This window comes from Ochotona curzoniae, unplaced genomic scaffold (genome assembly GCF_017591425.1).
Source record: "Ochotona curzoniae isolate NIBS_2020 unplaced genomic scaffold, NIBS_Ocur_1.0 contig_1135, whole genome shotgun sequence".
NCBI classification, from domain to species: Eukaryota; Metazoa; Chordata; class Mammalia; order Lagomorpha; family Ochotonidae; genus Ochotona; species Ochotona curzoniae.
In genome coordinates this window covers 1-101527 of record NW_024464962.1, presented here as the reverse complement: position 1 = coordinate 101527, position 101527 = coordinate 1, and the positions used below count along the sequence as shown (strand labels likewise).

The 101527-nt window shown below is 40.1% G+C and overlaps 1 protein-coding gene across 1 annotated transcript; it reads right to left on the bottom strand.

Annotated features, from left to right (window-relative positions):
- Positions 1 to 18198: 18198 nt before the first annotated feature.
- On the bottom strand, positions 18199 to 99032 carry LOC121166909 (potassium channel subfamily U member 1-like; the record flags this gene model as incomplete). The annotated part of the gene is given in 27 exon segments (XM_040996248.1): positions 18199 to 18619; positions 21109 to 21233; positions 23019 to 23213; positions 31365 to 31504; positions 34498 to 34535; positions 35778 to 35820; positions 41011 to 41206; positions 41582 to 41806; positions 44895 to 44991; positions 53417 to 53531; positions 65300 to 65397; positions 65536 to 65625; positions 69054 to 69125; positions 69444 to 69556; positions 69799 to 69951; positions 70332 to 70401; positions 71544 to 71626; positions 73134 to 73239; positions 83307 to 83417; positions 85811 to 85902; positions 86946 to 87116; positions 90487 to 90562; positions 93017 to 93092; positions 93966 to 94077; positions 95834 to 95924; positions 97233 to 97294; positions 98916 to 99032. Coding segments are annotated over 27 exon segments (3288 nt in total), but the record flags the coding sequence as incomplete, so codon positions are not given.
- Between the last annotated feature and the right edge of the window lie 2495 nt (positions 99033 to 101527).

The window sequence follows — 101527 nt, the reverse complement described above, 5'->3', positions numbered from 1 at the left end:
TCTGGGGGCTACACTTCTATCGTGGCAGCTGTACATCCACTGCATTCTTACTGAGCTCCTACTGAATACTTGATATTGTACTAAACATTAGTACTTGAAGAACAAAGTCAACCTACTCTAGAGAATTAGAACTTGTATTAATGGTTTCTAGCATGAGATTCACATATGAATTAAAAAGATAAAATGTTATTGATTTATACAATTATGAGGCCAATAAGGTACATATGAAATAAGCATTGCAATATATAACCACAGCATATGACCTATACATGTACACATGTTATAGTTACTGTGTAACCTGTATACTGTTTCTTTCATATGTAACTATCCAATGTTTTAAAGATTTATTTTGTATTGGAAAGCCAGGTTTTCAGAAGGAGAGACAGAGAAAGATCTTCAGTCCACTGGTTCACTTCCCAAGTGGCACCAATGGCTAGCGCTGAGCTGATCCAAAGCTACAAGCATTTTACAGGCCTCCACAGTGGGTTTAGAATCCCAAGTCTTTGAGCCATCCTGAACAGCTTTGGAAGGCCTCAAGCAATGAGCTGGATGTGAAGTGGAGCATCCGGAATATGAACCAGTGCCCATATGGGATCCTGGCAAATGCAACGTTAGGATTTAGCCATGAGGTTCTCACATCAGACCCTATCTGATTATTTAATAACCTCATCTATTTGATCAAAAGCACTGACAGAAGACCTAAAGCTTGCCAGGCTGATTGTTCTTCCAATTGGTCTTTCTTATAGAAGCTGAGTTCTATCAGGTTTCTCCACTAATTCCATCAGCAGATGTTTCATTTTGTTGTGTACTGGTTTTAACGTGCTTGGAGGGGTAGCTACTGATCCCTTCCCTAGAATCGAAGGGAAACCTGAATCACACCATCATCTGTCTCCACAGCTTCATTTATGCTGCATGATTAATTTTATTATTACAATGGGCTTTGCAATCGTTTCTTTAAAGTTTTTTTCCCCCCCAGTTGCTGTGAGTGATCTGTTGTCTATTTTAGAACACTTTTATTTAGCCCCACCCTTTTCCTGCCCTCTACCAAACTGCCTCCTTGGTGTGTTCTTGTTTTATGCAGACAATGTGAATCCATGATTTTTTTTTCTCATTCCAAAATCTTACACAATTTGTCCATGTTTGAGGTTGCAAGTAAATAAACTGAATTTTCTGACTGCAGAAAGAGTAGTCAGTTGGTTACCAAAATATCAAAGGATTATTTATGTATTTCTGGTCTAATATCAGAAGACCTACACTGTGCAAGGAAAATGTTGACATGGCTAAGACCATTGCACAACTGCAAAAATCATACCCTGTTTTACTGTGCTTCACAACTGGAGTGTAATTTAATTCTACAATTTTGAGTTTTTCCCTAGACGTTTTTTCATTTCCCTTCTTTATTCTATCACTCCTTTTAATTTTTTAGTTATGTTATCCCAAGCAGAATTCTCAAAGGATGGTCTTCAAAAATCCTGCAGTTCTCCAGAACACCTCAGAATTATGACAGGAGGTCAGTAGTATTTTCATAGTGGTGCTAAGACAGTATTTGTTTTTTGTATGGTGAGCCAGAAGAGGTGAGGGGCCTTTTTCTTACTTCTGGGAATGGATATGCAAATACTACAAGAGCATTTGTTGAAGAGACCCTCCGTCCTTCCTGGGGCATGTTCAGTTCTCTTGTCCAGGATGAGTTGGCTGTCCATGTGTGGGCTGCCTTCTATTCTGTTCCCTTGACCATTTCTGTTTCTGTACCAGTACCAGATTGTTTGGATGACCAATGCCCTGTAGTGTGTCTTGAAATCTGTTATTGTGATTCTTCCAACTTTATTTTTATTCTTCAAGATAGCTTTGGCTAATCATGGTCGTTTGTATTTCCAAATGAACTTTTATATGATTTTACCTATGTCTGAGAAGAATGTGGAGATTTTCATTGGTATTGCCTTGAATCTGTATAGTATGTTCAGCCTTATGGACATTTTGATGATGTTGTTCTGCTGATCCAAGAACATGGTAGACGTATCTGTCTTTCAATGTCATCTTCTATGTCTTTCTGGTTAGGTTTATTTCAGTGTATATCAGGTTCTTCTCTGCTATTTTGAAAGGGATTGGCCTTACAAGATCTTTCTCAGTCTTGGAACTATTTGCGAATACTAGTGCCATCAATGTATGTTCATTAAGTTTGTGTTCCCTGCTTGCTTTCCAAGCTCATTTATTAGTTCCAATAGTGTCTTAAATGAGTCTTCTATATATAACTATCCTCTGTATAGAATCATGTCATCTGCAAACAGAAATTGTTGCTTCTTTGTGTCCAGTTTGAACTTCTTTAATTTCTTCTTGCATAGTAGCTCTAGGGAGGACTTCCAATACTATGTGGACTAGCAGTGGTGAAAGTGGACATCTTAGGAGAAAAGCTTCCCTATTTTCCCCATTCAGTTTGAAGATGGCATTGGATTTTTTATGGATTCCAATGCTTGTGTTGTATAATATTCCTCCTATGTCTATTTTGCTTAGGATTTTTTTAGCATGAAATGGTGTTGGATTTTATGAGATGCCTTCTTCGCATCTAGTGAGATGATCATATGGTTTTTATACTTCATTTTGTAGATTTTGTGTATCATGTGTATTTATTTGGTAAGGTTAAAGCATTCCTGCATACCAGGGATAGATCCCACCTGGTCCAGGTCAGTCATCTGTCTGGTGTATTTTTGGATTCCACTGGATCATATTTTGTTAATGACTTTTGCATCAGTGGTCATCAGGAATATTAATCTGTAGTTCTCTTTCTCTGTTGTGTCTCAATCTGCTTTGGTGTTAAAGTGATGCTGGCTTCATAGAAAGAGTATGGAAGGCTTGCTTGTGGAGGATGGGGGTATGTTATTGCACTATTTTTTAGAATTCAGCAGTGAAGTCATGTGGTACAGGGCTTTTCTTTGTTACAAGAGATTGAACTCCTAATTCAATGTATGTCCTGATTATAGGTCTGTTTCAGTTTTGAATGAATTCATGATTCAGGTTTGGTGATTTTTTTGAGCCAGCAGTCTGTCCATTTCTTCTAAGTCTTTTGATTTCTTGGCCTATAATTGCTTATATTATTTCCAGATTATTCTTTGTACGTCGGAGCTACTCTTTATTATATTTTGTCTCTGATGGAATTGATTTGTATCTTCTCCCTCTTTTGCTGATTATTTGGGTTAGTTTTGTGTCTATATGGTTGATTCTTTCTTTAAAAGAACCAGCTTCTTGATTCAGTGATTTTATCCATTGTTATTTTGGTCTCTATTTATTTCATACCTGATTTTGATTATTGCTTGTTTGATATCTTGTATTACCCACTGTCCATTCAGCAGCATGTTGTAGTGTGTGACATGGGTGTGACACATTGCCAAAGGATGTGAATCCAGGAAGGTGGTTAGCCAGTGGAGAACATTAATACTTTCTCTTTCAACAAAGAATAATCCTAGTCATCTCAAATGTAAATTAAATTTTATAAACTTAAAAAGCCACAAAGTTACATGATTTCAATGCACATTTAGGACAAGCTAAAGTATAGGTGCAACTTGCTGCACTAAACAATTTAAAGAAAACAGCTTATTTTCCAAACATGAAGACTGAATGTGTCAGCTGAAACACATTTGTATTCAGTTATCTTTCAGAAAATAAATCAATGTAAAATCACCACAGGGTCAGCAGGCTGGATGATTTGTTCTTGTTGCTGATGATTTAGCTTGGATGTTTTATTCTTTTTTTTTTTACATGATGACCATTTATTAACAGAAAATAATGTGGCGAGTCCTGTTCGCAGGCGGCGACCTTGGCGACCCCCCTTCCTGCGGGTGCTGTCGGAGGGGATGGGGATGACATCCTCAATTCACCCAATTTTCATCCCCGAGCGGGCAAGAGGTCTGAGAGCTGACTGGGCTCCAGGTCCAGTGGTTTTGGTCCTATTTCCTCCTGTGGCCCACAGTTTGATGTGTAGGGCAGTGATACCTAGCTCTTTGGACCTCTGGGCTACATCCTGGGCAGTCAACACGGCAGGATATGGTGACGATTCATCTCGATCGGCCTTCACCTTCATTCCACCAGTCACGCGGCACATGGTTTCCTTGCCAGAAAGATCAGTGACAAGGACAAAGGTGTCATTGAAGGATGCAAAGATGTTGCAGACCCCAAAGACATTCTCCCCTTCTGACGTTTGATTCACTCCCCAAGTGTCTGCAATGGCTGCAGCTGAGCCTATGCACAGCCAGGAGACAGGAGCCTCTTCTGGGTCTTCCACATGAGTGCAGGTTCCCAAGGACTTGGCTGGTCCTGGACAGCTCTCCCAGGTAGCAGGATGGGAAGCAGGGCCTCAGGGCTTGAGGTGAGTTCCTGTTAGATCTCATTTGCAGAGGATTTTTATTACACAGTGGTGTAGCTATGCCACACAACCATTCCTGATCCTTTTTGCTTCATTGGTGTCAGATGTAGTGTTTCCTTTTTATTCACTTGTTTTATATATTTGAGTTTTTCTTTTTTCTTTTCTTTGTGATTCTGGCTAGGGTTTTATCACATGCTTTTTCTGCATCCATTGAGAGGACCAAATAGATTTCTTCTTCATACTGTTAATGTGATTTGTACCATTTCTTGGATATGGAAAAGTTGCTGAATTCTAAATAAATATCACCTGATCAAGATGTGGTTTGGGGGTTCTATTTGTCTGTCTTGTAGAGCATCTTGGCATGGACATTTATCAAGAATAGGAGTGTGGTTTCTTTTTTGTCATGACTTTGATTTTTATTATCAGAATGAACTTGACCTCATAAAGAATTTGACTGAATTCCATTTTGCTCAACATTTTGGAATAGTTGGAAAAGTATAGGAGCTACCTGTCTTTTGTTATTTTGTGGGTTTTTGTAGTGAGGTCATCAGGCCCCGGAATTCTTCTGAATGGAAGCCTTCTGATTACTACTACCATCTCGTGGCTTGTAGTAGGTTTGTTTAGGTTTCCTTGTAACAGAACTGTCTATGTCTTCTGTATTTACTCTCAGTAGGTTACATGCATGCAGGAATTTATGCATTACCTCAGGAGTCTCCAGTTCATTCCCATGTAGCTCTCAGTATTTCCATACGATCCTTTCCTTTTAATTCTTTTCATGTGAAACAGGATTTATTTAGTTATTTATTTGTTTAAATGCCAGTTACAGAGAGAAGAAGCAAGCAGACTAGCAAGATAGAGACTGTTTGTCTGTCTGTCAGTCACTCCGCAAATGGCTAAAGTAGCTGTCTGTGGGCTGGTCTGAAGGCAGGGACCCCAGCAGTCAGGCCATCTTGTGCTGCTGTCCCATGCATATTATCAGAGATTTAAGTCAGAGGTGGCACTACTAGAACTCAAACTGATACCTTTGTGGAATGGCGGCACCATAGGCTGAGGATTAGCTTTCTGTGCCACAGAGTCATTCCTGATCCTTTTTATTTCTTGGCGTCAGTTGTCGTGTTTCCTTTTTCATAAGTTTTTCTCACTTGTTTTTTTGTTAGTCTGTCTAGAGGTTTATCTCTCTTCCTTAAAATGACTTATTGCTTTCTTGCATTTTTGTTTGTGTTATACTCGTGTGTGTCTATGTGTATAACATCACTTCAACTTCACTTATTTCTTCTCTGATTCTTATAGTTTGCCATACTGCTGATTTTGAGTTTGGTTTGACTTTTTTTTTTGATTTATTTTTATTAGAAAGTCACATTCACAGAGAGGTGGAAAGACAGAGAGGAAGATCTACCATCCAATGATTCACTCCCCAAATGAGTACGATGTGCCTATCCATAGCCGGGAGCCAGGAATTTCATCCAGGTCTCCCACATGGGTGCAGGATCACAAGGCTTTGCGCTGTCCTTGACTGCTATCCCAGGGTACAAGCAATGCAGTGCCCTGGGTTTGAATCCCACTTCAACTCCTGATTCTGATTTCCTGCTGTGAGCTAGCAGGTGATGGCTCACATAGATGGGTTACTGCTACTCACATGCCCATCCAGGTGATGTTCTGCATTTCTGGCTTCACTCTGTCCCAGACCTGGCTTTGAAGTCACTCAGAAACTGAGTCGGAGGATAGAAAATTCTCTGTCTTTCTGTCTCTTTCTCTCTCCACCTCTCTGACCTTTTAGTAAAATGGAATAATAATAATAAAAACATCACTGAGTCTTTTTTTGCTTGAAAGAAGTAAACATGAGATACAGAAAAAAAAATATATGAATCTTGGTTGGTTCATTCACAAAATGCCTGCAAAAGATTCCATGCAGGTGACAGTGACCTCAGCACCTGAGATACCTCCTGCTGCTATCCCAGGGCAGTGAACAGGAAACTGGCCTGGGAGTGGAGCAGCTATAACTCCAGACTCAAGTGTAAGATCTGCACTATGGGAGGGCTACTCCAGTCCCCAAAGACGTTTGAAAAAATTGGAACACTCAGTGAAGTTTTAGTGAACAATTTTTAATTATATAAACTTTAAGTGTCAGCTAAAAATAAAATTATTTGAATTAATTCATTATTGGAATGCAGAATTCTGGCATGTTCAAAGCATTATATATTTTTTTAAAGATTTATTTATTTTTATTACAAAGTCAGATACATAGAGAGGAGGAGAGATAGAGAGGAAGATTTTCTGCCCGATGATTCACTCTCCAAGTGACCGCAACGACCGGTGATGTGCCCATTTGTAGCCGGGAACCAGGAACCTCTTCCGGGTCTCCCACACGGATGCAGAGTCCCAACGCTTTGGGCTGTCCAGGCCACAAGCAGGGAGCTGGATGGGAAGTGGAGATTCCAGGATTAGAACCAGCACCCATATGGTATCCGGCACGTTCAAGGCGAGGACTTTAGCTGCCAGGCCTCCGCACCAGGCCCCAGAAGCGTTATATTTTGAAGTTAATGATAACATTGGCAAGTGGTTGAAACTGAACTAAACTCATCTGAGTATCCTTTCTAAAGCATTTATCAAGTTTTCATGGAAATAATGGGCCTATGATCATTTTCCATATTTATGAACACAATGGAATGATTTTAATAATCTTCTCATGAACAATGATGCAATAAAATGCAAACTCTTTGTAGTCCAAAAAATAGTCTTTTAAATAAATATTTATTCTAAAAACAATTGAACATTAGCTTTAGTAATCTAAAGCTTAAGAAGTGTTCTAGGACCCGGCGCAGTGGCGCAAGTGGTTAAAGGTCCTCGCCTTGCACGCCTGGGATCCCATATGGGCGCCGGTTCTAATCCTGGCAGCCCCGCTTCCCTTCCAGCTCCCTGCTTGTGGCCTGGGAAAGCAGTCAAGGACAGACCAAAGCTTTGGGACCCTGCACCCGCGTGGGAGACCCGGAAGAGGCTCCTGGCTTTGGATCAGCATAGTATCGGCCCGTTGCGCTCACTTGGGGAGTGAATCATCGGAGGGAAGATCTTCCTCTCTGTCTCTCCTCTCTGTATATCCGCCTTTCCAATGAAAAAATAAAAAAATAAATTTTTAAAAAAAGAAGTGTTCTAGAGTTATTTTTCTTATTTTTGATTAACTAGTATTTTTAAATTTTTAAAGATAATTTACAATTATAACAGTCAATATAATTTACAGTTCTAGGAATATAATACTTCCTTCTTCTCTCCTTTGGTTTGGTTCAACTTTCTTGAATTTGACACAATATTTACACTCCCTGCAGACAGTTACAATTTTATATATAACAACAAATTTTATATGTAGCAGTTATTATTCTGCTACACTGGAAATAGTAAAATACATCCCTGTCAAGGGAAAGCTTAGCCGTAAAATCCTCAGATACTGATAATGACTAAAAAGTCTCCCCTAAGACTAGAATCTTAGTATTATTCTGTGTGGGTATCACAAGACCAACTTGAATTCACTAAAAACATTAAGCTTCAAATGATTATGAAACTGCATGAAAAATATTCCCTGTTAAGCCCCTCTCTAAAGTGATAATGAGTGCATACACATTTGAGAACTATGAGCAACAACATGGCTTACAGAATTTTTTTGTCATCCCATTCCTAAGATTATCTAATATCTTTTCTAATCCCACTGATTGTTTTAAATGTGCTCTTTACTATAGTACTAGATCTTTCTTAAATGTTCAGAATGTGATTCTTAAAAGCAGCATCTTATATCCTGGGCAAAGTTTATACGGTAACTTGGAGTGAGAAAGATAGCTTGTTTGATTCAAAGTCCAGAGTCTATTTTTTCCTCTTTAATGATGCATTTTTTTCTTTGAAAGATTTACAGAGAGAAGGAGAGACATGGAAGGATCAGATCGTCTATGCACTGCCTCACTCTGCAAGTTCCGGATCGCCCACGTGGGTGCAGGGTCTCAAAGCTTTGGGCCATCCTCTACTGCTTTCCCAAGCCACAAGCAGAGAGACCTGGCTGGGAAGTGGAGAAGCCAGAACAAGAACTGGCACTCATCTGGGATCCTGGCACATGCAAAGGTGAGGATTTAGCCACTAGGCCATTGGGCCGGGCTTCGTATTCTAGTCTTGACACTTTACAACACTGTTGTCACAGATCCATTGGCAGAAGAATCCAGGGAGTTAAGGGCTCAGCTTTGGCTACTAGCAAGAACAAAGGGAAAAGCAGAGGACTGTGAGTTAGATGATTGGCTGTTGAATTTTCCTCAAAGAGCTGCAGGATATCAGATGAGTCATTTGGCAACATGGCACCCAGTTTGTCAAGCAAACACAAGCAAACACAAGGTTTATATAATTTATTTGTAATATTTTATTTTTCATGCATCACTTCCAAAGACTGCTTCCCATTCCCTTCCCCACATGTTCATTTCTCCTATATTATTTAAATACTGTAGTCTTCAACAGCAGTAACAAGTCCATCATTGTGCTATTTAAGTATATCCTGACACTGTAGGTACAGACACTGGTAGAAACTGAAGCATGCTGTTGTCAATACATATGTCACAATTTCATTGGGAGTTCATCTTTTATTCAGTAGAGAGGAATACTGTGATGTATCTTCACCTGTCAGTATGACAATCTCCATTAAGGAGTTCCTATAAGTGAATATATGTATATACATGTTTATCTAAAATGTGTTTATCTTGCATTTTGTATGAAGGTTGATTTAGAATTGAACTGGCTTATTTTACTGAGCTTAATGATCTCTAGTTGAGCCCATTTTGTTGCAAATGGAAGGATATCCTTTTTCCCCACAGAGTAGATATGCCATATTTTCTATATACATTCCTCTTTCCGTGGCCATCCGGATTGTTTCCATTTCATCAGTATTGCAAATTGTGCTGCTGTAAAAATAGGATTACAGGTCATTTTCTCATGCAGATTTAATTTCCTTTGGATATATTCCCACAAGTAGGAATAACTAAGTCATATGGTAGATCAATATTCGATTCTCTTAGCACTCTCCATACTGACTTCCACAGTCGTTGTACTAGCCTGCACTCCCATCAACAATGGAATAGGGTGACATTCTTCCCACATCCATGCCAGCAAGTGTTGTTAGTCGAGTTCAGAGTGATGGTCAATCTCACTGGAACTGCTTGAATCTGAGTGTAGTCTTTATTTGTATTTCCCTGATATCCTGAGCATTTTTTCATATGTCTAATTGTTACTTGAGTTTGTTGTTTTGAAAAATGTCTGTTCATTTCCTTCACTAAGTTCTTCACAGGGTTGTTTGTTTTGTTGTCACTGAATTTCTGAAGCTCTTAAAATCCTGGGTATTAGTCCCCTCACAGTTGTGTAGTGTGCAAAGATTTTCTCACATTCTGGTGGTTTTTCTTCACTTTATTTTTCACTTGCTTTGCTGTACATAAGCTTCCTACTGATGTAATCCCATTTGTTTATTTTAACGTTGACTGCCTATGCTTTTGGAGACTTTTCTAAGAAGTGTGTCTTATGTATTCCTCTGATATCTTGCTGGTTTCTGAGTGAAAATGTATGTTCTTGACTCATTTAGAGCTCATTTTTGTGTAAGGTGACAGGTGGTATTTTTATTTCTTGATACATTTTTTGGTTTTGATCAGATTTTTTCCCCAGATACTCTATTAGTTGTGTGTTCTTGTTTTGGTTATCTTCTACATGTGATATTCTTTCCTCTATATTGTTCATGCTGTTGTTAGGCTTGCTATTGTGTTTTTCAGTTGTGAAATTTTATGTTAGACCTGCTTAATTTTTGTGATAATGTTATTTTTCAATTCTCTGAGCTCTTCTTAACACTTCTCATTTTCTCTGAAGAGTTTGAAGAGTTTCTTTCTTTCTTTCTCTTTTCTTTTTTCTTTCTTTCTCTTTTTCTCTTTTCCTTCTCTTTTTCTCTTTCTTTTCTTTCTTTCTTTCTTTTTTTTTTATAGTTCTTATCTGTTAGCACATTGATGTCTTTGTCTTACAACTCTTTGATTGAAATTGTTTTTTGGCCATTTTTTGGGAAGAGTCCTGGCTCTTTCATCTGAATACTTAGTTTTTCTGGTACTCCTCCCCATTCCTTTGTGCTTTCATGTTGTTTTGAGATTTTAGCCTCTGAAGGGCTTTTGGGGGTTTCTGGAAACACTGTATTTGTCTGTTGCTCTGTGGGATTCAAGGTCATCAGGTGGCCAGCCAACTAGAGTGTTTGTCACCTGCTGTCACCTTGTACTTTCACTCTCCTCAGCATTTGACTTCCCCAGCCTCAGGCAGGTATTGAGCTTTTCAATTTAAAGCCTACAAATTTTGGTTCCATGTGCAATCCACCTGTCATCTGGCACTTTCACAGCCTCTGCCCGCTGTGCAGTTGCCCAGCCGCTGGCACACAGTGTACAATCAGTGCTCTGTGTACTCTGGGTGGCACCGCTCCTACCTTAGCTTCCTACACTGTATTTGGAAATCAAACTCAGGCATTCTACCTTGACACATAAACCGGGTAAGTGATGTCCTCATTGCTAATACAAATTCACACTTTTTCATCAGTATTTCATTTGTCTTGACCTGTAACTCACATGCAAGAACTTTGATGAGAGTTTTAGAATAACAATTTTTTAAAACTATTGCAATTGGACATAGTTATGGTATGCAAAGTGAAGAGTCAGCACTTGAGCTCAGTGAGTGATGATCACATCATATTAGTAAGCATTTCATTTTTAAATATTAAATAATATTTGATTAAAATAATTACAGATATGGATGAGATGCAGTATGACATGCTAAAGCTGAAATCAATATGTGCTGAGAAAGTCAGGGTGTTTAACATTTTCCCTCTTTGTACTGACTTAAAGTCTGCAGCCTATGAGCTCCTGTCTTCTGTTTGTACAGAAATATCTAATAGGCACTGACTGTGATCACCCCCAATATGCTGTGTAACACCAGGAGCTTGGTCCTGCTTTCTAGCCAATGTGGGTGGTTTCCTTTATTGCTTCATTCTCCCTCTGCCCTCTCCTTCCCTGCCCCTAGTTATCCCTGTTGTGTGTTCAGCTGCACAGACGTGACACACTGTGGTCTTTGTCTTTCTGTGTCTAGATGACTTCATAATGCCCTTCAAATCCACCCATTTTGCTACATTATTTATTTTTATTTATTACTCATTGTATCTTCAAAATCATTTTGCATTACAATATAATAATAAAAATTGGTTAGTTTTTTAAGAGAAGAAAACACGTGGTTTACCCAGAGGCTGAATGTGGCAGAAACACAGGACCCAGAGCAGAAGCACATTCTGGCGTAGAAAAGCCACCATGGTGCAGTTAATATATTTTAAAGTATGGCTGTGTGCCAGAGTGGAATGGCGCATAACTCATTTTTGTTTTCCACAGGTGAGGCTCCAGGAGCAAGCCAGAACAGGCTTCAATACACAGCCTTTTGTCCAGTAGGCTAGAGAAACTGAGGTAGGACAGTTTTTTTTTTCATTTTTCTACATTTATGCATATTCCTACAATTATTTTCGATTCAAGTACACATACCCATGTGTACCACCAATTTGGGTGGAGAGGGTTGAGGAATGGGGGAAAGTGGATAAGACAACTGTTTCCAGGTTGCTTTTCCCTTCTTGTATCTGGGGAAATTGGGGATAGAATGGGACAGGGCTGCTCACAGCAGCCCAGTTGCATCAGTATCCAGAAATGGGGAATGGCCAACCAATGTCATCCTAGGGTACCCAATGTGGAGTATTTTCTAACCTATAGTTTAAGTGGTGTTGATAATTCTGAGATGCTGTTTATTTCATTTCTCTGAAGCTGAGGAAATCTTCCCAAGGTCCATTAGCTGACATAATCCACCTTAGAGTCTCCACTAGCCCAGATAATCATTGTCTAAGCTTGAATGGGAGAGCTTTCAAATTTCTTCTACTCTCCAAAGTACTAGATATCCTTTGCAGGCCTCAGTGTACTGGTTCTCATGGTGTCTGTGTGCATCTAGGCATGCTGTCTGCTGCACAGGCTTCAACAACTGAGCAGATCCAGTTCTGACACATGAACTGCATGGGCAGACCACAGGTCCTGTGATTTTCTTCCTGGTTGGAGTTCCAATACCAGTGATCTATTTTGGAGGTCCCCAACGAAACCTCACCAGAGTTGAATCAAAACCCGACTCCTGTGTGTTCCAGCCAGTGCAGGATGCAGCTCAGTTCATCACCCACATCAGCCTACACATACACTGGTGGTTGCAGTCACCCAGTGAGTTCCAGTCCAAAGCCTAAATCATATGAAACCAATGTATGCTTGCAGTCTAGCCCTTCCCAGCCCACCACACTTGGTCCTCATGCGTCTTAGCAGCACTCTAGCTTAGATGGGGCAAGCCTCAGTAACCCCCACCAGACCCATCCTCATCTCTGGTTCTTGCACATGCCATTGTAAATAGCAGACTAGTCCAGCCTGTCTTATATCCCATTCAGCTCTTGTACACCTCAAAGCGTGTTGGAACCTAACTCAGCCTGACCAACCCCACTACCCAGTACACATCCACCTATGCATGCACTGGTGGGTGCAATTGCTGGGTCAGTTTTTGTCTCCAGGCCTACCTTCCACACAAACCATTGGATGCTGTGGCCCAGCCCAACCCAAACCATTATACACTCAGTCCTCATGTATACCAGTGGGAGCTGCACTTAGTATGAGTGACCACCAGTGCATGCATAGTGGATGTGGGTGAGCAATACTCCATATTGGCAAGCACACATATGTCAGGTCTGGGATCACTTCAGACAAGGTTTCTTTGGGATTCCCCCAATTGAACCACTGAACTCAGAACTCCAACCATGGGCAGAATTGTATGACCTTTGGAATGACTGTGGAGTGCTTGTGTCAGATTTGGGCCTCCTTGGTGGCTTAGATGGAGCAGTAGATGGCATACTAAGATGAATCTGGGCTGGCTATTCTTGATGGGAAACTTTGGCTCCACCTGTGGGTTTTCCGCTTGTCCCTGGGCCCTCTGGGCTAATATTCCCTCCTCTTTGGTATAATAGGGCACCACTGGTCTTATCTGGCTGCTTCCTGCTGAACAGAGGTGACAACTCAGGAGAGGTAGGAACTCAGAAGATGTGGTTGGGAAAAAAGTGTGTGTATGGGCATCTTAGCAGGCAGATTGAAGGGGGCATGGGAAACTTCCACGAGGAGAATTCATTGTGACTCATGGCACCTCCTGTATTAGATATGTTGTTCCTGTTCTATTGGCTGCATGATCCATTGGATGTGGTTATGTTGGCCCATATCCTGGACTCTACCACTATCTCTGTGGCTGTGAAGTGGGACCAAATTCCAGCAGATGGTGAACCCTGGGCATGTACTCAATAACCCCCTTCTGAATCTCCTGTCTAGTAACTGATTCCCTGATGTAGTCACCTGTTAGAAAATTAGTTTAAACGTTTAAATGGACAGAGAAACATTAAATCAGGATGAAGCAGAGAGGACACATTCCAAGAAGTAGGAAACAGCAGAGGGGTACCTGGAGACTGACTCACACAGGAAAGCAGTGGACACAATTGTGTGGCGTTGCAGTGACTGATACTCCAGTGGCATTCAGCTAACAGTGATCCAAACTCCACCAGCAGCCGGAACTCCACCAGCAACCAGGTGGGAAGAGACTTTCAATGGGAGCCAGACAAAGAACTGTCTGTCCTGCTGGTCAGTTTGATTTGACCAGGAGGAGAGATAGAGCAGCAGATCCCAGACGGTCAGTGCAAGAACAGGGTAAATTTCACAACCCAGTCAGCCCCCTAGAGCCGACTGGGCGCCATTTTGAGTAAGGAGGCAAAGGCAAGGGAAAGGACTGAGCATATGCTTAGCTTGGAGTGAACTCATTTCTGACTCAGTGAACTGCATCAGCATGGCATTCTACAGGTTCCACCCAAGACAGGTCTGGGTAGCCCTCAGATCTGATGGCCAGCAGATCAAGAACTCTAGCAGTGGTGTATCAGGTGCCATTTTGTGCACTGTGGCAAATGCTTTAGGACTGCATGGGACAACAGAGAACTGTGCATGTGCCGAGCTCACGAGAACTCACTGAGTTCCGTGGATTGCACTGGTCCAACATATAATAATACTGACTGTGGCATCGTAAGTCAAAATAGGTCTGTGTGGCAGACAGATCTAACACTCAACAGGTTCTGGCAAGATTAGCACCACCAACAACCTAGATATATAGGATATCTGGTGTCTCTCTAATCCTGGGACCTACTCCAACCAAAAGTGGGAGAAAGGTTGGAGAGACAATGGTGCAACCTCAGCACGATATCACAGGTGGTGGGGATTTATGAGCCAGGAGTTGGGGCTATGGATTTCTTGCTGGAACTCTAACATAAGAACCCAGACCTGGAGCTCACTGGAGGTTGTGGCACAAGTGGCTGCAAGCAAAAAGTTGTGTACCAATTGCAGTAAGTAAAATTGCTTTGTAGACCTGTGGGTGACAGAGCTTAAAACCTACCCCAAGAAGAAGACTCTGCTAATCAGAGGTACAATGACCAAGAGCAAAAGAAGCAAGAGCAATGAATATTACTGAAAACTCCCCTGCAAAGGAGCAAAATCCTTTGCCAACCTCAGAGTTAATAGAGGAAGACATCGAGAAAGCTAGGCACACAGAATTCATAAAACGCATTGTAAAGCTTCTGATCAACAATGAGAAGCACATACAAGAGTTCAAAGAAGTTAAGGAAGCAGTAAAGCAAATCAAGGCTGATATATCAGAAATTAAGAACACAGTAGAGCAAATTAAAAGTACTATGGAGAGTCTCCAAAGTAGAATGAAGCAAGCAGAAAAAAGAATCTCAGAGTTGGAAGATATTTCCTGTCATCAGGGAAAAGCAAACAAAAAGCTGGAAGCAGAGATGGATCAGGCCAAAAAAGTATTCAAGAATTGAAAGACACTATGAAGAGGCCTAACATAAGAGTTATGGGAGTCCCAGAAGATGCAGAAAGAGAAACTGGTTTTCCAAATATATTTAATGCAATAATAAAGGAAAATTTCCCTAATCTAGAGAAAGAATTGAGAACAACATCCAGCAAGGGTACAGAACTCCCAACAGGCTTGATCAAAAGCGATCTTCGCCACGACACATGATCATCAAGCTCTGTTCAATTGAACATAAGGAAAAGATCCTTAAATGTGCACGTTAAAAAAAATTAGTTGGCATATAAAGGAATGAATGCCACTTAAACTCACGGGAGATCTCTCACAGGAAATTCTACAGGTGAGAAGAGAATGGAGTGACATACTCCAGATTCTAAAAGAAAAAAAAAATGTCAGCCTAGGATAGCATATCCAGCAAAGCTTTCTTTTCACTTCAAAAATGAAATAAAATTCTTCCATAGTAAAGAAACGTTAAAAGAATTTGCCTCTTCCAAACCTGCCCTACAAATGATACTTCAAGTTGTTCTCTTGACAGAGAAGAGGAATAGCACTAAACAAAAACAAAAGCAAATAGGAAGAACATCACAGTAAAATCACAACAGAAGACTAAATCAATGAACAACCCATTCCTAAAATGACAGGGCCAAAGTACCACCCATACATATTAATTCTGAATGTAAATGGCTTAAGTTCAATCAAACGTCATAGATTAGTAGACTGGATTAAAAAACTCATCTATTTGTTGTGTAGAAGAGACACATTTCACAAACAAAAATCAGCGGAAACTATATCGTATGAGATTTGATGTTTTCAGTTAGTTTAATCTCTTCAAAACACTTTCTTCTGATTAAATCATTCAATGACTCATAGATCATAGAGTAGCATCATTTTCTGCAAGAAGGTTCTTGATTTTCATTTCTTCAGCTACACGTTAGTCATTTAGTAGCATGTTATTTAAGTTCTTGGTGTTGTTAATTTCTTTTTTCTCTCTGATGTTTTGTTTGTGGCTCTTCATTTAAGGGGATGTATAGTAGCTGTGTAAAGGAGACTGTCATATCTAGTAACATGTTATTTAACTTCATGGCTATGTAAATTTCTATTTTCTTTCTATTGTTGATTTATTATGACTTTTCATTTGAGGGGATGTACAGTAGCTATGAAATGGAGGCTGACATCCAGATTTGAGGATATGATGCAGTATGCATTTCTACTTCTAGATAAAGATGGACTCCCAATGAAACTGTTTACTATATCTTGACAATAGGATTCTGGAGTCTCTGCCATTGTCCATGCCCACAATGATGGACATATGACTGTGTATGAAGAACTACATTTTAGTAATGATACAGAGGCACTATTCAGTGGGGAGGGAGGAAATGGGGGCTGGGATAAGGGAAATACCAGGAGTCTATGGAACTATATCATAAATTAACAATAATAATAATAATAAAATGTAAAAAAATAAATAAAACTATTATATTTTCTGAAGTGATTGTTAATAATTAAATCTAGCTGTTATTTCATTTGGGGGCTTTTTTCTTTATTTTATTTGTATGTTTGGACATAAAATGTATAAAATTGCTATAGTAAAACAAAGCAGTTCAAATCTGTGTGCTACTAGTTTGGTGCAATGATTTGTACATTTTTAAACTAGAAATGTATGCATTGTCTCAAAATAAATTTAACTGAGGGTACTTTATTTGGCAACACTGTTGGTGACACAGTTTCTTCCTCTGTAAAACAGACATAATATCAAGTCAACAAAGATGTTGTCAAAATGTAGAAGCTATAAAGATGTTAAATAAAATGATTTATGAAAAATAGTTTATTATTTTCTTTCATCCCCCTTTTTACCTAGCACATATTTCAGGGAGCTTCAAAGCAAAAGAAGATAGAACAAACAAACAAGCAAAAACCTCACTGGAAACAAAATTGAAAGATATGTTTATTTCTCTGCAAAAATTTTTGGAATGCATGCATAGTCTTATGACAATAAATGTACAACAAACTTTTGAAGTGGTGTCCTCTAATGGAATATGGATTCACCTATGAGAGGCTTATCATTACAAAAAAAAAAACAGCTTGGAGTAAGAACTTCCTTAATGCATTGAACTTTTAGTGTGTTAATCCAGTAATGCTGAGGTTAAGTGCCTGACCTGAAGATAGGGTGTACAGAGCGATGGAGTGGATTAATTTTGGATTGTGGAGATGGGGACATGTTTCCCACCTTTTTTCCCACTGACATCTCAACTCCTGAAGCAGACAAGTTGGAAGGTAGCCTCTTGTACTTGACTTGATTTCACTTTGGCAACCGTGTCCCACAAGACTCAGCTATTCCTTGTTAAACACCTATTGGATGCTGGGCCTAAAGGTGGCTCGTGTTGATAGCTACATTACCAGTTCCCACCAACATTTCCCCATATGGCTTTTCTTGCATCCTACAGAAAGAGGTAGATTAAGAAAAAACATGGCATGGGAGTTGGGGGTTGGGTAGGAGTCGTTGCTGTGGTGAATACGTACTTGTCTATTATTTGCCTATTCTGGGATAGATAGTGTAAGATTCTCGAGTGTTTTTCGGACAGAGTTTGACCCTGTGTGCAAGGCCTTCTCATGTTTAACCTGATAACTTACCTTCCTTGGATCTGAGGAGCTGAGCTGGTGCTGCACACACTACTGTAAAAGCTGCTCCAGGTACCACACTTTCTGTTCAAGGAGGCACTGAGTGAGGCACTTTCCTTTGGGGGCATTGCATAATAAATTTCTTTATTTATCACATCAGACCCAATTGGGGAAGATCAGAACCACAAACTGAAAGGCATGAGCTCGGCAGCATTCTTATGGTCTCCTTTCAAAGACACGTGTGGTGGCGATGCCTGGGATCTACGCAGCAGGTTAGAGCACTAAGAGAGCATCAGTGGATCTAGTTGTACTTCGTAAACATTGTCTTCCAGGGTTTCCTGCCTCTGGCCCTTGTCAGCAGTTTGTGTGAGGCCTCCTAATTTTGACTGTGTTGGTGATAGCCTACTGGTTTGAGTTGGGCTTGCTTGCTGAGAGGTCGAATAGAAGCAAGTTCTGGGATCCAAACTGTTCCCTGGTGCGTAGGATGGTGGTGCTGTGCTCCTCTTCTCAGAGCTTATTGTGGGGGCAAAACTCAACTCTGTGTTCAACTCTGGTAGCACTGGCATTGTATCTATAATTTCATATTGACAGGACAAAGACACCTCCTCCCTTTCATAAAAGGCCATGCCAAAAGGGATAGCACAAAATACAAGATCCGAGGGGAGCAGCTTAAATTCGTTGGCTGGCCGGGTAATCACAAACCTGTAAGAAAAGCCAGAGAATTGTTAGCTTCTGAAGCTGCAGGGTTGGGTGGCTCCTGGTTCTGTGGCCAACCCAAGAGGCCAAGAGGCCATTTTGCTGGGCTGAAAGATGTGTGTGTGTGTGTGTGTGTGTGTGTGTGTGTGTGTGTGTGTTGCCTTGCTTCACTGATTCTTGATAAATAGTAAATCTCTATGGCACTCTGGGAAAGGAGAGTCCCTGGAATTGGGATTAGGAGGCTGGCTTTCAACTCTGTCTCTGAATCCAGACACTTTTGGCCTTAGTCATGACTTTCCCCATAATTGGTGGGAGAAGTTAATCTATGGTACTTGCTTTTAAAACACACTCATGAATTTAACTGGCACACTGCTGGGCACTTAGTGATACTTTGTCTAACTGGAATATCACATGTATCCTCTATATTCTGTTCTTGGTTTAAGTGCATGATAACATAATGCATAAGCTGCCAGATTTCACATAGAATAACAGCCTGACTAATAAGAGTTGTGAAAAATGAATGTCAAGAACACTCAGAGACTAGACCTGCATTGGAAGACTGTAGGGAAGCAAGTTGCCTTAACTACTAACCAGGTATAAAGCACATTCTTCATTCATGTGAGATACATTAATCAAAAGCTCAATATTCGTGTCAGAACAGCCTTTCAGGCTCATCTTGCAGGACCTGCAGCCTGTGTTTCTCCCCTCCCATCTACAAGATCACATTAGGGATCCTTCTTTCTTCATGGAATAATCCAGCCACTAGGTCTCTTCCACTCCATCCTCTAGAACCCTATTCTGTCCTAAGCAAAACTCTCAGAAAGCATATACTCCCTAAAACATGGAAATGGCACTTGGGTTCCTGAAGTCTTCTCAGGTGTCAGGGATCTTCCTAAACTCATGGGAGATGGGTATTCAGAGAAAAAGCTGCCTATGGATTTCTGATTTTTTGAACCCAAAGGGATCTATTTATTTAAATTACATTTTCCATGAACCTGTTGAAGTACCCTTGTTTAAGCTGAATATTTTCCTAGGATTGTGTTCTATAGACCTCCTAGAGCTGTTGTGGATGGAGGAGAAACTTTAGAGCGGGAGGGAAGGTGGCAGGTAGAAAGAGAATGAAAGAATGAGTGGTGGATGTGGATGTCATTCCTGCTTCCCAGTGCTGCTTTCAAAACATCACTTCTCTTCCAGCCTCCCACTGACTGTCTTCATGAGTTCTGTAGAGCCTCAACACTCTCTCCAGATTCATCAGTGTCATCCATACTCATACAGGTTTATTGAGGTCTTTGAACTCAGAATGAATATTCTTTCAAACTCTAATGCCACTGTCATCTTATGCACCTGTAGTGTCTCTGTGGTTTCTAAGCCCACCATCTGGACCCATCTCTATATCATCTAGCATGCAATGATCTTTTTCTCTAAACCAGTTTCCTGCCCACATTCTGGGTGTCACAATTTACTGGCACTGTATCGTCTCAACAATCTTAAGCTTCAATCAATCACTCTGACCACAGTTTCCCATCATCCTTCCTGAGTTATTGCAACACTCAGAGTTCAACTACCCTTTAATTTCATCAGGATTTCCAATCCTCTCCCTTCACTTTATGGTATAATGTTACTTCTCAAATCCCCAATAAGCCTCCTCTTCTGCCCCTCTCAGCACTCAGTCTAAGCCTCCATTTTTTTCTCAATTCTCTGTAATGTTTCTTCCCTCTTCTCTCTGAGCATTGGCTGAGAAATCCTGCTGCTAAATAAAAACTCTCACTAGCATGTTCCTTACACAGAGCCATAGCTGCTTTAACATCTTTGCTTTGCTTCCTTTTCTCTCTTATGAACAGAAACATGTTTTTTCCTTTCCTATTCAAGACCATTTCACTGAGTAATTTGGCTTCCCTCTCCTTTCTCCTGCAACAGGTTCCATTGCTCCACTTCTATTCCATTAACTTTAACTTACTCTTCTTAGCCTACTAGATGCTGTCTATCTCCACCATGAGAATCTTAATGAGAACATGCTTGATAATGCTCATTTGAAATGCTTCTTTCCTTCTCCTCCCACCCCTTTCACCATTTACTCTTCATTCCACATTGTTATCACATTGGTCTTAAAGAAAAGAAAAACTGAACATACCACTACCATGAATCATATGTGCCAGCGCAGTTGCTAGATAAAAAGCATCCCATGATCCAGCCAAGTCCAACAAGCCCAGAAGAATACAAGAGAGTCTTTACTATGCTGACAATGGCTTTTCAGGTTTAGAAACTTGCATGGACACTGATTAAAGTAACTGCAAAAGAATTCTGATTTAAGATTTTCTTCTCTTTTTCTGTTTTCACTGGGAACAGACTCTACTGTGTTTTGCATTGCAGTTCTTGATGTTTGTAGCCTGTGCCATTATTATTAAATTTGCCTTTCTTGCAACTGTGGACCTCAGGCATTGAAGGAAATTAACCCTGGCTGCTACATTTGGCAAGTTGACACACATTTTCCAAACTAGCATACTCCCCTTTTGTTCTCCGGATTACGCTCCTCATCTTCTATCATGCGGTATAAACCAACACACAGGATTCCAAGATTATCCAATGTGCCACAGAACAGTTGTCCAAAGGTTTCTCTTGGCTAAAGAAAGAAGATAAAAACAAATATCTGCTGGATACTTAAGGCTCGGTAATAACAAGCATCTACTAGCATGCCATTGGCATTTGCGAGAAGTTTGGGAGACAGCAAAACCGTATCTTGTAAAACTTTATGATGATCATATTAATTGGGAATGTAGTTAAGTTTATTATTAGGTTTGAAACTTTAACCTCAGTGGTTAGGCTCATTATTCTGGTTCTTGCAAGAATTCCAAGCACATGTGGTGTGACGTGTGGTTGTTTGGTAACTACTAAAAATTAACACATAAAAAAAGGCTTGACAACTAATTTTTTGGGTACATGATAACTTGAGTTGGTAAGCATCCTCAAAGAGTCATGTTATTCCACTCTTACATGTCCTGACTTGCTCTCAGGTTTTGTCCAACCAAACCACTGAGAACAGATAACAGGTTCAAAAGCAGAAGTTAATGAATCCAGTCAAATGAAAAGACAGTATTTGCTCAGTTCCGGTCTTCCTGAGATAAATAGAAAAGTGAGGATGGGAATCATGTGGGTATAAAGAGGAGGAGTCTGGTCTAATCTCCTATAACCTCTAATACAGTAGGAAGTTGTCAGCAGTAGTTTCCAGGGCATAGGGTCACTCACAAGTCAGCTGTCACTAAGGAACACAGGACCAGAGATAGAAAAAGACTGGATGATTCCAAGGGACTTGTTGGAGACTCTTTGTCCATGCACATATGCATATAACAAAGGATTTGCCATTTGTATTGGTAGCGTATGTTGAGATGTACACTGGGAACAAAGGCTTGCAAGAGTGGGCTCCTTGTTAAGCTGTCCAGGTGATATACTACAGAGTAACAGAGTTTATTTTCTTGCAAAGACTTATTCCCAACAAGGAACAGCTTGGATCAGACCTCGGGTCAGTAAATGGACCCCTGCTCAGGCACTGGTTGACAATTTAGCTTTAAGCGAGTTCCTGCTTCTCTGGGTTTCAGATTCTTACTTTTTTAAAGCAATCAGTAATACTGCCTGCCCTTTAAATCCTCAGACGATGTGAGAAAAACTATATTGGCACAAGGAAAAGATTTAGTAAATATTAGCATTGAAATTGTAATAAACTTCCTGGTGGGGGCACAAAGTCATTGGATGTCTTATGCTGTTGAATATATGAGATTCAGCCCTATATACATAACAGAGATTTATGTGTCAGAGTTCTGAATGATGGCATGTCCTCCAGGTTCAGGAATCTTGTATCATCCAATAAAGGATGGCAGAAGGGCAAGAAAGCATGGCAGGGTGTATGGTAGGGGTGGGAGGATAGAAATAAAGAACAGTGGAGAGAAAGAGAAAGGGGCCAAAGTCATTCATTAATTTTGGAATTCACTCCAGTGATAACTAATCCACTTTGAAGATAACAGCGTTGATCAGGTCCACAGAACAGAGTCCTCCATGACCCCTTGAACATCCTACCTTTCAATATTATGAGTTTGGGAATTAAGTTTCCAAAAATGAACTTCGGAAACCTCATTCAAGCCATGTCATGTAGAATTCCTGAGGCTTCCTGACTTACTTAGCTAGAAGGTGGGGATAATAGTGGCTGCTTTATTTGCCCCTTAGGATTGTTACAAATGTGCAGGGTGTTGATTGCAGGACTCTATGAAATACAGTGAATTGTAAAACAGCCTATGTATTATTGATTTCTTTCTGTGTTAGAAGCTATCTAACACTTCAGAGAGGTTGGATCACCTTCAGAAACTCAAGAGAAGTGAGGAGATGGGAAACTTCATTGTGATAAGAGTATACTCACTTTAACAGATGACAGAATGTTTTGGTCTAAGGACAGAAGCCCCAGCCTACACCGCAATCTTCCAGAGGAGAAAGTACTGCAGCTGTCAGTCATGTCACAGAATTTCTCCTTATCCAGATGTTGTTCCAGCTGGGAGCTTATCCCTCCTGTCACCAGCATCTGGAGTAATTCCAAGACGTGATAGTTGTAGAAGGCCTAGAAAGTAAGGAGAAGCTGTGATCACATCCCAAGGAGCTGATGTGTGAATGGTGGAGGAGGAAATGCTTGGAGAGTGAGTGGACATCACTGCTTGCAATGAATCTGATGGTGCAGAGCAGTGTTTATCATTCCCATCATCAAAGTCTAATCAAAAATGTCAGTTCGGGTGGTATTCTGGATTAGGCAAAGTGAGGAAAACACTGACCTAGTTCCTGGTCTCCTCAAATCCACACTGTACAAGAGGAGTGTGGGTCATTAGGCTGCCACCAAGGATTCTTCCCTTCAAAACATGACCAGAGGAGCCCGGCGCCGTGGTCTATTGGCTAAAGTCCTCGCCTTGAACGCACCAGGATCCCATGTGGGCGCCGGTTCTAGTCCCGGCAGCTCCACTTCCCATCCAGCTCCCTGCTTGTGGCCTGGGAAAGCAGTCAAGGATGGCCCAATGCTTTGGGACCCTGCACCCACGTGGGAGACCTGGAATGAAGTTCCTGGTACCTGGGTTCGGATCGGTGCAGCAATGGCCGTTGCAGTCACTTGGGGAATGAATTATCGGACGGAAGATTTTCCTCTCTGTCTCTCCTCCTCCCTGTATATCTGATTTTGTAATAAAAATAAATAAATCTTTAAAACAAAACATGACCAGAGAAGAATTTGGGGCCCAGATGCCCTAATAATCATATATATGCAAACATATATACATATATAACATATTTATGCATCTCTATATATGTACACATATTTAATGAGATCACCTTTACTACTATTTTCATTCATATTTGAGTGTTCTTGGTGTGAGTCTACATATATATGCAACATGGGTATGGTCCATTTGGGTTTAGGTACTGGCTCAGATATTATTAATGACTGGATTTAGCCCAATTCTTTTTGTATCTTTCAGAAGCGGCTAGGGAAGAAAAAGTACATGAATGGAGTTTTAGAATCAAATAATTTGCATCATAATGAAACCAGAAGGGGGCATGTAGGTCAATTTCTTATTGTGAAACACATTTCACATTGAATAATCCTCCCCATTTTCACAAATTCCCTTTTCCCAGAATTCAAACCATAATGAATAGACGAGGCATTCATACACATTGCAAATGCCATGGTAGTATACCTATTTCTTCTTCTTTGACTAGTAAATATGTGGTGTTTTAAAAATGTTCACCCTCTGCCATATCTGAATTAGCTGTTTAGTCCAGTCAAAGTGAGAATTTCTCTGTTGTTACTGGTACAGTGTTGTTCATCTTCCCCAAACTCATGTAGCTGTCTGAACAAATCCTCAAAACACAGGTAAACAAACAAACAAAGTCATGCTCCTCAGAGGATGGACTTTGTCTCTTTAACATTCAAACCCTCACAGATGCATTGGATGTACAAATGTACTGATTGCAATGGTCATTGCTGTGTATGGTGAGCTAAACCTCAAGTTGTGGCACCGGCATCCCATGTGAGTGCAGGTTGGTGGCCTGGCTGCTCTACTTCTATCCATTTCTGTTTACAGTCTGAGAGAGAAGCAAATCATGGCCCAAATTCTTGGACCCCTGCACCCACGTGGGGCACCCAGGAAACTTTCCTGACCTCTGGCTTCAGATTTGTTTAACTCCATCCACTGCAGCCATTTGGGGAGTGAACTATTGGATGAAAGATCTCTGCCTCTTCTTCTCTCTATGTAATTCTGCCTTACAAAGGAAAACAGAATAAATCTTTAAAACAAACAAACAAACAAACAAAAAGAATACTGATTACAGCAGGCAGGTGATTTCCATCAAATGTGCAAATCCTGCTTATAGAGGCAATGGGTACAAGTTCACCTAAGAAATAATATGAGAATATTTTCAACAGTTGAAAAAACATGGAGATAAAGAGAAGTTGATTTTGGTGGATTTTTTTAATCCCTGTGTGTTCATCATTAACTCTTTAATGAAAAACAAAAATAAAAAGAAAAAGGCTGGGATTTTAAAACTTGGCTGCCAAAATCAACTCATCTTTCACTCTCAGCATCCACCAACTCTTAAAAATGCTCTTAACCAAATTTATGTGAATTCAGAGACAATGAAAAGAACTTCTACACTAGTTTTCAGATGAAGATGCCCAATCCAATGATTAGTCCCACACCTCTGTCCCATCCTGCTATGCTGTTGCTTTGTTCTGCTTCAGAACCACACTGAAAAGCACCTGCCAAGTCAACCAAGACATCCAGGAAAGCTCTGAGGTTGCAAATCCAGGGTTGGGCAACAATCCGTTTAAGAAGCATGTGGCCATCACATAGAGTGATCAAGCCTGATACTGTTAGGGTAATTCTCCAATGATTAAAGAAAACCCGTAAATTCCAGGGCTATCCTGATGTCAGTGGCTCTAACTCAACATGTGCGTTACATATTTAACTTGGAGGCTTAGCTGTGGAACATGTCATTTCTTCAGCTTTGACATCAAAAGCATTGAGAGAATATATTAAGGAGAATAATGGGATTTGTGTGTCACCTTTGTTCTGGGAGCTCCTCTCCTTTTCTGATTATCCTGGCTTCCCTGGCACTGGCCTGTATGAACCTCTCTTTTTTTCTCCTTTTCCCTCCTCTCTCTCTCTCTTTCTCTCTCTCTTTTTTCTTTCTCAAGGATACCTGCAAGTGGAAATGCTCTTGCAATATGTTCAGATTCCTAAACTTGGATAGTTATTCTATAATGTAATCATGCCTGCTAGAGCTTGGACTTCCAGTATTAAAAAATGCTGCAGCCTTAAGATAAAAAATTTGGGGGGACGGCACTACCCACTCATAGTGAACTGTTCAGCTCAGTGACCTAAGAAACAGCTGTGATGTGGGAGACCTTATCTCATCAGAAAAGGAAAAATACTCCACATGCTCATGATTGTTTTTGAAACTCTTAGTGTACAGCCATCCAGGAGTCCTGTAAGGAGATCTGCCTGCTTCATATTTAAATCTTTACAGAATTGAAATACCAGAGGATTAAGAGTGGGTCTGAATAATATAGTGTGTGTACATATTTGCTTTGCGCTGGAGTGAATGATAGACTAGCAGGGCAGTATTTGTTGTCAGCCACTGCTCTTTGTATCTGGACATTCAGAGAGAAAGCACATCCAGTTATATTCAGCCAAATATCATGGATCTATTGTGCTGATAAAGTTTTAAAAAATTGTGTAAAAATGTGGGCCCGGGGCAATAGCATAGTGGTTAAAGTCCTTGCCTTGGACGCACTGGGATCCCATATGGGTGCTGGTTCTAATCCCAGCAGCACTGCTTCCCATCTAGCTCCCTGCTTGTGGCCTGCGACAGCAGTTGAGGATGACCCAAATCTTTGGGACCCTGCACCTGTGTGGGAGACCAAGAAGAGCTCCTGGCTCCTGGGTTCAGATTGGCTCAGCTACAGCCATTGTGCTCACTTGGGGAGTGAATCATCGGACGGAAGATCTTCCTCTCTGTCTCTCCTCTTCTCTGTATATTTGCCTTTCCAATAAAAATAAATAAGTCTTTAAAAATGTATAAAAATGTAACATAAAAACTCAACATTTCCAAGCAGAACCAAGCTTAAACCCAACCCTGCTATGCCATGCTACCTCTGGGAGGCACACATTTGTCTCCCATGAAGGGGAGGCAAAGCTGAACAAGCACTGTTTTCTGAGTCACTGGGGAAGAAAGAGAACCTGGAAATGCCATGTCATGGAAATGCCAACATGGAAATGAAGGTGGTGCTCATACCTTGATAGGATTGGTCCCTTTCCAGAGGGAGCCTGCTTTGAGCACTGCTGATGCTAGCTTTGCTCCTTCGTGAAAGGAGAACATAAAGGGAACAGGCCTGTTGAGACTGATATGGCCTCTGCCTCTTCAGCAACCAGCTACATTTCTCCTGTGGTGTCACACTGGGCAGCAGTCACAAGAATGAACCCTAGAGGGCGCTCCTTGGGTATGGGATCTTTTTGGGTGAAAGAGACAGGCAAAATGGACTGGAATGACCAGCTCCTGCCTCAACCTACTTTCACAGGACTTCTGCCTGGAGACCGGATGCCTGTCTTAGAACAGAGTTCCAGGATGTTGTCTAGGTTACATCTCTCTCTTGGTGATGTATTTCAACTTAGAGAGAAACTGTCTTGAAAATATTTGCAAAAGAAAATTTTCTTCCAGTACAACCTTATCCTGGCATATCAGAGAAAAGCAGAGTTGCTCTAACTGCAATGAATGTTATGGGAGCCACATATTTGTGTCTCTTCATCAGCCCTGAGCACTCTTGGTCATGGATTCCTTTAAGCAAGACTTGGAAAGCCCAGCATTGGAAGAAAGTTGGTGACTGGAGATAAATGTCCCCACGAGAGACATGTGGGTGACAATCATATGACTAAGCAATTCCTTACAGGTGAGTATGAAAACCAACTATTGCCTTACAAGCAATGTATGACTAATGGCCTAACTGTCAACATCTATATAAGAGGCCGATGATGAGTGTTCTCCTAGCTGAATGGATAGGAGAATTCAGTGAGGCCATGTGTGCTGTGACTTTGGCACAATGTCAGTGCTTGAGCAATGTAATTACTCCTTCTATGGCGGATAGTACTGCTATTGTTGCTGATATAAGCTCAACTTATTATCTAAACTTTTTTGGAGAAAGTTTCATGAAGGTCTGTATCGGGGAAAGAATCAAGTATAAATTAGTGCTGAAGAAGAGGACCACTGCGCTCCCCAGTGATGACTGGCCTGTGCCAGCAATGGGACAAAACTTCTTGGGGAGATGGAGGTCTTTGCCTACCTCCCAGCTTCCAGTAATATTGAGCATGCATGGCGAAGCAACCCGAGCATTTATGAACATATCCCAGAGCCACTCAGCCACTCTAGTTGTTTTATTAGGAAACAATCAGTATTCTCTTCTTGCTTGGGGTTGTTTCTAAATGATAAGACTGAGTGGGTGGAGGGGAAATTAGTCAAGATCAAATGATAGTCAGAAGAGTAATAATTGGAGACTTGGGCCTGCTCTTGTGTTCTTTCTTTCCATGTGGATGATATGGTAGGAAGGTCCATTCTTAAAAGGTCAAATAGAGGTGTTGGCACCATGTATACCAGGCTAAGCTCCTGCAAATGGAAGCCAGTTAATGCCCTGGGTTGCTTCGCTTCCAATCCAGCTCCCTGATTTTGGGCTAGGAAATCAGTGCAGGACAGCTCAAGTCCTCAGTCCTCTGCACCCACATGGGGAACCTGGAGGATTATCCTGGCTTCCAATTAGCTCAGCTCCAACCATTATGGCCATCTGGGGAGTGAACCAGCGGATGGAAGACCTCTGGCTTTCCTTCTCTCTTTCTCTAGAAAAAGTTAAATAAATCTTTCTAAAAACAATAGAAAGCACAAATAAAGCCAGTAGGATATGCCTATAGCAAAAAGGAACAGAATTAGGCAGAGCATTTACAGACTGTCAACAATGGTTGCTTCCATTCTTTGTTGCAGCAGCGTTAATGTGAATTCATTTTGCAGCATGATCCTTCACTTATGCTTGAGTAGCTAGAACAGAAGTCCAATGGCCTAGTGAGAGATTTAAAGGTCCTATTAGTGTCCTTAACAGGGATGCTGCCTTGTCCCTTGGGGGTTGCCATCCCCAAACTCTGCTTCAATTGACCAAGTGCCAGTGCTAACTCAGGCCCCTTACCAGGGTTTACTCAGGGCAAGCTGTTGATTCAATGTGGGGTATACCCACATATAACAACCTCTATGTCAGTCCACACTATGTGGTTGCTTTTCTGTCTTGCACATGTCGCCACAAGGCCTCAAATTGCAAAGACTTTATATGATTCATTTTGTTTTCCAGCTTAAACAAAACAAAACCTTTCACTGGGCAGACTGGGGAAGATGCAGCCCTGCTCGAACTGCCCGAGCCAGCAGAACCCTGAGTTGATGGGCAGGCTGAGGACAACACAGCCATTCTCAGACCACCCTAACCAGTAGAGGGATGGGGAGCCTTGGGCCCAGTGCTGTAACCTCCTGCCGTAAGAGCAATGCTCTTTAGTCTAGGTGTTGTTTTATGGGCTGTTGTGTGGAGTGTGCTCATTTGTTTTCATTTCCATTCTTTCAGCAGGTATCTGTCCTTCCTGCCTGATTTGCTTCAGTATGTTCCCCTTTTAAGTTAGTGTCAAAAACCTTTCCCCCAATGCCATGGTGTTGGGAGATGGGAAGCAGAGCCATCTTCAGCAGACGAATGTCCTTATGCTGGGAGAGTACAAGTTTTCTTGGAGTGGGTGTCTGAGTAAAAGGTTGAGTTTGATATCGAGGCCCTCCCCTCTCTGTCTCTCTTACTCCCCCCCCCCACCTTTTTGCCTTCTTCCATGTTATGACCCAACACCAAGCCCTTAAATATCATGCCAAGTAGACATGGTGCCATGCGTTTGGACATCCCAGCTTCCAGGATGAGGAGGAAGGGATGCACGCAATCTCCTATTGTTTTATCAATTTCCCAGTCTCAGCTACAGCAACACTGCACAGACTGAAATGCTGCCCTTCTGCCCAACTCCAAATGAAATCTGTGACTTTGCTCTTGCCAGTGTGGGCAGGTCTGATTTAATTAAGTCTTCAGCTTAATTTAAGGCATGAATCTGTCTGCCACTGAACAATCTAAAGAGAGCTGGGACCTTAAAACCATCTCATGCCAACAAGTTAAGATCACCTCAAGTCACCTTCTGCCTGACACAGCAGTCGTTAATTCCAGGCAAGCTAACTGACATATCAGGAACAGAAAATAGGATGGTGCAACAGGCTTTCTGTCAGAGCCACCTCCCCACCAAAGTCACCAAACCCTCTTCTCTCCAGCAGATCCCTTTCTCCTGCAGTCTAGGTTGAGTCTTGTTTAACCCTTTAATAACTCTGAAGTAACTCTGGTAACCGGCTTGGTTAGTGCTAACTATACCTGAAGTACAGGATTCTGCATCTGAGAGCTCAGTGAGATCCATGATACCTCCAGCACAGCTGGGATGCATAGCACTCCTAACGAGTACCAGATGGCATTGATGTCCAAGGGATATTTGTATGCACCAGCTGTGTTCCTCTCACTTGTGTATGCTGTGCTCAAGGCGTGCCTTCAGCTTAAGAACAATGTTGTTTCTATATGGGGTTTCCAAACAACAATGAACTCATCGTCTTATGCTCGGTCCTTCGCAAACCTGAACACCTGTATATTGATGCTCAGCCATTTTGCAACCCTTTCCACAAATCTGAGTAGGAGGAGAAAAGAGGATGTTCGTTTATAGGAGTTAAATGCAGTCATCCACAAATGGTTATATGTGTGTTATCTTGGGGTAGTCAAATCCAAAATCTTTGAATATCCTTGGCTTGCTGCCACCTCATTGCTTCTGCCTGGGGTATGTCTTGTGTGAGAGGTCTGCATGACCTGTATCAGGTCTTCTGATTTAGAGCTTCATTCACAGGTAGCCTCTCCTGGCCATGTATTATAACCTACACCCTTTTGCCCCATCCCTACGACTCCCAACTAACATTTCCTTAGACCTGTGACTGCTTGTTACTTAGGATGTTCTTGCCAAACTCCTCCACTTGGTGCAAACTCTACATGGTGGAGATGTCTTCTTGTTTTATCACTACTCTAGACATCACACATTGTGCAGTGTAAAATTTCACTAGGCATTTGTAGGATGATGAGTTATGTCTGCTTATGGAAATCTTATCATGGATGAAGGTGTGTGTTTATTGCCTGAAGAAATGCTGAGAACAACTACGATGTTAAAGAAAAAATACATATGCCCGTTATATATTTGAATTAGCTCTGAACCCCAGGATTTCATGATGGCCAGTTTCAGTAGGTGCTGCCAGGGTGACGCTAGGCAGAGCAGAGAGAATATCATCCAGGCTGCAATACCAAAGGCCTGGTTGTTGATCCACAGTTGAAGTGGAAGGATCAGAACTCCTTCCTCCTGGTTTTGGCTACTCTGGCTTCATGGGCATCAAGTTTTTCGTGTCAAAAATGTGAACTTTTTTTTTTATCTTTCCTTGCAGTCATGCATGGAGATGAGATGATGTACATGAATAAGATTCAGCTTTGAAGATCAGGGAGGACTTGGAATGGTGAAATACTGTTGTCTGCCCAGCTCTAACTTACCCAGTCACCCCTCAGCCTGGGACCCCTTTTGGACCCAACTACACTTACCGTGGCCAGGAGGGAGTCCAGGAAGTTGCCAGAAAAGACGGTTCCCGCGGAAAAGGAAGTGCTAAGGAGCAGGTTGTTTTCTTTCAGGTTCCCCTCCAGCCCACCAAGTTGTTCGATAAAGTGGATGTTGGAAGGATTTTCTGCAAGGCAGATGGCAAAGAAGACACACAAATTGAGAGGTTTAAAAATACAAGGACATCCACAAAAGACAGGCTGATGTGGCCCCCTGGTCAAGGGACACAGCCTCTTTGGGGTCTCTGTGGGATTGGCCCCCACTTGATGTCTCTGTGGGATTGACCCGCCACTTGGAGGCATTTTTTTCTTTTTATGCATCTTCCTCCCTTGAAATCATGCCCGCCCCACCTCCCGGCATCCTTCTGTCCTCTTAGGGACAGTTTTCCACAGCAGGTCCAAGTTGCTGCAGATCAATATTCTGGGTGCCCCATTGCTGTGAGGACGCTTTCAACATTTTGTGTGAAAATTGAATAAAATGGTAGTGATTTTGGTGCAGAACATTTGAAAATCAGGCACATTGCTTTTTTCAGAGTATACATTTTCCTTGACCATTTGATAGATCCCTTGTGTTGCTTGTCTTTCCAAACAAAGCAATTTGGGGACCAAAGGGAACACTGAGTAACTGTACTGGGGCAAAAGGCACAATAGAGGAACCTATGGTCATCCCAGCTGTAATCTTCTCACAATACAATGTCACAGATTTCCACATGTCTGCTGGGATTCCTAGAATTACTTGAGTCCAGATTGAACTGGAGCAGTACTTTGAACCACCTGGTGATCTTGTGACAATGCAAACTCTTAACTCATTCCATTTAGGGTGGGGTCTGGAAGTCCACATATCTAGCCAGCCCCCAGAAGCTATTGATGCTCCTGATTCATGCTCTATATAGAGTAGCAAGGGTTTACAGAATCATTCTAATTGAGGCTAGTGCAATGACAGCTAAATTGTTCATTTCTTTTTTTCTATCTGTCTCCAGCCTGCAACTATTACTCCATACATGGTCTCTGCCATGAATAATACTGATCATTGTTAAAAGTGAGATTGGATGCATTGGCTGCTGCCTTCCTGAACTATTGCTTCAAAAATATTTGTCCAGGGAGAGAACAGCATCAGGTGTCAGACATTTGGTCTGCCACCTGGAGCAGATGGAAAAGCATGCTTACTCTCCATCATATAAGATTGTGATTCCCTAAACTCAGGTTCTTTTTCTATAGACTCTTGATACGGTTGTGTCTTTGCTCTCATTCATGTCTCCCTTTGGGAAGTAAGACTTGAGCAATAAGCACCAAAATGGTGATCCTCTAGCTACTCTTACTCCTGTAAAGAATATAAGATGCAAGTTTTGCTTTGTTTTGCGTTCTGGCTAGCATCCACGAGACCTGTGGTTAACTTCTTGGTTTGTTAGGAGAATGAAGATGTCAGCAGTTCACAGATCTGGCCATTGAAGATCTTGATAATACAGATCAAAACAAACCCACTGGACATAAAGGTCAGAATACATTCTTCAATTAGAGTTGTTTATTCCTTAATCCCTTAAATTGTTTCTTAATAAATTTGGGGGAAGTGACACAATCTTTTTTTGCCCCAAGTACAATAGTATTTTTGATAAAAGATGAACAAGAGGGGACTAATCCCACCCCACCCTCTGCATGCTCAGACTTTCTTATCCTTGTGTCACCGATCTTCAACATGCATGGAACTTTGTCCAAATATTGCTATGTCATCTTACACCCATGGCCTCAACTTTTTTAGCCATATTCCTGTAGACCTTGGTATGTTCTCTACCAAAATGCTGGCAGTCAGGCCTACAGTTGTCAATCTGTATGGCCCTTTTCAGCCATTCAAAGAACAAGTACTTGAGCCAAGTGACAGGTGAATTGTAAGGTGCATCTATTCTTTGATTGAACTGAGATTAGAAGTCCCAAGAGAGTGATTGGGTGTTCCTCAGGGCCAGCAAGGCAGTTAACTGATTTTCTTACAACCACTCTAATAGACAGTCTGTTTTTACTTAATGTACTTAGTATGTATATATACCTCAGAAGATGGAGATGGACCCAAATGGAAGAAAAATAGAAGTAATTATCAATAGGCTGACAGGTTCGGGTCATAATCCAGGAGTTTCAGATGCTCGAAGATTAATCTTAGGAATGTCTGCTCCAGAATGAGAGCGATGAGGCTAGGGTCCCACCTACTACAATGTCACCTCAAGCTCACGTGGCACTGGGACCTTCTGATTCCTCTCCAATTGCCCCCGATTTGTTTCTAAGACCAAGAGATCTGTTCGTCTATTGTTACATGGCTCCAACTCAGCTTAATCTCTGTCAGGCATTTCACTATATTACAATTCCCTGGACCAGCTTTAGAGATTGACTTTGGGTTGGCTTAATCTGTGTGGGTTGGGGGGGGGGGAAGGTAATGTTCTGTAATTCTACAGTATCTTTCCCCTTCTCTTCAATGACTTACTGTGAGTAGTGAATTCTAATGGGTCTCCTAAAGACCCCTCAATGCATATTGGGTAACTTTCCTTGTATTCCCCTGCATAGCTTCCTGGCCCCAGAACTGCTGTCATCAAAGGAAGCCGGATGTTAGTAAGACAACAGCTTATTCTGTCATTGCTCACAAGAGTGTTTCCATTTTAGAGGAGCACCACTCAAAGCTGGGATTGAAATGATGCAATGAGATACCCGGGACACAAAATTTAAAAGCTTCCCAGGTGAGTGCCTCCTCAAAGTCAGCTTTGCAAGATTCACATTCTTCCTAGACTTGACTGAAAGTCCCAGGATGGGTAGAAAAGTCAGTCCAGGGAAATTCTGTCAGTCTTCAGATTCATATCCTCTCCTGTTGCCTAAGACTGAGCCAGTTGTTGGTCTTCCTTCAACTCCTGGTAACTAGAAAGTAGCAAATGAAGATCTCATCTCTAACCCCAGACCTCAGAGGTGGCAGGCTTGGCCCACTTGTCAGGAATGGGTCTAGTGTAACATCCAGCAGACATTTCCAGCTCTCTGGGCTCCATTCTTGTTCCTCTGTCCTTTGACTACATGCTACAAAGAACCTTGGGACATCAGTATGCTTCAGAAGGATTTCTCCCTGCAATTTTGCTCTTGAAACATCACTTACTCAGTTCAGTGATAATGGGGATTCTTCGGTATTTTGGTCTCATCAAATCTTCATTATAGATAGTTGATCTTCTATCTATAGGCAATACAGAAAAGTCAAGGAGAAAAAACAAGATGATAAATGCCAGGAAATTAGCTTGCAGAACCTGACAAGGACATTAAAAAAAAAAAACATGTTAACTTGTTGCTTTATTTTAGCACAGTCCTCTCATTTCCAAATCAAAATATATACATTATGATCACTCCTCAGTCCTTTTTGGAGAATGTTGACAAGATGTTCAAGCTCCCAAAATTCAATGATGTACAAGTCCCTAATATATATTCTTCTTATATGGCTTAATTTTCTAGATTTCTTATAAAGCCTAATACAATGGAAATAGTGTATTGTTAAGGAAACAATGAGAAGAAAAAAACATTCTGTGTGTGTTCAGTGCCGCACACCTGAGTATTTTTCCAAGTATTGTTGGTATAGTTGGTTGTGTGATTGTAGAACCTGTTGATACGGAAGGCTGGTGGTTATCTGAATTTCCTGAGCATCTCCTTTAGAGAAGTGGTGAGAGAAGGATCAGAGTGTGGTGTGTGCAAACACATGTTGGCCAAACTGCTCTTTCAATGAATGACAGCAGTGGCTGAGCCCTCTCTCAAGAGCTGCTTGCTGACATCATACCTAAGATGTGATTCTTCCCTTAGCAGCAGTAGCACTGAGTGACCACTCAGTCCAGCAGGACCCCCCCTCCCCACCCCTACTATGTCAATCTGTTTCCAGAATGCTTAGGAAATGGATTTAATCAGCAGCAGCATTCTGGAAGTACTCATGAGCCACTGCTTCCACTTCCTGCTATCACCTGTCTGAGTCTTGTGGATCCTCTCTGGCCTGCAGGGTTACTTATGGCTTTGTTTACCTCTGGAGAAGAGGCTGCTTGCTGCTCTCATAAAATGACACTGACTGTGAGCACTTGAGGAGGCTGGTGCGACTCAGTTATACATGCCTTTTTCCCTGCTTCGGATGTGATATAGTCACCCAGGCAAGGGATGAAGCATCACACATGGTTTTGTCATGCAGCTACCTGCTTGAAGAATAAGCCTGATACCAGAAATTTGCTGTTACACGAAAACTGTAGCGAGCAGAGAGATATTGCAAGCTAGGCTGCACTTAAGCACACGTTCTCTCGGTGGGAGTTATGCTTTCAACTATTAATAACTGTCCTGGAACTTCTGTGAGAGTGCTGTGTAACAGGCTGAAAATACCAGGAAAGTTCAAAATGTGTTATCAATTAAGACTCTGTTGCTTTGGAAGAAAAGGAAATACTTGGAGAGTCCTTCGCTAATTTAGGTCATTGGAAGAGGAAGGCAGAATAGGAGAAGTAGTAAATGGAGGTGAGTGACATAGGAAAGCCATACAGGTACAGACAAAAGTGAAAATGATGAGGCATTCAGGCAAGAAAGTAGAGATGGGCAAGAGGAAATCCAAAGGGAGATGTAATTTTTTACAGAAGGAGTGCTGTGTGTTGCAATATTTAACACCCCTTCGTCTCTCCAAGAAATGCAAAAGTACTTCAAAAAGTTCATGGACAATGTGCATTTTTGAAAAAAAAACAAAACATTGTATGGATTTCAAGCTGTTTTTGCACCACAACAAATTTATCTCAATTCCACTTTCACATGAGATTTTTAAAGTACTCTGTGTTAATTGAAAGAACCACGTTAGTGCAGAACAGAGCTGAATATATTTCTAATGTCCACGAAAAATTTTGAGTCATTTAACTACGCTAAGCCCTGAAGCTCCATGTGAAGAATCCAAGCATTTGGTTCATGATAGAGCCAGCAGTTGCCCCTTATGTTTGATTAAAAACCTTCAAGATTGAGTAGACTAACACAGCTATTTAATAAGGAATAATACCTTGGTGCCAAGATATGCAGTTCATCAGGAAATCTTACTCGTGATGGGACATGAATAACATGAGCTATTTTTCCTTTTAAAATGTGAATTTTGTGAGAACTTGATACCCAGAACTATGCCAGATGCTCTCTCCACTTATGTTCTCAAACTTCACCCTTTCCTGTCTCCCATTCTCTTCTTCCCCTACTTTCCTACCTCTTTCCCTTCCTTTGTCCTGAGCACAAACATCTAAAAGGCACCTGTTCCACACTAGGGTTGTGGACAGTTCCTGCTGAATCTATTTGTCATATGTTGCTATAAGCATCAAAAAAGTCTGAATTTTAAGGCAGGAATAGGGAATATTTGATACATGGTGAATATATGTTGACAGAGAGGTAAATATTTTTGAAAGATCCCTCTGATATTATCAGTAGTAGACACTGCAGGGGATAAGACTTGTGTATCTGTGACATAACCTCCATGACTGCAGTGTAGCAACACCATCTTTGAAGGTGAGGAAGTCAGAACTCCAATTCAAGTTTGGCATAACTTTTCCAGAATCATGTGGCTTGTCACGGATGAATGGGGTTTCATATCTTGACTAGTGCCAAACTCAAAGTGCATGCCTTTTCCATGGTATCTCTTTTAAAGTCCCTTTAAAATATAAGGAGATACTTCAACAGGTTTATGGATATTGGAATTAATGGTATATTTATATTAGTGTAAAATTAAACATATACATACACATGTGGGTCTTCAAAACGTTCATGAGGATGAGTATATTGAAAAAAAAAACCTGCATACATTTAAAAGTCTTTCTGTGGGAAAAAGAATTTTATTAAAATCAATTTTATTTGAAAAGTAGTTCACTTTCCAAAAATCCATCCCAGTCCTGATTGGGCCTGATGAAGCAGGGGAGTGAAAAATCAGTCTAGGTTTCTTATGTAGAAGATGGTGATCCAAGGCCCGGCAGCGTGGCCTAGCGGCTAAACTCCTTGCCTTGAATGCGCCCGGGATCCCATATGGGCTCCGGTCCTAATCCCGGCAGCTCCACTTGCCATCCACCTCCCTGCTTGTGCCCTGGGAAAACAGTTGAGGACGACCCAATGCTTTGAGACCCTGCACCATGTGGGATACCTGGAAGAAGTTCCTGACTCCTGGCTTCGGATCAGCATAGCATCAGCCATTGCGCTCACTTGGGGAGTGAATCATCGGACAGAAGATCTTTCTCTCTGTCTCTCCTCCTCTCTGTATATCTGACTTTCCAATAAATAAATCCTTAAAAAAAAAAAAAAGAAGAAGATGGTGATCCAGTTACATGAGGCATTTCCTGCTTCCTCTCAAACATGCACTGGCAGGAGGCAGAACTGGGAGTGCAGCTGGAACTCACACTTTGGCACCGAATCATGGGATGTGGGCATCTCAAGGAGCAGCTTGACACCTGCTACAAGGTTTGAATGGCATTTTCAGAAAAGCCTGAGATCATCTCTCCTCAGTGAGCAAACCCCTGTCTGGAGAAACTCTCCTTTGAACCTCACTTTCCGGTTTCACTCCCCTGCCAGTGAACAGCTTTGAAAATCCAGCTTTCAGGGCCCGGCACCATATATTAGTGGTTAAAGTCCTTGCCTTGAACAAATTGGGATCCCATACAGATGCTGGTTCTAACCCAGCGGCTCTGCTTCCCATCCAGCTCCCTGCTTGTGGCCTGGGAAAGCAGTCAAGGACGGCCCAAAGCCTTGGGATCCTGCACCCGCGTGGGAGATAGGGAGGAAGCTCCTGGCTGCTGGCTTCGGATTGGCTAGCTCCAGCTGTTGCGGCCACTTGGGGAATGAATTTCCAGGAAGAAGATTTTCCTCTCTGTATATCTGCCTTTCCAAAATAAATGAATATTAAATCTTTAAAAATAAAAGAAAATCCAGGTTTCAGAATCCAGCGTTTTGATTGAATACAGATACACCCACCTTCACTGAAGGGGCTGCACAAATATTTATTTGGGTTATTCCATTGAAGGATCGTAACTGGATTTCTGTCTGTTGCTCTATTCTCTTGTAGAGCAATGGTTAATTTAAGCATGTGTCCAATCATAGCCCCAGTACATTTTACTAATGTCAATATTTTTGCTACCTAATAGCGCATGATATACCTGGAATCTTCCAGCCTTGCAGGGCGCTACTCCAAAAGCTTGCTTAATGATAGATTCCTACTATACATTTCAATTTCAGTAACACATTAAGTTGTCAGACTTAATTACCATTATATATGTACAGATTATGCCACGGATTATTCAGTTTTGTATCGAGGTTTGCCAACCTGTTCTCTGGGTGACATGACAGGGCAGTAATGAGAGCACTAGTGGAAAACCTGATGTTTTCCGGGGACATGTCCAGGAGGCCTGATGTTCTTACTGATCCTCTGGATTCTGCTATCCCTCAATCCTTAAGCTCCCTTGGCAAATCTGTGTGGAAGTCTTGGCAGCTCGGGCTTGGCTTTGTAAGTTTTTAATGGTTGAGAAGATGTGGGAAAAGCCCACTGATCTTAGAGTTGTCACCAGATATCCAATGGCAAAGCCTCTGACACTGTTGACATGTCTTTGCTTTTTGAGAGAAAGGGTTTGCTGCTCTTATCCATGGATTCACTTCCTAGAAGCCTACAATAGCCAGGGTTGGCATGGGAATTCAATTCATTCGTCAAATGGAGGTAACAGGGATCCAACTACACTTGAGTAATGCAGTTTGCATTGGTGTGAAGCTAGCAATGGCAGCAGGAGCCAGGGATGAAGCCTGGAGAGTACAAAGTGGAGTACTGGATTCTTACTCACTAAACTGAACACCACATCCCACTTTTGTACCATGTGGAGTTGTCTTTGGCAGTATAAGAGGTTTATCAGCATCTCAGACGTCTCCCTGCTAGATAAGATATCAATTCTTCAATTGTGATAGCCAAAAGAATGATCAAAAGACATTAGGTGACAAAATCACACCTGCATGAGAACCACAGAGCTACAGAAAGGGAATAAAAACTGTGCATCAACCAGCATCTTCTGAAGCACACTATCAAAGATGTTTTCTACCTCCTGGGAGAATCCCACCTGTTATACTTCAAATTCTTGAAAGTATTCACATTTCTATCCTGAAGCTGGGATAGAAGAGGAATATAGACATGAAACAGGAAGAAGGGCAAGGGGGCCAGACACGTTTCTCTAGAGAATGAGATTGTGTGCTAACAAACTCTAGCTAGATTCCTTCATCAGCAATTGTAACTGGAAAAATGCATGTGCTTTTCATGTCTCCTTGAAATAGGCTCACAGTCTGGCCGTGGCTTTATATTAGGTAAACAGACTTGATGATTTTTACTAGATGGGTCATTGAAGCCTCTACAGACCTGTATTATTTCTACACAGAAAGGAAAATCCCCACCTCAAGGAAGTGTCACAAAGCCTGCTGATGCTGTACAACGCTCCTTCATCTGTCCTTTTCATCTTTGGGAAAAGCAGCTCTTCAGACTGTACTACCACTCAAATACTACAATATCACATTCCTTTCTGTTCCTCTTTCGCAATCCTCTCCTCGCACCACCATCCCCACCATCACATCTCTTCTTCAACCAAACCCATCAGTTGTTCTTGCTTCTTCTGGCCTGTGCCGGAGTACCTGACATGGATTACAAAAGCAGTCTGTTTCTGTTAGAGGAAGGCATGTTGAAAATTGCTAGGTATAAAGGAAACCAGAGTTAGAATCATGGGTTTATGTCTTTCTAGCTGATATAGGAGGTGAGGTTTCAAAATAAATCATAGTGGGAAGCCCTCTACTCACACTCATCATTAACTAAATGGTTTACAGTGTTGTCAGTTCATCCTGGACTTTTGTGTGCAAATTTTCATCTGTACATGGATAATATTTTCCCCTTACAGTAGATACTTCTTCTTTGTCCCATTATGGAGAGTCACAACATGCACAAGCGTTTGCTTGTAAATTATGTGCAAATATGAACAGTGACCCAAGTAGCTGAACTAAGGCTTCGTGTGGCAGAATGCAACAGCATGTTTTGGGAGCCTCTGATGTTTTTGTTTTTTTTGTTTGTTTGTTTGTTTTGTTTTAGTTTGGTTTTGTGCAGCACTTTGTCAGCCACAAAGAGCTGCTTTGCAAAGGCTATGACACCCTGATACCCTGGATACTGAGTCAGGTTTGATTGCCTGGTGAGGGTGTGCCTAATCTTGTAGCAGTTTTTGTTCAACAACTGTAGTCCCATGCTTTCGTGGAATCAAAATTTATAACTTATATATCTGTAAGATCCAATGAGAACTGATTTATAATGAACACAACAATTGCTCTGCTCACCGATATTCAAATAACAACAGAAATAATAGTTGTTACAACTCTGTGAACTTTCTTTCTAAAGTAGGAGAACAATACTACATATAACTCCCTATGGTTTTGCCTCTTAGTACTAAATTATAGGGCGATGTAGTATTACAATCCTGCTATAGAATTGCAAGAGGTAGGCAGGGTCTTAAAGGAAATCTTTTTCAGGGAAAAGAACTTGATTGTTCAACCTCTTTCTCCCCCATGTTTCAAGTTCATTAGAGACAAGTTTTCCTCTTTGCCTATTCCATGTTTTCTAGCATCTTTCTGCCACAAGTGCTGCTCTGACCTGTCGTGGTGTGGGCACTGGTGCTGACGCGCAGGGATCCGATGTTCAAGGTAGCCATGATTGCCTCTGTGTCTACCTGAATCTTGCTGCTGGACGGCCTGGAGGGGGGTGATAAGATGGCACACATGGAGCAGTACTCTATGTTGGCCACACGCAGGTCTGCAGGGTAGAGTGCCGATCCCTAAGGAGAGAGAGATGGTTGTAGGGACAAGTTTGTCAGGTGGTGGACTTTGTTTCCCGGCTCAGGGGACTGATGGGTGGCTTGATGCAAAGCCCTTCAGCCTTCACTGGTTTGGTTTTTGTAACTTATTTAGCTGCTATCTGACACAGTTTTCCCTATCATTTGTTAGCAGCTGTGTGTAAGTTTCTCAGAGCCAATGTGTATCTATCCACTTGTCCATCTAGATAGATTTCTAGAAGTTTCAGAACAGTTTCTGGTACTCAACATGTATGACACAAAGGCAAGTTATTATTACTATTATCATATCAATGCTAGTACTATTGTATTAGGTATTATATTATAACAAACATTCACAATTATGTGTGGTACACTTACAGGCATAACATAAATCTGTGGGAAATTCCGAAGAAACCGCCATTCTTTCTGCATATAATCCAGAGACCCGATGAACACAATGTCCTTCAGCTCCCGCCGAGTGTAGTTGCTTGCTCTCAAGGGCATTACAAAGTTCCGAAGACCCATCAGTGTGGAGTGATTGTCCCCAAAGACACATGCGACGATGTGGTTCCGAAACTTGAGTTTTGATTTACCTGAGCGTTTCTAAGCAGAAGCATGTTAGAATGTGATCACTTTCAGTGTTTACCCTTGAAATCTGTTCCATCACATATCATATTCTCTCTTTCCACCTCTGCCTCCCTTTCTTCCTCACTTCTTTTTTTTCCTTCTCTCTCCCTTCCTTCCTTCCTTCCTTCCTTCCTTCCTTCCTTCCTTCCTTCCTTCCTTCCTTCCTTCTCTTTCTTATTTACTTAAAAGTAATTGGATACTGGCAGCTTCACATGATTCAAATTGATACACTAAACTGATTAAACAGATCCAATTGAGGAAATTCATTTTGCAAAGTACACAAAAAAATGTCATGGCTATGAGAATTCTATTTCATCCTAAACATTTGAATATGCCTTATGTGAAACATTGCATATTAATACATGCCCCCTGTACTTTTAAGCTGAAAACAATACATTTAAATTAGGTGTCTCCCAAATACTTCTGTAGGGGACTTATGGCAAACCTATGTCTGGTTTCCTTCAGTGATTGGACCACTCACCTCAGGATGTAATAAAAGAGAGCACCCAACTTGGAGGGGGTGGAATTTCATCTTGTATTCTTAAACTACCCTTCCCTTACGACTGAACAAAATGCCTAACCTTTCTTATCACCAAGTAGTTATTTTTAAATGGTAAAACACCCCTCCCATCGGTGAAAATGAACTCATAAGCTGAAAACATTGTATAGGCCACTCTTCACATTTTGGGTATGTACATTGACAGATTGAACGAACACAAGATTATAAACCAAAGAAAACTAAAATGGGTCTGTTCTCAACACATACGGACTTCTTTTTCCTTGTCATTATTCCCTAATACAGTTAATACCTATTTCCATGGAGCTTACATTGTAGTATTTATAAGTGATTTATAACTAATAGGTATTTATAAGTAATCTAGAAATGATACTAAGTATCCAAGCTTGTGTGAGTTAGTTACTACTGTGCCATTTTATTTAGGGAACTTGTGTTGCTGTGTGTTTTAGCGTACCACCACAAAAATCAAAGGAATACCATACTCAACACATGAATTAACTTAATTCAGTGTAAATCTCACTGAATTTCTAGCTCCTCAAAGGACCTGGAAGCTTACACAGGAGAAATGAAATGGATTTAAATTTCATGTAAGGGCATCTTATGCCTTTCCAGGTACATAAAATTTTAGAATATTTCCCTTGTCGATCCCTGGGTAGGTATTCCTGATTGGCGTTAGCAACATCTTTCAGGATAAGTAAGTAATGTGTGACATTTCAAACATTAAAGTGGATCAAATTAGTGTTTACAGGGAACTCTTGCTTAGTAAACTATTGAATCTCCCTGTGAAGGGAAATAAAGATACCTGTCTAGAGACCCTTCCTATACAGTGGTAGAATCTTAACCAAATCTATTAAATAATTCTTTCTAGCTATTCCGATTGGACTTAACTTGAATAATAAAGCCTCTAATGGTATTTAATGCAGTGTTTGAAATCCACCAACTGTTCTTCTGATTGGAGATAAACAATTAAAAACAAGATCTACAGTGGAGTGTGCTGATGGGCACAGCTCAGGAGGCAATTTCGCACAAAACTATGTCACAATTTTAAAAGATGGTGCCTTTTATAAGAGAATGATGTGCTATGTGTGCAAAAGTACCCAAAATCAACCATTTCCAGTTGACTTTCCTGCAGAAAAATATCAAGCTCAAAGACTCCCTGTACTTTGCAATATAGACATTCCTCCCATAGGGATAAAAGTTTCAAAGTCTTAGTTTTTCTAAAGCAAGAAGCCATTGCTTAACTTTACCAGTCAGCTGCCATCCTGAACTAATTCACATCAAATTTAATAAGGGGAATAGCTGTCATAGAGATCTGTGTGCCTAGTCAATATGTGCTAATACAAGGTCTGCTCTTTCCATGTGTTAACCTCTTGGGAGCCTCAGTCTGCAACCAACCTCCCAAACTTTCTGAAGCTTTGCCTTGCACTGAAATTGTGTTTGGCCTTCTTAATGGATATTGATTCTGTGTACTTTACCATAGAATATTGCTGCTAAAATGCTGAGAAAAATGATGAGTTCCTATAGCCCTAATAGTTTTTCTGTTGATACTACAGCTCTGTTGATATTATCTGCTTCTGATCAAATGAGTGATTGTCATGTCAAAAAAAAAAAAAAGAACTGGACCACATTCTGTTATGACACAAGGACACAGACCATGATTCACAAAGAGTGTGTGTGTGTGTGTGTGTGTGTGTGTGTGTGTGTGTGACAGGAAAAAATGAACTAAACTGATTTTGGAAGGAGAAATGATGAGGATGATTTATTGCTAATTATTGCCATTATCTGAAATTAGCCAAAGATGAGAAAATGAATTGTTACTCACACAACATGGAATGGGTCATTACTATTAGTTGGATTTACTAAATATTTCTTGCAAAGTAAACACCCAAGATTATACTTAAGTTTTTAAATCTGGGAAAAAGAATATATGGGGTTTCAGTAAATTGGCATCAGAGCCTAGATTAGGTGAGCAGGCTTTGGAAATCCCAGCTGTCGCTATTCCCATAAACTGAGTGAGTTCACCTCTTTTAGACAGAGATAGGCCGTATCAAGATTGTATGGGCCTGAAAAGCAAAGCAATTAAGAAAAAATTTCTTGGTTAAAGTATTAAGTATAAATACAGCATTAAGGAAAAGCCAAGTCCAAAAAATTCAACTATGAAAAGAAGTCCAAAAAATTCAAACCAATAAATTAGAGAAATGTGCATTTACTTTAAAATAGAGCAAAGACTATTCAGTCCTTGAAAGCTGCGCATTTCTTGTGTGCTTTCAAGTTTGTCAGATTTACTAGCAAATTTCAGGAGAGCATGGCTCTGTAACTGATTCAGCTGACATGTAAAAAGGAGAAATAAACAGATGAGGATATCTAGTTGTATTAAACCCAGAGTTTGTTGAATACCACATATGTTGCATACCACTTATGTACCAAGGGAGGTATGAATTTGTCCTATCAAATTCGCAGGTGACAGAGAAATGACAGATGGCCATAAGAGAGCATTTAACCAGAGATGCTAGGTGCTATCCTGAGTGTTGATGAGAGACGACCTACCAAGATCACCTTTTCCAGAGCGACTGCTTTGCACCAGTGGAACATGCCGCTGCTGTCCAGCTGCTCATTTTCTCTCTCCACATCACTGAGATAAGTTCTAGGCAGAGAGAAGGCCAGAATTCATGTGAGAACATTTGGGGCTCCACATAACAATGCCAGGATGTCAACCTCATCATCAGAGCCTTGGCCCAAGGTAGAAACAAAACAAACAAACAAACAAACAAATAAACAAAATGTAAGGAGAGTGATGTCTGGGTTGTGAGACTCCAGAATAAGTTTTCATGAAGGGCAACAGAAGCTGAATGACCAGACCCAGTCATGGTTAAAGAACATCTTAGTACTTTGAGCTAAACCCTCTTTTTAACTTACACAATGTGTACTTTGACAACCATTATGTCTGCTCTTAACATTGCTGCCATGATTCTATGGTGGGAATCATGACTAGTTTGTGGCACTTCCATGTAGAACTGAACAGGCAGTGACAGAATCATCACCGGAGACCTCCCTATCCTTAACCTATTTTCTATTCCCAAGTCCCTTCCAGATCTTTGGCCTTAAGTCCCTATTGAAACCCCCTTACATACCAAATGCATTTTGCCCTCCTGACAGTTTCTGTCACTAGCCTCCTCACTGGAGCTTGGACCTGGCTCCATCCTGACCTAGGTCCTGACAAAAATTGTCCACATGACCATCACACACTGCTGCTAGGCACAATGCTGCTCTGCAATAATTTTAATCAAATCATTAGATGACATCTCAAAAAGCGATACAAATGCTAGGGCATACACATTTGAATTTGGGGGGAAACTGAATTATCCCTCTGGAGTCACAGAAAGTTCAGGGTTAGAGATGTCAGAGGTACATCCGGGGAATTCTAGACTCAGGCGGGAGAAGAGCCTCAGAATCCCAGGATATCTAACATAGCATCATGTGCTCCCAACCCACACTGTATTCAACAACCTTCAAAGAGTCCATGCATATCATGAAAACATCTGTGCATAGATTTCCACATTTCTTTGCTTCAAAATAAGTTATCCTTCCCATATATTTTTAAATTTCCCTTTTATTTTACTCAGTTAAATAGGCATCAACCGCATACAGCTATTCAAATCCTTGTTACATCTATCACCTGGGCCAGAGGAAAGGAAATTACCTTCTCTCCATCAGCAGCCAGGGGATTAGAGAGCCACTGGAGAATCAAGCTCACACTTCTAATCACTACTGGCACAAAGTGACTGGTAGCATTGCAGCATACATCTCATTGGGCAGAACTAGTCATATGGCTTCTGCTAACTTTATGAGGGCTGGGGAGCATGGGAAGCAATAGACAAATCCGGTGAGCATTTATTTCTGCCAGACACTGTCAGTGCTACAAATCAAAGAACTACCAAATTGTAGAGTTGGCAGCTTAATACGATGCTGAGGTTGAGACTAGCCATTTTCACAATAGCCCTTTCAGTTAGTCTCTTGTATATGGACAGTTTGATGGAGCCATTGGACTGATTTGGTTCCATGAAATTCCAATGCTGGCAGAGGTGATGAAGGGCCCCTGCATGATGCTTCAGCCTCTCTCACAGCTCGGGTCATTGTGTGCATGGGTGATTACTTGACCTGCTCTGCACATATAGCATAAACAAGAAACAAACCTGCATGATGTTGAGCTGCCAAGATCTCAGAGATTTCCATAGCACAAATCTACTGTAAAACCCTTCCCCCAAAATACTTTCCAAGGCATATTAGCAACAGAAAAAGTCCTTACGAAATGTTTCTGTTGTCAAATAAAATCAAGGGGACATGGTCCCTCTTGGAAATTCACACTGTGCTTTAGCAAAGGAAAGATTCTAAAAAGTCTCACAATAAAGACAATAAATCACATAATCCAGCATACCAGGAGCTCCTCTGGCCACAAGAGCTTTTACTTATCTGCCTCTATGCTTATTTCTTTCTTTACGTTATTCACATATTTAAAAATATCTGTCATTGTTCCCAAAACATCTTTTGGTGGCATTCTGTGCTATGTCACCAAATCCAGCCCTGGCGGTGGGCAGCTTGTGAGAGCTCTCTCCTGTGACTCTTTGCTTCACATCCTAGGAGAAGCACAACCTTTTGCTATCCAAGTTTAAGGATTAGGGTTTACCCCTTGGAGCTAAAATACCTTGTTACTTAGCACTTCGTCTGAAGATAACATGCTTAGAAAGTGGTCAGCAAATTTGTTTTCCCCAGTCACCTTCATTTCTAATTTGCTATCATAAAGTCATAGTTTCAGGCAAAATAAAGTTACTCAAAGTGAGACACAAGTATCAGACATAAGCTTGTGGGACAGGAAGAGGAACAAAGCAGGGAAAAGTTATTGGAAACACTGAGAAGGTAATTTTCTCCTCAGATCAGCCAAAGTCATGATGCAATCCTTTATCTTCTTCTGCACTTAAGGCCTGCCTATAAATTTAGTAGATTTAGTGAGCTCTTGCCCTTTATCTAACTGCAAGATATTGCAATATCTGCCTTGATGTCAGCTTGACTGAAATGTCTTATTCTTCCTGATTATTGCGCCACACATCCGGTGGTTTAAACAACCATAAATCATGAGCCTATAATCTTTGATGGTGCTGGGAATTTTGTATCTTTCAGGCAACAACTATCTTCTGTCTGGCAACTTTGTACATAGCAAAAACGTGAGGCAGTACATGTCTGTTTTGAAAAACCTGACTTATTGTTGACTTTGACCATTGCTTTTAGTCATATGGGAAAAAAATAGAGAAATCACCAAACTTGTGACTCTAAGGGAAGATTAAGTAGTCACTTTTTCCCACTGTATCCTGCTTCATTTCTTCCCTTCTAACTTTCTTTCCTCTCTCTTTTTCACACACACACGCACACACACACACACACATCTGTAAAACCTGCATATACACACCACAGTCAAATAGAAGAATCTGAGTCTAATCTAATGTCACTTTTCTGTGTTTGTTGGTTTGACATCATTTTTTTTAACCTGTTAGAGAAAAAGTTTCAAAAAGCAAATGCTGTTAGATTGTTTCTTTTCTCCTAATGAAGCAGCATCTGACAAGCCAAAGAGGATCTTGTGAACTCCAAGAAATAGTCAGGACCAATCATGGAAGGATCTCCAGAGGAAGAGGGTGCAGTCCCTTTTCTAGGCTGGGGAGATCTTTGTGGTCATTTCCTGTGCCATGAGCTGCCATCTGAGCTGCCACTCAGCAGCGTCGCCAGCCATCCCTGCTGAGTTCACCCTATTGGATAAAATGGGAGCACATCTATCATGATATCTCATGGGACATGATGCATGAAGATATTTCACCAAGTTTGAGTTGGGGATAGTTGCAGCATCATGATGTAGCCGGTAGAACTGCCACCTGTGACACTGGCATCCCAATTTTTGTCCTTGCTGCTCCATTTCTGATCCTGTTCCCTTGCAAATGATCCTGAGAAAGCAGCAGAGAATGGGCCAAGTTTTTGGGCCCCTGCCACCCATGCTTCAGCCTGGACCAGCACTGGCTTACTACACTCACCTGGAGAGCTTTTTCTCTGATTGTAGTTGTTCCCTTCAAATAAAAAATCTTAAAAAAAAAACTTTGTGGAAAAGGAAAATGAAAACATAAATTTATTTTGATGGCAAACTTTTAGAAATCCACATGTAATTTTTTATATATATAACACACATTTCCTGTGAACTTCTGAAGGATCATTCATATGACCAGGTTTTATTTTTTAAAGTTTTTTATTCCTTTTAAAGGGTCTCTCTCTCTCTCGATATATATAACAAGACATATATATATTATATATAAATATATATATATATATTTATATATATATCCTGGCCCTCTTCCTTCATCCAGAAAGGCGGAGCAGATGGAAAGAGCAAGTACCTTATCAAAAAGGTCGCTTCAACACAGCGTACCAGGGGGTCCTCATCCCCAAGTAGGTAGATGACAAACTTTAAAGGGTATCTCTCTCTCTCTCTGTATATATATACATACATGCAGAGATACAGAGAGAGAGAGAGAGAGAGAGAGAGAGAGAGAGAAATGGCTAAATCACTACCACATCCAGGGCTGGGCCAGCTGGGAGCCAGGAAACAGCAGGCTATTCAGTGTCTCCCACATGTGTACATGGCTTAGGCCATCATCTGCTGCTTTCCCAAGCACTTTATCAGTGAGCTGTGTCAGAACTGGTGCAATCAGGACATGAACTGCTACCACATGGGATGCTGGCATTGCAGGGATGGCTTAATTGGCCAGGTCACAACACTGGCTCCTAAATCTCTAAATTTATTTTGCATGAAAGCAAACATATTTTAATTCCTTACTGTATGATTTGAAGCTAAGTCAGATGTGGCCAGTAGCCAGACTGTCATCTGGAAAAACCTGTAGAACATATTTGGAAAGACAAAAATTAAAAAAAAAAATGTGCTCTTGGCCATTGAAATGTGATCCACTGCTCCACTTTGCTTGTGACTGGGGTTTCCTGGGATATAACACTTGCAAGACTTAAATTGGTCACTTCAATGCTACAAGAGAAATGCTTCTTCTGCCCATTGGAAAAGCTGGCAAGGCAGGAGGAAGAATGCATGTGAGAGAGAACACTTGAAACCCTCTCTGCCCAGATAGCCTTCTGTACTCCCGTGTTTATGAATGATCTTTGGCCATTTTCAGTGGTAGGAGCACAATTACATGGCCCCAAAGCAATGAATGCATGAGTGTAACTGGGCTTCTGGTGAGTTTTATTTTCTACCCTTCCTGGTGGATCCTGGCATGTTCTGATTTTCTGCATACACAAAGTCTTCAATAGACCATGAACCACTGTAAACTACTGACAGCAGAGATCACATTGAATAGCAAAGGATGGTATGACAGTTCCATTTGCAAACGCTGTCTTAAACTAAAGGTGGATCTAAATTCAGGTTATCATTTGAGTCAATGTAATCTTAATCTGAGTTCATGTAGGAAAGTGTAAACTATGTTCTAAGGCAAACCTCATCTGCTATGGATAGCACTTTGTTTGCCTTTAAAGCAGTGTTACAGAGGGGTTCTATCAAATCCATGTTCGCATTTTCTGTTTATAAAGTCTCCACAAAGACCTATCACTCCTCCGTCCCTCTTCGTTGCTGAAAAGTGTGAGCCAAGATCAGAGTGGTCCAGCACAGGTGAAAGCAGCAACTGGATGGTGTTTCCATTATATAAACCCAAGGCTGAGCTCACAGAGGAACGTGTCTCTGTAAAGCTTTGCTTTGTGTCTGGTAAGTACAAACTGACAGCTTTTGTGCAGAAGAGTTTCTGGGAAAACATGCATGTGGGTTTCTCAGAGCTGAAATCGTTAGAAGATGGAAGATCAAGGAGAAAGATAAAAAAAAAGATAATTTCCCTCTTTCCCACTCGTTCCCCACAGGGACCATCATTTAAATCCCTTCATATCTTATGAATCTTGTATTGGGGATTTTCTACAATGTGAGAACAAATGAGACATAACCCAGAACAGTTGACACCATTAATAAAAGCCAGTATCTGTGTCCTGGGCGGGAAAGTTTGGGGCTCAGGGTAAGCTGCATATCTGTTGAGAGCAATTTCCTCTGTCGATCTGTTCAGCATGAAGATGTATTTTGAAGTGCTCTTTCCCACATCTCCCAACACTTTACAAACACCAAATGGCAGTGTAAGCTATATATAAATACCCATGATAAAGTCCAACTTAAAACTCACGCCACCTTAGAGGTTAACAATCATAACAACAAAATAGAACTACTACAATAATATATTAAGATGACTTTTCAAAATCATATGAATTTTTTTTCTTTCTGGAATTTTCCACTGAATATTTTTGAGCCCTGATTGACTTCAACTAAAGTGGTAGAAGGCAAAATCGCCGAAACATGGTAGCTGCATGTGAGAGGATCAACAGTGTGGCTTTAGTCGTCATTCCGAGTTGTGTGGGTCAATTCAAGAACAATACATCTTGTTACTGAATTAAGAAGTGAAATTGAATTGATCCTCAATTGCAGAAATGATCTGCCCGGGTTCCTATAATGTGCTTGACCCTTTCTAGGGCTTTTAAAGCGATTTGGGGGATTCTTTAACTAAATGCATGACTGATGGAGGAGGTGTAGAGGTGGACCAGACTGCCTGCACCAATCCTACATGAAGCCCATTTCCTCCTTTATCATGAACAACGAGACAAATCACAGTGATATTTTGTGTTTGCAGCTGGGCTAAAGTAAAAAGCCAGTAAAGCAATGCTGAGAATTTCATTTCAGAATTTCCTGGGACTTTTGGTGATCTATGGCTTGCTAAGCTTTTGCAACCAGAGAGGGGACAATGTGGACAAGTACATATGAAATCACAAATGTGATTGGAGCATTTTATAGGCTATTGCATATGCTGGCTTCATAGCCTCAAGACCATTTCTGAATCTGAATGATGTTCTTGTGACAACTTTGCATGAACATAAGCATAACGTACAGAGACATACACATGCCCAATGCTAATACTCAGAAGTATGTTTTCCTGAGAAACGTGAAATATTGTTTTTCATGACATTGCCCCTCAGGCTGGCCAGAGAAGGTGCCATGTTGTCCGTGTCACAGTTTACCTAGTTCTTGCTGACCTATTCCTTCTCCAACTTTCTTTTAGAACTATCCCTGTACCTGTTGAAAGAATACTGCTTCAACCTCTGTATTTTCTGCTTTTCTGGATTTACCTTGTTTACCGAACTATTGTTTGAGGGTTGGCAACACAGTCTCTAATGTCCACAAAAGTACCTCACAATGCCTAATTAGTACACAAAAATCACCCCATGAAAACTAATTTTCCAATGATTTTTCAAAGGCAAACCAAAATAAAAATAATTTGCACTCCTAATTCTAGTGTATAGCTTTTGGTTGTTAGAAATAGTGAAGAAAAATTAGAGTTCCAGAAATTGGTTAGTGCCTTTTTTCTCATACAGTTCTTCACCCTCTCCCAGAAATAATCACAACTATATCACCATGTTTCATAAAACCCTGGAAAGGCAGAAATTAAGTACCCCCATGTTACAAAGTTCATGTACCAAGTGGTGGCTCAGACACTTGATAATCTGCCATGCTTTGTTTGGAAGGTATGGGAGAACCTCCATCAACCAGACATGTAAACCCAGAATCTTCAGTTAAATGGAAGCATGATTCTTCATATTTGAAGGGAGTTAAGCTATATTAAAAGCAAGATCAAGTACCATGGACTGATGTGTATTTACTCAACCCATTTTCATATACTTTCCTGGACATGAGGCTTGATAATTACAACAATAAGAAACATTTAGCCAGTGCTTACTGATAGCAGGATTTTACACACTGTATTTTTTGCACCCTTTTGATAACATCACCCTCTTTCTTCCACCACACAACCTCAGCCAGCCATCATTCTACTCTCCGATCCTGTGAGTGCTCTCAGAATTTTCACACATGAGTGAGATCATGTAATTTGTTTTTCTGTATCTGGATTACCTCAGTGCAGTGTCCTCCAGGTCCATCTGTGTTGTTGCAATGGCAGCATTTCCTTCTTTTAAAAGAATGAATATTAGTCCAGTGTGAGAATGTGAGTGTATATGACTCTGTGTGTGCCATTTGCTTAATCACTCATCTTTATCTGACACTGAGGTTGATTATGGGACATAAGAGCACAGTAAAATTTGAGATTCTGATTTCACTACCTTTGCATAAATACCCAGAAATGAGATTGCTACATCATGTGTGTGTTATTTTCAATGTTTTAGAAAGCTTCATACTGTCTTCTATAATGGCTGTACATCAAAATGCCTTAAATACTTAATCTCATTCCGGCATTACATAAAGGCTTCTACAAAGTATGCAATGCATTATATAATGCTAGAGCATCATGGTTATGCTCTACTGGTAATATAATGCTTACTTACACAATCACTATCCTCAATCACTGCAGATCTTCTTAGTTTATTGTATCTGCCAAACTGGAATGTTTTCAATACACACACAGTTTTTTCCCTTAAAGTTCAAAATGACAGAACTTCTGGATTCATTATTTAAAATCAAGTAAACCATTTATCCTCCATCTAAAGACTTGATAGGGGTTTAAATGTATTAAGGAGCTGAGGGAGAAAAAAAAAGGTGGAAGGGGAACAACGCATTGCTAGTGTTCTGCAGATGCAAACACTAAGACCATTTCTTCACCAATTCATTTGTAAAAGGGAATGGAAAAGACACATTTAGGAGAAGCTAAACTTAGCCCCAGCAATATTTCTGTAGGACCTAAAAGGTTATATAAGAGAATGGGTGTATAGCATTTGATTGTTATGAGTATAGATAATGTGATCAATGATGAAAGAAGCTATATTTGCTTGGCTTAACAATATGGGGGAAAGTAGATATGAATTCATTGTGCTGAGGAGCAGTCCCATTGGTTAGTATAGGAGCTGATAAAAACAAAACTGTTCTGGTATGTGTTTTATTTGCAAGAGAGTCTAAGGATACCATAGGGATCAAAGTTCTTTCAGGTTCTTACCTGCTGGCCAGGCTGCTCCAGCTGTCCATGCTTAATGGCCTCACTATTATATGATTCTGTGCTGCTGAAGCTGAGGGATTTTCTTTTATGTTGCTTTTAATTGCTTTTATTGTACCTGCAATATCATTACAAACTCAGTTAGTTGACCTGATGACCCTTCACAAAGGGTGTTAGCCAATAAGTTTGTATTCTGCAGTTATTAAAAAAAATGATAGTTACTAAGAAGAAAAAAATGGAGTAGAAATATTTTGCATACAAAAGAGCAAGTTGGGAGCCATGTTAGGCTAATCTTTTGCCAGTGCACCAGTACCCCATATAGTTCCTGGTTCAAGGCCCAGCTGCTACACTTTCAATCCAGCTCACTGCTTATGGCCTGGGAAAGCTGCAGAGGATGGCTCAGGTTCTTGGGTCCCTGCACCTATGTGGGAGACCCAGGTGAGGTTGCTGGCTCCTAGCTGCAGATAGGCACAGCTATGGCTATTGTAGCTATTTGGGGAGTGAACCAACAGATGAAAGATTGCTCTCTCTCATTTTTTTCTCTCTCATTTTCTCTGTAAAGTTACCTTTTAAATAAATAAGTTAATATTTTTACAAATAAAAGTAAATTGGTAAAATGTCAGAGAATTGTGTGTGGGGGGGAGGGTGGAGCTCTCCAAACTAACCAGCAGTAACCCAAGGAGTATTTAATAAAGTAAAGCAAACAATTTCAGTAATAACAGCATGATAACACCCATGTGGGAGACCTAGGGGAGGTTGCTGGCTCCTAGCTGCAGATAGGCACAGCTATGGCTATTGTAGCTATTTGGGGAGTGAACCAACAGATGAAAGATTGCTCTCTCTCTCTCTCTCTCATTTTCTCTGTAAAGTTACTTTTCAGGACCCGGCGCGGTGGCGCAAGTGGTTAAAGTCCTCGCCTTGCACGCCCGGGATCCCATATGGGCGCTGGTTCTAATCCCAGCAGCTCCACTTCCCTTCCAGCTCCCTGCCTGTGGCCAGGGAAAGCAGTCCAGGAGGGCCCAAAGCTTTGGGACCCTGCACCTGCGTGGGAGACCTGGAAGAGGCTCCTGGCTTCGGATCGGCCTAGCATCGGCCATTGCGCTCACTTGGGGAGTGAATCATTGGACGGAAGATCTTCCTCTCTGTCCCTCCTCTCTGTATATCCGCCTTTCCAATAAAAAAATAATAAAAATAAATCTTTAAAAAAAAGTTACCTTTCAAATAAATAATTTTTTTTACAAATAAAAATAAATTGATAAAATGTCAGAGAATTGGAGGGGGTGGCTCTCCAAACTAGCCAGCAGTAACCCAAGAAGTATTTAATAAAGTAAAGCAAACAATTTCAGTATAACAGCATGATAATTAAAACAGAAAATATGAATGATGGATTAATTTGCACTAGTACCATATCTAGCTCATCAACAAATCAGTAGTTTGAAAAATACTGTATATTCTCAGGACTAGAGAGAACATGTTCATTTGTGCGTAATGCATGCACTTTAGAGCAGAATGTAATTCTCTGCATGACATATATATATATATACACATTGCATTATGTGACACAGTTTCATAGGCTCTGGGATTCCCCCAAACCCTCCCCGTACCCTTACCCCCATGGTGGATTCCTCCACCTTGTTGCTGAATTACATTTCAGATTCAGTCAAGATTCTTTCATTGCAAGCATGTACCAAGCATAGAGTCCAGCTTCTTATTGTCCAGATAAATTCAACAGTTTCTTGGGGAGACCATCTCTGGTCTGAAGGCAGAGCTGGCAGAATATCATCCCGATCAATTTAAAGCCACAACATAACATCAACGACAATTTACAACATTATGGAATTAATTGACATGGTATTGAGTAACCAATATGCTAAAAAAAAAAAAACCACGCAGTTTCTTAACCACACCCTGTGACTACTTCATTGACATTTCAATTTTAGTTTATATACTACTGGCTTTTATACGCCTTAAAATGGCTATAGATTACTATTCAGCTGTCTCATGTATATTTTCACTTTAGTATTTAGCAGTTCATTGTGTTGAAGCATTAATTTTGCTGAACTTGGCAGAATTTAGGATAGTCTAAACTGGGTTATAACTCTTAACAACAGGTGAGGTGCAGAACAATTTTAGGAGGGGTGTGCAGAGAAATCTTTAATACCTTAGTGAGGAGTAACTAATCTTTGTGTCCTACCTGGTAAGGTATGTGTGAGTCCACGCTGACCATTTCCTGTCTGGTTCCAAGCTTTCCTTTTTATTCTCTATCTGACTCTGACTAGTCTAATTTGTGTGTGTGTGTGTGTGTGTGTGTGTGTGTGTGTGTGTGTGTTTATGGTGGAGCTGTGAAGCAATCCTGATGGTCATTGCAAGAGAGGGTGTGGATCCAAAGTTGGAACTAAGCAAGGACCAGAGAAAACTCCTCCCCCTAGTCCCGAAGGAAGTTTATTATTCTGTTTCTGCAGACCGCTCAGGGTTCCTGGCTGTTGTTCTGATGACCTTGGATCATTTAAAGGAAGGATTTGGTCTTCTTCCATCCCGTGTGGTAGATCCAAATGGCAGTGGATGACCTCAGAGTTCTCAGCCTCTGAAGGCACTCCAATTCCCCGTAGTCTCTTTGGCAGTTGGGATATAGTTCTTGGTGCAGGGTTGGGATACAAGCTTCCTCCTGTCCCCCTGCTCCACTCTGGCATTCCCCCCTTGCTCTGTGTATATGACCTCCTCTTACTAGGTTGTCAGGATTGATCTTGATTGCCCTCTGTATGTCTTTGTAGTTTTACTGTTGTCTAATGCTGATTTGAATCTGTTGTCTATAAGTTACCTTTTATGTTCCTGACAGGCTGATACTTCACGTCTTCCTCACACATTCTAAGGAGATGGAAGATTTCTCTGCCCTCCCACCCCATTTCCAAGTAGCATAGTGTTTTAAAGGTATATTGGGTTTTACAATTTTTTGATGTAGATCATAAGCACTCTGATTCACATTGATTGTGGGTTCATTGGTTGTTTCCATGTCTTCGGTATTGTAGATTATGCTACTGTAATATATGGTTACTCCTCCTAGGAATATACCCAATCTGCATGTGAGAAGGGGGATCTGGTGACAGATTCTAAGTCAGTTATTTGAAGTGTGCTCACAGATCTAAAGGAAATCATGTTGAGAAAATAAAAGGGAAAACTGAAAGGATTATAAGAGTGTTATCTACCAAAACGGAAACTATGTTATGGAGTGTCTGTTATATGTTATGAAGTGCCTGTTATACATTATGGAGTGTCTGTGAACAGTATGATAATTAAAATAGAAAAGAGTGCAGCAACTCAAGATGAGATTAATCCATGTAAAAGAAAGTGTCAACAAAGTGAAAGGTAAGTGAATGAAAAGTATCCAATCTGAGAGACAAAAGAAAGATTAAATAAGAACAGAATCTAACAGATCTCTTGGATAACTGGGATATTGTCAAATGAACCAACATATCTAATGAAAGCCCCCAAAAAAGGAAAAAGAAAAATGAGTAGAAACAACATTGTAGAAAATAATTATCTGAAGTTTCCTTAAATTAGATGAATACACACTAACCTTACGCAGCCAGGAATTGCACTGATCACAAGTGAAATATTGATATCCACCTTCCTGGACATATTGTAATGAAGTTGGTTTAATCCAAAGATACAGAGTCTTGAAAGCAACAAGTGAAGTGACTCACCATGTACACAAGGTTCTCAATATGACATAGAGCTGACCTATTATCAGACACAATGGAAGTGGGAAAGCAGGATGCTGGTGTATGGGGCAGGTGGGTTAGAGCTGATGAAGAATCATTGGCTGGGGTGAAGCACAGAGGGCAGATTGCAGGAAAGGTTGGAGGAAGGGGTGATGGTGGAGGGGTGCCTAGATACCTTTAGGCACAGTGGAGTGATGGAGACAGTAGAGCAGTATTGCAGTGACCAGATGACCCAGCAGCAGCTGGCAAGTGACAACCCAAGGTCCACTGGCAGCTGGAGCTCTGGAGACAGCCAATTGTGTGTGTGTGGTTGGGGTAGGGAGCTTCACCAGGGGCTCAGGATATGAAAACAGTTAGGGAATCGCCAAATTTTCTAATTTGTTTGACCCAGCCACAAGCAGAGATGAAGCAGTGGACTCCAATAGGCTGTGCAGGCACAGGGCAAATATTACTGTACAGACCCACAACAGTGCTGTATCTGGCACTGTTTTGTGTAGTGGGGCAAAACTTGTGGGACTGGAGAGACAGCCAAGAACAGGCTTATTTCTAGCTCAGCAGATTACACTGATCACACAAGGAACGCAGTGCCAACTTTGCATCCTGCAGGTTCAACACAAAGTGGGTCCATGTGGCTCCCAGATCTAACAACCAGCAGATCCAGAACTCCACCAGTGCCACATTGGGTGTCATTTTGTGTAGTGGGGCAAAGGCTATGGGACTGGAGGAAGAACAGTGAGCTTTGCATGCACTGAACAAGGAGTGATCAGGCATCATTTTGTGCACAGGACCAAAGGCTGTGGGACTGGAGAGACCATGATGAGCTACACATACACTAGAGTAGGAGCGAGTTCACTTCCAGCTCAGTGTTTTGTAGTGCTTCTCCAGAGGAAACAGCTCCGATGTGGCATTCCACAAGTTCTACCCAAAATAGGTCTGGGTGGCCCCTACAAACCCATTGGTACCATGTCAGGAATCATTTTGTGTAGTGTGACAAAGGCTGTGGGACTATTGGGACAGCAGTTAACAGCAAAAAAAAAAATCATTTCAGACTCAGTGCATTACCCTGATTTTCCACAGAAGATCATACTGACATAATACCTTGCAAATTCCAACCAAGAGAGATGCACATGTCCCTCAGATATAACAGCCAGCAGGTTTGGGCAAGATCAGCACTACAGAAAACCCAGTTATTTACAACAGCAGATGTTCCCCTGATCCTGGGCACTGCTTGAACTGGAAGTGGGGGAAAGACTGTATAGACAATGATGTGGTCACAGCACAGGATTATGCACAGTGCATAGTGGTGATCCACAAACTGGGGCTATGGAGGGAGTCTGTGGTGGAAGCATAGCACAAAAGCCCAGCCCTGAACCTCACTAGAGGGAGTGGCACAAATGACTACAAACAAAGAGCCAGGTACCAAGCACAATCAATAACATTAACCTGTAGACCAGCGGGTAAGAGAGTGCAGAAATCCGCCCCAAGGAGAAGAATATTTCAGCCAGAAGTACAATGACCAAGAGCAAAAGCACAGACAGAGGCATAATTAAAAGTACTGAAGACTCCCCTGCAAAGGAGCAAAAGCCTTTGCCAACCTCAGTGTTAATAGGGGAAACAGATTTCAGAAAACTAATTATAAAGTTTTTTTTACAATGAGAAGCACATACAGGATTTCAAGGAATTTAAAGAATAAGACATACAGGGACTAGCAACACTGAAGCAAAATTGAGCTATATTGTGGGGAATGAAGGACATAATATAGCAAATTAAAAACTCAGTGGAAAGTCTCAATAAAAGAATGAATGAGGCAGAAGAAAGAATCTCAAATTGGAAGACATTTCTTGTCAAAATGGAGAAACAATCAAAAAGCTAGAAGAGCTGGGTCAAGCTAAAAAAAGTATTCAAGATTTAAGAGACGCTATTAAAAGGCCAAATATAAGAGTTATGGGAGATCCAGAAGGCACAGAAAGAGAAGCTAGGTTTAAACCTGTAACCTATAACATTGACTGAGATTGAATCAATAATTAAAGCCCTCTCAACCAAGAAAGGTCCTAGATCAGACGGGTTTACTCTTGCATTCTACCTAATGGTTCAAGAGGAATTTACCCCAACTCTCTACACGCTTTTCTCAACAACAGAAACGGAGAGAATACTTCCAAAAATCTTTCTATGAAGCTAACATCACCTTAATACTAAAGCCAGAGGGAGAAACAACAAAAAAACAGAACTATAAACCAATATCCTTGATGAACATAGATGCAAAGATCCTCAACAAAATACTAGCCAGCAGGATCCAACAGCACATCAGGGAGATTATTCACTCAGACCAGGTATTCATCTCAGGCATGCAGAGATGGTTCAACATTTGCAAATCAATGAATCTGATACATCACATTAACAAATTGAAAAATAAAAATCATATTATCATCTCAATAGGTGCAGAGAAGGCATTTGATAAAATGAAACACCACTTCATGCTGAAAATGCTAAGCAAGATAGGCATAGAAGGAACATACTACACCCCATCAAAGCAATTTACAAAAACCCAATGCAGCATCATACTAATGGGGAAATATTGGAATCCTTCCCATTAAAATCTGTAACTAAACAGGGGCATTCAATGTCACCACTACTCTATAATATAGTATTAGAAGTCATTGCCACAGCTACTAAGCAAGACAAAGGAATTAAAGGAATCTAAATTGGAAATGAAGAACTGAAATTATCTCTATTTGCAGATGGCATGATTATCTACAGAGGAGAGGCAAAAGAGTCAGTCAAGAGATTACTGGATCTCATAAGAGGTTTTGGCAGAGTAGCAGGATACAAAAATAAGAAACACAAATCAATGGCACTAGTGTATACTAATAATTCCATGGGTGAGAAAGAAATTGTAAGTGTAGTCACTTTTGAAATAGCATAGAGGAATTTAAATACCTAGGAATTGAGCTAACTAGGTGCAAGACCTTTATGGTGAAAAATGTAAAACATTAAAAAGGATTTAAAAGAACACATTGAAACAAGGAGAAACGTACCATGTTTCTGGAGTGGCAGGATCAACATCATCAAAATGAACATATCACCAAAAGTAATATACAGATTTAATGCAATCCCAATCAAAATCCCAACATCATCCTTCTCAGAAATAGAAAAGATGATACAAAAGTTCATCTGGAATCACAAAAGATCACGAATAGCCAAAGCTATCCTGAAAAATAGAAATCAAGCTGGACGAATCACAATTCCAGACCTCAAGACATAATATAGAGAAGTGGTTCTCAAAACAGTCTGAGACTGGCACAGAAACAGAGAAGATCAATGGAACAGGATAGGAACACTACAAGGGAGCCCGCACATGTGTAGCCAACTAATCTTTGACAAGAAAACTGAAAATAAGCCAGGCAAAACGCCTGGTCTATTCAACAAATGCTGTTGGTACAACTGGATAGCACCTGGCAGAATTAAGAAGCAAGACCCACATCAGTCACATTATACGAAAATCAGCTCAAAATGGATCAAGGACCTAAATCTACACTCAGACACCATCAAACTATTAAAGGGAAACAGAGTAGGCACACTCCAAGATTAGGAACAGTGCAAGACTTCTTTAAAAAGATGCCAAAGCACAGGCAAACAAAGCCAAAATGAACAAATGGGACTACATCAAATAAGAAGCTTCTGTACACAAAGGAAAATGATCAATAAAGTGAAGAAAATTCAAGAGAATGGGAGAAAATGTTTGCACACTACACAGATGATAGGGGAGTAATATCCAGGATTTACAAAGAGTGTCAAAAATACAGGGACAGTTAAAAAAGAAAAACTGTTAAAACTGGACTAAGGAAATGAACAGACCTCTTTTCTTTCTTTTTTTTTTTTTTAAGGAAAGAATTCAAATGGCTAACAGATATGTGAAAAGATGCTCAGGCACACTAGCCGTCAGAGAGCTACAAACAAAAACCACAATGAGGTACTACCTAACTCCAGTGAGACTGACCTACGTTCAAAATTCTACTAACAACACCTGCTGGCATGGATATGTGGAGAAAGGCACCCTCCTTCACTGCTGATTGGTGTGCAGGATAGTACAACCAGTGTGAAAATCAATAGTGCTTGGAGAATTGCAAATAAGACTGTCATATGAACCAACTACCCACTCCTAGGAATATACCCAAAAGAAATGAAAACTGTTTATGAGAAAGGTATCAATAATCTTATATTTACCACAGCACAATCTATGATAGCAAAACGATCAAAACAATCCAGATGCCCATTCAAAGAGGGGTGGTTAAAAAAACTGTGCTACATCTACTCCATGGAATGTTATTCAGCTATTGAGAAGAATGAAAGCATACTATTTACAAATAGGTGGTCCCAACTACAGACCCTTATGCTCAGTGAAATGAATCAATCACAAAAGAACAAATACCATATGTTCTCTCTATGATAAGGAAACCAGCATGGAATGTGTAACTTCAATCATCTGATCCATACTGGGTTTTTTTTTCCTGCATCCCATGTGTTTTAATGTTTTTTATTTCAGTTTCATTTATCCAGATTCTTCTCTTTTCTTGTTGAATTCATTGCTGGCTCATAGGTTACACAGTGGCATCATTATCATTTTTCCCAAGAGACTTTTGCATTTCCTTTTTGTCACCCATAAGTTGGTTACTTAGTGGTGCAATATTTTCAACTCCATGGTGCTGTAATTTTGTTTTTGTTGTTATTGTTTTTATTGTTCTAATTCATACCAATTGTTGACCTTATTTTGAGGTTTCTCATTTATGGGAATGTATAATGATAGAATAATAGAGACTGCCACATGCAGATGTGAGAATACAATGCAATATATATTCCTGATTCCAAATCAATCATGGACTCCCAATGAAACTGTTGGACATGATTGTACAATATGATACTGACTGCCTGACATTGTCTGTACCAACAATGTTGGGGCACACTTAAATAACAGACTGATGGAATCATGACTCCTATAAAGGACTAATACTATTGTAGCAATGTGGGAAAAATCTGTTGGGGTATGGTATTTTTCTTGGGGGGGGAACCCCAGTCTCTATGAAACTGTACCACAAAACTCAAAAATTCAAAATAAAACTTTAGCGAAAGAAAGAAAGAAAGAAAGAAAGAAAGAAAGAAAGAAAGAAAGAAAGAAAGAGAAAGAAAGAAAGAAAGAAAAGAAAGAAAGAAAGAAAGAAAGAGAAAGAATGAATTTAGGACTAGAAGGAAACTTTTCCCACTCCACATTTCCAGGAAAAAAGACTCAAAACAAACCTCACAGCTAATATCAGCCCTAAAGGCTGAAGGATTTTTCCTTGTGGTCAGGAAGAAAACAATAGTAAAGGTTATCTGATTTCTAGTCTGCAATGTACTACAAGTTTTTCCATAGCAATTAGATACAAAGGGAAATGGAAAGCAATCAAGAAATCTAATAGAACTAATCAACAGATGTAACAAGGTTGCATAATACAAGATCAATATACAAAAACCAATTTAATTTAATTTGTGCTTCATAGTGTCAAAAAACATGGCAAACTGTAGCAATCAAGAGAGTATGCTTCTGGCATAGGGCTAGAAAGATGAATTAATAAAACAGAATTAAGAATCCAGAATCCTATGCATTTATTATAAACTACATTAAAACATTGTATTATTTATTTGATAGGAGAGAGAGAGAAAGAATTTCCCATCTGCTGGATCACTCCCCGGATGTCTACAACACCTAGGATGAGGTTATACAATAGACAGAAACAAGGAACTTTATCTGGGTCTCCCACAGAATGACAATCACTCAGGTGCTTGAGTCATACCCCTTGACTGCTTCCATGGTGTGATGTGCATGAGCAAAAAGCTGGAATTGGGAACCAAAAGGTACTCAGACTCAGGGACTCCAATGCAGAATGTAGGTGTTCCATGGGGCAGCTTGTTATACCAAATGCTAACTCCCTATATAGTCACACTTTCAAAAATGCCATTAAATCCTTTGATAACAAATATATCAACTCAAATTGAATTACAGATCTACATGAAAAGGCCAAAATATGATATTCTGAGAATAAAATACTGAAATAAATCATCATGATTTAATGTTGCTCAAGCTGTTATTAGATATTCCCTAAAAGCACAAATGAAAAAACAAAAAAAAAGTCATTAGATTTTATCAGAATTAAAATGTTGTGTTTTAAAGAATAAGAAAGAAGTGAAAATAAATCACAGAATAAAAGAAATAAAATGTTTGCCAATCACATGATTTTAAAGACATTTGTATTTAGAAATCATGAAGGTCTTATATATTTCAATAATACAAGGAATAGAATTAAATTAAAAGAGAGGGACTAAGTGAGCATTATTTTTCAAGGATAATATGTAAATGGTATGTAGGATCCTCAGGAAGAAATTTAAATATCTGAATATAAAGAAAATTCATATCAAATTATAAACCACTTAATAGCCATTAAAATATCTATTAATTTTAAAAATGCAAAATAATGGGACTCTAGAGAAATCAACATGCAGAGAGAAATTTTCATGCACAAAGTAACTCAAGTGCTTTGCTTTTTGGAATGTGAAACAGCTTAGCAACTGTGCAAGCAGCCCACTGGTTTCTTACCAAATAGGAAAATATAATTAATGTTAGTTACATTTCTGGTTATATAGACATAAAATAAGTTGAAAGCAGAAACTTATACAAAACATCTAAGCACCAGTCTTCATAACAGCATTCTGTGTAATAAATATTTATCATTGATAAATGGGCAACCAAAATGACATGGGTTGCACAGAAATGCACATGTATAAATAATAAAATATTTTTGAGCCTTGAAAAATAGGATATTGACACATGCATAAAAGGAGTCATGGAACTGAGGTCATATACTATACATCTCTTTTTGAAAAAACGACCAAAAAAAAGGCACATTTACATGAGCTGTTTCCAAGTTTGTAAATAGTATAGAATACGGTATTGTCTACTATTGAGCATGGGCTTTTATCAGAATTAAGTTTGAGAATTCTTTGTATTAATCATTGCATGATTCCATTCATACACTAAAACTCACTGAATTATAGATATTCAATGGATATAGCATTTAATTTCATGGTATTTTAACTATATCTCAACAAGGCTGTTATTAATAATAATGATAGTGAACCTAGACCCTAAATACAAGTAGAACAACATCATCAACAACAACAACAAAAACAAAAACTGCTGGTACAAAACGGGGAGTTTCAGGATACCTCCAGACTGGAGGCTGTGACAGTGGGGATGGATTCCATGAACACATGACAGAAGGGGACTTAAGCTAAGAAGAACAGTTTCATTAATTGTTAATGTAGAGGTCCCAGAAGGGAACAGGCTACAGGGTTGAGGAACACCTGCTGTAAGAGGGATCAGGGAAGACTTGCTGCCCATTGCCCAGAATGCCAAGTAAATTCACTGCTCTCTGTGTAAGTAGCATGCTGGGGAGCAGAGGAGGGTCAGAGGTCTCATCATAGGAATAGATCTGGCAAGAAATTCAAATGCTTAAGTTATGAAGATTAAATTCTGAAACACTGAGGTTTTTCTCAAAGAAATCTGAATGCACCTGGAAGAGATTAAGTTTTAAGACAGAAGGGACTAAATCATCATAAATGCTTGAGATTAATGTTCCTTTTCGCACTGTTATAGAAATGGTTGTTCTAAGCCATTGAGTTCAAGTAGAGAAAAATAAAGAAAACTGCATTCCCTCATCATGGCGTCAGAATGAGCAAACCTTTAACTTCTGATTCATGCAGGAAACAGGGTGCTCAAGGAATGATCATGAAGTGCCTTTCTTGTGGATAAGCCAGCAGTCAAATATAATTTGTGGGATAACAAAAAGCAAAAGGCAGAAAGCATGCTTGGGACTGAGTTGGCACTACTACGGTGCCTCTAACTTTCAATTACAATTCTGAATATCTTTGGGGGAATTAACTGGCATAGCCGTTTAGGAAATATAATGAAATAACTAGTAGTTCGTGCTAGCTCTGAATCACTGACTGTTGACTCTTGAAATGTCTGCCACATCTTAGCTCCGTTCATTTGGGCATTGTCTCTGAAGAGATGATGTTCTCTCTTTCCTTGATTAGGAAGCTAGACTAAGAACAGCCAGACATAATGTACAATTACCTGTGAGGTGAATCCAACTCTTATTTCTGCAGGCACATGGTACAATAAGTTCAGGATTAGTCAAATCACCGTGACAGCTCACACAGTAATGGAAGGCTCTGGACAAAGAAAAGCAAATCAAGAATGACTTATGTGAGACTTAACGGTGCAGACATGCAGTGCTGACTCAGTCTGCCTCCCATGAAGTTTTATTTGCTTTAGTGCTCCCTCCTCCCCACAAAGTAATCAGAAATTACCTTTTGACTTCTTTTGGAGATTCAGCAATAAAGAAGCCTAGTGTATTCTTACGCAGCCTAACTTGTGCAGGGGGATTTAGCATCAAACCACTGGAAATGAAAAATAAAAACACGCAGTAATTTCCCCCTTTGAAGTTCTGTGACAATAGTAGATATTTCATTCTATCATCACCTGTGGATTCTCTAGGTGGCTGAGTTAATAGAATTCAATCTCATTTTACTATCAGACATGGTGGGAAAATGTTCATCTACTTGTGTTTGATTCTTTGTTTGATTACTGCTGAATGTGTCAGAGACAGTCAGGTAACAACCTGGCTGCTCAGCTGCCTACACAGCTAAGAGGAGTGGCTGGTGGTTCCTGCCTGGATGGTGTCATGAGGTGGTCCAATCAATCCAGGTGAATCCTGCCTTAATAATTTAGGCTATCAAATGTCAAGTAATCCAAGACCATACTGTTCTCATTCTTATGGTCACATGCCTACTGCTTAGTAATAAGTTTTATCTAATTATCCAGATGAATTCCAAGTGTGTTTTGCTTACTATGTAGGGTTTGGAAATGTACATTTCTCCTGACATTGATATTGTTGATTTTTAAGCCTATTTTTTATTTCTGCATTAAGCATATTTTTTGTTCGTTTTCTTATGAATTCTGCGCTTGAAAAGGCAGTCCAATAAATTTCTATTCTTGTTTCTCTTTGATGTAGGTCTCTACTATAACTATGACTTTTTGCATGACCTACATTTCTCCTTGTTTATCAAAGTCTCCCCTTATTTCCTTCTGCTCACATTTCCATTGGGATGAGGCCTCATTTCCTTTTTTTTTTTTTTTTTGGCTTGTTTGTTTTTGTGCCTGATGACAGTACCTTCTAAAAGTCACTCCTTTTTATATTCACATTGGTGAGGTTTAGTCTTCATTTGGCAATTTTCCATTTGCTCTGATGTCAGGATACCCCAAAGTCATCTTCGAATGTTAATAAACCGTTACAGAAATAAAAGAGTTGGCACAATAAAAACCCTTCAGTCCTGGGCCAAAGAGCTGGAGGGGAATGAATGGCAGTGTTCAGGGACCTGGTTACCTACAGCAATGGATGGCATTTCTTGAGTGTTCATTGACTGGTGTGAATGAGTGCAATGCTTGTATTTTTCTTTGAAATGAAAAGGAGGGGGACCTTTTGACCCTTTAACTGTCTTCGGTTGGTGTTCACTAACCAGCAAGCATAGACTTTGTTGTGTTCTGCTTTGTCTTTTAGAAGGGTGTGGATTGTTCTCAGAACTTATGTTACAAATGTAGCTATGAGGATATTTGAGAGAAGATACAAAATTCTTTTGAGGATTATCTCAGATTGGTATTATTCCTCAGCAGTCTCCTTCAGACATCACAGCCAGCCTCTCTGAGAACTGGTTTGCCACCAGAACAAACTCAGAATGTTCTCCAGCTGAGGTCAGATTCAGCTGCTCCCCTTAGCGGGTGATGCATAATTGCCCAAGATCATTCTTCAGGTTCCTTCAGGACTTCTGTAAATCTTAGCCTATTAAAGTGGCTCTGAAAAAGGGAGATTATCAGATTTCTATCCATATATAGGGATTGTGGTTATTTTAGAAGCAATGTGCTCTGAAGCATGGCCCACAGAGATAGACTGAGTGTACAATGTATTGCTGCCCCTTGGGGATCTTGGGAACTCAAGAAACTCTGATGCTGCTGGGCCTCAGTTTCCTTCTCCACACAATTTGACTGGTGATTGTTACCATCTCGTAGTGCTGCTGTAGGCTTCAAGAGTCTGTGTACGTACAGTGCCTGGAACAGTCTTGTCCATGAAACAATCTTCTGAAAAACTGCTGCCAGTGTCTTTGAAAAATCAGTCTCTTAGAAAGGTGTGAGTCCTCAAAGGGAAACCAAAGCTAAAGCTATGTTCCAGCTGGCTCCCTTTGGTGACAGACAAGTGCCATGTGTGAACAGCACCAAGACCACTTGAATCAATGCAAAATTTAGTGGCTTAATAAATGTTCATTTTCTGGTCTATCATGTCTTAACAGTCACCTTAATACAATTTATAGAAATCTAGTGGCTTAACCCTGGGAAGATATAAACAAACATGTGACCCAGTAGTTTACATGCCAGTGAAAACCTGAATACATATCATAAAGACTTAAGAAGAAATTTCTGGGCTCCATTTTAGGAAATTTAGATCTTGTCAAGTTTGAAATGAATTTTTAGAAACTATGCATCTTTGAAAGTTTATAAATAAGTTCATTTAGAACCCCAGGATGATGATGGCAAAAGATGCTACTGAAATTTGAGCAAGATGTAAGTCAATCTGAGACCCAACCTGGCTAGCTTACAGCTGTAGGTCTACACTTTGCATACGACATATTTATAGAACAAAGTCCATTTGTGCAGATAACTATATGCATAGGTTTAGGCTGTGAGATATTCTTAAACATGGCAGAATTGTTAAACAGAATTTTACCAAGTAATACCCCTTGCTAGTGTCTCCTTAATGACTTTAAACAGTAATCTATTGACTTTTTTTTGCTATCCAGTTTTTTTCTAGATCTTCTGTATCCAAACAGGACTTTAATTCTTTCAATTTTTTCACATAAAATTATTCCTTCATGCTCTATCTAACATCTTACAATACTGCACACATTTTAATGGTTCTCTACAATTCTAGAGTTTCCAGGGATTCCAATTTTATAGCTGGAAAGGATTTTAGAGATTAATTTAATCAACTTCACTTAAGCCACAAGGCTGGCAAATCAGAATCAAAATCTGCATCAAACATGTTGATTCCAGTTTATAACTTGAGTTAGTTTTCTACTAAGGAACACAGATGAGCCAGTGTAATAACAGTCTTTCTTGCTCCCCATCACATTTGGGTCTCTACTTTTTCTTTTTTTCTTTCTTTTTTTTTTTTTCACTGCATCTTTTGTCTCTATAGAAGATCACTGTAGCTCATTCATATTCTTTTGTTATGTTTCCCACCTGGCTATGCAGATTCCCTCTGTCCTGGATTTTTTTTTTTTTTTTGGTATGACACAAGTTACCATTCTATGACTTATGGATTCTCTGGAAAGGCTAATGTCCCATTAAGATTGCCTCTTTCTTTTATTCACTCTATCAATGGCCGACTTGATCCAGTGGGCCAATAAAACCTCCAATCTGAACAATTATGCATCTTATCAGAGGCTATTCTATTTCCTAGCTTCCTTTCAAGGCTGAGATTTATAAGATCTAATTATATTGTTAAGAAGAACAGATCTGAAAAGATCATGAGAGAGAACCAGGCTGGGACCACCTGAACAAGGGCAAAGGCATAGTGCTTACCCATTGGAGCTACTACTGTTCCAACCCCAGTCTTAGAGACAGCACTCAGGGCACTACAGTGGTGGGAGCTTAGCAACCTGGAGGCTGACTCCCAGCACATGGCAATGAGCCCAGCTCTAATTGAATCTTTTGAACAGTCTTAATCATGTTCTCCTTAGAAAGTAACTGTAGACATGAGAAGCCTTAATGGTACCAGTAAACACCGTGAAAGGCAGATCTGTTTTCAATGGCTATCAGCATGAGGTTTAACTTCACAAAGCAGAGCCTAGGGAGTAAGACAAGAAAGTGTGAGAATTAGAGGAAGGATTAGGGAGCTTGGTTTATCAGCATTTGAGCGCAACAGAGAGGAAATACGAGTGTGAGCAGAAGAGCAAGGGTCTCCCACAGCAGGAATTGGCACTGGGACCGGAAACCACCTGAGGCAACTGACAGAAGTAAGGGTGCCACAAACACTCAAAGCTGTCCATGATTTTAACTTCAGGGTTTATAACAGAGGCTGGCCTAGGGTGAGGCCTTGATGACCGGTGTGGGATGGAAACAGTTGTGTGAAAGAATAAGGAGAAGATATTTGACTTTAACCTACCGGGAAACATCAGGGAAACTCATTCCAGCAAAATCATCAGATAGACGTTGAGTTAGAATTTTGTTCTTCAGTCCATCCAAGAATTGTTTTTCCCAGGTCTGTTTAGGAATAACCTGAAATATATAACCCAGGCATACATAGCACGTTCACATGGATCTGGGATTCTGTCATTCAAGAGGAAATTTATGTGACATGGTAAGCTAGTCTCCTTGACACTTCCACTAGAAGTCAAATCTCATTTATTGGGGGAAGAATGCTTGCCTTCAGGCATTTCATTAGCTTGTTTTTGTAAAGCTTGTCCTAAGATTGGGACGTGGGGTTAGAGACAAGGTTTGATGTCAATGTACAAGGTTACCTTTTTGTTTTGCTCAACAAATAGAGATGTTAGAAAGGTGCACAAGCCAGGCACCAAACAGCCTTGGGCAAGAAATCCAAGCTTTAATTCAGCAAAGCAGATTATATTATCTCCCATGCTCCAGTCCCAACTGGGAATTTTCGGCAGATAGACCTGTTTTGTAGGAGAAAGTAGTTCAATCATTCAGAGTACAGATTTCCCAAGGAAGCTTATTTGCATGGATGCTGTTTTCTTTCATTTAATTACTTGATACCACTATCCCTTACCATGGTTGGGATAATGTTTTGCCCAGGACAATGGAGGTGATAAGAACAAATGCAATGCTACAATTACAACATTAGGTCAAATGGCTTAGATTTCTAATTCTGTTCCCAATGTATCCACCAAGTGATTAACATTCTCAGTGAGGCTCCAAATTTCATGTCCAGTTGGCAGAAACTTTTTATTTGTAGATTCTTTACCTAGTAATCAGGTTCATGGCAATTTAAAGACTCAATGAGAAATGGACTGAAAATTCTCATATATCCTAATACCTTGTTATGAGACTGAAGAATCTGTATGATGATTCTGGTCTTAGGGTAGTAGTTCTTGACAGAGAGAACCCTGCACAAATAAAAAAATGTGCTCATCAGCAATACACATGAAGCCAAGTGTCTGTATTATTCAATTTAGAGTTCAATTGGAGTGTGGGTAAATCTAGGAAAACTTATCATATTACAAAGTTCATTGCTATGCTGGTTTCTAAAAATAGTCTGTTAAACAACATACTCAGTGGGGTGCTACTGGTTCAGTGACTTCCTAAACCAAATCACCTGAAAAAGTCAGCTATTGATATTCAAAAAGTAAAGGCCAGCTCTTGAAGAAGAGATAAACAGTTTCACACTTTCTAGATTTGTGCTGAAATGCAAATACAAGAATTACAGAAAACAATGGAGATTTTACTGTTTTATCTAACATCAACTAGGTCACAGGCTATGTAATTGAATTTTCTCATTTTAGAAATCAAGAAATAAGATCTATGCCAACTTTACTGTTTAGGCATGATATAATTTTTTAACTGTCTCTTGCTGCTTGCTGGATAATCCTCAGCTACATGAACTTGTGTTTTCCTAGGAACCAGAAGTTCATCTGGATTGGGTGTTGTGCTACCATCATCAAAACCATCATTAACTATCACTTTAAATCAAGTTACTGCTCAGAGATAGTTCACAACTGAGGTCATTGATACTAACTGTATTCATTGTGTCATACTGAACTTCACATGATATTTCATTGTACTGGTGAAAAATAATCTCAATAAATTTGTGCTAGTGAGAGTTCTCAATTGACACTTTTTTTGAGGAGGAGAGTACCTTAACTATATTCATTATCCTAGCCAAGCAGTAATCAGTTGTTGGTATGATTGATTTTTTTAGAATTCTGATAGTTTTGAGGCACCTCATGAAAGAAATGGACTTTAAAAAGTAATGCAAATCTTTCATGAATTTTTGAAGACACCTTGTACTAGCCTCATGAAACTTCTGAGTCATACATAAAGCATCATGTACACACTCCTTGCACTCTGCTTCGCACCTCTTTGGAGCTGTTTGCATAGTTGGTAGGAGATTAAGGCAAAAAAAAAAAGATGCGAAGTTGTGGAAAATGATGAACCCCATGTTGCAGCAGACAACATGCGCTGCACTTGATTCTGTTTCAGAGGAAGTAGAGTAAGCGATAACCCAGCCAACACAATGCCGAATCTTTACCTCATGATGTTGGAAGTATCTTCAGCATGCGAATCGCTGCACAGAGGGTTGGCTAGAATCAGGCATGCCTCTGCAGATTCCACCTGTGTTTCAAGATGAAACAGAAGCCATCTTGTTAATCACACGAAAAATGCACTAACATTCCTTTTGGGGATCTTGAATGGTTTCATCGCTGTATGGCCAACAAGAACAGGAATGCTTTGAGAAGCAGCTTTTACATTAATTCTTAGTCCAGTGAGGATTGCAGCTGATGGACCAGAGCACAGGTCCCTAAGGTAAGACGCAAGATTATTTTTTAGTGGGTCAAGTACCAAGTCACACTTTTCTTACTACCTATCACCCTCTTTAAATGGCAAATGATGAGCAATAAGAGCATTGGAATGAAACTGCCTGTATTTTCGCCTTTTGTAGGACATGGGAGCTGGTGCAGCCCCAAGGAAGTGGTCCTTCACATTTCTGGATTTTGACTCTGATAGTGCTAAGAGGCTATGGGTGGGTATTCCAGCACAAAGCAGTGAGAAAGAGAAAATCTGCTGAGTCTGTCATCTTCTGCTTCAGTTCTTCGTATTGGATCTCTAGGTCTCAACTTCCAACTAAAATCTCAGGGTTTATTGAGTCCTTAAAATTTAGAACATGACAGGAAGCTGGCTTAAACCTTCAACAAAAACTCTCTAGAGAGCATTGGCTTATCATTTTAATCTCCAACCTTGCTAGGATTTCTGCTATGTTCCCTCCGGTTTCTCCTAGTAGAAGCCACTTCAGCATGTTTTAGGAAGAGACATTGGGCAAAGCTGATGAGCTTTGCTGCTAAAAACTCTATTTGGGAGCAAGATCAAATACTCTTTTGCTTGCCAAAAATGTTTTCTATTTCTTACAGTGAGAAAACTACCCTATGTAAATAGAGAACTTGATAAAAGGAACAATGTATACATGTGTCAGAAGTATTGTGGTGTACTTGATAGTTATCATAGGAGGTTGGGAGTTTAATCCATAACTTTCTGAGAAGTTACTGAAGTGAAAGGGGTCAATACTCCCATCCTGCATACTCCCTCCCCCAATCAAAGAATCTAGAACAAGACCAGCAGGTGGAAGATATTCCTCTCTAATTCTCCAGCTCTCTGTATCTCTTGCCTTTCAAATAAAAGCAAAATTACATTTGTTAAAAAAGTCTTTCAAAAGAATCATAGATTTATCATTTTAGGTCTGTTTTTTAAAAAGATTTCTTTTTATTTTAAAGATGAATTTGCACAGAGAGAGACACAGAAAAGGTCTTCTATCTACTCGTTCACTTCCCAAAATGCCTATAGAGCCCAGAGCTTAGCTGATACGAAGCTGGAGATCATAAGTTTCTTCCAAGAATCCCACATGGTAGGGGGATTCAAGGCCTTTTTTAGAGCCACCCTCTACTATTTTCCCAGGCCATAAGCAAAGACTTGCACTGGCAGTACAACATCTGGGACACAAACCAGTGCTTACACAGAATGCCAGAGCCATAGGGCAGAGGATCAGCTTGCACTACCATCATATATGCCCCAATCTTAAGTCTTGTGGCCCAGAGAGACTGCATGGAGAATGACAACTAGGCCTTACCGCAACACGCTTCAAGTCCTTCCACTTCATGGCAGATCCACAGATAAAAGTTGTGTAGGCCAAATTACACTTAAATATGGTTTCCAGTTCGAAGGAAGGAGGGGTCCTGGCAAAGGAGTGCAGTGGTAAACATGTAAAAGAAAATGGTGTCTCTTATTCAGAGTTTCTATACTTCATTGGTGCAATGAGTAAGATGCTCTTAATGATGGAGCAAGGAATGAAGCCTCAGCCAGGCAGCTCACAGACAGAAAACAGAGCCAGTTCCCTTAGGCACATGCTGTTGGGTTTCAGTACATCAGCCCAATCTGTGCCAGGTACTGTACCACACCTTACCCTCTGCATTTCTCTCCACCCACCTAGCTCCCAGGCAGAAAAAGTCCACTGAGATTTGAAATGCCCCTGAAAAGCTGCCTCAGCTCCGCCTGCTCCCTCACCCCTCCAAATACCTCCAAATACTTGGAGACCTTTAAACTATCAACAGCCCAGTCTGTGGAAGGACTGGGTACCTGCCAAGTGTCTGCTCCAACTTGCATACTTGAAGTTGGCTATTGCTGCTGAATTTATTAATCTTTAATAAATTTGTCTAGAGTTCCTACTCCACCACCTTCTCTGTTTTGCATCTAATTTCAAACACTAAACAGTCCCTAATGACTACCATGCTTCAGGAAATATCTGTCCTCTCATACTAATCTAAAGAATTAGGCAATATTGATAACAATGACCCAATTCCATCCATACACATGTAATTGATGCATTATCAAATTTACACATACTAATGAAATGGATGCTAATTTAAAATCAAAAAGGAATTACTGTGAATGAAGAAGTTCACTAAATAATACAAATATTTGAATTAATTAAAAACATTACATTTTAAAGCAACAATGAATGGAATAAAAGAGCTTGCAACAATATTAACAAAAATGGGCACAACTAGAAGGAGAAATTCATGAATTGCCTACTGTGAAGAGAAACATCAATACATGTCTCCATTTTTAATACACTAAACAGAAGAAATCAGGAATTGGAACATATATTCATCATTTCATATGCAGAAATTCTTCAGTCAACATTAAAATATCAGGTCTTCTCAACAGCAAAGAGATGTTTACCAAGGTGATAATTAACTTAACCAAGAAGGAAAGCCTCAGCACACTACAAAAGATATTGTATACATCATCATTTTGAATACAACATAATAAAGTTAGAAGTTAATAACCAAGAGGTAACTAAAAATATTTCTCACATTTAGGAATGATAAAAGCTACATACTTAAAAATGTTGTAGACAAAGAAGAAATCAAAAATAATTCTTCCACTTACAATTTGGAAATAAATTACTTGGAAAATACTACATATATCTTTGGATATAATAACAACAGTGTTTGAGTGGAATTTATAGTTTTAGACAATAATATTTGAATAAAACCAAAGAAATAAGTTGAGTTCTGAATGTAGGGCAGTCTCACTGGAGTTAGGTGGTACCTCAATGTGGTTTTCATTTGTAACTCCCTGATGGCTAGGAAGCCTGAGCATCTTTTCATATGTCTGTTAGCCATTTGAATCTGCTCTTTTGCAAAATGTCTGTTTATTTCCTTTGCCCATATTTTAATAGTTTTTTTTTTTAAACTGTCCCTGTATTTCTGACACTCTTTGTAAATCCTGGATATTACTCCCCTATCATCTGTGTAGTGTGCAAACATTTTCTCCCATTCTCTTGGATTTTCTTCACTTTATTGATCATTTCCTTTGCTGTACAGAAGCTCCTTATTTGATGTAGTCCCATTTGTTCATTTTGGCTTTGTTTGCCTGTGCTTTTGGCATCTTTTTAAAGAAGTCTTGCACTGTTCCTATATCTTGGAGTGTGCCTACTCTGTTTCCCTTTAATAGTTTGATGGTTTCTGGGTGTAGATTTAGGTCCTTGATCCATTTTGAGCTGATTTTCGTATAATGTGACTGGTGTGAGTCTTGCTTCTTAATTCTGCCAGGTGCTATCCAGTTGTACCAACAGCATTTGTTGAAGAGACCAGGCGTTTTGCCTGGCTTGTTTTCAGTTTTCTTGTCAAAGAATAGTTGGCTACACATGTGCGGGCTCCCTTGTAGTGTTTCTATCCTGTTCCATTGATCTTCTCTGTTTCTCAGCCAGTACCAGACTGTTTTGAGAACCACTTCTCTCTATTATGTCTTGAGGTCTGGAATTGTGATTCGTCTAGCTTGATTTCTATTTTTCAGGATAGCTTTGGCTATTCGTGGTCTTTTGTGATTCCAGATGAACTTTTGTATCATCTTTTCTATTTCTAAGAAGGATGATGTTGGGATTTTGATTGGGATTGCATTAAATCTATATATTGCTTTTGGTAGTATGGTCACAACACCTGATGGCATGGATGTGGGGAGAAAGGTGTCTTCCTTCACTGCTGGTGGGAGTGTAGGCTAATACAACCACTGTGGAAATCAGTATGGAGAGTGCCTGGAGAATTGCAAATAAATCTGCCTTATGGGCCAGCTATCCCACTCCTAGAAATATACCCAAAAGAAATGAAAACTGTTTATGAGAAAGGTATCTGTACGCTTATATTTATCAGCAGCACAATCTATGATAGCAAAGTGATCAAAACAATCCAGATGCCCATCCAAAGAGGAGTGGTTAAAAAAACTGTGGTACAACTACTCCATTGAATGTTATTCAGCTATTGAGAAGAATGAAAGCATACTATTTACAAATAGGTGGTCCCAACTGGAGACTCTTATGCTCAGTGAAATGAGTCAATCACAAGAGAATAAATACCATATGTTCTCTCTATGATAAGGAAACCAGCATGGAATGTGTAACTTCAATCATCTGATCCATACTGTTTTTTTTTTTTCCTGCATCCCATGTGTTTTAACGTTTTTTATTTCAGGTTTTTTTTACCCAAATACTTTCTCTTTTCTTGTTGAATTCATTGCTGGCTCATGGATTACACAGTGGCATCATTTTTCCCAAGAGAATTTTGTATTTCCTTTTTTGTCACCCATGAGTTGGTTAGTCAATGGCATGTGTTTTCATGGTGCTGTAATTTGATGTTGTTGTTGTCACTGTTGCTGTTGAGGCTGTTGTTCTAACTCATACTAGTTGTTTACCTTATTTCATGGCTTCTCAATTATGAAAATGTATAATGATGGAGTCCTGGGGTCTAACATATCCAGATGTGGGGGTATAATGCAACATGCATTCCTGCTTCCAGACAAAAAAAAATTCCCAATGAAACTGTTGGACATGTGTAGACAATGGGATGCTGGACTGTCTGACTTCCTCTGTACCATCAATGTTGGGGTACACTTAAATAAAAAACTGAAGGAATTACGATTTCTTTGAAGGACTACACTACTGTAGGAAAATGGAGAAAATCTGATGAGGTGCAGAAGTTTGGGATAAAACCCAGTCTATACAAAATTATACTACATAATTCAAAAATTCAAAATTAAAAATAATATAAAAATGCAAAGAAATAAGCAGATGATAATAAAAACAGGGTATGAGAAAATGAAAAAGAGAAACAAAAGAACAGAAGTGATAAGAGGGCAAAACCTGGGTCCTTGCAAAATAACCTAATATTATAGGTAAACTTGTACTAAAACTGATGGAGAAAAAAATAAAGATAAAAAGGCTGTACACTGAATGAAGAGTGTCTTCCCTCTTTATTCAGGCATTTTAAAATCATTTGTACTATTTTCCATGATATAGTTTTGTAGGTATAGAGATTCCCCTCTTACTTCCCTTTTCTTTCTCCCTGTAGTCCCCTCCCACCATTTCTTCTCATATTATTATATGATAATGTTTATATAGAATACTATTATTGCATAATAATATGTGTATATATATCCATATATTCTATATATAATATGTACTATATTAGTTTAGTAAGTTATAAATTTAAAATTTTGCTATCTAAGTGCATTATAACATTGTAGGCTTGGGCAATGGTAGAAAAATCTATTATCTAATTGTCAAGGTATATTTAACAGTTTAGTTACACCAGCAAATGTGTGTACTACTATATATTTTCACTTCCTTGTATGCTAGTTTCTATCATATAGTTCCTCTATGAGAATATATTTATATACTTGTTCACCTATATATCTATTTGTTTTGAATTTTGCATGAATGCCATTTTATATTTGTCCTTTTGTGACTGGCTTATTTAAACATAATAGTCTCTAGTTGGGACCATTTTATTGGAAATAGAATTTCACTCTTTTTCATGGCCGACTGGTAGTTCATGGAGCAGATGTATGACAATTTCTTTATCCAATCCTCTTTTGACGGACGTTTGATTCTGTTTCTTGGTATTGTCAACAGCACTGTAGAGAATATGTGCCAATGCAAGTATCTCTTCAGCATATAAATTTCACACACTTTGGACCACAGTAGTGACATAGCTGAGTTATATGATTCTGTTTTAATTTTTTAGGAATTGCCATGCTAGATAAATTATCATAATAGATGCAATGATTTACATTCTGGCCCACACTACCAGCAGTTCGCATTTTCTGCATATCATCACTGAATTTTGTTATCCTTTGTCTTCTTGCTAGCTAGCTGCCATTCTAACTGAGATGAATAATAGCTTCTTTGTGATTTTTATTTGCATTTGTGGTTCCAGTTTTGTGATTCCTTTTGTTAATCATTTATTCATTAATCTGTAGAAATAAAAGACCAAACAAAATTTAGGGAACCACTAGTCCTGACGTGTTTAACAAGGTGGTGACAACCAAGACAGCAGGCAGTAAATGGTTTAATTTCCTCTTAGATTTATCGTTTATTTTACATGAAAATCAGAGTTTCAAGGAGGGAGAGGCAGAGACACAAAGAGAGATGTTCCATCTGCTTAATAACTCCTTAAATGGTCACAACAGCCAGTGCTGAGCCAGGAGTGAGGAGCCAAGCATTTCCTCCAGGTCTCCCACATGGGTGTAAGGACTCAAAGCCATCCTTTACTATTTTCCCAGGCAATGTGCAGGGTGTTGGAGTAGAAGTAGTGCAGTGAGGATCTGAATCAATGTCCATTTGAGATGCCAGCACCACAGTGGAAGATTACCTTGCTACACCACCGCACCAGCTCAAGTGGTTGATTTGCTTATATGGTAGTTCATTACTGCAGAAACTGAACATGGGAGCTTTCATACCTGTAAGGGCTGATCAAACTGATAACACTGTGACTAGTGCATATTTTATTGGTTAAAATGAGTCAAGAGTCAACAGAGTGGAGAAGAGTCATCATGTTGCTAGGATCTGTCTGTCAAACACATCCATCCCAGTCTTGTTCAAGGTACTTTCTCCCCTTGGAGTCTCACCTCTTTGGCATCAGCTGAAAATCCTAGATTTTGTTGGTGAAAATCCTGGATGGGGTGATAAGGCAACTGCTCTCCCTGTCTGAATCCCTTGGGTTGGGATAGGCTACATTCTCCTCCTCAGCATCCAGCAAACCCTGAAAGGCTAAAGGACAGGACAGCCAACACTGGAAGCAATTTGCACTCCAAATTGACAGGAGTAACAGCACTGAAGGCTTGTTGAAGGCATTACAATTATCTGTGAAGCTTATTTAGGCTCCTTTCACGACACACAACTCATTTCCCTGAACAGAATACCATATTTTGAGAATCTCGGGCTTCTGGAAAGGTCTTTGCGCATACTTGAAACCCTTTCACCTGACTGAGCATTCTAACTCGGCATCCTAAATCATACAAACGTGCAACACTTATCCTTACAGTTGTGTTCTCGACCGTGTCTGGGCCCCGAAGATCCTATCTTACTCATATTATAGGTTAGATTCGATTTTCCTGTGATTTCACGCTTTTTCTGTGAGTGGAGCCACATTCTAGGCTTTCAACATTTGAAGTTCTGCTTGAAAACCAAAGAATTTCTCCTTTTGGCTCAACTTTCTTATAGTATCTTGTCATCAATGATGACATTCTTTTGGGAAATTTTATTATCCACCTTCATAATTTCCTTGGTTATATTTTCTATGTCTCAGGTTGTTGCCACTGACAGTGCTACCAATATTCTGCTATGGTAACGTGAATAGCTTTCCTTTCAATTAACCATTTCTTCGCTGCATTTCCAGCCTTTGTCAACAGTCTCCTTCAAATTCCAGAGCCTGTATCCACTGCCATGTCATAGGAAAAGGTTACATGCTGAAATTTAGGTTGACATAACCACTTTTTGTATCAGGTGTCCATTTTAGTAAAGCAAACCATTCTACTGTTTATTAGCTTAAGCAACACAATCTTCCTACTTTTGTAGCTTGAATGGTGTCAGACATTTAATTTCTTCTGCTCAGTATAACATTGGCTAGGTGGGGCTGCGCATCTGAGGGCTTGACTGAGACCTAGAATATCCAAAATGACTGCACATGTGACTGCTGTTGCAGGTGGGTGAGCTGATCGGTGGTTGGACATTCTCTCCATGATGGCTCAGGATACTGTGTGAAAGTTGAAAACACCCTCCTCTGAAGGGCTAGTCTGGATGTGGCAAACTGAGCCTCTACATCCTCTTTATCAACACAAGTCACTGCAAGGCAAGACTCAAGGAGAGTGGTAGCATGATTACACAGCAGAAAAAGGAAATGCTAGCAGTTGTATTTATTAAAGGAAAATCAGCTGCAGAGTCAAAGGGTAATGACTATATAAAAGGGAATGGAGCAGAATAATGAGATAGAAGAAAGTCAAGGATACCTATTTAGACAAGATGGATGGGAAGGTCTCTGGGGGTATTAAACGATGGGAATAGATCTAGGAACCAAAAGCACAAACCAACGAGAAGGGATTTTTGTTTGTTTGTTTTTTCCCAGTAATCCACAGGAGACACGGTTTAACTAAATGGGATCATCATAGTGGGAAAAGGTACCAAAAGCAGAATTCGGGTTTTGTTATGAAACTAAGTGGATGAGACTGATACAAGTCTACAGGGAATGAAAGGAGGAGGGATTGCCAGGAAAATGCCTGTCTCACTGTTTCCAGATGCTGCACTAGTCCTATCCCATTTCCCAGATGGAAGACTCTGTTCACATTCCTTAACTCTTTGAATGATAATTTATTATTCATTTTCTCCACTTCTAAAGCAGAGTGTGAGAAAGAGACAGAAAGATAGCAACACACACAGAGAGGAAGAGCTTCTATCTGCAGACAAACTCCCCAGATGCCTGCACTAGCCAAGGCTGGGCCAGGCAGAAGCCAGAACCATCCAGGAATTCCTTGCAGATCTCCCAAAGAGGTGGCAGGTACACAAGTACTTGATCCATCATCCTTTGCCTTGACTATGTGGTAACTGGGGGCTGGATTGCAGGTGGAGCAACTGCAACAAAGGAGTCATGTGCTTTAAACAATAGCTTAACCTGCTGAGCTACACTGGCCACCTTGCTTTCCACATTTAAGCTTTGCCTGTTTTTTCTCATGAGGTAGAAAATGGAGTAAAACATGAGCTTGCTTTGGAATGGGTTTTTTTTTTGAAAAAAATTTTTTTTGAAATTTTTTTAATAAAAATTGTTTTTGAACATTTAAAAAAAATTTTTTTTATTGGAAAGGCAGATGTACAGAGAGGAGGAGAGGCAGAGAAGAAGATCTGTCCGATGGTTCACTCCCCAAGCGGCCACAACTGCTGGAGCTGAGCCAATCCGAAGCCAGGAGCAAGGAGCCAGGAGCTTTTTCCAGGTCTCCCACGCAGGTGCAGGGTCCCAAAGCTTTGGGCCATCCTCCACTGCTTTCCCAGGCCACAGGCAGGGAGCTGGATGGGAAGTGGGGTCACCAGGATTAGAACTGATGCCTGTATGGTATCCAGGAGCATTCAAGGCAAGAACTTCAACCTTTCACTATCATGCTGGGCCCTTCTTCACTTCTTAATCCAGCTTTCTGCTTACTTCCTGAAAAGAAGTGAGGGATGATGCAGGTCTTTGGGCCCCAACACCCACATGAGAGACCTAAAAGAAGTCCCGGGCTTCTGGATTTGGATCAGCTCAGCTCAAGCCATTACAGCCGTTTTGGGGGTGAACCAGCAGGTAAAAGATCTATTTCTCTGTCTTTCCCTTTTTCTGTAACTCTGCACTGAAAATAAGTATCTATCGTAAAGTCAGATTTACAGAGAGAACAAAAGACAGAGAGAGAGCTCTTCCAGCTACTGGTTTACTCTCCAGGTGGCTACAATGGCCAGAGTTAAGTGGATCCCAAGCCAGGAGCCAGGAGCCTCTTCCATTTTCTCATAGGTGAAGGGTCCCAAGGCTTTGAGCCATCCTTGACTGCTTTCCCAGGCAGCAAGTAGGGAGCTGGAAGGGAAATGGAGCATCTGGGGCATGATCCAGTGCCTATATGGGATTCTGAAGATGCCTCTAAAATTTGCATTGTTTATAAAACTTTATTTATTACCTTGATAAGTATGAACAATAATCCACAGTAGCCCATAGAGATGTAGTATTCAATAAAATCTTTCATGTTTCAAATTCCTATTAATTCAATTTTTCAGCACCTGGATTATAAGTATGAGTAAGTTTTAGTACTTTCAATTTTTACTTTTTTCCTCTTAGTTAATGATGAAAAGAATGCACAAATTGCTCAAAAGACAGTGACATGCTAAAGAAACAAAACCACTGGCTATTCACTTGCAGCATTATAAAGTAGGTGAAAATGGATCTCACATTTATAGGAATTTAGCTTTATGGTGTATCAGACATCTCATGTGTGAAAGTACTGACTGATCAACCAAAAAAAAAAAAAAACTGTGAAGGTTAAGGTGACCCCACACACAACATCCTATATAAGATCGAAATATCGGGCCCGGCACGATGGCATAGTGGTTAAGGTCCTTGCCTTACATGCTCGGGATCCCATATGGGCACTAGTTCTAATCCCGGAAGACCCGCTTCCCATCCAGCTCCAAGCTTGTGGCCTGGGAAAGCAGTTGAGGATGGCCCAAAGCTTTGGGACCCTGCACCTGCTTGGGAGGCCTAGAAGAGGCTCCTGGCTTGGGACTGGCTCAGCTCCAGCAGTTGTGGCCACTTGGGCAGTGAACCATTGGGCAGATCTTCTCTGCCTCTCCTCCTCTCTGTATATCCACCTTTCCAAAAAAAAAATTAAATCTTTTAAAAAAAATCAAAATATCACTTCAAATCTGGCTCACTGACAAGGGTCCTTCAAAAAGTCTATGGAAATGGAATTAAAGGTTAAGCTTATTTTTGTGTGAAAAGTTTTGAAATTCATGTCCACATTTTTTGTAACATACATTTTCCATGAAGAGTTGAAGAGTCCTATATTTAGTGAATGATGTTTGGGTGACTGACTCTTCAACTTGAGAAAAAGAACGGACTTAATTCTAGACACAGTGAACAAAATAAACTTTCATGAGCGTAAATACTAAAATTACAACAAAAATTCAGAAACGCTAGAAAAACATTCACTAAAATGAAGAACAAAGAGAGCTGAGGATGACAGAAAAGCAAGAAAAAAAAGTGATGGATTGGAGCATATGAAAATCACATGCTTCTGCATTAAAACAAAAGTGTAAATAAATCAGAAGGTAAAAGAAGCATCAAAATAGACACAATCTATGAAAAAAAATTAACATGAAAACATATTGATCTCAGATTAAGGTGTAAAATCACTCCATCTCACTAGAAACCAAAATTGAAAACTGTAACATAAAAGAAACAACTTTGCATATTTAAAGAGTAGTTAAATTTCTTTTTGCACTAAACATGTGTTCCCCAATATTTGACAAACAATATGATTTGAAACGCTAATAGAAAGGGAAAGTGCATGAATTGAAATCATGAGGAGTAATCCTCCATTTGGAGAACTGAATTTCACATTCTGAGAACCAACCAATGAAAATGATCAAATGCTCTAGGCTTGTGCCCACAACTATCATTGTGTATGATAAGAGCAGGAAGTTTAAAGGCAAAAGAGCGGGCGCTTCGTATTAGCATGCACACAGAAAAACGGCCGGAAGGAGACAGTCCGAGTATTTGCAGACATTACCGTAAGTCATGAGACTACCCCTCTCTGCTTTGTTCAGCTGTTGCTTGTTATCACTTTGTGAGTTTTCTATGAATGTGACATACGTCACCGTATTCCACTAAAGATACCCACATGCATGTCCAGTATTCACTGCAGCACTCACACATCACAACCTAGCCACACTTACTCTCCCAGGAAAACAATTTCTGTGTTGATCTCCCCTGAGTTGTGGCGAAGAAAATTCCTCAGGAAAGCCGTCACACTGTCTACAGTGATGTTTCCACAGACCACAATGTACCTAGGCAGCAAGAACAGGGGAGGGGGACCCTGTGAGGAGCAGAAGCACCTTGCTGTCAAGGTTTAGAGACAGTGAGCGAAGGTAAACTTTGTTGTCAATACAGCTGACACATGATTCACTCCAGATCTTAAAAAGAGAAGCAGGAACGACTGTCTTGCCAATGTACTAAAGGAATATCAGACTTCTGGAGTCTTCTAGTCCATCTTGAGTGCAATATGATCCCAAACATCTGAGTTGCAGATAGCTCTTCAGACATAAGGAGGGTAACCATTGTTTTAACTAAGTTCTTCCTAGTAGATGAAGGTGGTTCAAAATGTCCATGGAAAATAGAATGAAAAAGTCAAGTTTACATTGGTGCCGAAAGCATTGAAACTCCACGCATTATTTTTCCAACATCCAGATTTACCAAGGACTTTTTGAAGATGATGGCTCATTTGATGAACTAAGTGATAACTTGATCTGTAAGTAGGTTAAGCTTTTTTTATTTGTTTGTTTGTTTCCCTAAGTGGGAATGGAGATTTCCTCCACAGTCAGACCCTACAACTGAGGTAGTACCACCACATTCTAGGTTATTTCTGTTTGTGACTTTTTTTGTGCCTGAAATGATGTGGTAGTAGCAGAAAATTGAGTATATTGGAAAAGCATGTATAGCAGGTGCAGACATCTGTGCACACAGTCTGGTTAAGGAAAAGAGCTGTTGATTTTCTTAAGATTTTGACATGTCTTAATTTGTTTCACTGTTCTTCATGGTTTCATTCATTTCACTGTATTTTCTTTTCCTTTCTTCTTCATACTCCTCAGCCAATAGTGGTTTGAACTCTATAAAGAGACCACTGCAAGGGAGTTGTTTGTTTGTCTGTTTTTTTTTTTTTCCTAACAAGCACATAGCAACTGAATACACACAAAAACACACTGAATTTAATTGCTCCAACCTCTTCTTTCTATTACTTGGGAAAAAGAGCCACTGAAGCTGAGGTTACCTGCAGTCACAGAAGCATCGGGCCTCCTGGAAACCAACACCTGCATGGTCAAACGCAATGTCCCAGGAAATACTGCAGAATGGAGGGAGGAAAATGCTCCTCCCTCAAAAATGTATCTACCCATAGTGAGCTCCATAAATCTGGGGTGATGGGGAGGGTTTGCTAAGATAACAGAACAGAATTATTTAAAATGGGAAACTTGGGGAGTCAGTGCTGTGGCATAGCACATAAAGCTGCCACCCGCATTGTCAGCATGATAAAACTCCCTGCTAATATGCCTTGGAAAGCAGAGAAAGATGTCCCAAGTGTTCGGGGACTTGTACCCATGAAGGAAACCCGTAAGCTGTTCCTGACGCCTAACTTTGGCCTGGACAGTCTCTGACCATTTTGGTCATTTGGGGAGGGAACCAGTAGATGAAAGACTTTTCTCTCTGCATATATCCTTATCTCTCTGTGTAACTCAGCTTTTCAAATAGATATATAAATATATATAAATAAGTAAAATGTGAAACTTGGTTTTAATTTGATCCACTGTATAAAGTCAAGTGTTCATGAAAATGAGTAAAAAAAATCAGTAATGGATATGAGACTATAGTAGTGTGGAATGTAGAAATATGACCACAATTAATATTTTAGTGCTGGTAAATTACATCATATGCCACAATGGCTCATTTACTGCTCTTCTGAGTAGCTACATAGCAGTCTGCATTCAGTATCAAGTATCTCCACATGTTTTTTATTCCCACAGTGTTCTCTTTAGCAGAAAAGAACCTTGGCAAAATGGCTAAATTTTAACTTTGCAGGATATGGAATGAAAGCAGAAGCTTACTTTCATACAAAAATTTTAAAAGCCAAACACAGTTTTCTCAAAACATGTATTTTCCAAGAACTCTTTTTTGAAAATCTATTTTTATTGGAAAGGCAGATTTACAGAGTTGGGAAGACACTGAGAGAAAGAACTTCTATCCACTGGTTTACTCCCCAAGTAGCTGCAATGGCTGGAGCTGAACCCATCTAAATCCAGGGCCAGGATTATCTTCTGGTCTCCCACACAGGTGCAGGGTCTCAAGACTTTGGCTCAACCTTGACTGCTTTCTCAGACCAAAGCAAGGAGCTGGATGGGAAGTAGAGCAGCTGGGAGATGAAATGATGTCCATATGGGATTCCAGCAGATGCAAGGTGAGCATTTAGCCGCTACGCTGCCATGTCGGCCTCCCAAGAATGTTTTGAAGCTCCTTCATATGAATGAACTTCAAAGCATGTATGTTTTTTTCCACCAAATAAACCTCTCTTTTCAATTCATTTTCCACATTTGGTTTTATAACCAGACCAGCAGGCACAAGGTGTCTAGAACAGGATGTATGATAAACGAATATCTCAAACCGTGGAAATTACAACAGAAAGATTACTTACTTTTTTCCTTTTACCACTTCATAGGAGCCGGTGTAGTTTCTTGTTTTAGCCAAAAGTTCCAGCATTTCAGGGATGTAGTTTGCAACTAACACCTAAAATGGGCAGCCAAAAACCTTTGGTTTCATTATTTAGACAGATTCCCCAGAAGTCTATGACTATCAGGGAGATAGAAGGTATACACAATGTTCTTCCATAGAGAAGGGGCATGATGTTGAATTGCTGAGAAAAAAAGCGCTATTTTTTGTGATTTTACCCTTTGGATTTGGTTAAAATTTAATATCCAACAATTACAGCAAAGGGAGACAGTAAGGCAACTTCCCTGCTGGTTCTGCTCATCATCCTAACTTCTTTCCTTGCTTCACACTCTTTTGAGGCTTGAGAACAGTTAAGCACACGGGTGTGTGGCTTAGCGGTTTAAGCCGACACTTAGAGCAACCACATCTTATATTAGAGTATGGGTTAGAGTCCAGGTTAATGGGTTTCATGCTAAAGATGTAAATGATGACTCAGGTGCTGAGGCCCATGTAACTCATACTGGGAATTTCTATCAGCTTGAGTCTGGCCCAGCCATGGCAATTCTGGGCATTTAGGGAGTGAACCCTAGAACAAAAATCTCTCTCTTTCTGTCCTTCTCTATACTACAAACAGACAAACAAACAAACAAACAAATATTAAAAATTAGGTAATGATTGACATGAATAGAAAATATTATAGAGGTGGAGTGGCGAGAGTTTGAAGAAATTGAATTGGAAGTCTTAAAAAAAAAGACATTTGTTTTGGCTTTGCTATGCTGCTGGACAATGCAGAGTCTGCAGTCATTCAAAATTAAATGCTGTCATGCATAGTGAGGGCTTACTTGTCTGGCCTGGGAGGAACAGAACTTTCCTAAGATCAAATTTTAAAGAAATAACTACTGTAATCTGCTTAGCTAAAGAGGGAAGACAGGGTTGTGTGACCATGCAAGAGCCAGTAAAGGAAATCACCTCTCTTATCCACCATTATTCATCTCTTGCAACCAGGCAGTTACACCATGCGCCACTGACCTAGATGGCTTTGTTTCTCACCATTAACCAGGAAATTTTTTGTTTGTTTGTTTAGGTAGCTATATTGAAAACTTATTAAAAATATTCTTCACCAAGCTCCCTAGAGTGAAGAATATGATGAAGCCCCGTCCCAGGGAAGTCTTGACCACCACATCACCAAAGCCAACAGTTGAGGTTGTCGCCATCACCAGGTAAACCGAGTCAAAGTAGGATATATTCTGTGAATTTCCAATTTTGAGCCAGGAATCACCGGAATTTTCCACCTGTCCAAAGAAAGAAGACTCAGGAAAAGCAGCTAGATGAAATACAAGGAAAGTTAAAAAAAAAAAAAAAAAGAAAGAAACGTTGAGTTCATTTCATTTTAATTCCACCAAAGAAAATAACAAATGAGTCCCAAGCTGCAAAGGGTTTTCCGATTGTGGGCAATGACTGTGAAGCTGTGGGTTCCTTAGTTGTAATTATGGATGAGACCTGAGGGACATGCGACAAGAGTACTAGATCTGGAATACTATGCTGTCCATGGGCTTTGTGGCACATCTTCACACCCAGAAGTCACTCAGACTGAGCAATTGCTGCTCAGTCACATATTCACACTTGATCAGGAGTGACAGTAAAACATGGAACAGCTACAGAAGCACTTCACTTCATGGAGCTTATGCCAGCGTGTAAAGAAAGCCAATCAAGTTACCTTGTGACTTCTTCCTCCATGCCCAACTTCACTCAATGATTAAAATAAAAACTCTCTGGAGGATAACACTATGGCCCAGCAAGTTGGAATGCTGCCTGCTGCAACAGTATTTCACGTGAATGGCCTGGCTTGGTTGTTCTGATTCTCATTCAGCTCCCTGAGAGTGCACTGGGGTGAAAAATGGCCCAAGTACTCGGGCTCCTGACACCCATGTGAAAGACCCTGTTGGAGTTCTGGGCTCCGGACCTTGGCCTGACCCAGCCCCAGACAAATGGCAGTCATGTAGGGGGTAAGCTGGTGGATGGGATAGCGCTTTCCCTGTTTGCTCCCCTCTCTGCTGCTCTGCCTTTCAAATAAACGGAAATAGCCTTTTAAAAAAGCACCCAACAGTATTTTTCTTCTGATTTTCTCCTTTTTTACCTTTTAAGGCAAACTAAATTCATCAAAGTATCCCTTTTACATTACATAAAGAATAGCAGGCATTTTTATTTATAATACATAAAAATATAGATAAATTGGCTATAAATTATAATATTATAATTCATATTTATGGTGTTATCATGCTTATATACCTTACTTATATACCTTGCTTTTACTGTGTTAAATCAGAACTCTCCAAAAAGGTCTGGGAATATGAAAACAAAGATGATTTTTTTGCAAAGGGTTTTTGAAATTTATTAACCTGTTTTCCACATAAGCTTTCTATCAGCTTTCTGAAGATCTTTTAATACGGACAGGTTTCAAAAATGTTATACCAAAGTAAATGTATATTTAATTCCATTATCTGTGAACGTCTGGAAGTTTCCTTTTATATGCATGTTTTATACATAACACATATGTACACTTATGTGCAATTAACTTATTTATTCCATTTTATGAATTTTCTTCCTCATAGCTTGCCTATTTTCTACTTGTTTTCTGTTTCTTTTTAGCACAAATTATGATCAAGTGATGAAGATATCTACAGAAAACAGGTTTTTTGTTGTTTTGTTAATGGCAGGAAAAAAAAAAGTAATCATGTAGTTTGCTCAGCTATCTGGTCACTTTTTTAAAGCAAAGCACCACTTGAAGAAGTTCGTACTTTTTAAGACTGAGGTTAAGAATATGGGCACTGGTAATACTGCATTGACTGAGAGGACAGTGATTGCATGTCTTCGCTTACCTCCCTCGGCTGACAGGGAGAAGCCAACAGTAAACCGCCAGGGGACTGAATGACTACCCAATCCAAGAGCACTCGCTGCTTCCAGCCGGGACAGGTGATGGTGTTGGGGAAGCGGGGGTCCCTGAATCTTCTGCTTTCCCAAAGAATCCAGAAACTCAAACTTCCATGTCAACATTTCATACAAATAGACAACTAATAACAAAAGAGGAAAGTAGAAAATAAAAACATGAAATGCCTGTAGGCCACACTAAACATATAGGCCTCATGTTGGGATTACAAGGAAAAGCCACAGGAGCTCCCCCATGCTCACGCTTTAGCATTCTATGATCGGTATGGGTCTGACGAGGAGCACTGATGGTCATGGCTTGCTCATGGCTCCAGGGACTTGATGAGACTACTGTGTCACTACTTTTGAAACAATCTCTCTCCTGTTTGAGTACTGAGGAGGGATGGGTCTATTTTCATATTTCTAGAATGTTCATAAAGCAGTTTGCTTTGATATCTGTTTCCTTTTTCCAAGATTGAAGCATTTACTATTTGTGTTTATTGGAAAAGCAGGGAGGCAGAGACAAAAGAGTTTTTAAACATTGGCTTACTCTTCAAATGTTAACAATAGATGAGACCAAGCTGGCCCAAAGCTAAAGTCTAAAACTCAATCTGGGTCTCCCGTGAAAGAGTCTGCAACTGCGTGAAGCCTCACCAGCTGCCAACCAGGGAGTGCATTAGCACGAAGCCTTGGAAGCAGGATGAGCGCGTCCCAAATGTGGACTTACCAGCTGTGCCAATTGCCCTCACCCCCATAATATTTTTCCCAATTAATTAATAAGATGGTTTTTTAAACAGTTTTTGTTTTCTATTTTATTGCTATTGTCTTCATCAAGTTTGAAAGATTCAACTTGGGACAGGTGTTGGCTTAATGATGAAAGTGCTGCATTGGGGAGTGATGACTCTTTCTCTCAACTCCACTTCTGTTTCTGCAGACTCTGGAGGCAGCAGCTGATGGCCCATATAATTGGGTCTTTGCGTCTCATATGGAAGATTCAATTGGATTCCAAATTCCAAGCTCTCAATTCCTAGTTTCAACCCATTCCAGGCTTGGGTTATTCTGGCCTATGGAGAATAGAACAGCTGGCAAGAACCCCTCACTTCTCTTAGTCTTAAAGACTTCTGCTCTATTCTCTTTATTTCTCTCAAATCCTCTGCAGGCTTTCACCATCCCTCTTCAGATTTTCTATTTTTGGATGACAGCCACTGTCCTCAGTCTAGCTCCAAGGATTTCTGACCTGCTGCCAACCGTCATTTACCGTGCTGTGCCCTTGGTGCCTTCATCCTAAGTGACAGCTTTTCCTATAAATTAAGGAGGCACCTCAGTGTGCAGATTCGTGTCCTGAGCAGCTAGTTTCGACAGAGCCCCTTTTGCAGTGGCAGCTTCCCCTAAAACTGCCCATTTTGTGTGAGTTTGAAATACTCAGACTGATTTCATTCTTTTTTACCTTGTTAGAGAAAGAAGGCAAGTAACCCAGGACCTAATGCTGTTCAGTATGAGGACAGAGTGATGTGTTTTAGCTCTTGCATCTACCACTGGAATTGATGAGGCCTTTCCCCAAGAGCAGGCTTTGGACATGGAAAGAGGGAGGAAACTGAGGCTTGTTGCCTGTATGAGCCACATGCTTGGGAGAAATGTGGGTGTGGAGAGCAACCTCATACTGGGTTGGAAAGGGGTGGAAAGAAGAACTCCGCAAGGACTCTGCAAGGATGACAGGGACTGTGACCAGATGCTTACCAGGTGAATAAATCCTGCAGCTGTGAACCAGGTGCTTAGAACTATTGAAAGCAGTTTGGCAAACTTCACTGAATGGCTACAAAAAAAGAGAAAAAGACAAGAAGCTCCTAGGTTTCCTCTGGTAGGTCGGGCTCTAGGGCAGCACAAACATCTCATCCTCTATGATCATGTTACTTCAAGTGGGCATCATGGACAAGAATAGATGGCCTTACCTGGGAGCAAATGACAAACACAGAAGCCTAGGACCTGCCCCATAATGGGGCATCACCATTGATGGCTTACTCCTGATTGACAGTGGACAGTGTACAGAACCGCACTCCACCCTTCCTACATCCCCTCCCAACATTCAAGTTAATTGAAGGTGAAAAAGTGCACCCTGCTCCTGCCTTTCGCACCATCACACCCGACCATGTGGAAATTTCTTCGGAGGCTCTGTGCACCTGGCCCCTCCTGCAACCTGTTGTGCTACCTTAGGTTAGTTAACTGTAACTTTGGTCTCTGGTAACTCCCTTCCTGCCTGAAACTTTGTATTGCATGACTCTCAATCTGATTGGAAGATGAGAGCTTAAAACCCCTGACTTCTGCAACTGGATGCAGTAGCTCCTGGAGTGTAGTGGGAGCTGCTGCCACCAAGCTTGGGAAATAAAGAATCCTCCTAACATCCTACACTTGGGGTCAGTGTGATCTCTCTCACACCTGGCAGCAGCCCAGTCTAGGCATCCTGCACTACACAACTGCTTCTACTTCATTCATACTCATATTACAGAGTTTGAGAAACACAGACTGAAACCCCCTGGCCACAAACACTCCTTCCAAAGTTTGGATTTTGTGGTGACGTTTGTTAGCTTGATATTAAAGCTTTTAATGATGTACTGCCAGGTGTACCCATGTAAGATGGATTTAATAGGTCGGAATGTTGTCTAAACATTTGGTGCAAAACACATTATGCAAGGGATTCTGAGTGTAGACTAGCAAATGAAGTTTAAGGTAAGTCACAGGGATGTGAGTTTGCTCACATTTTTGGAAACCACTGAAAGGTTGTTGAAAAAGGAGCAATAAGCAGAGGCTCTCCTATTTCCCAACAAACCTTGGAGCTCAGCTGGAAACTTTGTGTTTTTCAGCCAGGGCCACCTGTCACACAAGTGCAGCCTTTCCCCTCCCAGGATTCCCCATAACCTTCTGGTACATGGCAGTGAAATCCACCTGCCCAATATTATGTGCCATTTCTATTGAGAAAGTATAGGCATTGGAGATTTTTAAGTGATACATGATCTGGCTTAAACTTCAAAATATTATATTTCAATATTACAAAAATTTTATGTATTTTATATATGATACATTACATAATTAAGTATATATAATAAATCATAATTTAAAAAATACTTTGAATTTTTGTTGCTTAGGGGAGATACATGGTTAGCCCTATGTGTAGAGAATAGTTCAGTGATAATAATGGACAACACAATGCTTATACCCAGAGCCAGGCCCTATACTCCTAAGATGATAAAAGATTTATTTTACTTAGCCAGGATGGGCATGATTTATGAAAAACAATATGTAGATCCAAAACCTTTGAAATGATTTCATTTGTATGTAACTGTGTATGTGTATGCATGAATGTCTGGTGCAGGGACACAGAACAAAGACCGAAATGGGCTTATACATTGTACTCTTTTTCTTACAGGTTAATTTATTTTTACTGAAAAGACAGATCCATAGAGAGAGATACAGAGAGAAAGTTTTTCCATCTGCTGCTTCACTCCCCAAATTGGCTGCAATAGCCAGAGTTGAGCTGATCTGAAGCCAGGAGCCAGAGCCTACGAGGTCTCTCATGCTGGTTCAGGGTTCCAAATTTGGGGCATCTTTTGCTGCTTTCCCAGGTAATAAGCAAGGAGCTGGATTAGAAGTGGAGTAGCTGAGACATGAACCATTAGGAGATCTTGATGCTTGTAGGCAGAGGGTTAGCCAGTTGAGCAGGTAGCACTGGCCTCCACACACTCTCATTTTAAAAATCAATTGGAGGGGGCATTGTGATGCACTGGATTAAACTGCTATTTGAAATGCATAAATACCTATTAAAGTGCTGGCTCAAATCTTAGGCACTTTGCTTATATAAATCCAGCTCTCCATTACTGTGCTTGGGAGGCAATAAATGATTGCACCAGTGTGTCAGTTCCAGTCACCCATAGGGGAACTAGGATGGAGTTCCTGGCTCCTGCAAACATCAGTGGAGTGAACTAATGAGTGGAAGGTCTCTCTATATGCCTCTCCATCTTTCTGTCATTGTACCTTTTAAACTAAAAGTAAATAGGTGTGTTGTTTTAAAGGCAAAGAACAAAGAGAATTTCAAAGTTTCCATCCAACGTGTGTGCAATAAAACATAGAGAAAGTAAATGAGAAGTAGTTTGAGAACAGAAAGATTTCATAACTTCTGCACTGAAATTCTGATATAAAATGTGTTGATCTGAAGATTGAGTCCTCACATTTTCAAATTCTTAGCAACTAGCAGTGAAGCAGGTTTAGCATTTACCTGGTCCTGATGGCTTGTAGAATTTGCAGGATTTGAGGCAGTTCTAGTAGTCGCAGTGCTCGTAGGAATCTTAGACCTACAAGGCAATGAAAATGAGAAAGTTGCCAAAAGGGTCATCCAGGACATGCTGAATTACATCACAATTGGGATGGCTCACAGTACTTTGAGCCCTGACATGCTCAAATACAGTATTATAGATTTAACCATTTGAGCCACACAATTCAAATCCTGGTCAGAATCCTTACCATTTCAGGCAATCTCCTTAATTTCAAATGAGAATTACAAGAGTGTTTATGCTCATGGAGAGGTGGAGTGAACCCAGAGCACAGAACACAAAAGCAGCACTGTTCATCTTGCTCTATTCAACTTAACACATTTTCCATAAATCACTTCAACCCCTGATTTTGCAATCTCTACGGCATGTTTCTTCATGTTTGTGTTGCATTTAGCTCTAGGTAGTTTGGTCATATACTATGGAAAGGCCTTTTTCAAGTAATAAATAATAACATAAAGTTGCATGTAAACTGTTCAAGGCTGCATAGTACCCAAGTACTGGCAACACATCAGTCTTGAAGACAGAACAACCAACTGCCTAATTCTCAAACATGTCATACTGGTCTGAACATGGCAATAAGCTTTGAAAGGCCAAGAGTGCCTTCTCACGTCTTCCAGCATTTTTGGGATTCCAGCATAAAGATGCCTTGTAAAGGCAGCTTTTGGGGGTCTTTCCTCACAGGTTGGGTGTACATTCACCCAAACAACTACGGTTGGTCACCTAGAGTCTGCCAAGAATAGGATTTGGTCTTAAGAACCGTTTCTGCAAATATATGACAAAACTACCCAAGCAAGGTTGGGGAGTTTTTTCATGGCACTTAAGTATTGAAAAAAAAATCAAAGCTTGTTGAAATATTTTATAGGTATTATCACTTAGTAGCCACAAAACACTCACCTAGCCAATTGCTCTTCAAATAATAAGAAATAAATGTTGGTGGGATGGTAAAAATGTCTACAATGGCATTCATCTCCAGCCAGAACTTGATCTTGTCATCAGCTGCTAAAAACTATGGAAGGGAAACAGAATATTCAAACTCCCTTATCTTCAAGAATTTTAAAGTGAGCATAAGTGATGGCATCATTCAGCCACCTTTCATTCATGCATTGAGGTTTTGATCTCATTCTGTTTCACAGGTATACAATGCTACATGCATCACACAGATCTGCCAATGTCTATGTAGTTATAAAGGCTGTACTTTGAAGGGAACGCACCAAAGAAACACACAATCTTGTGTTTTTTTTAACTGACTAGGTCTTGACACTAGCACTTCACTCTGGACCTTCCTGGAAGTGAACTGTGTACAAAAGTAGATATATCAGTAGCCCCTCTTGGTGAGCACCATGGTTTAGATGTAAGTTAGGATAAACCCCAGTGTCAAAGTACAATTTCTGAGCAGCTTGGCTGGAAGGACATCCATTTATGAACTTCCCTAATGAGGTTAAACAAGCATTTCCAGAAAATGACAGGCTGCTATCAAAATGAGATTCTGATGAAAAGTACGTTCTGAATAGGTGTTAAAGGAAAGTTGTAGACATGTACATGAGAGTACTTTAAAGAGAATTGTGAAAAAATTGAATTAAATGATAAGTCTATTGGTACAGAAAAAGTTGAAATCCATGCTTAGTTTTTTCATAATAAGAAATTTTATCGACTGGACAAGTGCAGTGGTATATTAGGCTAGTCTTCTACCTATAAGAGTTGACATTGCATATGGGCACTAGTTTAAATCCTGGCTGCTCCATTTTGTGATCCCGCTCCCTTCTTATGACATGAGAAAACAGTGGAGAAGAACCAAAGTCATGGGCACATGTGGGAGAGATGCTCCTGGATCCTGCTTCAGATCAGCTCAGCTTTTGCTGTTGCTGGCATTTGGGGAGTGAACAAGCAAGTGGAGCTCTTTCTGTCTCTCCCTCTCTCTGTCTTTGTAACTCTGAATTTCAAGTCAAAACTTTCTTCTAAAAGAAGAAATTTTATTGACTTGTAAAGATACATATATGCATGGATTTCAAGATGTTGAATACTAAAACGTTTAAACCTGTGCTATAATTCTGTTTCACATGAATTTATTGAAATATCTTTGTGTCATATATTTGTACATATTGATAATACATGGATATACATGAAGCACATTTTATCCACATGCAAATACAGAGAGGTACTCCAAAATGCTTGTGGAAGCCATATTTTGAAAATTCTGGATGAACTGCAAAATTTTTGTGGTAATTCAATTTCATTTTTGCACAGTTTTTGTTCTGTTGCGTGTGTGTGTGTGTGTACGTGTGTAAGTACAGTCTTCTAGAAACTTGGAATGGGTAAATGTAGGTCTAGAATCAGGATTTAATAAACAGCTGTGGGATAATAGAACTATTTAGTAAGTGTGGGTTGCAAAATGAAGCAAAGGTACAAAAACACTTTATATGGTTACATGGTGCAACATATCACTAATGGAGCAAAGGAAATCTCTTCTTCTGATATTTGTTAATTCTGCCAGCTGCTAATTATTGTTAAAGCTTTCTCAGTGATAGATGTCAACCCATAAGGTAGATATGATGATTGGGTGATGATATTTAACAAGGAAATCATTCTCAATTGCATTGGTTTCTTTGGCCCGGCTTGTAGTTCCAACTATAGGATAGATTTTCTTTCTTTTTGTCTGTTTCACAGTTCAGAGCATAGACGCCCCATCTGTATATCCTGAAAATGTAACAGATATCTGTTGCACTGTGGTTTTGGGTTCATTCCCACATCTGATAGGTACTTACTCTCAACCCAAAATAGAAACTGAAGAAGGCATTGATAATCAAATCAAAAGGGATGGTTTTGTCTTGGTATGAAGAACAGCTTCTTACAGGGCTGCCAAAGAAACAAGGACAGATTTATGAAGATGAATATTATAAAACTATGGCTCTATAACACCAAATAAAAAGGATAGAACTGATGATTTTCTATTTATCTTTCATGAATGATCAGTCCACACACTAATGTTTAGATCCCAAGGAAATTGCTTTTCTCTTGGGAGTAGAATTCTAGATAAATGCAAATGATTGGACATTCCAGAGGACTAAAAAATAATGGGAGAATCAGATGCCATCTCTTTCCTAGTGCTCATGGTTCTATTTAAATTGTATCAATGATATTTGGACCCTGAGAAATGATGTGGCTCTTCTTGGTTTAGGATATTTTAATTGTTGTACCCCTTCCGTTTGGCTGGAAGTCCAGTATAATTACTAGAGAGGAGCCATGCAGTGCAATTAGACTGGGGTTTGTGAAAAAAGAATAATCTAGCCATTGAAAGGGAGAGTGACTTCAACAGGAGCAGATAACAATCTATGGGTTTATCCCAAGTGCGTGAGTTAGCATTTTCCTTTCCAAAATCTTTCGAAGTTTTAGAAACCTGTAAGGAATCCTAGAAGCTACTACAGAACTTCTGCTTTGACACCAAGGTATTTGAAGATGTTAATGGGTTCAGGTGCACATATGAGAATTGGGGGCTCAGAGTGGTGGAAGCCCTAGAGCAAATCTGAGGTTGTTAGGTTGTGCAGAGCAGAAGTGACTCCATCATCCTGCAGACATGACAATGGACATGCTCATCCTAAAATGTCTGGAGTGCAGAGTCACCCTAAGTTCATTTCTGTGTGGAAGAACACCCTAGCTTTGTTTCTGCACAGAAGAAACAGTCATGATGAGCACCCTACTACATGTCACAAACACGCACAAACAGAGGAGCTGCCACTTTTCCCCATCCCTTGAGCCTAAGACTTAAAAAGCCCCAGTGCTGTATATCTTGGGCTGCCATTTCCCTCAGGTGGTCACTCCAACAAGTGAAAATGGTTCCCAGGCAATCTCTTACCAGGCAGCAGTCCGACAGACTCTCTCCTCTGATTAATAAAACCCTTTACCTATCCTAAAAGCTGCTATCTATTTCTTTCAATCTCCTCTTAACCTAAGAGTGGTCACCACTTCCACCCTTCTGTAAGGAAGATGGCAGTATGCAGGAGAAACACACCTCTCTTGCAAAGTGAGGCTGAGTGCTTACTGGGGAAGCTGAGCACCTAGCATCCTTTAAGAGCTTGTGTGTGTGTTTTTCTTATAGTAAAAACCTTGAAGTTAGCTGAGCAAGTGACTGAGAGGGTGAGGAAAGAGACTGGGGATTGTACTCACTCGGTAGAATTGATGAAATAGATGATAAGAGACCCAATGCTTAGCACAAAGACAAGGATCATCTGGAAGCACAAAAAAGGGACAAGTGTACTTCATTTTACTGACATGAACAAATAAAACAACAGTACTTTTTTTTTTTAATTGTAACGTGCACATTGTTACTGCAGTGGTGGAGGAAAAGAACTTGCATTTTCTCTTTTTACCTAGCCTGCGAATATGTAGTGGTTTATTTACATGTGAAGATTTATTCAGTCATTACTTGGGGAAAATATACGAGACTTCTACCAATCACTGAATAAATGAAACATGGGCCTACTTTATTTATGCAGTTATAACTCCCATACATTTTAGAATTTTTCCTTTGTTCTCCTGGAGCTTACCAAACATTTATTCAGTGCTTATCCATGCATTATGTCCTTTATTACTGGCTAGACAATGGAGAATGCTACATAAAGATCTTAGGTTTGACTTGCCCAAGATACTATGGAAGAAATATTCCTAACAGATCCACCCTAAAGGGGAGAATTTTGACAGGAGAGAAAGTGCTACATATGAGAAGAAGACAATCAGTCCTTGCAATATGTCCACTTATCTGGTCTGGAGCATAAACAGGGCGAGCAGGCTGTCATCTGAAAAAAACGCCACTTAAAGCCTTCTTGCTTTGCAGGAATATCATTGGCAAGTTCCATGACTGTTCAGGTTAGCTTTAAGTAATTACACATCTGCCACTTACTCCTGCTTATCTTATTCTTATACAGTGATATCTAATGCATTGATTTCCTTATCTTTAATACATTGATCATTATTAATTGTTTTTCATTAAATCTTCTGAATTTCTACTTATAAAATTTTTTTTCCCTTTTCTTCTTAAATCCAGAAAGAGATGCAAGTATATATCACACTTCAACAGATCTGCCAAGGGGTAGCATGTCAGGTGTTTACTCTATAAACCAAGGAGATGAACGACAACAACAACCATAAGCTAAAGAAGAAAAGTTTAGTTTTACTGAAACTCAGGAGTCCTTATGTCACGCTGTAGAAAATCATCAAGGAATAAGAATTAACAGAAAAAGTATTTCATAAGTCAACAGAGGACAATCAGAGCTTATTGCTTGTGAGCCCTGTGTAAGGAATTAGGCAGAAATGGAAGCCATTGTGTGAGGACCCGCAGATGTTCCCGGGGTTGGAGATGCCCTCTGAGCTGCAGAGGCTGTGGATGGGAGAATGGAGTCCTTCAGCAAACAGCAGCCTGCAGGAGCCACCCTGAAGCCAAGAAACTCCTGGAAAGGGACCTCTGGTTAGCAACAGCAGCAGCTTCTGTTTCTCAGAGGCACCTTGGAATGTCAGTGGAGAAAATCAGCCATGAGATCCCACCAAGAGAAAGCCTGGTGTGTGGGGTTGCTGGTCCCAGCAACACCCCTCGTGTTTATTTTTGAGCAGAGAAACTTCACTGAGGCTTTGATCTCCACAGGAAAAGTTGCAAAGAATTCCCATTAAGTTAGTGGATAATCATTCAGGGGTGTCCTTGGAGGAGAAACAACTTATAAGTGACATTGTGGGGGATGAAGGTGGAAAGGGGAAAGGGCCTTCCACGAACGAGGTAAACAGATCAGATTAAATGTTTCCATGGGTCTCCTAGTGTTTCTGGTGACATCTGAGGGAGAGGGGTCACGCCAAACAAGCCATGCAGAGAGGGGGCAACAGAGACATATGGGACCAAGTGTGGAAGGAATGTGACAGGGAAATTAAGATTCCACTAAAGGTTATGAATGAAATCCAGGTTACAATAATTAAGCTTTCCTGAAGGAGAAGTGGAGGGAGGACTCATGGTTTGAACTCATATCTCTCAAGATTTTGTGTGTTCCCTGTAATGCTGTTTCTTCACTAAAATAAGAGACCACACAGAGGTCTCAGTAGTGGAACTGATACCCATTGTGTTTCCTTGTCCTCTGACTGCTCATCTACAATTCTGTCTAAGCCACTGAGATTTAGAAATCTCATTATGCAGGAAATTAAATTTTAAGTATTATAAATAGCAATATAATGGATCATCATCAAGAAACATGATTAAATTTCCTCGGTAAATAAAAAGTGAATGTATTCTTAAATCAATGCAAGAACAAAATCGAGCTTCATGACATTTATAACAGACACACATGAAAGAATACAATACGGAAAAAAGTTGGCCAACGGCATACTAGTCAAGCACTAATAAAATGGAAGCAGGGGAGTCCATGCTGTGTTGGACATTCCAACAAAAAGCAGTGGAAACGATAATTTGCTTTGGCAAAGGGAACAACAGAGAAGACTCAAAGGCAACTAAATGCAGTGATTGCTGCTACATAGGAACACAGCATTCCATGGGAAATGAAAGATACTAAAAAAGACAAATCATAAATAAAGGTGTTTGACATGACCCCTTCAGTCATTCACCAAATAATGGAGGACACAGAAAATAAATAAAGCAGTCAGTGCTGCCTGCATATCAATAGTGAATATACATCCAGTAAACTGGTTTAAAAAAAAATGATCACATAAGAGAACAAACACTTCTTCCTCAATTCAATAAAGTAAAAATCGTAAAAGCAGTTATTTGCAAACCACACATTCCTGATGAAGTAGAATGAATAGTCCTCTTCCAAAGAGAAGGGGAAAATCATAAAAATATGCAACATTCCTCTAAGACATAGACCATGACTCTCAAAGGAGAACTCAAAGTTAAAATGTAAAACAATTTAGAAGATGAATTAGGCATGACTGAAAATAGGAATGTTACTTGTAAAATTCTATGAGACTTTGAGAAATTGTTGGTAAAAGGCTCTGAAGAAAAATTTGATCCGTTTTGGTTCACAAAGCTTGAAACATGACTCCCACCAAGAGAAATATTCTGAAGACGAAGGCTGTGAGAAGGTGGCCCATGAGGCATGCAGCAGATGCTTTGCAATAACTGCTTCCTTGCTGCTCAATGGCAGTGGGACCTTGATCATCCTGAATCTAGGGGAGTGGCAAGAAATACTACAACCAGCAACTGGGCAGAGCTGTTGGATAGCAATTATAATTGTTAGTAAGACAAAATTGATTAAAGCAACATAGTATTTTATAAGCTGCTGATTTTCCATGATTAGTAAAAATATGCATAATCCATCAAATGAAAGGAAGGCTTTCAACAAATACATCTTTTTATGAATATTTCTGATTGCCAGAATGATAGACTGTTAGATATCAATACTAGTCTTCTCATGTTTATGGATATAATCACTGAGTTATCCTATTTATGAAACGTTAATAAATATCAATATATTTATGGTAATATTTTAAAATAAAAGCAAAAGTGCTAGGCACAGATATACTGTACACTTAAATCATATAATGGTATATTATGTTAATACTTTCACATATTATTTATTGATCCCCTTGAAATTAATACAGGATAGTTTCATTTCTAGTTTACATGTTCTGTGTTATTCCTTGTCTATATCGGAGTTGCTTCATTGGCCAAAAGGAGGTGATGACAGTAACTTTCTTAGATAAAACACGTGGTAATAAAGCATAGGGGATGGAAAACTGGCAGAGGCGTCCCCAGCAGGAGTTGTCTTAGGTTACAATTCCTGGGAAAGTTGGAGTTACAGAACCCGGACAAGCTTTAGGACTTCCAGCTCCCTCCTCTTCCTCTAGGCTGTGTCCCTGTTTGCAGACAGATCAATGGGCTGACTGAATTCAAATCTAATTTTACTCCACTGCTTCCATCAACCAGTCACTCTATTACTCACAACCAAGAATGGTCACCGGGGGATAATGAATTGCTTTATTTCCAATTTTATGTTTTGTAGATCAAAAACATTTGACAATGTTGCAAAGAATTTGCAGCTTGAAAGAAAGAAACTCTGCTTGCTTTTGGAATTGGGGAGAAGACAAAATTCAATTTTCATCATGCATGCCTTCAGGTTTATAGTTGAATATTAGACTGTGTGCCTAAAAGGGCAATGCAATGATCTAGAAGTGACCAAAGCATAAAAGGTAACAATGAAACCATCAAAAAAAATCTGTGAAAATAGTATAACATTTCCTGCTAGTCTTTTGATCATAAAAAGAATGAGTTTCAGTTTCATTCTTCAAAACATTTTTCTCTCATTGAATTCTTCACTGTCTCATACGTCATACAGCAGCATCAATTTCTTCAAGGTTTTTTCATTTTCTTTTTCATTTCTTCAGCGACACATCAGTCATTCAGTAGCACATTATTTAACTTCACGGTGTCGTAAGTTTCTATTTTTCTTCCTGTTGATTTTGTTTTG